Source organism: Pantherophis guttatus, chromosome 6, assembly GCF_059756535.1.
Source record: "Pantherophis guttatus breed Tessera chromosome 6, ASM5975653v1, whole genome shotgun sequence".
NCBI classification, from domain to species: Eukaryota; Metazoa; Chordata; class Lepidosauria; order Squamata; family Colubridae; genus Pantherophis; species Pantherophis guttatus.
Window position 1 is genome coordinate 81,003,740 of NC_142068.1, and position 108,492 is coordinate 81,112,231.

The following is a 108,492-nucleotide window of genomic DNA, read 5'->3' on the forward strand; positions in this document are numbered from 1 at the left end:
TGGGAAGTTTCTATTCCCCCTTGCAGGGCAACAAGGAATGCAGGGGCCTGGATTGGGAGGCCAGAATTGGGTACTAAGTTGACGTCTCTGAGGGTATAAAAGGACGCCATACCTTCCCCAAGGTGTGGCTATCTCCTCGCATGCATTGTATCTGTATGTTCTGGATATAGTTCCACCCAGTATTTTGTTTTTGGCCATAAATAAAATCTGTTTTTTTTTGCAAGCCTCGTCTTGAGTCTCTCTCTTTGGCATTCTGGTGACTCAAGTGTATTTTGGGACCTTACACTTGTTTGCAGTAACCCTGGAATCAACCATATCTCCTTCAAAATGGTACGATTGAGGTTGACTTCCAAATGAATTTTTAATCCTAAATGAGACACCACCATCACCGGTTGACTTTCGTGTGGCAAAATATCTCCTGGGGGAATTCCCTCACGTTCAACTCCAGTGGGAAACTCGGGAGTGGCAGACCAACTTTGCTCAGCCGTCCGTGCCTCCCATCCGAGGCCACATAATCTCTTGGAGGCCCCCGCAGGCTTCCCTCCACAAGTCACCTCCGGAGTGAGCGGGCCGAGACCAGCGGACTGCATTACAGTTCGTTACCCACTGGGATAATCCGGTAAAATCCGGCGCATGGCCACGAACCGGATAAACACTAGAGGGCAGCGAAGAGCCACCTGCCTGCTTCTCTGGCCTGGCATCGGATGATTCGCAGGGCAACCCGGTTGGGCAAAAACTGGGTTACCGCAGCCCTCGCCGGCCCCGCAACAGAGCCAGGCTGGCTTGGGGGTTGCCCCGGCCCTCAGCAGAACCCGAGATCCGTGCCGAGGAAATCCCGCGGCCAGAATCGCCGAGGATTGCCCCAGCAGAAGCGGGAAGAGACGGTGCCCCGTACCGTTCTCCGCCGCCTCTCCCTCGGGCGAGCTAGGAAGGGCGGCCTGCCCCGTGCAGCGCCTCCCGTCCTATCGGGGCCCTCTGCGAACGGGAAGGGCGCTTGCGCGTTACACGCGCCGAGCCGGCGCTTCTGGGCCTATTTGCCACCCGCCCTGCCGCATTTGTAAACCCGGCCGGAAAGGAAGCCTCGCCTCGGTCACTCCCGAGAAAGGGAGGGACGCGTAGCGGCCACGGTGAGTCCAACCCGGGCTGCGGATGCTTCCCGGCGCGGAGAGGAGGCCGCGGGAAGGCGCGGGTGGAGCCGTGGCTGGCCTGAGAGACGGTTTGGGTAGGACGGCTCGGCGGGGCGTTTCTCCTTCTAAGGGGCTCGGAGGGGCAGTCCGGGGAAAGAGCTTAACGCCGGCTGCTCCCCTGCTTTCCGCCCCGGCGGGGAGGCCTTCTGGGCAGAAGGGCAGGCCGAGCCAGGACTTGAGGCAGCTCGGCTCCTTTCTCCCCCCCCCTTTTATTTCAGAGGGGAAGGAAAAATTCCTAAAATTTTGCAGGCCCCGCTGGACCCGCAGACCGCGGAGATGGCAAGGCTGTGGGCGAAGAAGGGAGCCAGAAAAGGTTAAAACTTGGCTCTCTCCCCTCCCTCCAGTTAAAATTGGGCTGTGGGGAGCTCCTAGCCATGTTGTAAGGTCACCCCAAATTCAAAACCAGCAGCCTCCGGTGGCTGGAGGAAGGCGAGGGGCGCGTATGCTCATCGCGTTTACCTTCGACATGTTTTCCTCCCCACAGGCTTCTGTTTGGCTATTGGGAGAAACGAAGGTTTTGGGGTGGACGGGGGCCCTTCCCTTTCATTGAAAACTGTCCTCCTCGTGAGGGTCTTTCCTCCCCAATGGGCCAAAAATCCAGGCTGCCTTGTTTATGGGCAAATGATCCCTGCATGCTTTTTGTTTTCCCTCCACACGTAAAATGGCTGCAAGAGGGTTGTTTTGGGGAGTGAAAAGTGAAAGCTGAAGAAAAAAGTGTAAAATATCATTGAGGGGGCGGTATCCCATAATGATGTGAAAGCCTGCTGTTTGATAAATTGTGTAGACCAACTTTTTAAATTTAGAAGTAGGTCACATTGCTTTTAGCAAAGCTTGCTTTTAAGTAAGGGAACATTGGATTGCAGTTCAGTCTTTGCTTCTCTTGTATTTCATCAGTCTCTGCTAACATTACCTGAAACTTTTGCTTGGGACCTGGGTTGTTGTGAAAGATACTAAAGCTGCTGTCTAATATTTCTTCTTGCACTGGCATTCTTCCAAAGTATAAAAAACTGTTTTGTATATCATATTACTAATTCCCATTCCCAAATCCCATTATGCTTGAAAACATACTTGCACAAAAGTGTGTATAATCTCAGACCTCACTAATCTAATGCTCTTTTTATGATAGAGCTTTCCATTGATATATAATAATTGAAATCATAGAAATATCCCATCAAAGTATTTCTCCTTTTTCTTTCTATGCAGGTATTTAATATACTAAATATTAATATATTGTTCAGAGTGGCTTTGTAATTCTCAGCTACCAACATTAAGTTAAAACAGAAATAAGTTTGGTATAGGGTTAGGACCTGTAAATTGAGATAGGAAGATCAAATGTGCTCTAGGTCTTAACCGTTCTTGGTATTACTATTCACTGTTTGATTACAGAGTGTAGATAATTCAAAAGAAACTGCAGAAATGATATAGTTCTTGCAAAAGTAATGGCGAGAACATATCTTTTATGTATGTGCCTATGTTAGGAACATGAAAACATATATTCATGTTGGCTCCATAGTCATGTCAGAAAATGCTGACTAAAATATTTTTCTGATTCTGTGGAAATGAAACCCAAAGCTGCTACCATTAAATCAATGTCTGCAGTTGCACCTAATAGTCACATCAACACTCCCAGAGATCTGTTTTCTTCAGAAGATACTCCTATTTTTCTGTGACAAGAACACTAATATATGATATCACCCATATTTATATGGATGATGAGTTATATAGCACAATGACACATTTACACGAGTAATGAGAACTATTCATATAAGGGCAGTGTTAATTGATGAAATATGCAGAGCTAAGACTTGGAATGTTGAACTGAAGCTGAGGGATATTTGAGGCAAACGAGAGAAAGATTTTGGAACAAGGAGCAGTAATTTTAAAATAAACGACATTTTGACTTAAAGTAGACATTTCAGAATCTGTCTCTTTGGTGGTTTTATCCCAAAGCTGGCAGTTAATTATTTGTTGACTCTTTTACCAACACTTTTGCTCCCCAAATTGCCTCTAAATTACCAAGATTATATTAATGCTTTAAAAAAGAAAGAAAATGTGTAAATTTTTAATGTAATAATAAACTTAAAATATCAATACATATCTTTTTAAAAGGTGATAGAATAAAGGTGATTTCATTTTAATTTTGATCTTGCATAATGAATGGGGATTATAGTATTCATCTTTAATAAAGTGATGTTGCAATAATGATTCATCATAAACAAGTATGCTTCTGGAAAGCTCTGGGTTTATGCAGAAGATATTTTCAGAATTCTTAGGTGCATGAATAAAATAAATCTGTAATCCCAGGAAATGGAAAGAACTGTTATCAGATTTATTCTACCTATTATTCTTTTTGTTAAGAGATTTTTGTAAATATTTCGCAAAGGCAAACAAATATTTACAGTGCATTTATAGAGGTTAATTCAGTGAGGGCTCTTGTTTTCAGCATTTTATACTGCATATCCTAAGGGAGTTTAACTGTTCAAATCTTCTTAAGAAGGCATATTCTCTCTGGCACACAGATATGTATTCTACACTATGCTATATTATAACCCTTTCTTAATCTGTAAGGGACCAGTGATATTGATATAAATTTTTAGAAAATTTTTGTAAGATATTTAAAAGTATAGGAATAAATTTTTATAGACATTATGACATGTAGAATTTTAAATAATTTTATGTAAACCCAAGTTACCTAAAACTTCTCTTTTTCAAGAATCCATATAATATTTTTTAACAGGACTATCTATATCTTGTCACTTTTCTTGTTTTTACATTCGTTTGCTATTGCTTCTTAAATGAACTTTGCACTGTATCTAGTCACCGTATTGCAAAATTACTCCTTACTAAGTAGTTTGAGAGTGATGAGTTTTTAAAAATAATACACATGCTACAAGTTGCAAACTGGATTTTTTACTATATTGGATTATTATTTTCCTGGAGCTGTGGCATAGAAGTATTACAGGGAGGGAGAAACTTTGTCCACTGCAGTACAGAACACGGCTTGTTTTTTTAAATTAGTATTTTATGTTCTAATAAATTTCTTGCTAATTAAATGGATGTCTTAAATTTAACATTTCTTTTCATTGAGAAAATATTTTTAAAAATTCTCTGTTAATCAAAAAGTTAATTTGTAGATTATTTACTTAGGGTTCGACAAATTTGGATTCCATTAATGTGTATCTGTTTGTTTTCTTGCAGCAGATTAAAATTGCACGTGAAGTTGTTGACGTGAATGCATAAATACTGCTATGCACTCCTCAAGGCAACATCATTTTAAATGTCTCCTAAATGTGGTAGGATTGAATTAAATACTTCCTGTGTTTTAGTCTGAAGCAATATTTGAATCATGTTTAGGTAGGAATAAATATATAAGATTCTAAGTTTGAGCAGAAAGTCATATTTGGAATTGGCTCAAATAGGAAAAATACATGTGAGTTGTAGGATAGGATAATATTTCCATGACTCTAAAATATTTTGTTATTTCTGGCATGTTCCTATACCCATTTCAGATTCTAAACTGCTAACTCTAGTCCTTTTTCTATTAGCCTGTGCAATATGCAGCATTTCAGATTTAAAATGTAAAAAACAAAATCGATGAAGTTTTTTGAATTATAATCTGTTTGAGAGATGAGAAACTCTTGGAAGATTTTTAGGTGAGAATATCCCATGAACTACAGTTAGACCATAGTTGCTATAACCTCTTCTGATTCAGGCTTTATTTTTAATTTTGAAAGTGCCTAAATAATCACTGCAGCAGAATTTCTTCCATAACCAGTTTTAAATTTAGGGAAACTAGTCCATAGCACCAGTGTGCCCAGAGTATGTCCAGGAACACTTCAAAAGTTGTACTGTCTTTCCCAAATACTGCTTAACAGTTAGGTGGACTCCTTTGTGAATGTCCAGTTGTGTACATAATTAATAAGTTAGGGGTGAAAAGCTTTTATGAATGTTTAATATTATAAATGTATTTGATTTGTATTTTTCTTTTCTGTCTGAAAGAACATTAAAGGCAACTTGTAGTTAAAACAACGCAAATGAATACATCCATGGGTATGTGTGGTGTGTGTTATCACATATACATGCATAAACATAGATTAAATCATAAACAATTGCCATTTAAAGACCAGCTGTTCCTAAAGAAGATTGAATGTCAAACATAGCTTCTGAGAAAAGTACATTTCCCAGATTGGGATCAGTGCAGAAAGAGTTTTCTTGACCATGCTAGATAAATAAGCTTTGGAGTAGAGGAACTTTAGAAGGCTTCACATGGAGATTAGTGCCCAAGCGGTTTCATTATGGCAGAGGTGATCCTTCTTATAATCAACCCTAAGCTGTTTATGGCTTTAAAAGTTAATAATGGAAAACATTTGGCTATTCGGAACAATCTTCCAGTATAGCATTTTCCTATGCAATTATTTTCAGAGCTTTAACACCAGTCCCCCCAAATTGGATTACATAATTTGAAAATCCTTGAACAGCATTATTCAAGCTCTGCTTTAACTTAATTTGTGATGACTGCCCTATATTTTTATGTTACATTCTTTTTGTGTTCCAAGAGGTTGCCTAGATATTTTAATAGTTAATATATGTATATGGGGACGCGGTTGCTCAGTGGCTAAAACGCTGAGCTTGTCGATCAAAAGGTCCGCAGTTCAGCGGTTCGAATCCCTAGTGCCACATAACGGAGTGAGCTCCCATTACTTGTCCCAGCTTCTGCCAACCTAGCAGTTTGAAAGCACGTAAAAACGCAAGTAGAAAAATAGGGACCACCTTTGGTGAGAAGGTAACAGCGTTCCATGTGCCTTTGGCATTTAGCCATGCCAGCCACATGACCATGGAGATGTCTTCGGACAGTGCTGGCTGTTCGGCTTTGAAACGGAGATGAGCACCACCCCCTAGAGTCAGGAACAACTAGCACACATGTGCGAGGGGAATCTTTACCTTTACTACATGTATATAATTAGAAGTTGTAGAATCTAACTTCATGAGTTATTAAACTGGTTTAGGCTCAGTATTAAATATCTTAATTGATATTTTGTTTGTGGTTTCCTGTAATACTTTTGAATTCTCTGGGTCGTTTTTTTTTTTTAAGCAGAACAATTGATGCTCTAGAATGTTCTAGAATGATATTTAGTTCATGCATAACATTTTTGGAAACTGCTTTGAAAAAGGCCTTTAGAAAAGTATTGCATCACTTCCAAATAGCAATTATTTGAAAGCAGAAATAACCCTTTACCACAAAGATGCAACTCGGGAGGCTACTTCATCTCTCTGAAAGGACAAGTTGTGGTCTTTGGAACGTCTAAAAGTTATTTTTACTTTTTAATGCGATACAATGAGAAATCATTATATATGTGAGGAGCAGTCATATTAAACGTATTCAGTTTGTGAAAGGTAAAATGCAGTTAAACAAATTACCTTGATCATGATCATGCCTAAGTTTTCTGACATATCCTCTAAAAAACTAGCAATAAAATAGCAACCACACAGGTAGGATAGTTGTAAGAACAAAAAAATTCAAATTACATAATTATTTGAGATAGTTAAATAACTTTTTTTTTTTGGCTCCTTCAAGTCATTGTTTACTCCTGGCCGCTGTCCTTGTAGTGATTGGCCCAAGGCACCCAGCTGGCTTTGTATTTAAGGCGGGACTAGAACTCTCATTCTACCTTCTAGCCAGATACCTTAACCACAACACTAAACTGCTCTCTATTAGATATATACACCAGTCATATTTAAAGTTACACGTTTTTCTATCACTCTGAAGATATAAATTCAAAAATTCTCTCAGCGTTTTTATTTGGGTCAGTCGTAAAAATTGAGGTGTGAAAATAGTGTACCTTGATATAAATGCTAACCTTGTTGGCTAACCTTTTCTTTTGTGACAGTAATGCTGGTGGAACGCTTTTGCAGATTGAAATTGGCAGACCATTGAAAGGACTTGCAACATGTTATGTTGGGGAAATGCATCTTTTGGACAACTTGGATTGGGCGGTATTGATGATGAGATTGTCCTGGAACCCAGAAGATGCAGCTTCTTTGTAAACAAAAAAGTTCAAGATGTTGGCTGCGGACTGAGGCATACTGTGTTTGTATTGGATGATGGGACTGTGTATACCTGTGGATGTAATGATTTAGGACAGTTAGGCCATGAAAAATCTAGAAAACGACCAGGTAAGATAAAAATAATGTTAGTTGGATCCTGCACAGTTTTGATTCTAAATTTTGGTACAGATTTGCACACATGAAGGCATCTAATTAATTTATAACATCAAACATTCATATTTAAAGAGCTTTACCACAATTTTTGAATGAATGGGATGTTAAGATTTTGAAAATACTATATTTGAGGAACCTTATCTACAACTAATCTTTATTATGTTTAAATTTTTCATGGCGGTATTTTTTATCCTGGACATCATTTTGAAAATTGATTATTTGTACCAGGAAAGGTATATAATAATCTTAAAGTGAATGGGGCTGATACAGTTTCCTTTTATGAAATGCTTGATGTAAAAGATTCCTTTCTATGTGACTTTCTATTTATATATGTCCTTCCCAGTTCAGTATCCAGATGTGTTTTAAAAGAAAAAAAACCCTATTTTTTGTTTATACTTGAATTAGATTCAGCAAATTTAAGTTTAGAGGTTGAAAATTTGATAAAACAGCAAGCACTTATGATTTGGAAGATCCAACATATCATTGGCAGTGATAAAATAAATTTTGCATGGTTTTACCCTATAAAAGTAATCCATCTGTTTCTATAGAATTATTTTCTTGGGAAGTATGGCACTTTAGTATGTCTAGAAAGGTTTTGGCTAATCTGCATAATTAATGAATCCTTAAGAAGGCAGGCAACTGAAGATTTTTTTAATCTATATATCACAGTCTCTTGAGTGAAATCTTTAGTATAATATTTGAGGAAAATGATAGAAATGACAAAATGCTTTATTATAGCTTGAAAAATTTTGGAAAGATGAAACTTCTATTCAGTTTTGCTTTATAGGGAGGGTAAGCAGGTATAGTTTTCATTCTTAAATCCTTATATGTATTTCAGGTAGTCTTTGACTTACAGTTGGTCATTTAACCAGTTACAATGGCCTCAGAAAGGATGCTTAACAGCTGGTTACCAAGCACCCTGCAATCATAATCACCATTTGCAATCTCCTTGCCAGTTTCCCAAGAAAGTCAGTGGGAAAGTGGCAAAGAAGTTTGCATGCTGCCGCCACTTCCTGAAAGGACTCTCTCTTGTCTTTGTGGCACTGGCTGAAAGGGCTGCCTGCTGGGATTTTCTGAATATTTTATTTCCAGTGTGAGGACCCGGAGCTGGGCATGAAAGCAACACAGCTAAAGTGAAGGCTTAACTCCCTTTTATTGCTCCAACTTTCCCCCCCAAAGTTCCCACAGTTCACTAAGTCAAAAAGCAAAGCTACACACACACACACACACACACACCCCTCCACTAGTTCCTGGCTGCAGTGAGTCCACTGGAGCATCCATTTCTGAGAGCATCCAGAGTTCAGGAAACTTGGTTCTAGGGAGACTTCATCACACGAAGGGGATGCTGGGGCTGCAGCACAACCTGAAGAAGAGCTGTGTCTCTGAGTACTTGCCCACGACCAGGCCAGGCAAAGCAAGGCAAGTCGAACCCTGGCAAAGCAAGGCTTAGCACAATAAGACAAGGTGGCAAGATGTCGACAACTGCAAGCGTGGCTGGAAAAAGCAACGCTTGTTCCTGACAAGCGCTCCTCCCCACTGCATCTCTTTAAATCTTATTCTCCAGGTGAGTGGGGTGTCCCCCCTCCCCCCCCCTCCGAGCTGTCAGTTCACCCTGCGCTGATCCCGCCTCCTCTCCACCCTCCGCGCTCAAGAATCAGGCAGGGAGTCAATCACTCCTCTCCAGAGCTTCATTGCTTCACTACCTATTCTTTCTCTCTCCTCCTTCCTAGCTCGGTTGTCCTGTGCCCTCTCTCCATCACTGACCATCCCTCAAAGGCCCAAGGGACCCAGGACTGCCTCGTCCTGCTCCCCCGGTTGCTTCTCCAGGGTCAGAGAGGCTGTGCCATCCTCCGTCAGCCCTGGCTCCATCTTGTCCTCCTCCTTGGACCATGCTTCGATGGGGCCATGACATCCAGTCTTGGATGAAGGACACACACCCCCCCCCCCCCCGTGGATAGAAGGGAGGGGAAATCCTTTGTTGGGCTGCAGGACCAGAACTAAAATCTCCAGGATTTTAACACTGCTCCTGTAGACTAGGATTTCTTCCGTGTGGATGGGGAATGGGAGAAGAAGTCTTTTGTTGGGCTACAAGAATAGAACTAAAACCTTCAGGATTTGAACTGTGTTCCTACAGCCCAATGAAGGATTCCACACATACCCCATGGACCCTCCTATGGCCTCCCCCTCCCCTCGGCATCTTGGGCTTCTTACCTGGAATACCATCTGCTTAACATGCAAGGAGATTGCTTAATGACCGCAACTAGGAGTGCTGGGATTGCACTCATTGGACAAAGCAGTTACATTAGTGTCTTGTTTAATTACCATTTCACGCAACAACTGAGATGCCAGTCCCAATTGTGATCATTAAGTTGAATATGTGGGCAACAGTAGTGTGATATTTAGTGTTACGTTTTGTGATTTTATTAGCTATTTATGTCCAAGGTTTTAGTGCAGAAATTCAGAAATTATAGTCTCTAGAAACAACTCACACCTTGGCTTTTGACTGTATGAAAATCAGTTCCAGATATAGTTAGATGTGATGGCTTCCCCAGCTCAGACGATGAGGAAGAGCTAGCTTTAGGGACTCCGGAGGGGGATGTGGATGAGTTCTGGGGACTGCAGAGGAGGGTGTGGAGGAGTGTTGGGAAGTTGTTGAGGTTGCTGGAGGGACAACCGGACGAATGACCAGGCTGAAGAAGGAAAAGGAGAGGCACAGCTGCAGTTGGCCAGTGAGGATGAGGAGGAATTGCCTCCATCTGATTCACAGATGCATAGGGCTGAGAGAAGGAGGCACAATGGAGGTTGGCAAGGCTACTTGAGAGGCCACAACCTCATCACTCCTGATGAGCTACATAGGCAAGCGCCTATTTAATTGGATGAATGGAGGTGGGGGTTGTTGGAAACAGCTGGCCATCTCTTGCTGCGTGCATGCTTCACACTTACGCTCTTGGTTTTCTCAGCTCTGGATTGTGTTATGATTGACCATGTGTTTGGACCTTGGATTTGTTTGTGTATTTTGCATCTTTGCCTTGGATATCAGACTGGACTTGGACTGTGGACTGTGGACTTTGAATTTGCCTTTGCCCTTGAATTTGGTACCTTGATAAAGTAATGTTGGACTTCCTAGAACTTTATAGTGGATCCAAATGGGTTTTGGGGATTCACATTAGGAGCTTGGACTTTCAGTAAAGCTCTTAACACCTTTGTGCGTGTCATGCTTGTGGACTGAAACAGGACACTAGATAAATTCAAGAAGATCTGTGTTTAGGGTGTCTGTTTTTTTATTAGTAATAGCTTCAATGCTCTCCTAATTAATCCAAATTGCTGTTTCTAGCATGAATGAAAATATTTAGGGTTCTGAAACTTGTCCCTTGGGGATAAAAATTCAGACCTTGCTGGGTGCAATTATCAATAAGTAGACTTAGGGTTCTCAGTCTGTGACATATCTTAGGCCAGAAATAGTATAGAATTGACTTGATTTGTTTGTAAAGACACATTTTTTTGCTATTTCCGCTGCTTAATAAAAGCCACTTTTTTATAATTACAGAGCAAGTTGGTGCCTTGGATGCTCAAAACATTGTCACTGTTTCTTGTGGAGAAGCCCACACGTTAGCATTAAATGACAAGGGTCAAGTCTATGCCTGGGGTTTTGCTGCGGATGGGCAGCTGGGCTTACCTGGCGCTGAGGAATATACCAGAGTCCCCAGGTAAAACAAAATAATCAAATAATGTTTCAAAAATTCCTTAGGAAAATGCTTACTTTGGGATTATTTTAATTGCTTCACCTATGTACATTTGCGGCACAATGGCTCAGCAGTTAAAGACACTGAGCTTCAAGAGCAGAGTGCCCTGCGACGGGATGAGCTCTTGTTACTTGCCCCAGCTCCTGCGCACGTAGCAGTTCAAAAGCCTGTTATATGTGAGTAGATAAATAGGTACCCCTTTGGTGGGAAGGGAACAGGGTTGGCATATAGTCATGCTGGCCACATGACCATGGAAGTGTCTTCAGACTATGCTGACTCCCTCTGCTAAGAAACAGCGTTAGCACTGCCCCCTGGAGTTGAAATGACTGGACAAGAGAATTTAACTTTATGTACATTTAACTTTATATACATTTAGAATTTTTCAGATTCAGTTTTCTATAAAATAATTTGTATCAATATACTCTTGAAAGCTGCTGTACTGTAGTGAAGCAACCACTAGAATTTCTTGAACATTTTCTTTTCAGTATTTCCTTAGCTATATACTCAGGGGTAGATGGCATACAATTTTTTGTAATACGTAAATACAATATTTATAATACTGATATTCTTTATGAATATGTATGTATGTATTTCTAATTGGGAATTTAATGTAAGCTAAGTAGCATGATAACCTATTAGTGTATGTGGACAGGACCAAAATGCAATGTATATTTGATTTAATTAAAAGTAAATGAAATTCTGATAATATTTTGTTTATTTAAAGATTTCCCTGCTTGGCCACATTCAGAGTTAGCCATGGCTTTTGGGAGGTTTCTATAAATCACATCCAAGACATATTGTACTTTTGCTAAAACTGGCTTGTTTTCATTATTGGTTGATGCACTTTTTTGAGTTAAGTATGAGAATGAGAATACTATAAAGTCAGTTTCGTTTTAGCAGTTGCAAAAAAAAACAAGTGGGTATTTCTGAGGTTTTAATGATTTTTTAGAACATTTGGAAATTCATCTTGATTTATTAAGGTGCCCTCCTTAAATTGTATAAATAGCATATTTTTCAACACATAGCTTTAACACTCATGCAGTATTTTAATTCTGAATATTGTAGATTTGCTATGGAACTTAACATTTCATTTATTTAAAAATATTTATATGCCCTTATATAAAAATTATTTTTAATTGAATAATTTGAACCCCAATGTAAGAGCTGCATGCTTAGAACAATTGTAGTGTATTTGCATTAATATCCATCATGCTTTCTTCTGAAAAGTTCCCTCTCCTAAGAATTAGGGCCAATTAAAAAATAGTGTGAGGATTTACTGTTTGGACCTGCAGGAGCAAAAAAGGTTGGCTAATATCAGTATCCAGAGCACAAAGATTTCTGTATTGCAATTGGTAACTGCTGTCTAGAATAATAGGTAATTTCCAGTAGTTACTAGAGCTTTAGGTCTCCTTAGTTTAATAGCATTGCTGCATTATTCCTATGTGTTAAATTTGGAGTAGGTTCAAAACTGTTCACAGTCTATATAAGTGGACTAGAAAGCTATGCTGGGGCTCCAAAAAGAGGGAAGGCCAGTGTGATTTAAATATATTAATTTGTATGCAGGAATCAAAATACTTGGGATTATGTGAATATTTGCTTACATTTGATCTTAACCCACAGTTTGAAAAGCTATAAGACTAGCACTATTTTAATCTGAAAATAAAGAGTTTTCTTCTATATTTAAACTGGTTTTAGCCATATAGATATGTACGAGTGTGGTAAATGTTAAATTCTGCATTTAGATTTCTTTATGTTCTAAATATAGAACCTGTTCCTCCCTGTTCTTTTACATTTAATAGAAAGAAATCAGCCTTCATTTTAGATTTTAAATTTCATGCTCTGTCCAAATGTACTCCGATGGGATTTATTTAAATTCTAGTTATTTAAAATAAAATGGAGTCAAAGTGTGTTTTCGTACTCTAGTTCAGGGGTGTCAAACTCAAGGCCTGCGGGCCAGATCTGACCTGCGGATTGCTTAGATCTGGCCTGGAAATATCAAAGGACTGGCCCACCGTGCCTCTGTCAGCCAAAACTGGCCACCAGGAGGAGGGGGGGAGGAGGCGTACGCGGCCCGTTTTCGGTCTCCTGCAGCACTCTGCCAGCCGAAAACCCGCCCCATTTTGACTGGCAGAGTACTGCAGGAGGCAGCATTTTCTTCACCTTCTCTTTAGCAGCATCTGCCAACTAAAACTAGGTACTGTCCAAGATCTGGATGGCTGTTGTTCAGAAGAGCCCAAAACATCTGGCTCTTCAGCCAAGTCTTTGATGAGAGAGAGCAAGCCCCTTCGTATCATTGAGTTTGTCATCTTTTATATTAATCTTTTACCTGTGATTGATTTATTTGTAAATTTTTTGCTTGTTTGTGAGCCACCCAGGGTCATTGAGAATTGGGTGGTATATCAATTTTTTAAATTATTACTAATATTAAGTCCTCCTCTAGGGCTGTGTTAGAGGTAGTAACAAAGATGGATAAACTGTTGGACAGACAGTTTTTAGAGACATCTGGAGAAATTGTCAGTTCATTTATTCTCTGCTCCTATACAAAAGAGTCAAGCCCCATAGCAGCTGGGGACTCTACATGTCTTTATTCTCTACATTATGGAATTGAGACTGTTTGTGCCAGAAAGTAAATCTCCCTTTGTCTGGAATAGCTGTTTTGAATGCAAAGGGGAAAAAATGCATCTTGAGCCTGTATCAAACACCCACCATGGCCACGCCCACTCCTCCAGCCACGCCCCTACCCCAGGCCTTCGGAGGTCAAACAGAACCCTGATGTGGCCTTCAATGAAATCTAGTTTGACACCCCTGTTCTATTTTCTTTTCTAACCTGAACAAACTTTGGCTGTTCAAATTGGGGTATTGTAGGAATAGGAAATGTTAATTTACAGTAGCTTCAGAACTGGAAATTTGTCATACCTCTTATTTATATATCGAGAAATCATGTTCTGTGGTTGCTCTTTTTGAGCATTTAATTATACTTTTACAATTTTCTTAAAGTATTTTTAACTTTTCTGTGTTTTTTAAATGCTATTCATTTAATATTTTCTTATTTTCTTGAAGGAACATTAAAAGCTTATCAGATATTCAAATTGTACAAGTGGCCTGTGGCTACTGCCATTCCCTTGCACTTTCTAAAGGTAAACCATGCTCTTAGCTGCATTTATATCTGTCTGTTTAATTTCAAAATACTTTTACTGCCACTAAGATCATAGAAAAGTTTTTTGTATAATAAGATCTGATCATTTGCTAGGGAAGAGTTTCTCGACCTCAGCAACTTTAACTTTAATGGGAATTCTGGGAGTTGGAGTCCATACAGCTTAAGGTTGCTGGGACTGAGAAATACTGTGTTAGGGAAAAGAAATATATTAAAGGGCATTTATTTACTATGCTCAAGTGGACTTACTGTCTTTCATGCCTCTTTTTCCCCCTAAAGTATCACTTCCAGTCTATATATTATTGGCCAGTTTAATATTCCATACTTCAGATTTAAAAATAAGTTCTTTGAACTATGATCTGTTTGAGAAGGGGCTTGTGGAAGTGGCCCAATCTATTTTGATTTCAGTCTTCTTTTTTATATAATTTTGAATGGGCTTCTCTTTCTACTGAATCCTCTCTGTTTTGTTTGAATTTTGCACTGAAAGAAATAATCTGATTCTTTAACTTGAATCTTACAGTGATTTTTAACTACTGTTTATCTTCGTTTCTTTTCAACAGGAAGTGAAGTTTTTTCCTGGGGTCAGAACAAGTATGGACAATTAGGATTAGGTTATGAATATAAAAAACAAACATCTCCACAAATAATCAAATCTTTATTAGGCATCCCTTTTGGCCAAATAACAGCAGGTGGCGCCCATAGCTTTGTACTTACTCTTTCTGGAGCAGTCTTTGGATGGGGCAGGAACAAATTTGGACAACTTGGTCTTAATGATGAAAATGGTAAGTTCTAAAATGCAGATTTTAAAATGAACTTTTATGATAAAAATGATTCTGTTTGCTCAATGCTCAAATTAATGGTGATATAGGCTGGAGCTCTCTGAATTACAAAACCTTGCTGAAATTGGTTGTGGCTCTTATTAAACTACATGACTTGGCAATGCTCTGCATTCCTTAATTGTTAGAACAATAGCACTTTCAAAACAATGGATGAATTGTGTTAAATATCATTCTGAAATGTTGCCTCCTGATGCCCTGCACTGTTGCTTGATGGCAATACATTCTTTGAAATTATGAACTTTTTAAGTTGTGTCAAAGGTTCCTACAGAAGGCAGTGATCTGTCAGATTTCTGTATTTTTGTGCATGTGTAATTTGCCACAATTTATAATTTACTAAATTATTACAATTTTTAGATAGATACGTCCCCAATCTTCTGAAGTCACTAAGATCCCAAAAAATCGTTTATATCTCCTGTGGAGAAGATCATACTGCAGCTCTTACAAAGGTGTGTTCAATATGTCTTTGATTTCAGATTTGACTTGGAATGTGATGTAAAAGACTTAATAGTTCTTGGTGGCCTTATCCCATATGCATTGATAATGTAGCCAGAAATACAATGAAATCTATTAAGCCTATGCTTGAAAATTGTTACCTTTTAATTACCATGGGAATTATGCTTAAGGCACTGTGCTACAAGAGTTCTGCATTTTCTAATTTCATAGCCAGGGCAGAGGATAGAGTCATGAGCACCCCTTCTTTCTCTCCTTCTTCCACATTTCAACCCTGATCATAGGGTCAATTCGTATACTAAAGTTGTACTCTTTTTGAACCACACACACACACACACACACACACACACACACACACACACACACACAATAAACTCACCAACTTGGGCAATGTACATAAATTTCCAGAATCTTTCCAAGGTACGATTTAAAATCTAGACAATAATTTGATTGTTTATTATTAGTTTAACTTGCTGCAAAGCAGAATTTGATATACAGATAGTCCACACTCAGTGACTGTTAAAAATTATGACAGTTCTGAAAAATAACTTTACATTTATGCAGTGTCCCTCAGTCATGGGATTGCCATTACAATCAGTATGTGTTGTCCTTTTCTTGACCTATTTTTTTCCGTTTGTTTTGCCTCCCCTTGCAAAGCAGAGAGATTGGAGAAGAGGGTTTGCAAGAGAGCAAGCTGCTAGCTCTTTTGCCCATTGAAAGCAATGTGATTGCACCAGCAGCAGGCTAGGAACCACAGGTATCCAATGCAAACCGCTTATAGTACCCTCTTGAAATCTCCTCTCAGTCCCTCCACTCTGCATAGGAGTCTGGGAGAGAGAGAGAAAAGCAAATGGTTTCTGTAGGCAATCTCTCCTTTGCCTGACTATTCCCCCCTCCCCCCTTCCAGAGCAGAGAGTATGGAGAGGGATTTCCAAAGAGCAAGTATATTGCACTTCTATACATCACTTGCAGAAGAAATCACTTGCATAGGCAGCAGGAAAGGGGGCAAGCAACGGAGAGACTGCATACATAAATTGCTTGCTTTTTCCTCCCCTACCCCATGCAGAGCGGAGAGATTGGAGAGAAAAAGATTTCAAAAGATTAGTGTGTAAGCTATTAGTATTGTGCACTTGCAACTTCAGGCCTGGACTGCTGGCATGATCACACAGCTCTTGATATGTAAAAGGGCAAATAGCTTACCATCTTGAAATCATTTTCTCTCCAATCTTCCTGCTTTGAGGTTGGGTCCCTTTTGTCTGAATATTCTGATAAATTGTAATAAAATGATCTTCCTGTCTTCATTTGACTCATTGGAAAATATACATGCCGAGGCACAAGCCTAAAAAGGGCCATATTTGATCTTCCAGGAGGAAGTAAGCAATTTTTGTAGACAATTTTTGTAAGCAATTTGGCCTGCCCCACCCAGTAGAGAAATTGGAGGGGAGGAGATTTCAAGAGAATAAGCTGATTGTTATTCTACACATTGAAAGCAGTGTGAACACACTGACAATGGGAAAGGATCAAGCAAAGAAGAGCTTGACTAGAGAAATCATTTGCTCCTCCCAACCCCTTTGCAGTGCAGAGATTGAAGATAAAGGAATTTCAAGAGTGTAAGCTGTTTACATTGTGTGCCTATGTCTCCCATCTCCAGGGCTGCGGTACAATCACATTGCTTTTGATGTGTACAAGACAGTAAGTGGGCACTTCATAATTCCAAAGGGTGGGGGAGTGATTATGAGGCAAACAAATGCAGAAGGTGTTAAATTGAATACAATAGTCATCTCTTTCAAGCCGGAAAGCATAGCCTTGATCATATGATTTCCTACTTGGTGACTGCTTAGTGGTGGAGTCACCTATCCCAATTAGGGTTATTAAGCAAGAACTACCTATATAATTAGCTCTGGGGACAATGCAGTCTCTATATTGGGAATTGATAGTGAAGAACTCTGCTTAAACTGCATTTTTACAGTTTACACCTTTGATTTATATTTGATCAGAAGTGTTTGATTTGCAAATTACTCAGAATCTTTAAAGTTTAAAGTAGGGATGTCAAACTCCTGTCATCACAGCAGCGTCACGTGATGTATCAGGACTCCCCCCCTCGCTAAACCGGGCGTGGGTGTGGCCAGCTCGTGACGCATCCGGCCCATGGGCCGGGAGTTTGACAGCCCTGGTTTAAAGCAATGCAACCATTTTATTCCTTTTTAATTTATATTATATGCTCAATTGTTTAGAATCTGAGATATATATTTATGATTATAATCCATTTTAGGCAATTTTATTGTTCCTTTATACATCTTAGGCAGGTATTTGTATATATAAAAAATAGTGAAGACATTGACAGATTACGTTCCAATTTGAAATATGTTTTAGGAAGGTGGAGTGTTTACTTTTGGAGCTGGAGGCTATGGACAATTAGGTCATAACTCTACTGCGCATGAGATAAACCCCAGAAAAGTTTTTGAACTTATGGGGAACATTGTCGCACAAATTGCCTGTGGAAGGTAAGTGTGATGTTAGAATGGAACTGTTTTTTAACTACTTTTTTTTTCAAAGTGAGCTTCTCTGGCCCAGCTGAAGTATTAATTACTTCAGGACCTTTTAAAAAAGCTTTAATATTCAACATTGTTTTTGAAAAGCAGTCAGAGGTGAAGTGAGCATCCTGTTCCAAGTTCAAGTCCATAAAGAAAGATATTACTAATTTTTCCTTGTTTGTTTAATAAAGGATTTATTTTATAGTCATTTGAAATTGGTTTAAATTTACTTTAAACATTTTAATTAGAATGTGCAGTTATTTATTCAGTATGTTTACTGTGATTCTGATCATAATTCAGAATTAAGGTCATTTGGCAATTGCATCTGTTATCCATCGACAGCCATGAAGTGAATATAGCTACAGAGATTAGACTATATTAGGCAAGAATGCTCTGCCCAGGACATTCTACTCTACATTGTTGGTTCTCATCTCTGTGCCTTTATAAGGTGGTGTCCATCAAGCACTGGGAGGTTACAAAACAAAGATGTAGGATTGTTGGAACTATTAAGATGGCTTCAAACTGACTTAGCGGAAAATACAATGTAACATGTCCAAATTATAGCCCCGAAAGATATTTTTAAGAGGGATGGTTACAACTTTTGTTTGAAGTAAATTAAATGATGTCAGATTAAGCTGACTTCTAAAGGATTGAGATATGCTTTTTGAAGCACTCTTCTAACAGGCATAATAAATTAATAACCACTTGCTCTTATTGGGAAATCTTGTTGGAGGTTCCAGCGATGTGCTGTTGCAGAGAAAAGGCTGCTATGATTTAGACAATACAATAATTCATAAGACCCAAGGGATGAGTTAATTGCCTTGGCACAATATTGTTCCATAGGCATAATAAGCTTCTGTTCACTGGATTGCAAGCTTTGTCCTTTTTTGGCCATCTTTATTTTCCTAGCCAAGGTGGAGCAGCTGAATCCAAATATTTAGTGTTCAAGTATACATTACAGGCAGTTCTTGATTTACAGCTGTTCATTTAGTGACCATTTGAGGTTACAATGGCATTGAAAAAAAGTAACTTAAGATCATTTTTCACACTTATGACCATTGTAGCATCCCCAGGGTCATGTGATAAAAATTCAGATGCTTGGCAACTGACTCACATTTATGATGGTTGCAGTGTCTCATGGTAATATGATAACCTTTTGTATCTTCTGACAAGCAATGAGGAAATTAGATTCGCTTAACAACTACGTTACTGATTTAACAACTGCAATGATTCACTTAACAAATGTGGCAAGAAAAGTCGCAAAATGAATCAAACTCACTTAACAAATGTCTCACTTAGCAACAGAAATGTTGAGCTCAGTTGAGATTGTAAGTCGAGGACTATGTAGTACCTGAAATTGAAGAGACTTGGGTTAGCTAAACTGCAATAAATAAATAAATTATATTTTGAATGTCATTTTAGAAAAGAGTCTGGAATTTCCTCCTTTCTTACTTCCTAGATGGTTCTTTCCTCTTTGTTGCAGGCAACACACATCTGCATTTGTTCCCTCAACTGGAAGAATTTACTCTTTTGGTCTTGGAGGAAATGGACAGTTAGGCATGGGAACAACCAGTAATAGGAAAAGTCCCTTTCCAGTAAAAGGAAATTGGCTTCCATACAGTGGCCAAATTCCACTGAATTTAGGTGATTATATCTATTCTTTATTTGCTTGAAGTGTTATTGGACTGAGGTACTATTGGAGATACTGGCTGGGTTCACACATTATTCTACAATATCATGTGATTTATTTCTTGGTTTAACTTTTTGCATTTACTATAAGCCATGGTTTATGCTTTACATGTTGTGCTCACTCAGTTGCACTTTAGTGCACAAACTTTGACTAGACCATGACTTGGTGGTACATTCAAGGTATGCCATTGTGATAAATTTAGTTCTTGGTACTTATGTCTCGTGAAAAAAATCTTGATTAAGCATATAGTAGTAACAATACATTGCAACACAAGTTTTAAATCATTTCTATAGAAGGAAAATCCAGTCTTTAGGAAACTGCCAGCACCAATTTATTCTATAAGATTATAAAAAATAATTGTAAATATAATGCAGAATAGAAACTTCTTGTTGTTAAACCCTGGAATAAAACATGTTAACTGAAGTATCTGTTAAGTTAGCAAATGTGTCAGAATTACAGTAGTTACATTTCTTAAATTAATTTCACTTATAACTAAAGTAGCTAGTCCCTTGAAGATATTCTTATTTTAATTATAGATGATGAAGATTATTATTGTGTAAAAAGGATTTTTTCTGGTGGAGACCAAAGCTTTTCACATTATGTTACTCCACAGGTACGTTATTTATTTTGATTGAGAAGCTTGCTTCTGTTTCACTAATCATAATGACTAAGTTTGATAGTAGAAACATATGCTAGTGGGTTTTTCCCCATTTCAGGAGCCTGATTGGTGTATCTGTTGTACAGTATATCACAGAAGTGAGTATACCCCCTCATATTTTGTAAATATTTAAGTATATATTTTCATGTGACAACACTGAAGAAATGACACTTGGCTACAATGTAAAGTAGTGAGTATAGAGCTTGTATAACAGTGTAAATGTGCTGTCCCCTCAAAATAATGCAACACACAGCCATTAATGTCTAAACTGCTAGCAACAAAAGTGAGTACAGCCTTAAGTGATAATGTCCAAATGGGGCCCAAGGTGTCAATATTTTGTGTGGCCACCATTATTTTCCAGCACTGTCTTAACCCTCTTTGGCAAAGGGTTCACCAGAGCTTCTCAGGTTGCCACTGGAGTCCTTTCCACTCCTCCATGACGATGTCATGGAGCTGGTGAATGTTAGAGACCTTGCACACTTCCACCTTCTGTTTCAGGATGCCCCACAGATGCTCAGTAGGTCTGGAGATATGCTTGGCCAGTCCATCACCTTTACCCTCAGCTTCTTTAGCAAGGCAGTGGTCGTTTTGGAGGTGTGTTTGGGGTTGTTATAATGTTGGAATACTGCCCTGTGGCCCAGTCTCCGAAGGGAGGGGATCATGCTCTGCTTCAGTATGTCACAGTACATGTTGGCATTCATGGTTCCCTCAATGAACTGTAGCTCCCGAGTGCCGGCAGCACTCATGCAACCCCAGACCATGACATTCCTACCACTATACTCACTACTTTACATTGCAGCCAAGTGTCATTTCTTCAGTGTTGTCACATGAAAAGATATACTTAAATATTTACAAAATGTGAGGAGGTGTACTCACTTCTGTGATATACTGTATATTAGCTTGCTTAATCTTTTTTTCCAAAAAGATTTTCCTAGAATTTAAATTATTAGATAATTGTATGATTCGTTGCTTAGTATCTGTGTAATTATTGATTATGTGCCATCAAGCTGTTTTTGACTCCTGATGACCATAAAGATAGATTTTCATCCCAGCCTGGCCCTTCAGGTGCAACATTGCCACTCTTAACTGATTCCACCCATGTTGCTGCTGGTTACCCTCCTCTTCTCTTTCCTTCCATCTTATCTAGCATTAGAGCTTTCTCTAGAGGGAGCGGTGGCATAATGTTTCCAATGTAAGATAATTTGAACTGGAATTATTGTTGCGTAATTATTACATAACTTTTTGCTTTCAAACTTGATGGATTAATCCGACACCACCAGTTTCATGTTTGAACAAGTCAGCCTGCCTGAGTTGAACAGAAGCAGATAATAGTCTATATTTTACTTTTGAAACAATTTCAAAAAAAAAAATTCAGATTTTACCTATGTTTTGTCCAATATGTGAACATATAAAAAGTAGCCAAGAATGAAGTGACTTAAAAATAAAAATAGGACAAGTTATAAAAGCTTTAAAAAGGGATTGTGCATGGTTTGATTGTTGTTCATTATTGTAAATTGTTTTCATGGTATTAATTATTTTATTATTTAATGCTGGGTTATAAAACATGGCTGGCTTTAATGCAGGTATAAATAAGAGAATGAATTTTTTTCAGCTCTCAGCCTAGGCATTTGAATTTATGAAACAATTTCTTGTGATACATCATTTACCACTTCAATGCAGGATTTGGTACCAGCAGATGACTTCAGATATCCGAATACTTCAAAACAAATCTGGACTGTGAACGAAGCTTTCATTCAAAAATTAATAAACTATTCATCTTCAGGTGCAGGGAGGCTCCCTGTGGAGATAGCAAAGTAAGAATTATTCCTACTTTTTGATAAATCTTATAAACCAGTCTTTCCCAACTTTGGCAACTTTAAGATGTGTGGACTAATTCCCAGAATTCCCCAGCCAATAATAAAGCTGTGTGCTTTATCTGATGTTACATAATCAGTTCTTACGTTGGAATAAAATAAATCTTTCCTCATCATCTGAAGCCATAAAATAAAAAACTCTGGAAATGAACTCCTAAATGCAGTCCTCAAGGCAGTTTGAGTCACCAACCCAAGAGATGCAAAAATGTCATTGGTGATTTCATTGTTTCGAGAGAAAACTGGGGTATTAATGCCACAAATCATGTAACTGAGGGGAAGGCGGGACCATCTGAACATTGAATATGGGACATAAGTACCCCCTAGATCGGTCCCTCAGAACTTTGAATTGCTAAGCAATTGATCATAAGTTAAAGACTACCTGTGATAATTTATTAAATGTAGAAGCTGACTAAATGGCTTTTTACAAATTGTTAAACACATTTAAAAACTAAACACAAAGGAACTAAAATGGCAGATACAACAAACCTAGATGGGAAGACAAAAAGAAGAAGAAATGGGTGTGTCAGCCATACTCACTAATGGACATGTATGTTTTTTCTTTTTTCTCTTTTGTTTTTTGTAATAGTGAAATAGACGGAATGTTTTCTTCTGCTGGCTGCCTAAATGGAAGCTTTTTAGCTGTCAGGTCAGTGGATAATGAACACATAATTGAATGAAATCCTTAACATTTGTTTATTTAAAATATAGAAAAATGTGTACAAAGTAACATTTATCTTTCTTTCTGTAGCAATGATGATCACTACAGAACAAGTGCCAGGTTCTCAGGGGTGGATATGAATGCTGCCAGGCTTTTATTTCACAAACTTATACAGCCTGAACACCCACACATATCTCAGCAGGTTGGCCTTAAAAATCTTTTCAAGTTCATTTCGATTCCATTGCATGCTATTCTGTGTTAACGTCTGTACCGTGTTCTTTTTGTTACGTCATGGATGGGGAAATTTGAATTGTGAATATATTTTAATTTAATATTTTATTTCCAAATTGTCAAAACGTATGAATGTCATTAAAGGTGCTTTACACAGCAAGATGGAATGATAAATAATAGAGTACAAGTCTGGTTTGTTTATACTTTTTATTCAGGCTTGTATAACAAACTATGACAAGTGTTCTTTGTCCCATTTTAACAAAGTGAAGACTTATTTGCTATTATTATTTGCTTTGCAAATAATATAATAGTAAAGAATTTGCAAAGCAGCGGGGTAAATAGAGAGCAGCAAACAAAAGATGAAGCAAAATGCAATTTTCTTCAAATATGTGGTTTTTAATTTTATATTTAGATGTAACAAATACATTTTTAGTAGCAGGGAAGTTCAAAGGGTATGATTAAAAAAGACAAGAAGGCCTCAACAAAGCAACACACAAAACCAGACAGAGCTTCGATTGCTCTGACAATGCTGTCTTGCCTTTATTTTTTATCCTGCCTTTATTATTTTTAAATAAGGCAGTGAAAATATCTAATATTCTTTCCTCCTCCTATTTTCCCCACAACAACAATCCTGTGAGGTGACTTGGGCTGAGTGAGTGGCCCATCGTTTCTTTTTCATGCGAGACTAAAATTTCCTGATTTCTAGCTCCGTTTAGTAATGTTTGTAACAGAAATAAATGACACAATTATGCTAACTTTATTTAAAAACATGTAATTTGCTTTTAAAAATGAGTTTTTAAAATTGCAAGAAGAATAACATGCATCTCTTTGTAGTATTCTTATTGGCTTATTCTCCCAGAACATGTTTTTAATTTAAAACTAGATTCTGTCTTACCCAACATCCCCAGGTGGCAGCCAGCTTGGAGAAGAATCTTATTCCTAAACTGACCAGCTCCTTGCCTGATGTGGAAGCATTAAGACTATTTCTAACACTGCCAGAATGCCCCTTAATGAATGAAGCAAACAATTACATGACTTTGGCTATTCCATTTGCAACTGCTATCGTGAATCTAGAAAAAGCTCCATTGAAAGTACTTGGTAAGGTTGGTTTGCTTCATGTCAATTATAAATATGTAGGTGTTAACTCTGCTGCAAAGAATGAGTACATTGCAAAACTCAAGTAGGTGTGTATGTTCTGCAGTACCTGGGGCTTTTTTTTTTAATTCTTAAACTATTGAAAAGTATTGTTATAAGATCACTTTCATATGTCACGTTCATATGATATATAAGTAGCAAAGCTGAGGTGGTTATTGGTAATAAAATTATGTAAAATAGAATTTATTGTTGGTTTTCCCATATGAAGAGTTGGACCATATTGTTAAGGATAGTTGCTAGTGAAGGACATATGTTAAGAACTACATACGTAGATTTAGAAGAAGACTCTGATGCATTCTATCAATGACAGTTTATACCCCTCCAACCACTACGGTGTCCTTTTTGTCCATTATAGGATTTTGAGCACTCTGTTACATTGGTGCTAGTTTGGTTGGTTGAGAACTCTTCAAGAGTTAATGCAGTGGGATTTTATTAGCTGTTGTGTTCCTAAGGATCAGTTTTATTCCATTTATTTTTAAGGATGATGTGGACAATATCTACCTTTCTATTTTTCAGTTAGTTCTCTACATAATGTTTAGACCTAATAGTAGATGTCATGTAGACTAACAACTTCTCTTAGATAAGATAGAATTATAGGAATCTAATAAGCCAATCTGGCAGTGGAAGTACAATTTGTTTCAGGTGACATTGTGCTTTGACCAAAGGCTAGGATCACATTTTGAAAGCACTTTCAGGATTTATTATTGCTTTTGGGAGATCCAAACTTTTCTGTCGTTGAAAGGTTGGGGACCGCTATTTTATATGATATGAGACTCCTCAGTTTTGCTGGTCCTGAAACCTTGACAGGAACTTTTTTCTAAGAAACTCAACTGAGAAATTTCTAGAGAGCGTCTATTGATTCTTTAGTTTTTGAAGCTGTCAGTTTCTACCTGCAATTTTATAAATTCTGATATTTCTGCTCACTGTTTTCAAACATGGGTTGTCCCCTGTTTTAATTGGTTTAATATATTTGCTTGCTTTATATCTCAGTACATCATAGAAACTTTTCATGAGTCAGAAGCACCTAAACAGTTTTTAGTTAAAATAGTAAATATAGTAAATGGATGTTTTGTTTGATGTAGAGTTAAACATTGGGTGAAATGAGGTCATAGAGAATGTTAAATAAAAACTAATTCAACAAGCTGTAGAATGCTTCAGTAACTGTCACCTTCTTGCCTGTTTGTAGAAAACTGGTGGTCTATATTGGAACCTCCATTGTTCCTCAGAATAGTGGAACTTTACAAAGATGTTGTAGTCCACCTTCTGAAACTGTACAAGTTGGGTATCCCTGCTTCAGAGCAAAGAATATTTGCAAGCTGCCTACATGCTTCGCTCAAAGTTTTGGAAATATTACATAGGGTAGGTCTTGAAAATCTGTATTCTTATTTGCAAGTTAAGGTTCAGATTATATCTATCTTCAGTGTAGTTGATACAAATATTAATTTATAGGTCTAGGTTCTTTTAGAGTGCTTTCTTATTTTGTACACAATGGGAATTTATTTGGCAACTATAGTTGTCATTGGAGGGAACATTTATCTTCTAGTGAAGAGAAATGCTTTAATAAAGCATCTGAACTGTAAATCTAAACAAAGGAACTAATATCAATTTCAGAAGTTCAATAGAAATTAATATTTAAACCAATTTTTTTTAAAAAAATAAACCTTATTTTGCTACAATATGCCAAGCCAAAGCTGAAGTGGTCAGGGTACAATTCTAATCACATTTACAGACATTCAATTTTGATAATAATTCAAATGAGTGAATACCACTTTTTAAATCCACTGCAATGCCACTACTATTACAAAAATTCAAACAGAATTTTACCACAGTTGCATTCTATAACCAGTTTTCTGTGATTTAACAAAAAAAAAATTATATCCCATAATTACAGTGGTACTTCAGTACTCATCATTAATTGGTTCTAGGAGGCACAATGAGTACTAAAAACAATGAGTACCAAACAAATAATGTGACTTACCATGTGACCTTTGTTTCTGCCGGGAAGAACTTCCTCTGAACCTTTTCCTATGTCAGCGACCTGCCCAGCATGGCTGACTTCCTGTCCACCCTCTGTGGCTGTCCTCTTCCTTTTGCCACAACCATCCCAGCATAGCTGACTTTTTGTCCGTTCTCGACAGCCATCTCCCTTTTCCTATCACCGTGCGTCAACTACCAAACAAACAAGTACAGGGGTGTCAAACTCGGGGCTGGATGTGGCCTGCGGGGTGCTTAGATCTGGCCCGTGGGCTGCCCTGCAAACACCAAAGGACTGGCCCACGATGCCTCTGCCAGCGAAAACAGCTGAGGCCATTGACACAAGTGATGTCGATCTAGCCACGCCCACCCTGCACTCGTTCCCCCCCCATCCCCCAGGATCAAACACCACCCTGATGCGGCCCTCAATGAAATTGAGTTTGACACCCCTCCTGTACAGCAATCGTTATGCTTCAGCTTCTAGTTATAATAAAGTTCTAAAAATTGTGATATTTTGCTATAGCTGCATACAGAAAATTAGCATCTTCTCAAGCATTCAATTTTTCTCGCCAATTGTTCAATCATTTTATTAGTCAGAAGTAGTTTTACATTGTTATACCATGGAAAAGGGACATTGTTTATATCTGAAAACAAATATTTTCTAGCTTTTCTGTTCTTATTTATAAAGATAGCTAATATTTCATCTAGAAATATACATTCCAGGTAGTTTAGAAGTGAAATATGAAATACTTTTAGTGATAGATTGTCTTATGTTTTTTTAAACTTAGGTGAACGAAAGAAGTGGGCAGATAATACAATATGATAGATTCTACATACATGAAATACAGGATTTGATCGATATAAGAAATGACTACTTCAACTGGATCCAGCAGCAGGCATATGGAATGGTAAATGTCTAAATTTTTGCTCCCACTGTATCTTTAAAGTATGTTACATGACCATGTAGATAGTGCAGTTCTTCATGTTTATTACTTCCAACCATTAGGGAGCACGTTGCATGATTTTGGCCATACAAAATTGGGCTCTGGTGAGAAACGTGGGTCAGGTTTTTGGCTGTGTTTTCTTGTAGGGATTTTTTCCCCTGTGGCAAAGTATGTCTAAAAGAGATTTATGTTGGGATAAATCTATCTAGAATGGTTCTCAGTTTTCCTGTTATTTATGTTATCTGATGGAATGTCTATGTGTCATATGTCTGTATGTCTTTATCAGCATTAGAGAAGCTGATGTATGCTTTTAAAGTAGTTACAGGTACTCCTGGTGGTAAAGCATATTGTCGTGTTACTCTGCCGACTTCAGACAGGAGTTCTAGCAGTCTCCGTTGCCATTGTTAAGCAAATCTCACACAGACACAATATCCCGTGTTCACAACTTACAATCTTGTGCTGGCTTTCTCATTGGTTTTGCTTGTTGGAAGTCGGCAATGAGGGTGGCAAATGGCAACCACGGGATACTGCAGTGTTGTATTTGGGAGCTGGTTGCCAAGCGCCTGAATCGACAATTGTGATTATGAGGATGTTGCAACAGCCACAACTATGAGACTGGTTGGAAGTCTCCTCTGTTCAATGCCATCCTAATTTCAAGCTGTCACTGAATAACTAATCATTAAACAGGAATTGTCTGTATCAAGTATGCAGTGCTGAGGTTAGGCAGAACAGTAGAGGAAGTGACATAAACTGCAGTTAGAAGAGAAAGATAAGATGCAAAACTTGAACTTGTTTGGTCACTTGTAATTGCAAAGTAAGATTGTATCCGGTGAACCCCTTGGGCTATTTAAAGTGTTTGAGCTGCATTGCAGACGATAATAGCCAATTAAATTTTTAAAAGCCCATTTATTCTGGGTTTAAAAAGTTAAAGATGTCCTTGAATTAAGCTATAATGAGGAAATTAGCAACAACAGCAGCACAAAAATAGTTTGCATTCTTCTAGGACCATAATGGCGAACCTATGGCATATCTGTAGGCACGTGAGCGTTGCCCTAGCTCAGCTCCAGCGTGCATGTGTACGCTGGCCAGCTGATTTTCGGGCCTTCCGGGCCCACTGGAAGTTGGCAAACAGGCTATTTCCTGCCTCTGGAGGGCCTCCGGGGGGGTGGGGAAGGCCGTTTTCGCCCTCCCCAGGCTCCAAGAAAGCCTCTGGAGCCTGGAGAGGGCGAAAAACGGGCCTAGCTAGCCCACTGTACCATCGCGTGCCAAAAGCGGGAGTGGGAGGGTGGGGGGGTCGTGCACGCATGCATGGGGGGGTGGGACGCATTGAAATATGGGCGTGGGCACATGTGCACATGACCCCTCCGCGTTTCCCCCGCTTTTGGCACGCGACGGCAAAAAGGTTAGCCATCACTGTTCTAGGATGTTCTTACACATTTCTGCTGTCCTAGAATTCCATGATAATTTTCCATTTGATTACTAGTGAAATTCTGATTTTGTTGACACTGAGCTTTCTGAACAGAGAACAGACTCTCCTGCAAGCTTCTGTAGAAAAATGATAAAGAACATTCCCTTTCCCCCCTTCCTACGTGGGGCAGGGAAGGAGAAAAATGTCATGTAGCTTTTTTAAAAGAGCGGCTGCCCTAATGTCAGACTAACAAAACAAATTTTGTTCAGGCATTTTCTTATCTTCACATTTCATATCTAATTTTGTTTTTTTGTATTAATAACATCTGTCTTACTGGTCCCTTAGAAAACTTGACAGGTAATATTAGTTTTACATGCATATTGTATTAAAAATGTCAAGTACAAACCTGAATAGAAAGGTGCTTTTCATACTGTTTATAATATGGGAAAAAAGTGATACATCTATGTTGGAAATGTGACAGATTACCTGGGTTGTGAGTGTCTCTTGCTCAGAATTGTTTATCTCAAGTTTCTGGTGTGTTTATTGTTTTGAGCTATCAAGCATTAATTGAGATAATAGCCAAGGTCAGAACATTGTCTCTTAGTTTATACTGAAAGTTGTACTAAATCTGAGCTTCAAAGTAAATGTTTTGGAACTGCAAAACTTTTGCATCACTAAATGACTTTAATCAAAATGCTTAGGACCTTGCTAAGAAGCCTTTCTACCCTCAAGTTTCTCCATCATCTACCCAGATACGATGCACTGTGTAGGTAGGGTATCCTTGTTTGACTTCACAGTCTCAGTGAGGCATGACATCTGTTGTTTCTCCACTTCAGTTCAGCGAAAGCAGGCTCTGAAATCACTACTGCCATCCCGCTATATATGATCGTATTTTTAGATCAGAAATGCCTCTTTCTCTTATTTTTTTTTTTTGTATCTCAGGTCTGAAATATTTTTGGAATTGTTTTGGAGAGTAGCCGAGGGATAATTTAGAATAAATGGAATAGAAATATTGATTGAGAAGTCTGCTTCTGCTGTTAATAACTCAAGAAATGGATAGTTTTTCCATTAAGAATGTGTTATTTTGTCAAAGCCTTTAATGATGATTGAAGAGAATACTGGGAATAATTGTTCTAAGTGGCTAATTCTGGAGATCCCTATTCTGCAGCAGCAAACTGATTTATTGGTTGACATGATCTTGTTAGAACTTGCCCTTCTGTTTCTGCTTCATCCTTTCACTTAATGATTTTCTACATGCTCAGCACTTTCAGAGGTAAAAACACTAGAACTTTAGTATTAAGAAACTGAAGTGGCCAAAGAACCAAAGAAGAATAAATAGGGCACAAGAAAGGACACCCCAACATAACATTCCCTACTAGCAATCTCTCAGGGATAGCAATCCCATTGTCCTTGGGAGGTGGCATAGTGATATACTGGGGGTAGGGGGGTGGGCTGGCATGGAGGCGATATGCTTATCTTAGTTTTTGCTCCTTGTTGGCTCATTAGCTCCATTCCCTGTAAGCATAGAACAGTATGGGTATTTTAGAGAAACAAATTGACCGGAAGTACTTATTCTTGAGGTTTGGCACTGTAAGAAAGTGGAAATTCACATGCCCAAACTAACCGTACTTTTTCTTCTTAATTACTGCTGCCTTTTGTGCATTGTGAATAGGATATCAGCCATGAGGTAAGTGATGATCAGAATAACAGTTTAGGAACCAGACACAACAAAATTAATTTCTTGGGTTTATTCATAGACCTTGAGATTACACTGATAATACCCACTTGGAAACTGTCTGGTCAGATCTGGATTGTCAAAGAAGAAACTGCATATAATTAATGTATAAATAATAAAGATTGCTCAAACTGCATCTGTTGACTTGTACGTTTAAACTTAGCTTCTTGTTGTAGTCAACCTTTAGTTCATAAATTAAACAATGTTTTTTCAGTTTTTTTCAAGTAATCCCCATCCCCTTTCCCCCCTTCTTTTAGGTGTCAGATGGACCAGTTACAATTTGCACCTATCCCTTCGTATTTGATGCCCAGGCAAAGACAACACTCTTGCAAACAGATGCAGTCCTGCAGATGCAGGTAAATTAATAGACTTTACTATTTTTAAAATAATGTGCAAAGCAAGTATGATTATTCCTTGATTAATTTGACTAAAAAGTGTGTGCTTTGCCTTTTCAGAATAAGTAACTTTTCCTGCATCTTCATTATTTGAAAGATGCTTTATAATCTCATTTCTTATTAAAAGGGAAACTCTGGGCACTGCTTTTGGCTTGAGTAGCTTGCTGTGGCTATCACCTTTCAGAATGGGAAGAGATATTAGTTTTTTTTTTAGTTTTTTTTTCATAACAAACAAACAAACACACACAAACAAACAAACAATACATTTTTTCTGAACAGAATATTGGCCAAGTCAAAATTTGTACAGCTTTTAGTTTTCTCCAACACAATTTATATATTTCACTTTTTGTCATAATATTCTTTCTCTCTATTTTTTTATTTTATTTTCCTTATATTTCTTCTGATATATAACCAATATTACTATTCGCCCTAATCTCTAATCTTGGACAATTTTTCTCCCCCCCCCCCCCCATTACTTTTTCCCAAATTGCAAACCTTTAATTTAAGGTCAGTCATTTTTCTAAAACCTAACCCTAACTCTAAATCATCTTATTAAAATATTTTCCCATTGCTCTCTTTTCACAACATTATATAGTTTCAAATATTTTCCCTAGATTCCATTATTCCAATTATAGATATTAGTATTCATACAATTTTACATATATAACCCATTTCCTTCCCTCTTTTCCATTTCTTTCCTTTATCAGCTTATCCAAATACTACAATCAAATATATTACTTCGATTTACTTAAGTATATAGCATTAAAGTCATTCATTTTTATTTCTTAATTCCAATTGTTTTTTAAAATAAACCCAATTTTCCATTGCTTTTTCAAATATATATACTATCTACACCTCTTCATAATAAACCATAATCATAATCAGTAACAGGGTGGATAAAAATCAATGATTTTTTTAAAAAAGTCAAAAAAATCAGATTTTTTTGATTTAAATTGGATTTTTTTTATTTAAATCAGATTTTTTTATTTAAATCAGATTTTTTTGATTTTTATTGAATTTATTTTAAAAAAAACTTTTGGGGTAAAAATCTATCGTAAGAGTTTTCTATTTAAGATACATAAATAATTTAGTTTATTCAGCATGAAATGGAGCTTAGTTATGTAACACAAGGCTGTATATTCTGCAACACTGGGACTATCGGTGAGTCAACAGCGGGTCAAAGGAGTAGCAGAGATGACAGTTGCTCTTTAAAAATTATGATTTAAATCGAGTCTTTTTACTAGTGATTTAAATCATGATTAAATCATGATTTAAATCGACTCGATTTAAATCAAATCCACCCTGATCAGTAATATTTCCCCCTCTTAACAGTTAATTTCAATTATTGCTCACAGTGTCTTAATCTCTTCATGTTATTTATTTATTTATTTATTTTATTATTGTGATTTATATGCCGCCATTCTCCCGAAGGACTCAGGGCGGCTTACATACAACAATCATCAATACAAATCACAGTGTAGAAATGTTAAACAGTAAACTAAGTCAATTTTCATCTTTCCCTTTCCCTTCACCTCTTATTTAATAATCCATTAATCCCTTTTCACAATACAATATAATTTCAAATGCTTTAGCTGATTTCCATTATTACAATTAAAGACCTTCCAAGTATTACACACATATATTAAACTTACTACAATTCATTTATAATTATAGATCTTACTTCAATTCATTTATAGTTCTAAATATAAAACATATTTTCCCTTTTCCTTTCCATTAACTACTCCTTTCTCTCTTTCTCCCATTCTTTTATTTTCTTCTTTTTCCCTTTTTTTCTTCCTAGTTTTAGATTCCCTTAATCTCCTAATTTGCCCTGTATTTCCATCTGCTCTCCTCCTTTTTCCCCTTTTCCCCTTTCTTATTTTCCCACTGTAATCATTTAAATTTTTTGTGTTTTGTCTCTTCCCCTCTTCTTTCTCTCCTTGTCTCTTTCCACCTTCTCTATTTTTGTCATTATTAATCCCAATGTAATCTTTAAAGTTCACATTTGTTCCTAATCTTTTCCTCTTTCCTTTTCTAGAATGGGAAGAGATATTAGTGTAGTCAGAATCAAAGCTAAATATTATTTAATTCAGTTGATGTAAGTACATGCATACCAATCACATTGTTTCCTTTTTGGGGTAAGGAACATTATACCAAAAAGGTAAGAAATTATAAGACAAAGAAATTAAGGCAAGAGATGGGGGGTAGGGGGAAGAAATATTGATAACTTTAGTTTATACTGGCACTATATCTGACCATGTCTTTCCATCCTTGCAACATCTTTATTTCTACAAAATCTAAATTGCTTTTACACTGCCTGTTTGTATAAACTTTTCACCACTCTTTCTGAGGATCTCATTAACTGCAGTCATGCTTTTTGGGCCTTCTTAGCATATTCATTCCTATTTCATGCATTTCTTTACAGTTCATGCCTTATGGATTCCCTCTATCTGACCAAACCATCTCAAGTCCACATTAATTCATCATTCATTCATTCTTGATCCCATCTCTTTTTGTTCCTTAAAAAATTAATTTCTGCTGCATTCCACTTACTTTTATGTTTCCCTCAATATTCTGTTTTTTATAACAAAGCTATTTTATGTTTGACAGTTATTCTCTTCCTTACAGCAGATTAGATACTATCCACTATTGTCTGAAATGGTATATGCTTGAGCAGAGGGCTAGACTAGAAGATACAAAGGTCGCTTCCAGCTCCATTCTGATTCTGATTCACTACATTTTATCAGCATTCATATGTTCTAGTTTCCAATTTATATGTAACTTTCAGTTGTTCAGTTCATTTTCCTATCCAACACAACTATCTCTTTGATACATTAATTTTCAATTTAAATCACTAATTGCTATGCACAATCTCATATTATTTAAATCATTAAGATTCTTAGCTACCCACATGGATCATCCGCATTAAAAGTATAGCTTGTTCAGATTCCCAGCAACACTTAATAGCTAATATTACTGTAAGCATGTAGAGTATGTTGAAGTAATCCATTCAGGAGGGGACTAAGGTATGGGTGACTGAAAGCAGTGTGTCCCAGTCCATAAAGAGGCACAGCTGGTGCCCAAAGTTGTGCAAAAGCCCTCCTGGCTATGACTACCATCTGCTGTTTGAGTCCAGGAGGACCACAAGTTGCACATTAATTCCATTCATTGGATGGAAAATTCTTAGACCCAGGGGTCCTAAAATTCACAGCCACTCAGTTTTGCCAGCATTGAACTGATAGTTGTTCTTTCGCATTGAGCCCTCCATGGCATCCAGACACTGAGACAGAATCTCCAAAACATCACTTGGTCTGTCTGGAGTGGAAATGTAAAGCTAGGTATCAACGCTTCTTGTTGATGTTAAATAGAATGGGGAGAGTGTTGAGACCTAAGAGACACTGTAGAGAAGGGACTGTGGGCTTGATCTCTCCCCTCCCCCACCCCCATCAGCATCAACTGGAACCAACTCTGGCTAATTTCCCCCCCCAAAGTCATCTGATCTTGCGCTTCCATTATCACCATTTACCGTCCACTCACATATAAATTCCTAGATTTTTATGCATCCAGAGCAGCTTAAATGACACCAGTTTATACTTTGTTATACATTTTAAACATGTCAATCACAATTACATCCATTCAGTTACATTCTATATGGATTTATCAGATGAATTTCACAAGAACAGTCCATATTCATGGCAAACTTTTATAGTCTTCTTTCTTTTAGTTTTACTTTGCTTGTTTATCTTAGTTTCACAAATACGTAGGTATTTTATTTATTTCTTCATTTTAATTTAATTTCATTCCGTCTTTCATTCATTAGTTTATGCCCTTTACCATTTTACATGCCAATCATAATATCCCATATCTTGTAAATTGCCAATAGATAGGCCCATAACACTGAGCTCCATTGCCCATCATGGCTTGAATCACTTGAGTTTCCATGTACTTTTTTTTTAGTAAGATATAAAAGGTGTATGTACACCAGGGTATCAGGATAACTCCAAACATTCTCTGGGGTTTTTTTTTTTTGAATTTAGTTTTTTTATTTTTAAACATACATCAATATCATCAATATCATTGCATGGACAGTGTGGCATCTGAGTATCATTCATTTTGGTACAAAACCCATATTAATACAAATAAGAATTACTATATTAATCAAACAAACATAGTCTAGTGTAATGATATATATATTAATAGCGCATATTCTTTCATTTTTCAATTAATCAGTATTTACTACATCCTTGTTCTTGAGCATATCTAATATCATCCATTTTCAAAATCTAATCTTAAACTCTAACATTCACTTTAAATAATAGTATCCCCCATAATTCTATTTTTTTAATCTATTCTAATTCTCAGTACAGCCAATCTTAATATTTTTTTTATTTTTTAAGAAAAAAAAATCTTTTTTATCCATCATCTCTCACTCTTTTGGAATTTTCCTTCTTCTCTTTTTAACTTGCCTCCCATATTCCTTCCATGGGTCCTCGTCTACAACTTTCATTTTCAATCCAACCATTATTTCCATCTCCGCTATTTTTTGCTGCCAGTCCACAGATCTAACAAATCTTCTGTCTTTTTTCCAGAAATGTTTTCAATTTATTGACTTCCTTTTTTCTATCTTCCATTTTCTACCTAACCCTAACTCCTAACATTCTCAAGCTGTTCTGTGCAATCAGGGTCTTAAATGACAAGAGTATTTTGTAAATCAGGGTTGTTTGTTTCATGCCACCAGCTTGGAGAAACATAACAGTGTACTGAAACACATTCAATATAATGCAGTTTAAATTCATAAAACATAAGTTAATGAAATGTAGTCAGTATGGTTTTTCTCACAGTGTTCCTTTAGTCACACTGAACATTGCAGTTTAATGGGGAAAAAAATTGGATGTCACATTGATGGAGACTTGAGTCTTGGGCTTTTGGCTGAGTTCTCTGACATCCTGTGTTCCTGCAGTTGCCAAACAACCCCTGAAACATCATCATCATTATTGTTGAGCATTTATGAGGTCAGAGCAAGCTTTAGGCAGCAAGAAATTTCTTGGTTAGGAACAATATGCTTGTTCATCTGAGGGGGGGAAGAAGATGGAGAAAAACTTTGCTCTAAGGAGCAAATGCTGGAAATCACCATTAATATAATTTTACTAACTTAGTATGAATTTTCTGTAAACTCTGTCTTCGTCCCATGTTCACTACTAAAATTGCTGCTCCTAAGGCTTTTACTTGATTTTTCCCAGATGGCTGTTGACCAGGCTCACAGACAGAATTTCTCATCTATTTTTCTCCCAGTATTTGAATCTGTCAATCCATGTCTGATCTTAATTGTGCGCAGAGAAAATATTGTGGGGGATGCCATGGAAGTTCTAAGGAAAACAAAAAATCTAGATTACAAGAAACCTCTCAAGGTAGGTCATGTTGGCATATTTTAAATTCTTGATACACACCTCAACAATTGTGATTCTCACTCCTTTGCTCTTTCCCTTTGCTGGCCCATAAAGGATTCTTCTAGTAGTCCCAGCCATTCAAAAATACTATCACTATTATTTATTTTTTTAAAAAAACTGGCGCTTCATTAATGTATTTGAATATCAAAATTAGGAGCAATTTGAGATCCATGATGAATTTGCTTTTTTTTAATATATATATATATATATATATATATTCTGTTATCCATGCAACAAATCTGTACTTCAGTGTAACAATTATAACTTAGTAGGCTAACTTCATTGCCAATGTTAGGTTATTTTTGTAGGTGAAGAAGCTGTTGATGCAGGTGGAGTCCGCAAAGAATTTTTCTTGCTTATTATGAGAGAACTGCTAGATCCCAAGTATGGAATGTTTAGATATAACGAAGATTCGAGACTGATCTGGTTCTCAGATAAGGTATGTAATCTGTATCACGAGGGTATTTTTGCTAGTGTGATGGCAGTGAACAGATTTTGATTTGCCTTGCAAACTGACCCTAAGTGTGGTTAAAGAAAGATTTTATTCTAATTATACCAGTTCACATCAACTGTTCTCTTGTGGTTCATGATGGAATTTGTGTTTCAGCTTGGATGGGTTACTTTCTAGGTGGGCAGCTATATCTGGTTATGCGCTTTCTGGCTGAGGTCTGGTATTTGTCACTTGATGGGGAGAAGAACATTTGCAGTGGGGGAGGGCAGGATCTATGCTGTGAACTTAGATATGGGACTTCTAAGCTGTGATTTATTTTATTCTAGGAAAACATATGTGATGTTTTTCCATTTGCAACATTAAAATTAACATAGAGTTAATAGCATTATATGAAAATCAATAGGATAAGCAAAAACAATTGTGGAACAAATAGACCTTTCAAAAAAAGCATCTAGAAAGATAATTTTGCAATGTAAAGGCAATGTGGAAAAGGGCCTTTCCCCAATCATGATCTGTCCTGCTTCCGAAAATGTTTAGAGTTGAAGAAGTGTCTGAGAGTATTATGTTGTCACTTAAGCCAGGTTGAGTGTGAAAGGGCATATAAACTTTTGTCTTAAGCAGCTTTAAAGATTGAAATATCTCAATTTGTGCTCAGAAGTGCACAAAGGAAGTTATGGTAGACTAGTGCATATGCAGCATTTCTTTTGCCCAGTTTTCTTTTGCAAATCAATAGTTCTTTGGGACACATACACATTGAACTGAAAGAACAGCTGCCTCATAGTCACCTAGTGAGTTTTTGTGGCTGACTATGGACTTGAGTCTTCCCAGTACTAACCCACTACACCAATGGATTGTATATGGCCTTTGAAAGCCATTTACATAGTCTACACAAGTCTTGCCTAGTCTCCACTTCTCCTACTCCCAGGTAGGCTGCAAGGGACCATCATGTAGAAAAAAAGAACTGAAATTCACTGTGTCCCTAAATTAAGAACTGTGTAGTATATAGCGCTCTCTCTCCCTCCCCCCCTCCCTCGTCCCTCTCTCTCAGAGAGAGAGTGTGTTAATAAGCATATGTGCACAGGCCCTTGTATATGTGCATGATGTATGTACAGGCATGACTCTTAAAACCTGAGCAGCAATTTCAGAGCCCAAGTGTTTCCTCAGCTCTGGATTGCAGTAACACTGGCAGGATGTTACTGGAGCCAGGAATGATGGCGAAGTATTTCAGCATAGAAGTTGCAACAGTTACCAGTGTAACTGATGAATTGTACACAGAGTTGTGTTGACTCTTAAGAATGCCAGATACAATGGGAGCCTTTAATTGCTAATTTGATTCTTCAGGGAGAAGGGAATCCCACTTACTCTTTGAAGTTAGCCTCTGATCTGGGGTATCAAAGCGCACTCTCCATCTTCTTCCTTCGACCAACCTCATGTTGTGCCAGGCAACATTTGACTCCTACCCATGTAATGGCCAGTATCCGTTTAATTGATATAACATGGGAGGATTGTTAAAGTAGACAATTGTTCTTTTTTCAGAGGGAAAGTAGCTGGTTAGAAGAATCTTTTAATAGTGTAGATTCCAATCTGAGACAGATGAGTTAATTTTCAGTGTTTTGGCTTTCTAAAAGATTAAAATTTTACTTGAGGTTTGACATTTATTGAACGCGCACATTACTTGTAAAACTTAGATATTGTGCAGTTCTTCATGGAACAATGTAGCTTAACATTATTTGCTTTGCTTTCTGTTTGTGTTCACAGACCTTTGAAGACAGTGACTTGTTTCATCTGATTGGTGTTGTTTGCGGACTGGCAATATATAATTTTACTATTGTAGAACTTCACTTTCCACTGGCTTTATATAAGAAGCTTCTGAACAAGAAACCTTCCCTGGAAGACCTCAAAGAGTTAATGCCTGACGTTGGCAGGTGAACACAATTGTGGTTGATATTATAATATAGAAATTAAATTATCTGTGCTTTGGCTTCTTTCATTAATGAAAAGAATTAAGTTCTTTATTGTCAATCAGAAGATGACATAAATGTTGCTTAATTTGCACTGCTTAGAGTGTTAATACACACATTTGTGATTTAATCAATTTTGATTTAATGTTCTTGATTAAAAATACAAATCTAATGATGATGAAAAGCATTTGGTGGCTGTTCTAAGAAATCAGTGCTATCAAATTTTGGTTTGAGACCATTTTTTCCCATAGGACTAGCCTGTTTTCTGGCTTCATATATTTTCTGAAATTTGGGTAGAAAAAAAGGAGGGCACTTGTAAAAGAAAGAGCAAACACTTTCTCCTCTGTTGTCAAGAACAGACTTTGTAAAACAGAATAAGGTGCTGAATGAACATACAAAATCTGCCTGGCATTTTCATTGCTTTTCTCTGGTTTGGAATTACAGTACAACTCAATTAAAATTAAAACATTTTAAAAATGAGAAATTTTATTTGTGCATATTTAAAAACACATCCTTTAAAACTTTGGGATGAAGGTTATCAAAATAAAAATAGGCAATGTAACAGGGTTTGCCTTAAGATGGTGCCATCAAGATGAATTTTTGTGTAGTTGAGAATTGTGCCATATGTTGGAATGTTAGAAAAAATGCCGGCACGTGCTATAAATTGGTGCCTGGGATTAGAATAGGTACTACTAGTACTGTTGTAGTACTGTGAATGAAATATTTACATATGGAGTGATTTCAATCTAATTGTCAAAACAGCATGCGCTTGTGGGGAACTATCTAAGTTTGCAAAAGGAGAAAATATTTAGGGAGAGGGGGAAACATGAAGGATTGGGAGGAGACCAGAAAAGGTAGCATTAGAGCTAAAAATCCTCAAGGAAGAACAAATGCTGGATAACTGAACTGAGGGTGCTTCCATTCTGCATTGCAATGTTTTATGGATGTACCTCCTTGTTCACAGTTTTGGTAGAAAGATCGCAAAACCTTTCAAGTTTGCAGAGTCTAACTAAATTCTGCTGTTGCTGAAATTAAAGATTAGAATATTTGATTTTCCAGGAGTATGCAACAATTGCTAGATTATCCCGAAGATGATGTGGAAGATACTTTCTGCCTCAACTTTACAGTAAGCATTATCTGTTAGCACATATGTCAATTCATTTCAAAGTGGAATGAATATTAATCTACAAATAGATACTTTATTGATCAAGTGTGATTAAACACAAGGAATTTGTCTCTGGTCCATAAGTTCTCAGTGTACATGCCAAAACAAAGGAATAATATTCATAATAACATAAAGGTAAAGGTTCCCCTCGCGCATATGTGCTAGTCGTTCCCGACTCTAGGGAGCAGTGCTCATCTCCATTTTAAAGCCAAAGAATCAGCGCTGTTCGAAGACGTCTCCGTGGTCATGTGGCCAGCATGATTAAACGCCAAAGGCGCACGGAACACTGTTATCTTCCCACCAAAGGTGGTCCCTATTTTTCTACTTGCATTTTTTTAAACGTGCTTTTGAACTGCTAGGCAAAAGCTGGGACAAGTAATGGGAGCTCACCCCGTTATGCGGCACTAGGGATTCAAACTGCTGAACTGCCAACCTTTCGATCGAGAAGCTCAGCGTCTTAGCCACTGCGCCACTGCGTCCCTTTTACACACACACACACACACACACGAGATGCGGTGTATTAATTATAAATATAATTAATGTATATATAGTGTATTAATTATATAACAATATATAATTAAAACATAATTACAAAGGATAATCATAATAATGCTACCAATAGAGAAGGTAGTGGAATGGATGAGAAGGATAAAAGTAATATAGCCATACTACATGAGTATGTATGTTTCTGTCTTGAGTGAAAATTTGATATGATGCTCCTTACAAAACAATGTTGAAATCTTCTGCAAACAATAAGATACTTGTTCTCTCCTGGACAGATTACAGTTGAAAACTTTGGTGCCACAGAAGTTAAAGAGCTAATTCCAAATGGTGCTGATATCCCTGTTGTCAAACAGAATAGGTAGGTTTTAATAGTATACTTCGTTTAGCATTTCATGTTTCTACTTTTAATTCAAAATCAATCAATTCAGATCAAGGCATCAACACACTAATGATGATCAGATAGTCCTCTCTGATTTCATAAATTGTGGCTTATGAAGCTGGGAATGAGCACAGGCCCAAGTTTTCCTTCTGTTCTTAATTTTGGTGCTCCATCCTGTGATGTGCATGAAACCATTAAAGAAGCTAGTGCTATGTTTAGTTAACCTAATCTAAATCGGACATAGCAGGATGTTTGGGTTTAATGTATGCTATAAATGAAACTCCAGAGTCAGGAGGAGAAACAGCATTTCCATAACAGTATCTGTCCATGATTTAGCTGAATTAAGCCTTTGCCTGACTGAATATTTTGTTGAAGGAAGAAGACGTGTTCATAAGAAAAGAAAAACTGCCGTTGTTAAATGGATTGTGTACTGAGTCTTTCTAAAGGGCTTTTCTTTTAATCTGATTTTAGGCAAGAGTTTGTGGATGCCTATGTGGACTACATCTTCAATAAATCTGTGGCTTCTCTCTATGATGCATTCCATGAAGGCTTTCACAAAGTGTGTGGCGGTAAAGTTCTTCAGCTGTTTGAACCTAACGAACTGCAAGCAATGGTGATTGGGAACACAAACTATGATTGGAAAGAACTAGAGAAGGTGTGTGGCTCTGCCAGAAATTAGCTGCTGCTCAAGAATTAAGCCTTCTGTTTGCCAAGATTATTTTCCAATATTTCTTGTCCTCTCCTATGCTCTTTGGTAACAGAGAACGTTGTTATGAAAAGAAAAAAAAATCCGATACCTCTAAACTCACTATAGACATTGGACCTTTATTAAACTAAATAATAATATGTTTGGTAGTAAACATACAAATAATGGGTTAGAACAGGGGTGTCAAACTCAAGGCCCGGGGGCCGGATCCAGCCCGTGGGGTGCTTAGATCTGGCCCGTGGGGCCGCCCTGGAAACAGTGAAGGATCGGCCCGTGGTGCCTCTGCCATTAAAAATGGAGCTCACGAGGGCCACCTCCAGGCAGCCCTCCAGAGCTCCATTTTTGCTGGTAGAGGGTTGCAGGACACTGTCGCAGCCGAAAACGGAGCTTGGGAACCTGTTTTCACTGGCAGAGCGTTCAGGCCACCACAGGCCCCCCGACATGAGTGACATCGAGCTGGCCACACCCATCCTGGACATGTCCACCCCGGCCCCCCGAGGTCAAACACAACCCTGATGCGGCCCTCAATGAAATCGAGTTTGACACCCCTGGGTTAGAAAATGAAAATGTATGTATGCTGTAGTCCTTTGCACGCTTCCCCAGACATCCCATGATAAATATCACTTAACTTTATAGAAGATTATAGCTAAAGTTTTTAAATAGCTTATTTAAGCATGCATATTGCACAGTTCCTTACAGTGTCCTTGCCTGCAGTTCAATATCTGTTTGATGGACAACATTTAGTCTACCATTTGCAGGGGAGAAGGAAGAAAGAATCCCAGAGATAATGTTCCTCAATAATGTGATTTTGATTTTTTTTTCCTCCTTAGAATACTCAATACAAAGGAGAATATTGGGCAGAACATCCAACAATTAAATTGTTCTGGGAAGTTTTTCATGAGTTATCACTGGAAAAGAAGAAACAGTTTTTGTGTAAGTATCTTCATAAAATGAATACATCTTGACACTTGTTAGCTGGGGTCCTATTTTGCATATAATGTTAAATCTATCCTCCTCCTTTCCAATGTAAGCAAAAGCCACCCAGAGTTATTCAGTTCTACTTTTAAACTGTCCAGAAGGCAGGTGTCTTGCTTACTTTGCTTTTTAACAGTTTTTAATTAATGATTGATTTTTTTTTTCTTAATTGTGTATGCCAGGGGTGTCAAACGGCCTGAGCGTGGCCAGCGCGTGACGCATCCGGGCTGCGGGCCGCGAGTTTGACAGCCCTGGTGTAGGCTGTCCAAAATCACATGCAAGTAAGATGGGCAGCTGTATAAATTGAATGAATGGAGTTTATTTTTATTTTTTTTGAATGAAAACCATTTCTGCTGTTGGAATAGGAAAATCTCTTTTCCCCTCAGCGGTCCCTGATGCAAGATATGCAGAAGTAAAGAGTGGGTAATCTTACTGTAGAATTGGATGTCTGGTTATGTATTTTTGAGGTCTATTTTATGTTTTATTCAAAGAAGCCTGGATCAGTGATCAGAGTTTATTATCAAACTATAGTTCAAATAAGCCAGAATTCCAGGAATTTTGGAGATAACTTTGGATAGAAAGGGATTTTTCTTACCTCTTCACACTAGAGGAGAAGAGAACATACCAGCCTGAAGCTTACAGTAATATTGTGCTGGTAGAACCTATGGACCTGCCTTACAATGTTTCCTATAAAATGTAGAATGTATTATGGGAAGCATAAGTACCGTATTTTTCAGAGTATAACCTTAGTTTTTGGGGAGGAAAATAAGAAAAAAGCTGATTGGCGGGATCTGCCGGAATACCCCCAATCAGCTGTTCCCAGTGAATTTTAGCAACAGGTTCCTTGGTTGTGACTCTGTGCCTTGCTTTTTTTGCTTTTATTCCTGCTTCTAAAACTTCTGAAACTCAGTTTCATAAAAAAAAGGTTTTTTTCTGCCTCTGAAAGCCTCTGAAACAGCTTCAGAAAAAAAGCCTCTGAAGCTCTATCTGGGGACTTCTTTTCTGAAGCTTCGTTTCTGATGCTTTTTTCAGCCTCTGAAACTTCCATTTGAGAAGCTGGGCAGGGCTACGTTCGGAGTATAAGACACACCCAGATTTTCACCCTCTTTTTTGGGGGAAAAAGGTGCGTCTTATACTCTGAAAAATACGGTAAATATATTTTTAAAAAACTGAGAAGGGGAAAAATACAAGATGAATATTTCAAACAAATACATAGGCTATTTTAAGTTTTCTAGGAATCCTTAGTATTCTCTCTATTAAACATAACTTTGTTAAAACATTCCTTTTAATTGACAAACAATGCAACATTCTTTTTTATTCTTAGGAAAAGTCAAAATGTTTTTCCTCCTGAATGGAGGGATGTATTTCTTTAGCTTATTTTAGATCTAACACTGAGTTCTGGTGTGCAAGTGTTGGGGTAATGGATGGCAGCACCACGATAATAAAATCTTCCCTGTGGTTAACCCGATTCACTCCCTGAACACTAAATTCTTGAAGGTTTAAATAGCTTGTCTGCCCATTTCCTGATTAATATAGACTCCACAAAAGTAAATAATTCTGTGCTTCGCCAAAAGTACTTTAACACACTATGTTAACAAAAACACTCTATATTGTAATCCTGTATATCATATACTGGTACTCTGTGATAAACGTTTGATATCTGACTTAGATTATTCCATTTTCTTCCTTTTTAGTGTTTTTGACAGGGAGCGATCGTATTCCTATACTTGGAATGAAGAGCCTTAGTCTTATTATCCAACCAACTGGAGGTGGAGATGGATATCTTCCAGTATCTCATACATGTTTTAATCTCCTTGATCTTCCAAAATATACCAACAAGGAAATACTCAGATCGAAGTTGATCCACGCAATCGATCACTGTGAAGGCTTCAATTTAGTATAATGTAAAAACTCAGCACCATCCAATCATTTAATTGGGAACATTAAGCCAATGCTTAGATCTGCTTTGCAGTGTAAATGAGTGATACCCAAGTGGTGATGATTATAAGAAGCTTGTTCATAAACTATGTTCAGTGATCTGATTCTTTCACAGGAGCCAAAAATCCTTATATTAATGATTGTCTTGATGCGAACTGTGGAATTGCATTTTGCCATCTTAATAAATGCAATGTTGGAATAAACACAAGTTTCATAACTAAATTTTGGTATTTCACATATTGCAAAAATGTTGCTGTGTGTGTGAAAGATGTGCTTTTCTTTTCAAATCACTGAAAGTCAAATTAGATTTTCATTTTGTTAAAAGTTTTTTTTTTTAAAAAAAATATGCTCTAGCAGCAGTAGAGTATCTATTGTTTTATGGAATTGGGGCTGTTTTGTTAAAATAAAGTTACAATAGAGAAAGCAACATATTTATCCACATTTGGAGATGGGCTTGGTGAAAAGAGAGTGATTTAACATAATGAGGAAAATTTATATAGCAACCATTTCATCTTGCAACTAATTCATCTTCTTTTACAATGAAAGCAATCAAGAGGATGTCAAGGCTGTTTTCATTGGCAGTTCCTTCACATGTCCATGGAGTTGTCATTTGTTAATTAAAACTATGAAAGAAAAATCCCTTTCTTAAATTTTGAGATTTCATTCATGGTAATCCAAATAAAACTCAGATGTTTGGCATGAGTCCAGAATTATCAGCAATTTTTTTTTCTCTTGGGCAGAACTAAGATTTTATCTTTCTTACTCTCAACGATTGGAGTAGTTTTAAAATTTTGGTTAAATTATTTACTTTTTTTCAGTTTTTTAAGGACTTTGGTTATTGGAAGCGATACTTTGAACCAAGCAGATAAATTTGGGGGGGGGGGGGGAGGTGCCAAGTTCCTGAATGTTTCCATGTTATTAATAGTACGTGACTTTCAGCTGTGAAATAAATATTTATTTTTTTTAGATTTATAAACTGCAGTGAAACAATTCAAGCATAAAATAAAAATATTTGAATGAAAATGTTGGATAATGTATACATGTAAAAGTCTCATTTTTTAAAACATTATGGAGAAAATTTGCTTAAGTCATGTGTCTAAATTATTTTCAGATGGACATGTGTTTAAATTTCATTTGAATCTTGTCAGATATATTCAATTAAACATTCAGGTCTGCTGAAGTAATGTGTAAAGGTATACCTATTTTGAAATGCCTAACAGTTAATAACTGTTAATAACTAAATAACAGTAATTTCAGACAACTGGTTGCCCAATCTCTTCTTAAAAACTTCCAGAGCATCCACAACTTCTGGAGGCAACTCATTCCACTGATCGATTGTTCTGTCAGGAAATTTCTCCTTAGTTCTAGGTTGCTTCTCTCCTTGATTAGTTTCCACCCATTGCTTCTTATCCTGCCTTCAGGTGCTTTGGAGAATAGCTTGACTCCCTCTTCATGGTAGCCCCTTAGAAATTGGAACACTGCTATGATGTCTCCCTTAGTCCTTCTTTTCATAAAACTAGACATACCCAGTTCCTGCAACCAATAAATATGCATGCTTGTTTTATTCTTTGCCTTTCTGCTTTACAAAAGAACCCCAAACAAGATAGCCTGGTATGTGACAAAACCAGGTTTGACTATAGCTAAATTTCTTGTAGTGTTTTAAAATGTTGCTGTTACAGGACCCAAAGGATAAATGTGAATTGGTTTCATTACTAACAGTGTAGCATATGTAGACAAAAGGAGAAGGGCATTCTGTCATTTAATCAGAGAACTAAGAAATTGTGGAAAATTAAAGCATTTAACAATAACTCAACAGATAGTATAAAATTGTTTATCTTTGGAGAGGATCATAAAAGTTCTGACTTCAGAGCAGCGGTCCCCAATCTTTTGGGCACCATGGACCAGTTCGTGTGAAAAAAAAAATTCCAGAGATCTCTTGGGGGGGTGATGTGGTTTTATATGCTGCCTAGAGCCCATGCATCACAAATGAAGCTTCACTCACTTGAATGGCCCAGTTTCTAACAAGCCTGTACTGATCTGTAGCCTGGGGGTTTGGAGACCCCTACTTTATAGGATATCACAAGGACTAACAACTATTTTGTCTGACTTGGTTAGGAATGTGCAAAACAGTCCATGAGTGATCTTTATTGTCCGTATAGTAGTTTCATCTGTGTTTGGATCAAAGCATATGTATTCTGAGGTATTTTCTGGGGGTGTAGAAGGCATTTGGAAAAGGTCTAAGAGGTAGTAACTATAGGGAAGTAGAAAAAGGGAGGTAATGGCATTGTAAACCAGCTAAGATGAAGAGAATCTGCAGCTTGCAAATCAGTGGCAGACTATAGTTCATCTCAAGTATACAGTATCCAATCTGTCCCTTCCCCCACTATAAGATACCACCATAGCCTTACCCCCACCCCCTAAACCATCAGTGAGTGAAGTACCTCACTTCAATAGGACCCAGAATTTGGAAGTCTGCTGCTCTCATCATTCCTAGTACTTCCTTCCTGTTTTGCTACTGTCAAGGCCGTCTATACCCATTGAAGGTAAGTGCATGATGCTATCAGTTGGGAGCAAACCACTGGAGGAACAGAAAGCCCATATCCACCACTGGTAAACAGCATGTGCACAATACACTGCAGGCTCAAGTGTCTTAGAACCAGAGTCAGAGACCATTCAGTGAGGAAAGTAGCATAGCAGTATTAAATTCCTAATAATGATTTTTAAAAATTGGCATAAAAGTCCACGGAGGAGTATTCAATGTATATATTTTTTAAAAAGCTCAAATCTACAAATAACTACAAATTCCCTCCAAGTTGCTATGGTCATTTGGCTAGATAGACTTGCCAGCCTCGGCAGAAATTGTTTGCCAGATGTCTGCCCACCCTGGGGGGGGGGGGTCAAAGCTTTTGGCCCAGCCTTTATTGCATCAGAAGTCCTGGTTTTAGAAAGATTGTTTTTTTAAAAAGTTTAAAAAGTGACTGGAGCAATATGGGAGACGCAGCATATTACTTCTCACCAACTGTATTACTTTCCATACTTAATAACATTGCATGCAAGACGTTGTGCACACATTGTAACAGCATCCAAAAGTTAACAATTTAATAGATTTAAATCAGACTGAGTATAAAACACTGGTTTTGTATTTCAAAAGTTGCAGGAAGAGAGCTAGGTCAATTTAAACAATCTTCTACAAAACATCTGCCAGTTGGTTACATAAAAGACACTATATACAATATAAAAGCAGAAAATAATCCACACTGTAAAAATAATTTAAAACAAAATATTTCCATTTAAAATATCTCCTATAACACAAATACAGTTTGACATGCATGCCAAGCTAAACATATTGCATTCTTTAAGTGTAGTTGTTCAAGTTCTATTTATAACTTGGACAACAAGAAAACATGCCAACATTTCAAATGAACACAAAATGCCATTTTTAACACTTCATTATGCTGTGTTACAAATTGGATGTACTGACTGAAAAGAACAGCTCTATACATATTTCAAAATGGAATATTAAAGAAATGCAAAAGAATTATTGGCAACTGGTTTTAACTACGGGCCCAGCTGAAAAGTGGTTTCAAGAAGAAATTAAAAACCTACGATCAAACAAAGCAGGAAGGATTGAGACAATCTACAGCTGTAACATTTGACACTTCTATTTCAAGAGGCAGTTTTGAAGCAGCATTGGAACTCATTTCGGTAGCTGCTTTTTCTACATCAATCTACCAAGGAGTGGTATGAGGTTCTCTGAACAGAGAAGCCTTTAAGCAGCATACTTTAAAGTTAAGGTGAAATTGAATTTTGTGTTTTACTGGATGCGTGAGTAGCTCTCATTAAATGTTTGTATAAAAGTACTGAAAAGTATAGAAACACTTTTGTTCTTGGGCAAAAATTCCATCTATATCCTGAACATTATATATACACCTTGCAACACTTAAATATTCACATCTTGGCAGTGTACACAAAGATTTTATACATTGTTTTATATACCAACTTCCTGCACTAAATACTCATGTTAACAGGGTTAATGATTTCTTATCTAATACTTTCTTCCTGTAATTTTGTAAGCCAATAAGCATTATTAAGTATCTACAGAAAGTTGCTTTATTTTAGCCTTTATTTTAAAAATAGCATTTTTCATTTATTTAAATAGGTTTTTAAAATGCTATTTTCTGGTAATTTAAGGAATTTTCAGATGGTCACTGATGTCTAATTAACTTCTAATATGATTGCATGCAAATATACCCAACAAGAAGAGTTCAGAAAACATAGCTGCCATAGGTATTTGGGGGAAATCTTCATATTTAACAACATATTTTTGCAGCAGCAGACTAAGGAGAGACATAAATAAACTGAAATGTTGCAAAGCAAGAGAGGTATGAACAATACCATTCTTTGGTCTAGATTAGCTGTTCCCTTTATATTATATTAATATTATGATGGCTTTTTAAATGGTTCAAAAATAACACGGTGAAATTTATAAAGCCAAAAATATTGTATATGTGCGAATACACACACACATATAACACATATTAATAAAAATGAATGTAGTGACAGTAAAAGATACTTAGTACCTTCCACAAAATTCAAAATGATTAGTGTTGAGTGTGTCTTTATAGAATTCAATTGGAAAAGTTAGAAAACTATGCATGAAAATCTACTCTAATGTTTATAAACATCGTTGTTTGCCTTGTTCTGAATTCAGTACACATTCATTCCAACATGCCCAAATTGCTAATGCTGGTGGAAAAGTTCCTGAAATAAATCAGTAATTATCTTACAATTTGTCTGATGAACTGTCAAATTCTACTGTCTGATTTATAGAAATTGATTCGTCAACAGATTCTGGAAGGTCAGTTCCATCTTCCTCAAATCCATTCTCCTCTTCTCTGTCAGGAGTGTCTGCCTCCTCCTCCTCTTCCTCCTCCTCCTCTTCTTCGATGCCATTGTAATAGTCTTCCAGTTCACTCTCCTCTTCTACATCTAAGCTTGGGCTCCGACATGATCCACTACCGCTGCTACTTCCACAAGAGCTGGAGGAGATGACATCATCTTCAGAGTCTGAATAAACTTCAGCACCATGGAAAATATAGCGATTTGGTGGTGAAAACAAATATTGAGTACCTGAAACAGGTTTTATCAACAACAAAGGAAAAAAAGAAGGCATCATCATTAAGAATACAATCATACATAAATGGTTCTGAGCTCTCCATATCTTATATGTTTTATAAGGAAACACTTATTTGTGTCAGGACTGAGGGAAAACTATTACAATGCAGCACTAAATTAACTTGCTTTTCTCTCTCTCTCTCTGCTTTCCCTCTTGCGTTTTATAACTATTTAATAGTATGTTGATGTTTATTGCAATTTAGTTTAATGCTTCAGAAACACACCGTTCCATTTTAATGACTCATAGCCTTTCTGAATTAACTTTAATTAGAACAGTTCAAATTTTTCACTATACATTAACATGTACATTACGTCCCTTTAAAATGGCTCTGACGTATTCTATTTATGGGAGACCAGTTTCTATGGCTTTTAATGCAAGGCAAACATAGTTATTTATTTGTTAAATTTATTTGCTGCCCATCTCTGTACACTGATGTATCATACATCAATATGATAACCAAAAAGATGGATGGATCAAGAGGAAAGGGCACGGAGGAGGGGAAGTGGAGTCTGCCATCAATCTAGCAGCCAACCCCAGCATAGAACTCCCCCATCTGGTCCCCAGGCCAATCGCTAGAACCAGGTCTTCTTGTGGAAGGATATGAGGTTGGGGGCGGATCTTACTGTAGAGGGTAAGATGTTCCAAAGGGCGGGCACTACAGCAGAGAAGGGCTCTTCTCCTGGATCCCGACAGTTGTAATTCTTTGACCAACAGGATCTGAAGTAGGCCCTTTCTACCAGCATGAAAAGGGCAGCCTTGTCCTAGCCTAGTGGTATAAAGAGGTTCATCACATAGCCTGGACCTATGCTATTAATGGCTTTAAAGGTCATAAGCAACTTCTTGAACTGCACTTGGAAGCAGATCATATGTAATTATGTGATTGCATTCTTATGTAACATGTAATAAGAATGCAATTATCTAATTGCCAAGATGTGTTTTAGGTCCAGATTAAGTCCAATTATTTTTTATTACTTAAAATCAGCTTCTTCTCTAAAAGACTCACCTAAATCAGGAATTATGTCAATCCAGTCTAATGACATAAATAAATATGGCCCTAAGCTTCAGATTTCACCATTAAAAAAATCTATTAAAAACCAGCATCACAGACTGTACAAAAGGACTAAGATTACCACAAAGGGTTTGTGCTACAAATATTCTCTCACAAACTAAGCAAAGGGTATGATAAAATTTTTTTTTTTAAAAAAACAGTATTTTATCTTTAGTATAACTGACATTCTGAAATGGAAGAAAAAAACAGCAAAGCAAACAAAAATATTAACAAAATAGGTAATGTAAGGAATACAAAACACATTCCTACATTACATCTTGTAGGCAAAAACAAAAGCTTGTGAATAGTATGCCTGCAGCAATAGCAGCTCACTAAGTACAAATACCATACCAGCTTCTACCTAATGCTGTAGAAAAAGTTTGAAGAAAAACTGTACAATTCTCTTTTTCATATAAGCTAATATACACTTAAATTTAAAACGTAAAGAAAAGATTACTTCCAAATTCTTTTTCTATTTATCTTACAAGAGTTGTTCTAAAGATGGTAATGTTTTTCATTCATTTAGATTGTAAGCCTGTAGGCAGGGCTACATTTATTGAATGCATATTGGTCTGAGATTCTTTTTTTTAAATTTGAGGTTTCTGACACAGCTCCTGCCCATTGGAACATCTTGCTACAGGAAATAAGATCCGCCCCCTCTCTTTTAACTTTCAGGGAAAGTCTTAAAACCTGGAGGTGCTTGATGCACTAAAAAATAAGGCACCCCCACCTCTTCCCTCCTCCTAACCCTTGTTTTTTAGTTTGTTTTTATTTTGTAACTTTAATCAGTTTTTATATTTATTACTGTTGAATTTTTGGGTTTTATCTTGTAAACCACTGAGAGTCACCTTGAACCTAGAGACGGGCAGCAAATAACTTTGATAAATACACTATAGCAAGGTTTTAAGTAAATAAATTAGGGCAACATGAGCTAAAACTTTCATCGCCTCAATTTCAAATCCTTCTATAAAAGCGAGAAAATGGTTTTTTTTCTTTGGGGAGATGTTGCAATGAAATGTTCATTTATCAGCCCAAACATAGTAGTGACAATTCTATTCCTAGCTTTCTACAAGTGTCATGGGGATTGTGCCGTCAGAAAACAGAATGGGATCTCTTGAACTAGGTCAGTGATGGCAAACCTTTTCGGCACCGAGTGCCCAAACTGGAATGTGTGTGCACCGGAGTGCTGGAAACCCAAAGACCAGCTGGCTGGCGCACGCATACCTGTTTTTTGGCCATTTTTCAGGCCATTTTTTGAGCCAAAAACGGCCTGGAAAACGGCCTGGAAAAAGCCCGGAAAACAGCCCCCAAAATGGCCTGTTTTTTGGCTGGTTTTGGCCGTTTTGTGGGCTATTTTCAGACCGTTTTCTGGGGCTCCAGCACCTGCGAAGACCATTGGAAAATCCCTTAATCAGAAAAGCAGCTGGCGACGGCATGTGTACCCACAGAGCGGGCTCTGCGTACCACCTCTGGCACACGTGCCATAGGTTCACCATTAGTGAAAACCAAGCAGCATGTTTATCTCTCAATATTTTGCAAAATATTTATTGCTCCTCTCCACTTTCTAAATTGGGCTACAAGGATAGAAGAAAGTTTGAAGGAGTAGATTTTCTGGATTTCTCAAGATGCTTTTAGAGCAATTTTGGGCCTTAATTCTAATATTCCATTATCATAAAGAATATTACTGCACCTGTTGGTGAATATGAATGAGGTGAAGTAAACCTTGCAAACCTGAAACCTGATCACTTCAGCCATACTTATCTATTCAGAACCAAAGACAGCCTCCTATCTCACATAAATGAGATACAGGGGTTCCTGCTCCTCTAAACCAACACTGATTTAAAAATAAAATCCCTTAATTTGGAATACTGTCCAGAATACTTTATATACAATATAAAGTTAATTCATTCCCAGTTTTTAATATTATCTAACAATACTTTAAAAATGAACATTTCTAATTGAATGTTTGACTGAATGTTATGACGTTACACTGAAGCATTCAAGGCAGAATTATATTTGAATACTCCAAAGTTATTCTAAAGCATAATATGAAAATATTCAAAGCTTTTACAATAGACTTAGAACTTACCATCAAGCCGCTTGCTAATTTGCTCTTTTGCACATCTGTTCAAGCAACATTTTCTCACTGTTTCAACAGAGATTTTTTCACTTCTTTCTTTGTTTTCTTCTTGATTAGATCCAAGTTCCTTCACATGTTCTGTAGTTTCTAACTGATCATGAGTACTTTCTGAATTTTCTAAAGAGTTATGGACTTCTAGTGGTTTTTCTTCTATAGAGTTTTCTTTAGATACCAAAGCAACATCAGAATTTCCTGCTTTATATTGATCAGAATGCTCTGAATGTATCACTTGAGAATCTTGTGATGGAATTCTGTCAGATGAACTAGAAGATTCAGAAATGTTTAAAGGAGTGGGTGGTAACTCTGTTAAATGTTTTTCAAACTCTCTGTGAGGCCGTGGAGGTTTCTCTGTTATTTCTGAAAGCTGAATGGAACTATTACAAAGTTTTGAATATTCTCCACCCAATCTATGACATAATTCATTGATAATAACATCACAGTCACCAAGAAGCTCGACATCAAAGTGTAGATGAGGCAATGGTTCCCTATTAATTAGAATCTGAGGCACTTCATGTGGGATGGAACCTACATATTTAAGAAAAAAATAAAGTCAACTATTAACAACTGGATAATTTTAGGGAATATATGTAACTATGTAAATGTCTGAATCCATATATATATTTCTTTTTTCCTAACATGCTCCCACATTATGAAACCTTCTCTAAGTTCTATGCTTTCTGGCACCATTCATCATGATCACTAAATTTAAACTGAAACAAGGACTCTGTTGTTCTCAATACATACATAATCAATACTCACTTGGAATCAATGCTACTGGTCTTACTTTAAGTGAAGACCCAATAACAATCAGAAGATCAACTTCATCTTTGTCATATTTCATGGCCCTGTGAAACTGCTCCGGTAGATTTTCACCAAAGAATACTATTTCTGGCTTCATGATAGCAAGGGGTTCATCAGGTGAACATCTGGGACATCTAGGAACAACCTGATTAAGGAATTTGCATTAGCAGTGTTCATTTTATAAAAGTAGCACTCATAACTGACAAACTTTTAATAAAAAAATGAAGCACAACCTAGGTTGCATATTGGTGTGAATTTCTGCCAAGGACTATAAAGAGAAAAGCTGTATGTTTGCAGCTAAGGAACTGGCTAATGAAATCATATCATAAGAATCTGCCAGATCTGAAATTGCCTATAAAACCTTTAAAATTACAGCAATTATGTCCGGGCAACCAGCCAACTTATTGTCTTCAACTTTCTAAACTTTCTTTTGCAAGATTCTTCTCTCTTATTCTAACTTTGTTATTTGCTTGGATACTATATGTGAGTTCACTTCATTTTGTCACATTATCACATACCAACAACCCCCCCTCCCCCATATTATGTCCTTGTAAAAGGTTGCTATTGTCTTTGGTGCTCCTTGAACTTGGTTTTTTGCTTGCAGACGTTTTATTACCAAAGAATCATGAGTGCTCCAGTGCTTTGTTTAATTTGTCTATCACTACAACCACTGAGAGAGGTTGTGAATTTTTATTTTAGCCTAAGTGAAGATTTCCCTAGGAAAAGAACTGAAAATCAAAATGAACTCCAGCACAGCTACTCTAATAATTACCAAAGCTATTATAAATTCGGTGTCAGACCTGCCTCAGCTTGAGCCTCTAAGTAAGAACAATCCGTAACAGTATCGGGTGGAGAAAGGTAGTTTACTAGAAGCCATGTGAAATACAGTGGTGAAAAGCCAAAACTGAAATTCGCACACAAAATTCTGACCCTCAGCAAATTTTACATTTGTGACGTAGTAAATTTTGTAATAATATGCAATTTGCAATTGTATCCTAGGCCATCTAGTCCAACCCTATCTGATCCATGAAGATCAAGAGTAACAGAACCACCATCAAACTGCTAGCAGTCTTACTTAAAAACCTTTATTAAAGGAGAGGTTGCCTTCAGCTTTCATTGATTTTATTAAAAACTAATGTTCAACATAAGTGTACTCCTCTGTCATTTAAGGGATTGGTGACAATGCTTTAGGTTTTTAAAGTATGCTATCATGCAGTGGTGGGTTGCTCCCGGTTCGCACCATATCACAAGAACCGGTAATAAAAAATTTTAATAGTTCGGAGAACCGGTAATAAGATTGGCCATGCCCCCGAACCAGTTCCTGGCCCGGTCGCCCTTCGCTTACCCCACCCACTCCCAATCTATTGCTGCCTCCTGAGTCCCAGCTGATGGCTAGAGGGAAAAAAAACTGTTTAAACTCTTGCCGCGGGGCTTCAAAGAGCCGACCTACAGCTGATCAGCGTTAAAAGAAAACAAATGAGTAGACGGTGCCTGCAAAAATAGAAAAAACAGCTCCGTACAGCTTCAGCATAGGTTAATTAGCACAAGTTGATTAGATCGGCCTCCCGACTCTCAGCTGATTTGCTCTCAGCTGTTTTGCGTAGGGCTCTGCTGTTGCTAGCTGCAGAGTGCTGCAGCAGATTTTTTTCCCCCTAGCTATGCTGAAAAGATGAAACTGAAAGTAAAGCAGGGTCTTTGCTGCAAAGTGACAAAATGAGGCAGAGAGAGATTTCTTTTTCTTTTTCCTCACCAAAAAAGGTAGGTGCAAAACTGCAAACAATGGGAAATTTAGGGCAAAAGAGGAGAGTTCAAGATTTTAAAACACAAAAGAAAAAAAATCTCTATTTAACTAGGGAATTGTAATAATTGAGATACTATTAATTGTATATTGTGTTGAAAGGAGAAATGGTTAAGTTGTGGTTTGGAGGAATATATGGGGGAAATTATTTGGTTTATTATTATTGGTAAATATAATTAATTGATTTGTAAGAAATTGGATTGCATGGAAATAATTGGAATATTCATGTTCATATTGATTAATATACAAAAAGATAGTTATATAACTAATTGATTTATATTAAAATGTTGAATTTGTATTAAACAATTGTATTACATAATTACATAATTAACCAATGTGAGGATGGATATAAAAATAGATGACAATGGGAAGGGGTATAATATAGAAGAGAAGAGAAAAATTGAATTTGATTAAGATTAGAGATGAGGATGAAGGGTAATATTAGTTTTTTAAAAAAATAGATGAGGAATAAATATGGCAAAAAGGAAATATAGAAATTGTAAATTTAATTGAAATGACTAAACACTGTTTAAATTTGTGAACCAGCCAAATACTCTGTTCAAAGAAAATACATTTTATGTTTGTATGTGTGTTTCTAAGTATTGCTATTTATTCATATTTGTTCTCTTTTATTCTTTAAAGTTTAACAATTCATTCTTTATCTCAATATCTTTATATTTGTTTGGGGTTGGCTTTCTTCCCTTTCATCTTTTTTATTGTACAGCAATCTTTCTCCTCAAACCTACCACCTCTCTCTTTTCTTTCCTTCTTACTTTCTCTTCCCCTTCTTCTCCTCCCTACTTCCTCTTCCTTTCTCCTTCTCCTCCTCTCTTCCTCCCTCTCTTACCCTCACTCCTACTCTAATTTCCCTTCCCTTCCTTCATCCCTCTCTATTGCTGTATCCTTTTATGCATATGGACTACTCAGAGGGCTGAAAAAGTTATTTTTGACTGGTCCTCACACTTTTGACCAGTCCTCGAACTTACGACTGTCCTCACATTTTACGTTTTTTGCCCTATCTTATCACCATGGTGAAGAGAAGCAGTTGTGAAATGAGTGACATGGTTGTTAAGATTGCTGCACGGGCATAAATATGAGGATGGTCATAAGTGTGAGGACCAGTCAAAAGTGCGAGGACCTGTCAGAAATGACTTTTTTCAGCCCTCTGATTAGTCCCTATACACATAGCCATCGCCACCCGGTCACATGACCAGTTAGCCATGCCTACCCAGTCACATGACCCCCCCAAGCCACGCCTACAAAATAAGCCACGCCCACAGAACCGGTAGTAAAAAATTTTAGAACCCACCCCTGCTATCATGTCCTGGTCAAGCATACACACTTTCTTCAATCCTTCTTAAATGTATGTTTGACCTGAACATGAACTTTAAGGAACAATTGCAAAACTACTTCCATTGATCCTTTTTTAAAATGCAGTACTTTATACTAGATGGCATTACTTGGTATCGCTATTAAGCAGTGAACTATTCTTTGCATTTAACTCCCATTTTCTTTTTCAAATGGAGAACTGATAAGATGCAAATATAATTAAATAAATAATTATATATAATCAACTATGGAGCCTACAACTGGTTCTTTGTAAGGAAAAGTAATCACAATAATTACTGTATATATAGCTACGATTCACATATTTAGATTCAGAGAATGCTATATTTTAAGTTGTATGGGATCAGTTTTAACAAAAAGATTTTGCATGCTTAGTTATATTTTCAATGTATTTAATAATATTTCTAATATATAGTTCTTTTTCACCAGTCAATTCTAAAATAATAATTACCTGATTAAAAATATCTCCTCGTACAACTTCACAATCAACCTTGTATTTACAGATGAGGCAAGAAGCCGTTGCAAAGGAACCTGAAATACATATACCAGCAAATAAAGGAACATACCAGTTGTCAAGATTTTTTTCCCCCCACTCAGATTTTATCAGTAATACATGTACTTTCAATATATTCATTGTATGCAGTATATGAAATCGAGCAAGTGGCTGGATGGCGTAGTGGTTGGAGTGTTGCCTTTCACAGAGGAATATGACCCTCAAATTTGAAGAGATTTAACAGATTAACAGAGTTGGAAGAGACCTTGTAGGTCATCTAGTCCAACCCCCTGCCCAAGCAGACCCTACACCATTTCTGACAGATGGCAGTCCAGTCTCTTCTTGAAAGCCTCCAGTGATGAAGCTCCCACAACTTCTGAAGGCAAGCTGTTCCATGGGTAAATTGCTCTCACTGTCAGAAAATTTCTCTTATTTCTAGGTTGAATTTCTCCTTGATCAGTTTCCATCCATTATTCCTTGTCTGGTCTTCAGGTGCTTTGGAAAATAGCTTGACCCCCTCCTCTCTGTGGCAGACCCTCAAATATTGGAACACTGCTATCATGTCTCCCCTGGTCCTTCTCTTCTCATCACTAGCCATGCCCAGTTCTTACAACTGTTCATCCTGTGTTTTAGCCTCCAGGCCCCCTCCAGTGCTCTTCTCTGCACTTTTTCTAGTGTCTCAACATCTTTTTTTATAGTGTGGTGATCAAAATTGGATGCAATACTCTAGGTGTGGTCATACTAAGGCTTTATAGAGTGGTATTAGTACATCACTTGATCTTGATTGTATCCCCCCGTTAATGCAACCTAGAATTGCATTGGCTTTCTTGGCTGCTGCCGCACACTGTTGGCTCATATTTAATTTGTTGTCCACTAAGACTCCAAGATCCCTCTCACAGTTACTGCTATTAAGCCTGGTTTCACCCAGTCTATATGTGTACTTTTGGTTTTTCTTGCCAAAGTATAAGACTTTACTTTTCTCTACATTGAATTTCATTTAAATAGGGCCCAGTGTTCAAGTCTGTCAAGATCCATCTGGATCTCATCTAGGGCAGAGGTGTCAAACTCGCGGCCTACGGACCGGATGTCTCATGCACTGCCCCCCGCACCCCTCGGTTTAGCGAAGGGGGAAAAAGTCACAATACGTCAAGTGGCAACATGACGCTGCGAGTTTGACACCCCTGATTTAGGGTGTTGGCTATTCCTGCCAGTTTACTATCATCCGCAAATTTGATAAGTTCCCCTTCTATACCCTCATCTAAGTCATTTATGAAGATATTGAAGAGTACTGGGCCTAAGACGGAACCTTGTGGTATCCCATTGCTTACTTCCCTCCAAGATGATTAGAAAGAGAGCACATCTGAAAAGTTTTAATTAGAGAGTTGATATATGTGTTTTAAAAATTATGCCAGAATACATCCCTGTCTCACCCTCTTGTCAGTTTGAATAAAGTTGGAAAGCTCTCTGATTATATGCAAGACTGGATTTTATTGTAGTTTATTGATTAGGAACATGTTTGGAAATAACTGTGCCTGACAAAGCAGGATTTTTTTTGTTTATAGAGGATCTGCTCAGAATGTCTCAAAATCTTACCCTTGAGATATTATCAAAAACTGCCTTAAAATCAATAAAGGGCTACATATAGATTCAAGTCAAGAGTGGTTGGTATATTGTCTGACAGATGTTGAAGCACTGCTAGTCCATAGCAGATTGTCCCAGTTGAAGCTCTACTTGTTCAGAGTCAATTATTCCCTTTTCTATTACCCAAATTTGGAGTTTGCTAAACAGGTACTTGGCTTTAGTTTACTATAGTACTCAACCTAGGACTGTAATTGCACCTGAAGTTATGGATGTGAATTATGCTGGTCATTAAGTGCTTCATCAACATAGCATACCCAATTTTATGACATTTTGCTAAGCACATCACTATGGCATTAAGCAAAGCTATGGTTATTAAGCGATTGCTGGGTCATTAAGTGAATTCATTGTTCACAATGGGTAGTTTTTTGCCAGAAACAGAAGTAAACCTTTTTGGGGGTGGAGGTCAATATGAACTTCGAACAGTCACTAAGTAACCCATTGTAAGTTGAGAACTACCTGTTGCGATGCAATAGGTCATCACCATTTTATATTATTATTATTATTATTATTATTATTATTATTATTATTATTATTATTATTATTATTATTATTATTATTATTGAGATTTATATGCCGCCCTATCTCCAGCCGGACTCAGGGTGGCTCACAACAGTAAAAAACATCTAATGAAAAAGTTAAAAAGAAATTAAATCCAAATCTCATAATTTAACAGTTAAAAGTGCAATTTAAGGGGACAATTATGGCTTCTTTCCAGTCCTCTGGGATCTTGATTGTATGATTAATGTAGGAAAATTAAAAGGCTAATACAGGAACCTGCCAATATGAATTTGATTTGATTTAATTAGCTGGGGTGGGAGAAAATACAGTCACTGCCATGGACTTTAACACACTTATGCTAGTTAATGGAAGTTCTGACTTCCTTGCATGTGACTGGGGGCCACTGTGATGGTGAGGATAATGGTATATCCATCACACAGGCTAAAGGTGTTAACATGTAGATCACAAAAGGCTTGGAAGTAGGGTACCCAGTACTTGAGGAGATGCAACAATGGAATTGTGTAAAGTTGTTATGTGAACTATTTGTTATAGAATGCCAGAACAGGGAAGGATTTTTAGACTGTGAGGCTTTGATTAGTTGTGACCATTTTCTCCTCATCTTTATTGTAACTCTGTATCTAGGATAGAAAAGAATGTATATTTCACTTACCATGGCACTGGATTATCCTTTGAATTCCAGCAACTTGTTCCAGTGTATCTATGTTCTGTGTATAATTGCGAAGGAGTTTTCTTTCTTTATCCATTAAAGCAATAAATTTATGACAAAGAGATGGCTGAAACTGTCCAGGATATATTTCCTGCAAAAGAATGCAAACAAGATTTTGTCAATAATCTCTGCAATTGTTACACGGCACCACATACACAATTTCAACATACAATAAAGACTACTATTGAAAAATGCAGCAAATGCAATTTTGCTTGCTGTTACATATCTACTATTTGGTAAGGGAAATGAATTGTTGGGGAGCATAGTTTGGAAATCATGTCTTGCTGCAGCTTCCCATAGTTATTGGGAACAGAATAATAAAAGAGCAATCTTGCACATTTAATAGAGCGCACTTCGGAGTAGATATAATAAGATACCACATATATAATCCAAATCTCAGAATTTCAATTAATATTTAAGTAATTTCACAAATTTGAAATATTACTGAAAGACAACAGAATTCTCTCCACAAATATTACTGACCTGTGAATATTCTAAACAATACAACTTAATTGTAGAACATCATGCCCTTAACATTGCAAATTGCATAAATGTTGGTTGGGAAGGACAGAAAACTGCTGTATCTACTTTGCTAAAGGCAAAATAGTCCAGAGCACCATCTATATTAGCACTAAATATGTTAATATATGTTAATATAATAATATTTCTGCAGCAAAATGACATATTCAATCTAGAAAATATGTCTTTACTGTCATAGCACCCCCTCCCATTACAGCATCTCTGCAGGTACAGACTGCAGCCTCTAATCTAGGGTTTCAAAAAGCCCTTAAAATCTAGCTTTGTTACCAAGCCAGGGAATATTATGTTGAAGATGGGGGCTGTCATGCTTTGTTTTAATGACTGTTTTTAGTCTGGCCATTTGTTTTGTGTCTTTTTAAAAGTATATTTTGTAAGCAGTCTAGGGTCTGCCTGAGGAGGTGGCAATAATAAATTTAATGAAATAAATAGCTTGCTACCACAATTATATCCTAAATCGTCTATCACCTAACTTCAATGATGACCTCTAAGTCATGCATTATGCTGGGGAGAAAACCTACACTGTTTCCCAAATCTAAGTAATTTAGTCTATCACTGTCCTTATTCAAACTGAACCTCAAGTTGAGGTTGATTGGGTATACGTTGGTTTGTGAAAATAGTAAGATACACTCCATAAATAGGTGCAGTATCAAATTAGTACATCTCTCCTTTGTCTCCTCTCTATGTCTCAAGTTTGTTCCAAATCCCCTCCTCATCCAGGGCAGATTTATGATGTAAGCAGATATATGAGGGGGAAAATCGATTTTGCTGGTGGATCTACAGTATTTCACCAGGACAACTTCACTGGATCTTTCCCAATGTGACCTAAATGGGGTGTTCAAATAAAAAGATTTAGATGTACGAAGTCTGTTGGAAGTTTTTAAATGATTATCTTCCAAAGATTAAAAAAATCAAAGAGACAATTAGCACCTTGGCAAATTTGAAAAATGGCCTTGGATCTTTTCTGAAGTATTCTATGTCAAACATTGCTTGAGGATCAGGAAGATCTGGGAAATCAACTGCTAGGCGGGCATATATACCATCTCTTGATCGGAAGTCAGGAATGCCACAAGAAACTGATACCTGAAATGGATGGCAAAATATAGAATATATAGCTGATAGTTGCTAATATTATTGCAATTAACAAAGATTCTTTTATCAAGAATGACCTGTGAAATACTCACTCATACACTTAAAAAACCCTACATGTGAGGAAAGTCTAACTGCAAAAGAAAGTGTATTTCTTTACATCTACATGAAAAAAATTACCATGTGAGGAAATGCTAATATAACTGTAGTCAGAACACCTAAAAGAATCAAGCATGTTAAGACTTGCTTTATTTTATTGCTGTCATTACCATTCCACAAAAATGAAAACAGGCAGTCTGACTCTATTAGCAGTAGAAGCATGATGCTCTGCCATGTTTCCTGAAACTCAGAATAAAACTAGCGTAGATATATAAGCAGAGAATATCAGGTGCCAACATACACCCCCAAACTGTCCATGGGCTTATTTGTACAGACTTTTTAAAGTACCGTATTTCTCAATATACTTGTGAATAAGCCCATTTGCTGATAATATGACCATCAATTTCTTTTATCCAAAATAACCATGAAAAATATGGGTTGACATTCACAAATGACACATTTTTCATGGTATTTTCATTAAAAATTTAAGGGTAAGCATATCCATAGATGGTCTTATATGAGAATATATACAGTACTATTTTCAGATCATAGTGGTACACTTTTTCTTATTTGCGAGTCACCAACAAATAACTTGAACTACAACACTAAGGGTTGCTGCTATTTCAAAAAGTTATAGAAACTATTACCAATTTGGTGCTTTTCAGAAGTTGGCCCCAATTAGCATAACCAACAGCAAGAAATAAAAAAATCTGAAGGGCCCAAAGTTGCCTCTTCCTGTCTATAGCTTTGGCTTCACCATTATTGCTTTCAGAAGAGGGGAAAATACTTAATTTATAAAATTGTACGTGCAAGTAAAATATGCACCTTAAGTATTTGCAGGGTTTAACTGTTTTATCAAAATGACAAAATGAGAATTGCACCATAAGCTGCAGTGTTTCATATGTGCAATCACAACTATTTGCTCAGGGGTAAGAATTACATGGCACAGAGCAATAATTCACATAATTGCATTCAACTGCAATTGAATATAAAACATTTATATTTAATGAGCATATTAAAACATCAAACTATGATATATTCTATTTGTGAATACATACCCCAGCTCCAGTCAATACAATTATTTTTTTGCATTCTTGCAGGAGTTTCACTGCATCCTCTATAGTATTAATATCTTTTCTCTTTTTTCTTTTAGGTGGTTCTGATAGAATATTAACAACAATTTGCCATAATGTCATATTATCCAATTCAGGAGGAGGAATTGTTTCTGGTAATAGGTCTTTCAGAATTGCACGTGGATCTGTACCTATCATGAGATGTTGTTGGACAAAAGTGTATGGACCTATTACAGAAAATAAAATAAAATAATTATGAATACGAAATAATTATGAGTATAGACAGATTAAATCTGCTCTTTAACATCTATATGAAGCCGCTGGGTGAGATCATTCGTGGTTTCGGGGTGAGGTACCACCAATATGCTGATGACACTCAGCTTTATATCTCCACCCCAGATCACCCTGGGGATGCCGTTTCTGTGATGTCCCGCTGCCTGGAAGCTGTACGGGCCTGGATGGGAAGAAACAGACTCAGACTCAACCCATCCAAGACTGAGTGGCTGTGGATATCGGCATCTCGTGATCTAGTGGCCCTGTCACTTGTGATGGGAGGGGAGGTCCTTACTCCCTCAGAAAGGGTCCGCAATCTGGGGGTACTCCTGGATTCACGGCTATCTTTAGAAGATCATTTGACGGCTGTGACCAGGGGGGCCTTCGCACAGGTACGCCTGGTGCGCCAGTTGCGCCCTTTCCTAGATCAGATGCCCTTGCCACGGTCACTCATGGCCTTGTTACGTCTTGGTTGGACTACTGTTAACGCCCTCTACATGGGGCTGCCCTTGGGATGCACCCGAAGGCTACAGTTAGTCCAGAATGCAGCCGCGCGGGTTGTTACGGGGGCTTCTTGGTACTCCTGTGTGACACCTCTCCTGCATGAGCTGCACTGGCTACCGGTGGTTCTTCGGGTTCGTTTCAAGGTGCTGGTGCTCACCTATAAAGCCCTACATGGCTTAGGCCCAGGGTACCTGCAGGATCATCTCCTGCCATCCTCCCATCGTCCGGTGCGCTCACACAGAGCAGGCCTCCTCAGGGTGCTGTCAGTCAGACAATGTCGGCTGGCGGCCCCCAGGGGGAGAGCGTTCTCTGTGGGAGCGCCGACCCTCTGGAATGGGCTGCCCACCGGCCTCAGGATAGCCCCTGACCTCCTCTCCTTCCACCGCGAATTGAAGATGTGGCTTTTTCACCAAATGGGCTGAATCCGTAGGGGTGATTTTTAATAATTTTAATTAAATTTTTAATTAATTTTAACTAATTTTAAATTGACTTTGATGTTTATGTAATTTTTTTGTCTCCTTCTTGTAAGCCGCCCTGAGTCCTTCGGGAGAAGGGCGGCATATAAATTACATACATACATACATAAAATAAAATCAGAATATGAGCACCTCACTACACTTCGGGTGCTTTTGGATTGAAAGGACTAGCCAACTATATGCTATTGCCCAGGGGACGCCCAAATGTGTTAACAGCACAAATTTTTCAGGAAAGCTTTTAACTTCTACATATTTTAATCTTATATTTTATATTTAAAATTTTATGTCATATAGTATGACTTTTTTTTAATTGTGATGTTTCTGACAGAATAAACAAATGAGAAAATTGTGCAGACAATTTCTTCTGCTGTATTTTGAATAGGAAAACACATTGCACCTCATGTCATAAAAACCAGAGGCAGCGATATTATGAGTAACTGCCATTTCGGCAACCCTAAAGCTTCTTCACCTACTACCTTGTTTCCCACAAAATAAGACATCCCCCGATAATAAGCCCAATCGGGCTTTTGAGCACATTGCAATAAGGCCAAGTGTTTATTTCAGGGTTCAAAAAAATATAAGACAGGGTCTTATTTTCTGGGAAACACGGTAATACCTTATCAGTATAGTCAGGAACATGCAACACCCAGAATCATCTTATTCAAAGTGCTATCATTCTTGCTATGGAAAGATTTCAATTTTCTCCCACTCAGTTGTCCTTTAGATATTGTGTGTGTTTGTGTGTGTATATCTCCTCAAATTTAACTATAACCCCCCTTCATTACTTCCACAAGATCAAAAAAAAATTGCTCTAATAAAATATCATAAAATTGCCATAATAAAGTACCAATTTTTACACTTTTTTAAAGAACTAGATGGGACCATTTACAGGTAGTCCTTGACATATAACCATAATGGAGCCTGCCAATTATAGGTGTTATCCTGTGACAATCATAAATCAGGCTGGTCATGTGATCGACACTATTTTACAATCTTTTTTATGCAGTAGTCATTGAGTACCACAGTTATCATGCAAAGCATTGTTTGCTATGACTATTCTTGCCAATAACCAACAATAAATTACAATTTCTTTTGCCAAACTGCTGTAAAAGGCATCATGTGACCATATGCAGCTGTGTTGCTGAGCACCCAAAATGTGACTGCCTGAGGGGAGAAGACTGTCAGAACTTCAGAACCAGGTCAACTTGCTTGCCTCAGGTAGGTCATAACACTGAATGGTTGCTAAGTGACCAGTCATAAATTGAGGACTACCTGTATGACATCTTTTCATATGTATACATGAAAAAAAGTATGTAAAAAAGCAGATGAGAGAAACAATTTGAGAAGCTTCTTCATTTATAAAAAGAATCGAAGATCGAAGTACATTATACAATTCTGTCCACAACTTTTAATCATGGATTTAAAGTGCCATAGAAAGAATAACTGAGGACACTATAATTCCATGCTTCTGTGAAGATTAAATGCTATTAAACTCAGGGGAATGAAAATTAGACATTTCAGAAGCAGCAAGCAGCAGACTATATAAAACAAATAAAATGCCGCAATGCCCTCAATGTTGATAGGAAAATAAAGGAAGAACTGAGGTGATTTTAGTCCAGAAGAGGCTGGCTGGGGAATTTTGAGAATTGAACTACACACATCTTAAAGCTGTCACAATTGAGAACTACTGCCTTAAATTAACAACTAAACTTTACCTATCCGTGGCCTTGGAGTCCAATCACTGGAACTTGCATGAGAGGTTCTATCATCTTCATCACTGTCACAAGAATGGAAGCCATTTGCAATAATTTCATCACTAAAAAATATATTATCTGTAAAACAATGATAAAGTTATTGCACAAAAGTAGTGCCATCATATTTGTAATACACTACATTGTTTTGCACACCTATATGGAAGCAAAAATATTCTTGAGGTATGGTTTAAGTAATAGTATTGGGTAGTTAAAAATCAGTAAACATAAGTTTTATTCTGTATAGAAGCAAATCTATAATAACTTTAGTTTTAATTTTGGCATTTTCAATTAATGGAAAATGTGTGGTTGAAAAAAACATGTTTTTAAAAAATATTTTTATGACCCCTCTTAAAATCTTCTACAGCTTTAGACTGTAAGTGCAGCTTACATTTCTACAATTGGACGTTCAAGGACACAAGGAGAAACAACTTTCCAATATATATATACTTATGCAATTATTAATATCTGCAATATAAACTGCAAGTGTTAAAAATAAGTCCTGAGACTCATTTAGAACATTGTTTTTTCTGCTTTATACTACTGTGTATAATTTCTATAGAATGTGTTGTCAAAAACTATCTTAAGGTATCAATATATTTTTAATCTTTTAAACTACCCCAACAATTCTTGCTTTCAGAAATAAACATGTTCTCCTTCATTTCAAAAACAGCTTTATCAGTTGCTTCCAACTTCATCCCTATTCAGATGTACTCATAGGTTTAAACTCACTAAGGTTGCAATCTTGTATTTGCTTAAAAATATATTCCAATTATGTAATACAATGGCTTTCAAGCAAACATTTATAGGACAGGATACTGAAGCAATTGTTCTATATTCTATATGCTTGTGTGTTTGTGCATGTGCGCAAGCGTGTGCATACATATACACACACAGAGAAGTGATACTGAACTGATTTAATATTCTGACAAATCCATACAGCATTGCAGTCCAAAATTAAACAATTACTGTCTATGCATGTCCATTTTGTTAGTGAGAAAAATGATCAATCTGCCTAGTACAAGTTAAGTATCTTAGAGTTAAGCCAATTTTAATAAAAAACACTTGCCCTACAGAACTTCACACATTCGGCACTAATAGTTTTATAATGATTAGTTATTTTCTTCCCGCCTCACTAAAAAGAGCTAACATTTTCCTTTGCAATCTTCAAGTCCTATCCGTCATTAGGATTCTAATGAATCCAGTGAAGATTATTATTGCATCGCCATAAGGATGCAAATAAAAAAATGGTTGAATTGCAAGAATGAGAACAAACTCCTTCTTCAACCACGTGCACCATAAACAAGAAAATCAAGAGTTAAAAGACCGAAGAGCCCAGGATTGCAGGTGGCTCTACAGATAGCGACAGGAAAGCCTAGACAAGGAGAGGCACCGATTTGGGGAGAACCGAACTACTTTTGAGTAAAACTACTGGTGGCCTTCTACCTCTGCACCATAGAGAATATTTTAACTTACTACACCTATGTATAGTTTGCCAATTACACAGTGGCAGATAGGACAGCGCTCCAGAGGGTCAATCAACATCATTGCCCCAGAGGATCTTTGGTTGCCCTCTTCTCCTCTTTGGAAGAGTTTGCTGCCTTAAGAAAGTTCAAAATATTCTTAAAGATCCATCTCATCCCGGTCACCCTTTTTTTTTTTTTTTTTTTGAACTATTGCCATCCGGCAGACTGTACAGGATAATAAAAACAAGGACAAATCGGCTGAAAAACAGCTTCTATCCCAGGGCAATAACCATATTGAATTCTATATATAGTGCAATATTTCAATTATATAGAATGTAAAGGATGTACGTTCGTGTTTTTATTTTTATAGTTATAATGTACGCTGAAGGTGGCATTTAATTTCGATGTACCATGTGCAATAAAGTAAAGTAAAGCTGTCAAGGGCCGGGAGGGAGACAAGACTCCCCTTAAGAGAAGCGGCCGGGCCCCAGTTTTAAAGAGGGGGCAGGCAGCTCCTATCGGGCGCCAAGCGGTCCCGCTGTCAAGGCTGACGGGCCGCCTCTCCCTGCCCTCAGTCCCCCGGAGGCTTCTCACCGGTTTGCGGCGCCCTCTCCGCCTCAGCCGCGCCGTTCGAAGACTGCGCCGGCCCGCAGCCAATGGCCGTCTCCGCTGGTTCTCCGGCGGGCACCGCCTCCGCGCCCTCCCTTTGGCTCTGCCCCCGCGGCAGCTGCCGTTGGTGCGGCGGCGACGGCGGCTCCTCACGGACCAGGCCCCACCACCGGGCCCCGCTTTCCGCGCAGCTCCAGCTTTCTTCTGCGCCCGCCGGCGCGGCCCCTTCGGCCGGCTCGCCGCTGACACAGGCGTCCGGGACCGCCCTGTCCCCCTTCAGGGCCTCTTCGACAGCCCTTCCCGGCAGAGGCGCCGCGTCCGCCTCTCCGCCGGCTCCCGCCGCGGCCGCGCAGCTCTGCTCAACCGTAGCCTGGCGTTGACGCTTGAGAGCGGGCTCGGGGCTCTCGGCGTCAGCGGCCGCCGCGGCGCCGTTGTTGTTGTTGTTGTTGCCGCGGCGGCCGCCGCCGCTCCGGGAATGGAGGAGTGGCATCTCCTCGTCGGCCATCTTGGAGCAGGAGCAACTGCTCCCTCCCCCCCCTCCTCCTCCTGTTTTCCCCCCCCCTCCCCTCTCCGTCAGCCGCTCATAGTGGCGCCGCAGATAGAAGCGGCCCCCACCCCCACCTCAGAGAGAGAGAGAGAGAGAGAGATTTAAACGCAGCACGTGACCTCGGCCGACGCCCACGCGGGCAGAAGCCCTGCGTAGCACCGCAACAACAACAAACGGGTCACATGACGAAGCGAGGTTTGAAATGATATATATATATATATTAAAAAAAAAAAAAAGCAAGCGGAGGGGGAAAGGAGAGGCCTTCGCTGCGGAGGCGTCGGTCACGTGACGCCTCCTCCCGCGCTCTGAGCGTTGGCCGAGTCGCCCCTTTTTTTTTCTGTGCGTGGCTGCGCTGGGGGTTGCCTCGTGCTTGGTTTCCCCCTGCCTCCCCCACCCCGCCCCGCGCTCGTAAACTGAATCCTGTCATACTTTTTTTTTTTTTTTTGCTCCTTGAAAGCCTTCCTAGGTGGGCCTTTTCCTGGTTCGGGTCCACCCAACGGGGCTGTTCAAGAGCGATCCGGGGGGGGGAGGGGGAGAAGGACGTGAGGTAAACCAAGCATTGTGTAAAAAAAAAAAAAAGTACATTTTACACGCCCTTGGGAGTCAGCCCCACATGATGATTCGTTGCGTTGGGAGATTTTAGGGTTGAGGGAATCTGAAATGCCATAGAGCAAGGATCTCCAACCTCGGCCACTTTAAGACTTGTGGACTTCAACTCCCAGAATTCCTCAGCCAGCTTTGCTGGCTGAGGAATTCTGGGAATTGAAGTCCACAAGTCTTAAAGTGGCCAAGGTTGAATACCTCTGCCACAGAAGCACAACACATCTCAATAGAATAGAATAGAATAGAATAGAATAGAATAGAATAGAATAGAATAGAATAGAATAGAATAGAATAGAATAGAATAGAATTCTTTATTGGCCAAGTGTAATTGGACACACAAGGAATTTGTCTTCAGTGTATATGCTCTCCGTGTACATAAGGAGAATAAAATACATTTATCGAGAATAAAAAAGATACAATAAAAAGTTACTCTTAAGGTATTATATATATTATTATACATATCATTATATAGGAACTTAATAGTCTGACTTTTATAAACTTCCTTTGGACAGCAGACGATGAAAACGTAACTTTGCAACCAATTCTGCATGTTTGCCCCCTTTGTGATTCTGGGGAGGAAAGCTGAATAAGACAGTAAACAGAGTTGAGGTTTCACTTAGTGACCACTTCATTAAAGGACTGAGGGTGCCATCCCAGTTGTGGTCGCTGAAAGAGGAGTACCCATAACTACAAGTCATGCTGGCTCAGGAATTCTGGGAGTTGAAATCCACAGGTAGTAAAAGGGGTCACAGTCGCCCACCCATGCCCTAAAGACTAAAAGTCAATGAAAGAACTGGCTGGAAGGTGGGAAGACACACGTCAATTCCCACAATGGAATAAAGAATGGATGGTGAAGGTAGTGGAGATGGCAAAATTGACTGTTTTAATTAAAGACAAGATCTATCTACTTTTGTTTTCACCTGGAAACTGCTTGTAGATTTAGGCTCAAAATGGGGGTGGGTGGGTTAAATTTTCATTTTAAGTTTTAGTTGACTAGATCAACTTTGTTATTATAGAAATGTTTGAATCAATTAGAAATTAGAATTAGAAATTACAATTACAATTACAAACAAGCTCAGAGTCTTAGCCACTGAGCCACCACGTCCCTTGAATGGTGTTGAGTAACTCTTTAATTAAAACACAGCAACAAGGGGGGTTTCTGTGTCCTGTCTTATTTATTTTTTATTTTAATTTATTAGATTTTTATCCCGTCTTTATTATTTTATAAGTAACTCAATGCAGCAAACATACCTAATGCTCCTTCCTCCTCCTATTTTCCCCACAACAACCCTGTGAGGTGGATTCAGCTGAGAGAGAGTGACTGCTCCAAAGTTACCCATCCAGTTTTCCTGTCTAAAGCAGGACAAGAACTCGGAGTCTCCTGATTTCTAGGCCAGAACTTTAACCACTAAACCAAACTGGCTCTCCAGTTTTCAGTGCAAATATTTACAATTCCACTCTGCTTCCATCACTTACACAGCTACTGCGGTTACACACTGCACTACCTCAGCGAGACAGCCGAAGTGGTTCCATTATGTTGGGACAGAAGTAAATTGCATTGTTACACCCAGCAAAGTTTTAGTTTCTTATTCTAATTTAAGTATAAGAAAAGATTGTTTACAGATACTAACTACATATGTCCATTCTGACTTCTATTAAATTAGTCTGCTTGGTATTACTTAATTTGCAAATACTGCCCTGTGAGCATAAATTTTAAACATGGGTGATCTCTTTTTTTGCAACAAACATGGTACAAAACATGTTGTCCATGTCTAAGTGGAACTGCAAATATTAGATTTCATCATCACTCACGTAATACTAGTACCCTAAAGTTGTAAAAACCACTGGGTAAACAGAATTGTAAGTAATTATTTGTAACTATGTGAACAATCGATAGAATAAATACTCATTGTAGGTGTTTTCCTATGCTTCTGTTACAGTGAAATCCATTATATAAACAGTAATAATGTTTCACACTCAGGGGTAACATCAGAATTTTATATAATGTTGCAAGAAACACTGTTTACTTACGCATATCTTGGTTTAGAATCTGAAACCAGCAATAGAATAAACTTGGTGGGGGGGTTTTCAGTTTAGTGGAGCGGAAATTAAGATTCTGTCATCATACATATGCATACATTAATTCAAAAGATTTTAAAGATTAAAATATAATTGAAACCAGAGATTTTTGGCATCAATGGTTAAACAGCTAGACAAAAATCAAGGAACTTTCTTTTTATAAAAGATAACTTCAGTGATGCTACTATAGTCTGAAAAGCAGAAAGGTTCAGCAATACCCACAATGGAGGAATGATTGGTGAACATGATGGAATTTACAAAGATGACTAAATTTATTATTTTTGGCTTAGAGAAAAAAACAATATATTTATGATTTATTGGTATGATTTTTATATGACACTCTTCTCCAGAGACTCAGGGTGGCTTACAATGCGTTAAGCAATAGCCTTCATACTTTTGTATATACCTGCTTAGTAGGGCTTTCTCCCCCCCCTTTTAGCGGTGTTCTTTTTATACAAAGTCAGTTTATTGCCCCCACAATCCAGGTCCTCATTTTACCTACCTCGGAAGGATGGAAGGCTGAGTCAACCTTGAGCCTGGTGAAATTTGAACTTGCAATAATTGTAGGCAGCTGACAACTAAGTGCTACTTAGCAGCACTTTAGTCTGCTGTGCCACCAAGGCTCCATGATTGGCTGGGACCCCCCTTATAGACTTTTTACATACTGTAAAATGGAAAAAATGCATTTACGATTTGTGGTTAAAACCTGGATAATAGAAAAGAGCAACTTTTATTTTGTAATAATAGAATAAGAGATAACTTTATAATTGTACTTACATTTGCTGCAAAGAAAATCAGCTTTTATTTCTTTTCCTTCTTTTTTCCTGCACTTCTGCCTTTTGTCTTTTTCTTTTCCTGCTTCTGCTTTTTCTTGTTATTAGTTTGTTAGTTCTTTATGTTCATTGCAAAACTTTCAATAAAAATTGTTTTAAAATAATTAGATGAGGGATGGCACACCTTTGTAATAGTCATCTCTTGAGCAAGAAGGATTTCTGCTCAATTTTATCATGTTTATGTGGTTAGGTTTTGCATGGCCTCCTTTTACAGGTAGTCCTCAAATAACAACCATTTATTCAGTTACAATAGCACTGAAAAAAGTAACTTATGACTGTTTTATTACACTTACAATCGTTGCAGCATTCCCATGGCACATGATCAAAATTCAAGTGCTTGGCAGCTGGAATGTATTTATAACAAATGCACTGTCTCAGGGCCATGTAATTATCATTTGTCACCTTTCCAGATGGCTTCCAACGAACAAAGTCAATGGGGGAAGCTGGATTCACTTAATGACGTGATTCACTTAACTGTGGCAAAAAAAGTTTGTAAAATGGAGCAAAACTCACTTAACGACTGTATTGCTTAGCAATGGGAATTCTGGGCTCAATTGTGGTCCTAAGTCGGGGACTATCTGTATTTCCCCTACAAATGAACACTTTATTCTACTATCATTCAGATAGTAGAATAAAATGTCATCAGCATCAGATGATGAGATTAAGCTCTTTCTTTGAGTTATGAAGACATTTATTGAATTTGTATCCTGTCTTTATTATTATTAATACAAAAAATAACTCAAGGCAGTGAACATATTCAACATATCTTCCTCCTCCTAATTTCCCCACAACAACCTTTTGAGGTGGGTTGGGCTGAGAGAGAGTGACTGGCCCAAAGTCACCTAGCTAGCTTTCATGTCTAAGGTGGAACTTGAAATCATGTTGTCTGGTTTCTAGCCCGATGCCTTAACCATTAGAGCAAATTAACTCTCTTATATGTCCTTGGTGCATTAAATGCTTTTTCACATCTGTGCTAGCTATGGCCCATCTTAGAGAGATAGCATTGCTATAGTAGTTTGATGACTTCTTGATTAGATTACCTCAATCCACAAGATACCACAACAAGATTAGGGACTAGAATTACATGATCATCTCTTGAATTTCCTCAGTAGAAAGTGCTGATATGAACTGGTCAAGCACTTTGGTTTAAAGAGGAGATTTTACAAAGTACCTGTGACCGTAGCTTTTGGAGGAATGCCACTTTCTACAACTCAAGCTCATCTTCATCAGGTGGCCTCTCGTGTACCTGGAAGCACACCTTTATGGTAGTAGCCCCTCCCTCTGCTATATATATAAAAAGTGGTTTTCTATCAAGGCACCTGGTCTACCCCAACATGTGGGAGGGAGCATTCTGCTTCCCTTTCGCCTTTCAGCTCCAGTCCAGGAGCCCTCAAGCAGTCGCCCTTCTCCGGAGACTCAGGGCGGCTTACAGTGCGTTAAGCAATAGCCTTCATACTTTTGTATATTTTATACAAAGTCAGCTTATTGCCCCCACAAACTGGGTCCTCAATTTACCTACCTTAGAAAGGATGGAAGGCTGAGTCAACCTTGAGCCTGGCGAGATTCGAACTTACTTTAATTGCAGACAGCTGGTGTTAAATTACAGTGCCTTTGTCTGCAGAGCTATCCAGAGCTATTTTGCTGAAATATAGAAATATTATTTCTTTATCAGCAAAATACAAATTTGGTATACACACACACACACACACATATCCATGCATGCACATAAATATAAATGCTATATAAATATGTACGGTATATACATATACATAAACAATATGGTATTTATAAAAATGCATTAATTGTAAATATTTACGTGACCAGAGGGGATAAAAAATGTCACAATAATGCAACTACATAAATCAGATCATTGAACGTTATGCATGTCAAGCAATTATTGTGTTAATGGATCACTTTGGTTCCATATGAGCATTTGTAGCAAAATATTTGTACGAAGTTTATGCACTCTGGCTGGTTTATAATCAAATGTATTGGTTGCCCAACTTATAGTGAGTCTTTTTTCTCATTGACTTAGCTTCCTCCTCTCATTATCTGAATTATTTGTACCCATTTAACTCCTAGACAATTAGTTAATTCCATTTATTCATTGACTTAACGGTGATTAAATCGGACTGCCTCAAGGCTCTCACTTGTATGTTAGGTGAATTTATTATAAAGGCTACATAAATGGGAAGCAAGTAATGGAGTTCATACTGAGTTATGGTTTCTTTATTTGTAGTTTATTGAATAAATCACTACAGGCTTGGTGCATGCCACACGCAGTGTCTTAAATGATAGGCTACAGTTCACAAACCTCTGCTTTGGTGCTCTTTGTGAACCAAGTCATTATCTTTTGGAACAATTCTTGTATATTCAATTTAATAGCGCAGTCATAAACACGTCAAAGTGGAGAGAGCCTACCTGGAAAATAAGAAATATTAAATTACGGAAGCTTTTGCAACCAAGTGTGAAGCTAGAATTACTGAAGAAAATCAAGGACAAGTTCAATTTCTTATTGTTAATAATAAAAGCCTTGTATATTTAGTTTTAATAACTTTAGTTGCAATGCATCATTGAAGAGAGTACTTTATTCAGTTACAAATGTGCCACATAAAATACATAATCATTCATATATACATAAAAACCAACTCTGAAGAATCCCACCTCCACTCATTGAAAATCCTTGGAAATAGCTGGATTACTTTAATATGACATGGAAAACTACCTCTCCCATGAAGCTTTGCAGCTGCAGTTTGTCCTTTGTTTTCACCAATAAAAGCAAGCTTATTCAGGGGTGTAACTTTAGAGTCTCAGATGACATTTGTTCAGTGTATAAAGCCAATTGTAGTTGAGCTTTAGCATCACTGTTACATCTGTGGATTCTCGTGTAAATATTTTAAATAAACCTTGGCTGTTTAGACTCCCTGATTCTGAGAAAGCAGAGTGTGTTAAAAAAAATGGATGCAATATTCAGCTGCAGGCTGGAGGATATGGAAGATTATTATAGCTTGCTGGGATGTGATGAATTATCTACAGTAAGATAACTTTTAAATTTATATACCGTATTCTCTTTCCACCTTTGTCAATTGGTTGAATTTGAACTGTGTGTATAAGAAGAGTGTTGACTGTTTCTCGGTTTTCTATAATGTCCTCAAACCTGTACCTATTATAGTCATTAATCTGTTTAATCTTTTTCTTTCGCCATCTTCTGTAATACTGCTGGAAAAGTTTCTCTTGAATTCTGCATTGTTTATATATATAGTTGAACCATTGTGTCGTGTAAATGTGAAGTAGTCTGCAAAGAAAACTTGTGGATTTCTAGAAAGCTATTCATAACGCAACACAAGGTAAAAGGATGTTGTTTAGAAAATAACTCCTACGATGCTTGTCAAGTAAGGGGGCAACAGAGTAATTATCTGCTATGGTGAATCTTTCATAGGAAGTGAATTGTGGAATATTGACAAATCTTTTAGACTTTTAAGAATGTCTAAAATCTTGGATACATTACAAAATGTTCACAGTTCATTATATGTGATAAACACCCTTCAGTTATGAGCTAATAAGACTGTGCTGTGCTAAAGGTTGATGTTCCCAAAATTTGTCAGCAATTGTAAAATTTGTTAAAATTTGGAAAAACCATTTTCATTGGAAAATGGTTTTTCCAATGAAATAGTAATGATCAGGGCCCTTAGAATGTTTTTTAAAAATGTTCCCTTTTATGATGCAACTCTAGAGCACTTCTTTATACCATTGCTCCTCTCAGTGACTAGCCATGACTGAATTTGAGACTGCAGATGCCAAAAATTGAACCAAAAATATTTATTAGCAGTTCTACTACTGAGCAATGACCCTTTTTTGAGGTTATCACCACTTACCGGAGGTGGAAATACCTGTTTACTTGAATGAATGGTGTAATCTCTTGTGGTGAAAGTATGTGATTTTTGGAGTGGAGTAGTACGTAGTAAAGCTTTTGTTGTAACATTTTCTGTTGCTTGTACTTTTTCCACTATTCATTTTATGATCCTGTAAACACTGAAGCTTTAGTCAATATCGCTGATGGAAACAGTTAAGAAGAATGTAATTTTAGCTACTCTAGTAAAAATATTTTTCAGTTGACTTAAACAGCAACCAGGTTAAACATTTTGATTCTTAAAAATGTGTGATCTCAACTGTGGATTCTGAATTAAGGTTTCTAGATTTCCTGCTATGATAATGGAGAAGCCAAAAAGTTGCCTCTTTTATTGGCTTTCACCTGTTTTTTTTTTTTTTTAATTTGCACCGAGTCAATAATTGATGAGGTATCAATTTGTTTTTTTTTATAAGTATAGAAAAGTATTTCAAATATTTGCTAAATTTATTTATTTTTCAAAGGAAATATAAATAATAGTTGATTTGGCCACAAAGAATGTTAAACTGAAACTACTTGAACTACCTTACTTTCCACAAATACAAGTACCGGTATATAAGATCTCAGATGCTAATCAAAGATTTAATTTTAATTAGATTAATTTGCACAAGTGTATAATCAGATTTTATAAGCTAAAATGTGGATATTTTCTGAAAACAGAATAATACAATGTACTTTTGTTATTTTCAGTATGACGATTTAAAATTCATATTAAACTAATTAAAACCAAGTATAATGAAGGAGACATGTAATGTTTGGATTCACATTTTTAATATTACATTTAAGTGGTGATCTGCTACTACATACCTATTTTAGGCAGCACATTTTTTACTGGGAATTCTGATCTTCACTCAAATCTTTGAATTACAGTAGTAGCCAAAATTGTGGAAACCTTTTGGGAAAAGTGTATTTTTGAGGTTTGATAGCTAATAGCACCACTTTTTTTAGAGTTTCAAGATAATAATATTGCACTACTGGAATGGCCTGGGAATAGCCCAGACCATAATCCAATTGAAAATCTATGGAGCTGACTAAAGGAACTTGTTAGTCAGAAGCGACCCAGCAATAAAACCCAGTTAATAGAAGCAATCATTCAATCTTGGTTTCACATTATAACAGTGGCAGAACTAAAAGACTTGGTTCACTCCATGAGAAGACGTTGTAAGGCCGTAATTCACGCTAAAGGTTACCCAACTAAGTATTAACTGACATGGTGATAATTTTTGTATATCTCGTTTTTCTATGTCTTTCACTTTTCTTCTTTATACTGTAACTGCTATTCTAATAGCAAATCCTTCATAGAAATTATTGCATTATATTCTTGATTAAATTATCTTTCCATTGATATATAATTTTATGGCACTACTCTCCCCCCAAAAAGTGGTGTTATTAGCTAGTTTTAGAAAATACACTTTTCCCCCAAAAGGTTTCCACAATTTTGGCCACTGCTGTAAAATGAAGAGTATGTCAACTCTAAGCTAAATTCCATACTTTACTAGGTAGTGAGGATGCTAAAAACTGGTAGCTCCAGTTTTTAGCATAGAAATAACTCTTTTAGTCCTCACCTTAATGCTCTTTAGTCTGTTGGGAGTGGAGGTTTTGAGACTTGTACATTTGATACATGGTTGTTAAGTGAATCAGACGGCCGTGACTTTACTTGTTGGAAGCTGGCTGGGAAGGTTTGAATGGTGATAACCTGAAATTTGATCAGGGGACTGTGGGGATGCTGCGGCTGTCGTAAGTATGAGGACCAATCCTAAATTACTTTTTTCAGTGTCATTGTAACTTCAAACGGTCATTAAACGATTGGTTGTAAATTGAGGACTACCTGTAAATCATACTCTTAAATAGATAGATTTCTGTAATCATAGAAGTCCATAATTTTCACATATATAATGGTATGCTAGTATTTTACTTTCTCGCCCTTCCCTTGCATGCAGTGAGGATGTGAGCAATTCTTAAAAGATGCTCAGAAAAAGAAAAACATTAAAAAGACTCAACTTTCATGAATTGTTTTGGCTGTTTTTGCATAGGTTGAACAAATTGTTGCAGAGTTTAAAGTTAAAGCACTTGAATGTCATCCGGACAAGCATCCCGGAAACCCTCAGGCTGGTATGTCTCTCTTTTTCTTTCTGTAAACCATCATGGGGTGGAAGTGGATGTTCTTGGGCAAAGCAAACATCCTCAGTAGCACCCAGTGAACCAGAAAAAGGGAATGATATTCAAACGTGTAATTCCCTCGTCATGCAGATTTGGGTATCCTGTCTCAAATAAAGTTAGTCACCTTGTTGGTCAGCTGTTTAATTGCAAGTGTTCAAATCTTAGATCCTGCTAGGCTGTGACCTAGTCTATTTATTTATCTGATCCCCTTCCTTGAGGCTCTGGATAGATATCTAATCATGATGACTAGGGACATGACTCTGTTTGGATCTGGATTAATGCTGGGTTACCAATATTAGAACTAAAACCATGGCTCCTGGCCCTCTCAATTCCTGGCAAATAGATGGGGAAGAAATGGAGGTAGTGACAGATTTTACTTTCCTGGGCTCCAAGATCACTGCACATGGGGACTACAGCCAAGAAATTAAAAGACGCTTGCTCCTGGGGAGGAAAGCTATGGCAAATCTAGACAGCATACTAAAAAGCAGAGACATCACCCTGCCAACAAAAGTGCGTATAGTCAAAGCTATGGCTTTCCCAGTTGCAAAGTATAGCTGTGAAAGTTGAACCATAAGGAAGGCTGAGCATCAAAAAATTGAGGCCTTTTAACTCTGGTGCTGGAGAAGACTCCTGCAAGTCCCTTGGACTGCAAGGTGATCCAACCGGTCAGTCCTAGAGGAGATCAACCCTGACTGCTCTTTAGAAGGCCAAATCCTGAAGATGAAACTCAAATGCTTTGGCCACCTAATTTTGGCCACCTGGGAACAATTGAGGGCAAAAGAAGAAGAGGACGGCAGAGAAGGAGGTGGCTGGATGGAGTCACTGAAGCAGTAGGCGTCAGCTTAAATGGTCTCCGGGGGATGGTAGAGGACAGGAAGGTTTGAAAGGAAAGTTGTCCATGGGTTTGCGATGGGTCGGACATGACTTCACAACTAACAACAGCCAATATTAGGTGAAGGGGCCCTTCCCCACTTGTACTTAACCACAGCACAAATGCAGCTTAGTTTTGTGGCTTTCATCTAATCCTCAGGCTGTGCCTGTGAGGGGCTTAAACCCTCCTTAATTATATAAAGCAACTTTGTCCAGTCCCAGCCATATGCACCCATTTCATGGGAGGGAAATTAGGGGACTACCATGGTTAGAAACAGAGATAACAGAGGCAAGATCAGCAACAGAGAAAGCACGTTTCCTGTTAGTATAGTTTTCAGATGACTCAAGGCTGGCTAGAGAGCCCTTGATATACACTGGTGTGATTTTGTTGTCATCACCTAATGCCTAAATGGTGATTTGTGCAAAGGAGTTCCTCTTCCTGCTTGTTTATTGCATAAAAGCTTGGGAAGGGGGCTATTTGAAAGTGAAAAGCCACTGAAACTATTACATGCCTGCTGTCAATTGATCCCAAGTGAATCACACATCTTGAGCTCCCAGGGGAAGCCCAATGCAACATTATAAAAAGCCTATCCTGCACATTAATCTCAATTTCTTTCAAAGCTATTCCTCTTTTTTTAAAAAAAAAAAACCAATTCTTTCTCCATTAACACAAATCGATGCAGATGCACAAGACTGTCTCAGTCTCAAAGGGGCTTTTTTTCTTCAAAAGGCAACTGAAGCATGGATGTGTGGATAAATAAGAGCTAGGGAAAATACTGCACATTAATTAAAATGAATGGTGTGCGTGCTTCCTCAACCCCCCCAATTAAATAATTCATGATTCCTGTGTGTGTTGCAAAATTTGCGTCACTAAAAAGAAAAGCTACCACCTTCCTTTTGTCTGCATTGCTCCCTGTACAAGCACTTTCAGCCTGCAAAATGGTAAGAAGCAATTTAATCGGAAAAGCAATCTCTACAATGTTTGTATTTGTCAGCCCTTGTTAGCATTTGAATTTCATGTATTTCCAAACAAATATCCGTTTTAGTAAACCTGCATAAATGAAGAATCATTGTTGAGTCACCTTTCTGAACGGAAAGGTGACTCACCTTTCTGAACGGAAAGGTGACTCACCTTTCTGAACGGAAAGGTGACTCACCTTTCTGAACGGAAAGGTGACTCAGCTAAAACACACATTTTCATAATCTTTAGAGATGCTATTTCTGTTACCTGGAGGAGGACTAGAAAGATTTAAATCTCCTAGAGAGAAAATACAAAGAGCTCACCACCATAATGCAACCCACCAGATTGGTAATTGACCTTGGCCTCTTGAAGATGGATGGACTTCAAAGCTGGATGGGGAATTCTGGGAAATGAAATCCACCCATCTTCAAGAGGTCAAGGTTGAGAAACACCGGTATAGTAGATGTCATTAAAGGACTAGAGGAGGACATTTGGGTCATCTCCAGGTGGGTTAGGCAGGCCACAGGTTCTCCAGTCAGCATTGGAGATGACTGTTGAATCATGTGATGATCCTTTAGCTGCAATTCCCAGTGCTTCTCTGGGAATTAACTTTTTATTTTCTGTAATCTGACATGAACATTGGAGATTTTTCTTTTTGGGAGGGTTTTTTTTTTTTAGCCATTTGAAATCTTGAATTTCAGCTCCACCCCATTGAATTTTTGTGGCTTGGACTATTTTTTTTATTATTTATTTATTTGTTTAAATTTCTATACCGCAGCAAAGTCCAGGCATTGTTTTCCTAAATAATAAAAGCATTGAGGGATTTGATGTGCAATATGTTGATTATGTGCATGTTGAGTTTTTCAAGCCTCGTGTATTGTTCAAACGTTTATTATCATGTTGATTAGTTGTTGCTGCACAGCATGTTTTTAATGTTTCAACACCGACTTTGTTAGAAGTGCCAATAAAATAAATATATGTCTAATTTTATCGACCATTTACATTTTTATTCCTGTGAATAGTTGCTGTAGGGGCCCCAGTACACTGCTTTCCCTGGGGCCCATAATGCTGTTAAGACGACCCTGGTGTTTCTGGGCATTTTAGATAACAGCTTGGCTTCTCCTACAGTTTATTTTGCATTGCATTTATATCCCACTTTTCTTTTGCACAACTCAAGGCAATGTACATAATACTCCCTCTGCCTATTTTCTCTACAAGAACACAACCCTGTGAGGAAGCTGGCCTGAGAGATAGTGACTGGCCCAAAGTTACCCAGCCTGATTTTGGGGCCTAAGAGAGGCCTAGAATTCATAGTCACCGGCTTGTTCACCTGAACCACCACATACCAGACTGAAACTCCTAAATGTCATGAAACCAAAAGAGAATGATTTATCTTCTCTGATGGTAGCAAAAGAATACCCAGCAACATTCTAGACTGGGGCGGGCAATTAATTTTCTCAGTGAGCCACATGAGAAGCTGGGACTGTTGTGGAGGGCTGAATCAATAGGGTTGTGAAGATGTGTAGGCATGCAGACATGCACACGCATAAGTAAATTGAAAAAAAAAAGCAGTCACCTTCAAAGTAAAAGCAATCTATGAGGCCCAAACAGGGACAACCCAAAGGGCCAGATGTGGCCCCAGGAGCCAGGTCTGTTCTACGCTAATTGGTAGGCATGACATTAGGACTTAGCCTGAATAACAGAATAACAGAGCTGGAAGGGACCTTGGAGGTCATTTAGTCCAACCCCCTGCTCAAGCAGAAGACCCTGTACCCAGTAGTGGGTTTCAATTTAGTTTGCTACTGCTTTGCTCATGTGCACGCACGTGCGTGACACTTCTGCGCATGCGAGAAAAAGTTATGAATGCTTTCTTTTATAAAATGCCCTTCCATTTCTGTTTTATAGTGGAGAATTTTCAGAAGTTACAACATGCAAAAGAGATTCTTTCTAATGAAGACAGCCGAGCCCGTTATGATTACTGGCGAAGGAGCAAAATTGCTATCCCATTCCAGCAGTGGGAAGCCTTGAGCAACTCAATGAAAACAGTTAGTTTTGTCTTGTGCAGCCACATATTTCGGAGAAATGAACCGTTATACCCATTTGTGGGCGGGAAAGCTGGGTGGCAGAGTTATGGGTATTTTTTGTTCTTCACTACTCCTGGTACAACTCAAGAAGCTGATTATCACTTCTAATATCTTACCTGGCATAGGATCAGGTTATTTGTGGACCCACTTGCTTCCAAGGGTATCTGCCAGAGATGGTATTCAGCAGATTCTGACCAGTTCTGGAGAACTGGTAGCAGAAATTTTGAGTAGTTCGGAGAACCAGTAAATTCCACCTCTGACTGGACCTGCCCCCCATCTATTCTCTGCCTCCTGAGTCCCAGCTGATCAGGAGGAAATGGGGATTTTGCAGTAACCTTCCTCTGGAGTGGGGAGGGAATGGAGATTTTACAATATCCTTCCCCTGCCGTGCCTACCAAGCCATGCCCACCAAACCATGCCATGCCATGCCCACAGAACCGATCGTAAATAATTTTGAATCCCACCACTGGTATCTGCCTATCCCATATGCCCCAACAAGGAGAGCATGCTCTGTTTTCCCTCCTCAAAATAATGTCCTGCCTTCTCGGTGGTGGCCCCTGCCTTTTGTGACTTCTCTCTGACATACAGTTGGCCCTGATCCTACAGATGTTTAGAAAGGCGGTATAGACCTGTCTTTTTCTAAAGGCCTTTGGGTCAGGATAAATTCCCAATATGAGGAGTTATAATGTATCTCACTCTGGTCCCCATTTTATTTTATTTTTTTAAAGAAGGCTTTAATGATCTGTATTGATTGGTTTGATTTTTTTCTTTTTCTTTTTTGTATGTTACCCAGAATCACATTAGTTTGAATTGGGCAGCCATATACCCGTATTTTTTGGACTATAAGACACTCGGGACTATAAGATGCACCTAGCTTTTGAGGAGGAAAACAAGAAGAAAAGAAGAAGAAAAAAAATCTGCCTCTGCTTTTGCCTCCCAGCAGTTTGCCTCCTTGCAGCAAACAGCAAACAGCCTGGCCAGCTTCAAGCACAGCCTGATTTAGCACGAGCAGCTGATTGGTGGTTGGATCTGCCTCCCAGAATACCGTCTATCAGCTGTTCCAGGCTGCGGGGATCGCCATTGCCCATTGGTGCTGTTGCTGCCCATCGCCACTGCCACCTATCACCGCCTCCGTGCGCCCCATTTTCGGCCTCCACATGCCCCATTTTTGGCCTCCGCTTGTCCCGTTTTCAGCCCGTTCCAGGTGGCGGGGATAGGTGGCAATAGGTGGCAGAGGCCGAAGGGTGGGGTCTGGTAGGTGGGCAGGGCTTCGGCAACATTCGCCCTATAAGACGCACAGATATTTCCACCCACTTTTTTGGTGGGGGAGGGGAAAGTGCATCTTATCGTCCAAAAAATACAGTAAATGTTCCGAATAAATATATAAATGATGATGATAAATATACAAATTCTGATGACAGGGATTCAAAATATGCTGAGGACACAAAGACAACTCATCTAATTTAAAAGGAAAATGAATTTCCAGCAGAGGGGTATTATGCATCACCTTACGCCAAATCAGATTTTTATTTATGTATTTCCTATACAATAAACCAGCATTTTGACAGAAGAGAATATCTGTAGCTCTGGACTGAACTGTAGGGTCCTTGGTGTTCTCTGAGCTTGGTGGTTTTCTTGCAGATGTTTCATTAGCAAACTAGGTAACATCAATGCACTGATTTACTTATTTATTTATTTATTTATTTATTTATTTATTTATTTATTTATTTATTAGTCCAATTTATATGCCGCCCTTCTCCGTAGACTCAGGGTGGCTTACAATGCATTATAGCAATAGCCTGCATACTTTTATGTATATACCTGCTTATTAGGGTTTTTGCCCCCACCAAGCGGTGTTGTTCTATACAAAGCTGGCTTATTGCCCCCACAATCTGGCTCCTCAATTTACCTACCTCGAAAGAATGGAAGGCTGAGTCAACCTTGAGCCTGGTGAGATTTGAACTCGCACTAATTGCAGGCAACTGGCAGCTAAGTGCTAGCATTTCCTGGATAGCTCAGCAGACTAATGCATTGTAATTTAACTCCAGCTGTCTGCAATTAGTAAATTTGAATCTTGCCAGGCTCAAGGTTGACTCAGCCTTCCATCCTTTCTAAGGTAGGTGAAATGAGGACCCAGTTTGTGGGGGCAATAAGCTGACTTTGTAAAAATATACAAAAGTATGAAGGCTATTGCTTAATGCATTGTAAGTCGCCCTGAGTCTCTGGAGAAGGGCGGCATATAAATCAAATTAAAAAAAAAATTAACAGCACTTAGTCTGCTGCACCACCGAGGCTCTGATGATGTTGCCTAGTTTGGTAATTAAACATCTGCAAGAAAATAACCTGCTCAGGGAGCACCCAAGGACCCTCACAGTCATTTTGCACAACAACTTTAATAATCTATTGACCATGATGTCTGAGACTTAAGGGAACCGTAATTGAAAAAATCAGATGGCAGGAATTCTTCAAGACCTTATGTGGTGCCCTTTTCAGCCTTCCTGTGGGGCCAGATGGATGGAACCTTCTGCTTGCAAGAAGACATTCAGCCCTCTCTAAGCGGTTTACTGAGTCAGCGTATTGCCTCCAACAATCTGGGTCCTCATTTTACCCACCTCAGAAGGATGGAAGGCTGAGTCAACCTTGAGCCGGTGAGATTCGATCTGCTGAACTGCAGCTAGCAGTCAGCTGAAGTCGCCTGCAGTACTGCAATCTAACCACCGCGCCACCTCAGCTCTAGATTCCACCATGAATAGACAATTGTTCTTTCCCAACAGAAGAACAATCCTGTGTGCAAAAAGGGTCGTTGACTTTGCGACAAACCTATGAGGCAAAACTGGCCTGTGATAGTAAAAATACTCCTTCCCTCTATGTGAAAACTAAGAATAACTTTTTCTTAATTAAGCTCTGCTTGAAAATTGCTACAACCACTATCACTACCATTATCACTACGACTATCTCTACCACAATCAATTGATTTTGTCAAGTAAACAAAACAATTTATTAAGGATTCCCTTGAGTTCTTTATCTACAAACATGCACAAATACACACACACAACATTCATTCCTCAAAGTACCACTGGAAATTACCAATATCATCATCATCATCATTTATTTTAGTCATTGACTAACAAAATTAAAGCCATCCCATTGTGTCAGTTGTCAAATCTAAATACAGTGCTATAAGAATAACTAAAATTTAAGGGGTTGGCAGAGATATAAACCTGTACAATACCATTAAGTTAAACTACAATATCATCCTGAAACTTTTCTTCTCATTTACTGTATGTGAAAATGCTTGTTTTGTACTAGATCCTTATTTTGGCAATTAAATTATATTTAAAAAGATGTTTTCTTGTTCTAGTCAATGCATTGGGCTGTCAGAGATAAAAAAGAGCCAATGTTGGATGCTCCCGATTCAAATCGTAACGACAAGATGGCTGATAATTTTTCACTGAAGACAGAAATCAACGGGGATGATTTATTCAATGATAGAAAGGAAATGGAGGATTTTCAAATCTTTGATGGGAAACCGTTGTCACCAAAAAGCCCAGATTCGCCAGGTAAATCTGATTATAGCACGTTCTACAATGTGGAATACCACCACCGTCACAAACCCACTTACAAAATGTAATTGTATGCACAAATCCTCTTAACTGTCACATTATTTCTAGTCTTATGAATAATTCATTTTCTTTTCCTTACATGATTTTTCAGATCCAAATTGCTGGCACTTGCGCTTCCGTTGGTCGGGTGACACTCCATCTGAACTTCTGCGGAAGTTTAGAAATTATGAAATATGAAGCAGAACATCAAATATGTATGAAGGATGAAACGTGTTGAATGTGGTTTTCACTGTTTCAATATTTTTGTATATGTTTATCATAGAGTGGCTGCTTATATGTATTTATGTCCCTTCATATATATATATACTTTATGTTAGGGTGGTACCTACTCTGCAAATGTTTCAAAAGAGCTGCTTCAGAACGTGTGTGCAACATATGTAAGGAAACCATGCAGCTGTCCATCTTTTTTCAGGTGAACTAGAGCAGGGGTCACCAACCTTTCGGACTTCAGGGACCACTAAATTCATGATTTTAAATCCCGCGGATCACTAATATGATCTGCCTAATGACCAGCTGTGTGGGTGTGGCTAGGTGGTCATGTGACTCAGTGGGCGTGGCCAACTAGATGTCACTCGCGTCAAGAGCTGCCTCGTCAGCCTCTACTTGCCCCTCCCCTCCCCTCCCAGCCACTCCTCGCCACCCGGGCTCCTTAGGGCCCCAACAGGAAGCAGTTGTTGGAGCTAAGCAGCCACCATGAGAAAGAGTTGGCAAAACAGCTGGCTCAGTTCAAATTGGATCTGATCAAGAAGGAGGCTCAGCAGAAGCACCTCACTGAGGACTATGAGCATAGACTTTCCAAGCAGAGGGAAGACCTGTGGGAGTGCAAGGCCAGGTACCGGCACCTGGAGGCTCAGCGGGCTGAGATGGTCAGCCAGTTCCAGGCCATGATGCAGTCCCACTGGAACAAGGCCCTCTTCTCTTTGCCACCAGTGGCACTTCCCTCCAGCCTTCGCCCAAAGCCCTGCATCAGGAGGCTGAAGCACACCCCAAGTCAGAATTTCTCCCCCCCCTCTGACCTGCACAAAAAGACCCCAGAGGGGGAGACTCTCTGCAGCAACACAAACATTCATTGCACATATCTGTCTCAGGGGCTGTAGTCTGAGAACCCCTGATTTAGTGCAATATAAAAAATGCAAATAATTTTTCTGTGGACCATCAAAATTTTCTTGTGGACCACCAGTGATCCATGGACCACCAGTTGGTGACCTCTGAACTAGAGAAAATATGTAGCTCTTTTAAAACTTGCATGTAGAATTGGGTTCTTAAAGTAGCAGCAGCATTTTTCAAGCTCGGATGTATGCCTGAAGGGGGGAAAAAAAGCAGGCTGCTGTAATGAATAGCAGAGAGGTGCTGGGTTTATGCAAAGTTTGAAGCACCGCTTCTGAACAATTTTTGAAATGTGTGTGACTTCAGAAATATATATAACTTGTGCAGTTATGTATAGTATTTTAAATTTTGTACAGTAATATTATTCTTATATAAATTATAATGTGAAACATTGTAGTTTCTGAACTAGATTCATTCATTGCATGGATAATATATCGGTGCATTTAGTCCTGTTTTCAAAACTGTATCCTTAACAAAATTTGTTTCCTATAATTGTAGAACCATTAAGAAAATTATCTGCTGTCACCTTAACATTCTTTATTTCTAATTTCTATTTCCAGCTATATTCCATCCTATAGAAATGAATTCACAGATTTTAGCCCTTCGGGTCTGTCATTCCCATTCCTATTATGTCTCCTTTTATTTGTCTTGCTATATCCTGTTGCTTGCGAAACCTTCCAAATGATATTGGTAATACTATCTCCATATCCCTCTTCAAAGTCCACCTTTTCTAAGAAACATTTCATCTAATTCTTTACATCCTTCACCCCAGCAAAATCGTATACTTATCTTGCTGTTCTTAATATCCAGGGTCAAAATACACACCATGTTAGAGTTACATGTATTTTTACTGCACGTAAAAATAGCTACAAGCTTGAGGTTCTCCAGTGCTAATCAGGACTTTGCCACACGGAATACTGTATTACAGAATAATAAAGTTGGAAAGGACCTTGGAGGACTTCTAATCCACTCCCTGCTCAAACAGGAGCTCTCCTATACCATTTCAGACAAATGGCTGTTTAATCTCTTCTTAAAAACTTCCAGTGATGGACACCCACAATTTATGAAAATGGAAATTAAAATGAATGGAATGTAATGAAAATGGCCTGAATTTCCTGCACCTCATGGTGATTTTAATAAAAAGATAATTATGCTGACATATTTTCAGATATTTTCTTTTCTTCTGTCCCTTGGTTCTCTCACTGCCAGCATTTAGTAAATAATATATGAATGTGACTTGCCTTTTTTTTTTTTAAATGATACCTTGTAAATATTATGTATTTGGATGTCACTAATATCATAGAAACAAAAGTACATCCCACTTCAGAAACTGAAGAATTACTAATCTTGTACAGTATCAACTCTTAAGGTGAAGTTTATGTTTCAGTTAAATGTATTTTATTCTTTATTCTTCCATTGATGTTCATGTTGTATATTGTTCAGAATTCAATAAACTGGTTGTTGAAATTATTCAGGCAGTAAGGTGGACATCTTATCAGTTTAGAATCATGACATGAGGAAAGCAGAAGCTACCCTTTTTTTGTGAAATGCAAATGTCAGGGTTTTGAAGGGGTAACAGAAAATCCTCTTTTAAGAGGGGGGGGAAAGAATATCATTACTTGCTGAGGAACTGCAATCAGCTTCATGATTCTTGCAATCACAGACAATCATTGAGAACACATCACTGTAGGGCTGGGTGGAGCTACAAGTTCTCAAATGGGGTAGACCTCTGTTTAAATACGAATCTTTGATCTGATGAAAAATGGAATACACTTCCATAATTTGTAGTTGAATAGGAACTGGGTGTCAGACCTGGAAGCCATCTTTTACGTTTGGGCCTTCAGGCCTGCCACATCATCTTCTGTGGGAAAATGGGAGGGGGGATTGTGTAGAGTATGGGTGATATGCAGGGGTGGGTTCTAAATTTTTTTACTACCGGTTCTGTGGGCATGGCTTATTTTGTGGGTGTGGCTTGGAGGTCATGTGACTAGGTGAGCGTGGCTAGCTGGTCAGAGTCATTTCTGGAAGGTCCTCGCACTTACGACCAGTCCTCGCACTTACGACCCGACTCATTTGTTTGCTTTTAACACTGATCAGCTGTAGGACGGCCCTTTGAAGCCCCCCGGCAAGAGTTTAAACAGTTTTTTTCCCTCTAGTCATCAGCTGGGACTCAGGAGGCAGCAATAGATTGGGGGTGGGACCAAATAAAAGGTAAGAATAACGTGGGGGGGGGGTGGGGGGGTGGGAGAGCGGGGGGGGGGAGAACCGGTTCGGTGACATATCATCACCGCTACCGGCTCGGCCGAACTGGACCGAACCGGGAGGAACCCACCACTGGTGATATGTAGTCTGTAGTCAAAATAACATTCCTTGCTCAGAGTAAAGGACGCATTGCCCTGGCACCTGGAGTCGGATGATCGGGAGGTGTCTCCAGTTTGGATTGTGGATGATTGGACCATGTGATGGACATATGGGTGCTGGGCAGGGACTTGAACTTTCACTTGGGTGGGGAAAACCTGGAAACTTTTAGATTCCCGTTTTCCCAGATGTGCCAATATGACATCTCTAATAAAAAGTAACTGAGGAAATCCAAGCCTCTGAGTTTTCTTTTGTTGAGGGTGTTACTTGGAACTCTGACACTGGGAGCTCGTTTCATCTTTAAGCCTGCCTGTATTTCTTAGTATCATTTATCAAAATAAGATCCATATATATATGTGTGTGTGTGTGTGTGTGTGTGTGTGTGTGTGTAAAATATGGAAGAAGACTGGCTTTTGACGTTTGTATTGCTTCCAAGAAACATGCATGTTCATAAAAAATCCCAGCCAGAGTTCATGAAGGGCATTCTTGCAGTCAAAGAAAAATAATTGGTGGATGAAATAAAATCATTTTCTATGTAATTGAGAATTTTGGAACAAACTTTAATGAAGAGCTTGGACTAGAAGATCTCCAAGGTCCATTCCATCTTGATTTTTGGGGAGGAGAGCAGGGAGTTTACCTTTCCCTAGCTCTTAGCTAGCACATCTCTGATTGCAATAGATGTAAATCCTATTCAGTGGGCAGGCATTCATCAAAAATAGGTCTAAAGAATAACCCAGTGCCAAAACATTTAGAGTTCATACATAGCACCAATTGAAATAAGAAACTCAGGGAAGACAATTCTTGTAGGCATGATAATCTACTTTGCAATGTAAAAAGAAACTGGAGTTGCAAAAGGGTCTAAAATTCAAAGCACCTAGAAGCAGGAGGTCAGTCAAAAAAGTCAAGATGGTCTGCCATCTTAACTTTCGTGATACCCACCATCTCCCGAGGCACTTGATGGGGATAATTTGCCTTGAGTTATGGCAAATCAAGGCTCTCCCATCCAATTCCTGTGGATGACGTTCCTAATTCTGCAATTTTGTTCACCAGGTCCATATATACATGGGATCTTGTAGAGAGCAGACACATACCGCATCATCATTAGTTCAGGCCCTATAAAACTCTAGCACAGTTCTGCAGTCATCTACAAATAGCAGGTCCCAGATTTAATGGATACCACTCTTTCAAACGATCAGGTAGTGGATCAGAAAATGCATTTGCATTCATCTTTTGGGAGCCACGGCAACACCAGTTCTCTGACCTGACATAATGCACAACCTTATGTTTTCAGATGTTAATTATTCTATTCCGTGCTCTGATCCTTAACAGGTTTTGAATCTGTATCAAGTCTGCAATTCTATGGATGTTACCATAGGATTAAATGGTGATGATCTTCCAGGCTGTTGTGCCATGGTCTAATTATCTGGCATCCTGATATTTTGCCAGAATCTTCAGGGGTGCAAACGATCTGCTTCATACTGTAGCTCACTTCCTGGCAGTTCCTGTGGAACTGAGCTGGAACCAAACAATTTCTTGTGGATGTAACAGAACTAATTAGCCATTCACTTACCTTCGCTACTGGTTCGTAACTGTGAGCGTGCGTTTGTGCGTGCTCGCTTTTCTCGTGCATGGCACTTCTGCACATGCTCAAAACCTTTTGCGTATGCGCAGAGCATCCGTAATGACGTTCGGGCAGGTGGGCGGAGCCTCCCGCCGCCGCTACCGGTTCACCTAAACCAGGGCGAACCGGTAGAAACCCACCACTGCATTGGACCATGTCACTGGAATTCTGGAAAGCCATTTTCTGATTGGTTCTTTCTCTAGCTGAATTTATAATTCATCCGAGTTGAAGAAGAGATTGTAATTCCACATTCCAAATTAAAACCGACCAGGCCGAGGCCCTATCTGGGCTACAAAACTCTCAAGGATTTGCAGCCTTCCAGATTTTTGGCAACCCAATATGGTATCCCATATCCCAACGATAATCCATCTGTCCTAAGTGGAAATATTTTTTGCAGGGCAATCAAGCTGTCATTCAAAATGCTTACCTTGCTCTTATGACTAAACGGTATCGCTGTCTTTTATCCCCAGACACAGGACAATAGGATCTGCGTTCGGCAAGTTGATGAATAACGTTATTGGTTTCTTTCTTTTTTTTTTTTCTTTTTTTAATTTCCTGAGGCAGTCTCCATCCTTGGCTAAATTCATAAGAAATGAGCGGCTGCACCGTGTGATCCGATGTGCTTGCCAGTGAAAGCAATGTAATAAACGGATATAATTGCAAAGCAAGCGATAAATCTGTCTTCAGGAGAGCAGGCATTTTATATTTTCAGATTCAGATCCTGTGATATCCATCAGCTGCCGTTATTAGTTTCTTGGCATCTGTTTGATTTATTGCTATCAGACACGCTGCTGAGGCTGCACATGGGGGCGGGGGGAGCTATTGATGTTTTGGTAGTCACTTTGTGCTCTTCTTCAATTTCCTTCACTTCCAGCTACCTCAGCAGTTGGCTGTCTATTTGTCATGCTCCAAGGGCTAGATTTAAAAGGTGTTATTCCTGGGTGAGGGAAGAGAGCTTGTAGAGAGGCAGTATTCTGCCCCAGCTACAAACCCCAAAGAACGCAGCACACACAAAGTCTGTACAAACCTTAGTTTACTAAATTAAATCAGTTTTTTTTTCAAACAAAGGCTGTTAATTAACTTTCTTAACAGCCTACAAGAATCCAAAGAATAAATAATCTTAATCTTACTATGGTTGGCAGAAAGCCCAGAAGCAATTTGCAGAGAACTAAGATCAAGGCACGAAGGAGAATGAATGAAGTTGTTCCTTACAAATTGCTTCAGTTGGTGTTCCTCCTTAAATAGGCTAAGGGAGTGGCGAATTAGCCCCAAGCCTTACTCTCGAGGAGACCTCCTCCTGAGGAGTCACTCCTGCCTTTTGGCAGTTTTGCGTGCCCGTGCATCGAGAAGAAGCTCCTCTTCTTCGTCTTCTTCACTTAAGGGAGCTTCTGGAGGTTCTGAAGGCCCTGTCTGAAACCCCGCCTCTGGCACCACATCTTCTCCAGCCTCATTGTCTGACTCGAGTACCAGCTGCACAGGCTGCTGGCAGAGCACCATACCTGCCTCCTTGCTGTCCGAATCAGCCACCAGCCGCACAGGCCGCATACGGGCCACAACAGACAGAGACAGGCTGATCTATGGAATTAAAGACTAGTCGTGCATATTATTTGAGACTGAACTCCAAAAAAATGTAGTGGTCCAGGAAAGAGAAGGCCTGACGATAAAAAGCAGCATGGCTTCTCATGCCTTCTTTTCTTCCTGCCGCCGTAAACAGAGTTGAACCGTTCTTTTGCTGCAAAACTGGATTGCTGCTCAATGCTCCAAGAGCACGTTTGTGTTTCTATCCTTAGCCTCCAGGCTTGCTTCTTAGCTGTAACAATTTTAAGTGGAGTGGACTAACTTCCCAATCCCTCCCATTTCAGGAGTTGAAGTCTACTCGTCTTAAAATTGCTAAGGTTGAGAAACACTGCCTTTTAGGCCATCAGGTACAAACCACTTCCTTTTTAATTTTTTTTTTATTTATACATTTTTCCAATTATTATACAAAAGTGCTTAGTCAACAGTGTATTGTCTTCTTCTTGCCCCTCACTCATTTACTTTATTTATTCATTTACTTTATTTACCTTTTTATTTATTTTACTTATTTTTAATTGACTTTTCATTTAATAATAATAGTAATTTATTTATTTAGACTTTATTTACTTCACTCATTTACCATTGTGTTGTGTGATTGTTCCATTTGTGCTTCTGGTCTCTCACTCGTTTCCACGCTTGCAATAGCTCCAGTGTTTTCTGGAACGCTGACAGTATTGCTACCAAGGATTCAAAATGGCCACCAATGTATTAAGCCTTTACCCAACCCTAGAAACAAAGTGGGACATGTTGTTGTTGTTGTTGTGCCTTTGAATGATTGCTGACTCCTGGTGAATGTTTGGACAAGTCCCCACAGGTTTTTTGGCAAAATTTCAGAAGTGGTTTGTCACTGCTTTCTTTCTAGGGCTGAGAGAGAGGGACTGGCCCAAGGTCACCCAAGTTGATTTAGTGCCTAAGGCAGGGGTAGAATTCATAGTCTTCTGTTTCCTAGCCTGGTGATTTAGCTACTACACCAGGGGTGTCAAACTCAATTTCATTAAGGGATGCATCAGGGTTGTGTTTGATCTCGGGGGAGTTGGCATGGCCAGGGTAGGCGTGGCCAGCTTGGCATCACTCATGTTGGGGGCGCCTGTGGTGGCTGGAGTATTCTGCCACCACAAACAGGCTTGTTCTGTCCCTGTCGCACGCACGCACACACACAAACAGACAGCTAGGAGTTAATGAATCAAACAGTCAGGAATTTCTTTAAGATAACAGACTTGGCAGCGAACCATGAACTGCCTGCCAAGAGATTTTACTCACTAAGGGAGGTTTTTTTCTCCTCAGTCCGATATACCAAATTAATTCCACAAAGCAAAGAATTGTCAAAGTCCAGTCCGAAGAAATCCAAAAAGAGATTCTAACAGGGTTCTAGAAACACGATATGATTTCCGAGCTTTTCAATTTGTCCGTCACAAGGCCTGAATAGCCAACACACCCCCTTTTATCCCTTGTGGGGTGTGGTCCAGTGACTCAGCTCAATCTCTGGCCCGCCCAAGCCTCTTTCTCTGCTGCGCGTGCTTATCCTTCCGGCGCTGTCTGGGATCCAGCCAAAACTCATCCCCCTCGCTCTCTATCTGCGGCTGCTCCGAAGTGCCTTGCTCCTGGCATATCTCTTGCCTTCGGAGGAAACCTGAGGCATTGCCAGAGAGGAGGGTCCTGGAGAGGGAGGCCTTGCCAAATCCTCTCCTTCACCTTCTGAGTCCTCTCCCTCTGTTAGGACAGGCTCGGGGGTCAGAGTCACAACAAGGTTGGTGAGCTCCGTTTCCGGCCAGGATGGCCTCCTGTAACCTTCTGCCAGTGAAAACGGAGCTTGGGAGGGCCTGTGCTCCATTTTTGCTGGCGGAGGCACCGTGGGTCAGTCCTTCACTGTTTCCAGGGCAACCCTGTGGGCCGGATCTGGCCTGTGGGCCTTGAGTTTGACACCCCAGTACTACACCAAACTAGCTGTCTAACAAAGTTGAATGTATTTGAGGAAGAGCTTTTAACTTGGCTGTATCTACTGTGTGGAGCATCACAAAGACTGCTACTAACTGTTGAAATACAGCAAGGCAGTCTACCTCTCTGTCACAATAACTGCACACATTAGCAATCTAGCTATATAAAGATGGCGAGTACACAAGGCTAGGATAAAACATGATTGAATAGTGTCATACTTAAGAATAAGCCTCTAAAATTTACTGGGTTAAAAAATTTGACACGATGTTCGCCATGCTGTCAAATTTTGTAATCCATACATTTTTTTTTTTACTGATTCATTGTCTCACTTTATTTAAATTCACTTTATGTGGGGTTTTGAGGGGAATATAATCCTTGCATAAAGCAAAGGAATCCTGTACATGAAGATGAAAAATAGGGTGATATTGTAGGAATAATGCAATTGAATATGCTGTGCAATTGCTATAAAGACATTGCATGTTGTAAAGGTTTTACTGGACTATCCAAAGTTTAAACAATGAAAAAAAAAGGGGGGGTATTATTTCCTGGCATAAATATTAAATTCTGGTAAAAATTCCAAAATGAACTGAATGCATCAAAACTATGGAATATTGTTGTGTTTTTTATTAAGATGTAATGACCTGTTGTACTTGCTTTAATAAATGTCGGTTTCGGAACATTAAAATTAATAGCACATGCTTTGATGATGTGGAAGCCTTTTTAATTAAACCATGATGCCACAAAGTCCATTAAATATTGCTTAATTTTTACAAATAGGTCTGTACTGCACGTAAGCATTTAATGAACCCATGTCACCAAAGTTATGCAATTTTTTTATTGCTGTCAAAAGGGAACAATTGGTCTAAATTTAAGGATCGCTTAAATAAAAGAACTGCCTTGTATATGTACCTAGACAAGAAAATGTATTAAAGCTTCATATACTTGATGTATATGTACATGTATATGGAGCCTTGGTGGCGCAGCGGACTTAGTGCTGTTTAAGTAGCACTTAGCTGCCAGCTGCCTGCAATTACTGCAAGTTCAAATCTCACCAGGCTCAAGGTTGACTCAGCCTTCCATCCTTCCGAGGTAGGTAAAATGAGGACCTGGATTGTGGGGGCAATAAGCTGACTTTGTATAAAAAAGAACACTGCTTAGGGTGTTCTGTCCCCAACCACATGCACACACACCAACAGACGTTCAAGAGTTAAAGACCAAACCAGCCAGCAAAATCCTTTTCCTTATGATAACGGAACTTGGCAACAACCTGCCTGCCAAGAGTTTATTATTTACAAAGAGGAGAGATAACTTCTCCCCACTTCTGATACATCAAAAGAAACAGCTCAATAATTACAGAGTCAAATCAAGTCCAGAGATAATCCAGTAAAGTCTTATAGCCAAAAGTCTGGCAATGCAGAATGGTGTGGAAGCTTTCAGCTTTGTTCGTCACAAGGTTTGACTGGCCACCACGCTCCCTTTTATATCCTGTGGGGTGTGGTCCAGTGACTCAGCCTAATCTCGGGCACGCCTTTTCTTCTGTTGTGCGCGCTTATCTCTGTGACGCTGGCGTGGATCCAGCCAAGACTCATTACCCTCATCACTGTCCATCTGTGGCTGCGTGGACGTGCTTGGCCCCGGCCCTATCTCTTGCCCTTTGGCGGACACCGAAGGCATTGCCGGAGAGGAGGGTCCTGAAGAGGGAGGCCTTGCCAATTCCTCTCCTTCACTCTCGGAGTCCTCTCCTGCTGATGACACAGGCTCAGATAATGGAGCCACAACATAGGGGGGCCCGAAAGCCCTACTAAACAGGTATATACAAAAGTATGAAGGCTATTGCTTAACGCATTGTAAGCCACCCTGAGTCTCCGGAGAAGGGCGGCATATAAATCGAACCAACAAATAAATAAATAAATAAATGTGTGTCAGGGTGCTTGCACAGAGCAATGCAGATGATGACAACTGCACTTCAACTGATCAAAAACTTTTGGCAGAAATAAGTTTAATTTTTCTTAAGAAAGCAAGCCACTTTGCAGAACCTCAGGGCTGTTTTAATCTGCGTAATACGCTGGATGAAGTAATATACACTGCAATTAATTCCAAATAAGCAGGAGATGAGATGAGTGTTATTTTGGATGGGGTTGTGAAGTACACTCATCATTTGGGATACCTTTTTATAATGATCAGCTATCACAGGATCTGCAGTGATGGCAATGACAATGAATGTCTTTCCTCAATTATGGATAGTGGACCAACACAGGCATTTCCTCAACTACCCGAGTTTAGCAACAGTTAATTATGCCTTTGTTGCAGTTAACCTTGCTTTCTACAATGGCATTGTGGAGGGGCTTCTCTTGAGAAGCCTCCAAAAAGTGCAATCTGGGCAAAAAAGTGGCAGGTAGGCTGGTGACTGGCACAAAACGAAGGGCTCCTGTGTCTTGATTTGCACTGACTACCAACAACCCGCTGGATAGATAGAAGTAGAACATAGAATCATAGGACTGGAAGTATCTCAGAGGTCTTCCCGTCCAACCCCCTCTCAAGGCAGATTTCATACAATCCAGAGGTGATATTCAGCCGGTTCAGATGGGTTCTCTTGAACCAGTAGCGGAAATCGTGAGTGGGCCTGATCGGGGTGCTTATTCAACAGGTTCGGACAGGTTCTGGAGAACCGGTAGCGGAAATTTTGAGTAGTTCAGAGAACCAGCAAATACCACCTCTGGCTGGCCCCAGAGTGGGTTGGGAATGGATTTTTAGCAATATCCTTCCCCCAGGAGTGGGGAGGGAATGGGGATTTTGCAGTATACTTCCCCTGGAGTGGGGTGGGAATGAAGATTTTGCAGTATCCTTCCCTGTCAGGAGGTTAAATCAATTGAGGGAACTAGGTCAGTCTTGTCTATGGAAAAGAAGGATCGGGGCAGTGGTGGAATTCAAATTTTTTTACTACCAGTTCTGTGGGCGTGGCTTGGTGGGCATGGCAAGGGAAGGATACTGCAAAATCTCCATTCCCATCCCACTCTGGGGCCAGCCAGAGGTGATATTTGCCGGTTCTCTGAACTACTCAAAATTTCCGCTACCGGTTCTCCAGAACCTGTCAGTACCTGCTGGATTTCCAGGCTATGGAATGTGCTTCCTTGGAGATTTATATCTCTCTCAAAGTTTAGGAAAATGGTACTATAAAACCACATCTTTTCCATCAAGTATTATTAACTCCAATGTTTAATTTCAGTTACTGTTGTTTTAATTTATATATTATTTTCTTTTATTGCTGAACGTTGCCTTGGTAACTGAGGAAGCAGAAAGGATACCAATTCAATTAATTCAATCAAACAAACAAATGAAACACCATGCGTTGTAGTAAATTAACAGAAAAAGAAAGCAAATGGAAGGGAACTTCTGCATTTATAGATGACAGATATTACGGGCAGCTGGTTGGTCATCTTGGGAACAAAATCTTGGACTAAACAAACCAATCTTAGGCAATGAAATGTCTTCCAGATGTGTCGATGTAACTCATGTAATTGTCATGAAGCAGAATTGGGGACTACAGCTGGAAAGCACTTCGCCTGGACTCTTCTGGTACAGCTTTTCCATCATTCTTCTGCAGAAAATGATTAGAAGTACAACTGAGAAGAAAGCATACTCTTTAACAGACTAACAGAGCTGGAAGGGACGTTGGAGGTCTTCTAGTCCAACCCCCTGCTCAAGCAGGAGAACCTATACCCAGTGGTGGGATTCAGCCGGTTCGCACCACTTCAGGAGAACCGGTTGTTAACTTTCTGAGCAGTTTGGTGAACTTGTTGTTGGAAGAAATCATTAGGGCAGAGAACCGGTTGTTAAATTATTTGAATCCCACCACTGTCTATACCCTATACCCATGATGGCGAACGTATGGCACGCGTGCCACAGGTGGCACGCGGAGCCATATTGTTGGGCACACGAGCGTTGCCCATGCTCAGCTCCAGCATGTACGTGCACGCTGGCCAGCTGATTTTTGGGCCTTCTGGGCCCACTGGAAGTTGGCAAATGGGCTGTTTCTGGCCTCTGGAAGGCCTCCGGTGAGGTGGGGGAAGGCTGTTTTCGTCCTCCCCAGGCTCCTAGAAAGCCTCTGGAGCCTGGGGAGGGCAAAAAACGGGCCTACCGTGCCCACCATGCTGTCACATGCCAAAAGTGGGGGGGGGGGAGGAGAGCAAGGGATCGTGTGCGCATGCATGGGGAGGGCAGGGCACCTAGAATTATGGGTGTGGGCACGCACATGCATGCCTACCCTGCACTCCCCCAGCTTTTGGCACGCGATGGCAAAAATGTTAGCCATCACTGCCCTATATCAAAGCTAAGATCTGGCCCGCTTGGGGCAGCGGGGGGTGGTAGTAGGGGGATGGGGTGGGGTGTTGGGAAAGAAGCGAAGTGCAAAAAAAATAATAAAGCATCATCCCAGGAGCGGATGCATTTTGGGGGCCTTTATAGACCTGGAGATATATGCCTGTTTTTCCGGAGGAAGAATTCTGAGTGCCAAAGGCGGTGGTTCCTTTTTAGGGTTGCAAGGTCTGCTTCCAAAAAATAGCGGACAAGCGTGTGTGTGTGTGTGTGTGTGTGTGAAGTAGTAAAAAAATTTAAAAAAAATTACAATTAAATTACATATTTTCTTACAAACATTTTAACACGTATTAAAATAATCACTTCAAAACTTTACTTAAAATTCAAAACATCAAATATATTATAATAATATGTAAAATATTAAATTACATTTTACTTTGCTGCCGTGTGTATTTTTTACTGACTGCGCAGCTTTGATCAATTCTTTGTGTTTAAGGAATAATTCTTTAATTTCAGTACAACGTTGAGAAATATTAAAAAAATATACAATCATAAAGCTTTTGAATAAAAAAAAATGTCCACTATTTTGTGAAAAAAAATAGTGAACGTAATGTGAAAAAAGCGGACTGTCCGCTCAAATAGTGGACACCTGGCAACCTTTTCTCAAGATAAGTGAATATTTAAGAATGCCCCCATCTCAAGTGAGGTACTAATACCACTTTATAAAGCCTTAGTAAGACCACACCTAGAATAATGCATCCAGTTTTGGTCACCACACTATAAAAAAAGATGTTGAGACTTAGGAAAAAGTGCAGAGAATCAGGAGGATGAGGAGACCGGAGACTAAAACATATGAAGAACGGTTACACGAACTGGGCATGGATAGTCTAGTGAAGAGAAGGACCAGGGGAGACATGATAGCAGTCTTCCAATATCTGAGGGGTTGCCACAGAGAGGAAGGGGGTCAAGCTATTTTTCCAAAGCACCTGAAGACAAGGAATAATGGATGGAAACTGAACAAGGAGAGATTCAACCTAAAAATAAGGATAAAGTTTCTGTCAGCGAGAGCAATCAACCCATGGAACAGAAGTTGCCTTCAGAAGTTGTGGGAGCTTCATCACTGGAAGCTTTCAAGAAGAGACTGGGCTGCCATTTGACAGAAACGGTGTAGGGTCTCTTGCTTGGGCTGGGGGTTAGACTAGATGACCTACAAGGTCCCTTCCAACTCTGTTAATCTGTTCTGTTCTGTTTGTTCTGTTCTATTGCTGCCTTCGGGTAATGCCCACCTCACAGAAACCTGCCCTCCAAAAGGCGGGCTCGTCCATCAAAGATAGAGCGATGCTGCAGAAAAAAAAAGGCGATGGCCGTAAAGGCAGGTTTATAGGGAAACCGCGTAGGTGCGAGGACCGCTCTTTGCTTCTCTCTTTTTTTTTTTTAACCTTTAAGTGCGGGCGCACAAGGGCACGAAAGGAGCCTGAGCCGAGCGAAACGTCTGTGCCTAAATGTGTGTTGAATTTACGCTTAGAAAAAAAAACAGAAGCCCGCATACCGCAGCGAGCAGGGTTCGAACCTGCGCGGGGAGACCCCATTGGATTTCAAGTCCAACGCCTTAACCACTCGGCCATCGCTGCTGCACGGGAACAGCTTCCTAGCAAAAGCATTTAGCGAGACCGGAAACGATACCAAACGTTCTTTTCTACCTGTCAGTCATACCGGAACCGACCAATCAAAACGCAGGCTGTCTCCGCCTGTCCAATCGAAATCCGAAGCAACCTGACGGGGGGGGGGAACTCTGCTTTTGTGTGTAAAGGGCTCCCTGGAGTCCGCTCGACTTGTTGCGTTGGGGCAGGCTGGGCTTTGCGGGGTTGTTGTTTATTCTGTAACCCCCGCTATTGCAGGGAGTCCGTAGTTTCCTCCGTTGCAGTTAAGAGTCCTCCAAAATGCATTGATTCTCAAGCAAGTCCGGGCTCTCGGCTTCCGTGCCTGTGAATGCAGCCCCCTCTAGTGGCTGAAGAACTTACCCTAAAGCGGAAGTCTCCAACCTTGGCAACTTTAAGCCTGGAGGACTTCAACTCCCAGAATTCTGGGAGTTGAAGTCCTCCAACAAAGGAGTTGAAGTCCTCCAGCAAAGGAGGCTAGGGAATTATGGGTGTTGAAGTCCTCCAGCAAAGCTGGCTGGGGAATTCTGGGAGTTGAAGTCCTCCAGCAAAGGAGTTGAAGTCCTCCAGCAAAGGAGGCTGGAGAATTCTGGGAGTTGAAGTCCTCCAACAAAGGAGTTGAAGTCCTCCAGCAAAGGAGGCTAGGGAATTATGGGTGTTGAAGTCCTCCAGCAAAGGAGTTGAAGTCCTCCAGCAAAGCTGGCTGGGGAATTCTGGGAGTTGAAGTCCTCCAGCAAAGGAGTTGAAGTCCTCCAGCAAAGGAGGCTGGAGAATTCTGGGAGTTGAAGTCCTCCAGCAAAGGAGTTGAAGTCCTCCAGCAAAGGAGGCTGGGGAATTCTGGGTGTTGAAGTCCTTCAGCAAAGGAGTTGAAGTCCTCCAGCAAAGGAGGCTGGGGAATTCTGAGAGTTGAAGTCCTCCAGCAAAGGAGTTGAAGTCCTCCAGCAAAGCTGGCTGGGGAATTCTGGGCGTTGAAGTCCTCCAGCAAAGCTGGCTGGGGAATTCTGGGCGTTGAAGTCCTCCAGCAAAGCTGGCTGGGGAATTCTGGGTGTTGAAGTCCTTCAGCAAAGGAGTTGAAGTCTTCCAGCAAAGCTGGCTGGGGAATTCTGGGAGTTGAAGTCCTCCAGCAAAGCTGGCTGGGGAATTCTGGGAGTTGAAGTCCTCCAGCAAAGCTGGCTGGGGAATTCTGGGTGTTGAAGTCCTCCAGGCTTAAAGTTGCCAAGGTTGGAGACCCCTGCCCTAAAGTGCGCTTCCCTAAAGCAATCCTAGGTTGCAGAGCTGCTATAAAAGGGTTTTTTGGGGGGAGTCACCTTTTGTGTTGGGAGGCCTTGGACATGATGCATTAGCATGTTGCTGCAAAGCCCAATGCAAAGCATGGCTTCCAAGAGGCACATCTAAGTGCCCAGGTCAGTCTCTGCCCATCATCCTCATCCTCAATCTTGTTCATAGGCTCAAATTAGGGATCAGGTAGCCCCCCACCCCCACCCCCACCACAAGGATCTCCAACTTTGGCAACTTTAAGCCTGGAGCTGGCTAGGGGAATTCTGGGAGTTGAAGTCCGCCAAGCTTCAAGTTGCCAAGGTTGGAAATCCCTGCTCTGTAACACACTTTCCCAGATTAGTTGCAGCCCTGATGCTATTACACGCACTATTATGCTAAACTTGATCTAGTTTTTAGCATCCCATGGAAATGCATCTAGTTTACATTATGCAGATTTTAAAAAAACAGTTAATTCTTAGTTAAACTTCTTGTATGAATAAACTCATAAACTAGAGGCCTCTTATGTTGGTAATCTGAGTTTGTATCATTTTTCCTCACTTAAGTGATAGACTATTTCCCCCTCAGACTGGGGAAATGACTTTTTTGAATCTGATGCCATAGTCAAGCTCTTTTTTATTTGTTAAAATTATTTCACATTCTTTAAACATCTTAAATTCTCTTCACAAATAAATGGTCTCCATGTGTATCAATCATCTCTCTCAACCCAGAGATAATATTAAATTATTTCTCCATGTTTACATCACTCCTAGGCAGGTATGTATACTTATAGTCACAATTACATCATTTAGATTTAGAAAGTGAAGCTTCACAAAGAGTATGTGGTAGGACTCTTGATGGGAAACATAAAATCTATTAGACCACATACTAATCATGGGAATAATTTAAATGATCAAATGCTTTGAAACTTAAGTGGTCAAATGCCTGAAAAAGATTAAAATTAAATGTAGTTACTTGGAAAAAATGAGGACAATGTTGTTTACAATCTGAGGAAACAAGGAATTATTCCTGTTAAAATGCCCATGTTTCAAAGGACATTATATTAGAAAATTATATGCATGCTTGACTCATCATTTTCAGTTTCTGGAAATAAAGCCCATTTCCTAGCATGGTAATCATCTTGTGGGAAAATATTGACGCATTTGTATAACTCCTTTACCACTTAAAGGATTTCTAATGTTTTAGGGATGGAAAGGCATTTTTCTATTCTAACGGCATATTTATTTTGCAACTATCCTGTTATTCCTTGCCAGATTTTAATTTACTAACTAGAAACATTAATGCAAGCTTTCAGTGTGTGAGACCAACTATGCATTCAATCCTAATTTCTCTTTTTGACAGTTTAGGGGAAAAGCACCCAAACAGGCGATTATAGAAAAAAATCTGGAGAAAAGGTAATAGTTGTTGATTGTAGAAGAGTGTAGTAAGGCTTTAAAAACTATTGAAATAGAAGAAAAAGCATGTTTGATAGTTTATGAGATCAGTACATGCTATATATTGAAAAAGCGCTAACCAGTGGTGGGTTGCCCCCGGTTCAGACCGGTTCTATAGAACCAGGCGGGAGGCTCTGCCCACTGAACCTTTCATCATCAGAAGTGATCTGTGCATGTGCAGAAGCTTCTGCGCATGTGAAACAAGGCGCATGCACAAGCAAAATGAGCGCGCACGCATGATCCCGTTGCGAACCTGTAGTAAAGGTAAGTAGAACCCACCCCTGGCGCTAACCCATTATGAGTTATGGACCAGTGGACAAACTGACCAATGAGTGACTGATCCAGAAGTCACTTTGATTGCAATAGAAGCTCATAGCACATTTACTTGGTGGACAGATGCTCAGACTGGATTTTAAAGTAGCATATTAATATGGATGTATTTTGTCAATTCAGAACAAGCTTATTTACCCACAGAAAACTGAGGACAGTATGAATCACATGGTTTACCTACTGCATAGTTTGCATCTTTGTGTATGACTACCTTTATCAGTACTAGTCTGCTGGATGGTGTTCTGTCCCCGTACCACACATGCACCCCCTCAGACGGCCCGGAGTTATAAGCCACACGACAAAACTCTTTGAAGATAAAGCTGGCAGCAACCCAGTGGCTAGCTGCCAATTCAGACTTACTCACACAAAACAAAGATTAGACTGCAAGCATTCCGATAAAACAGGCAGAGTGTCAACAATACAAGGATTAATCCAAATGCAGTCCGATAAAGCAGGCAAAGTCCAGTAACGCAGAGATCATGAAGTATTTCCAGTTTTTGCTCGTCACAAACTGAACCGGCCACCACACCCACATTTATACCCTGTGGGGTGTGGTCCAGTGACTCAGCTAATCTCTGGCACGCCTTCCGCTCTGCTGCGCACGCTTCTCCCTGCGCCTCTGTCACAGGTCCAGCCAGCACTTATCTACTTCGTCGCTGTCCACCTGTGGCTGCGGGGACATGCTTGGCTCTGAGCCTATCGTTTGGCCTTTGGTGTCCTCCAGAGGCATTGCCAGAGAGGAGGGTCCTGGAGAGGGCGGCCTTGCCAACTCCTCTCCCTCCTCTCAGACTCTTACAGAGTCTGCATCTGTCGATAGCCCAGGCTCAGGCAACAGAGCCACAACAGATGGCTGCTAGCTAGGCTAAGACTTGGAGATGCCAGATATCTAGATCATAACTCTCATTTGTTGTTATCTCAGCTCAAATCTGTCCAGCTATATTGCAGTAGGGACTCCAGACTTGGTTTGCAAATGTGGTCCATGAAGTCTAGCTAACATGATTTATTCAACAAACCATGGCTTAAAATCCTGATTTAGTATTATATTTGAAGACACAGTTGGATTTTTCTCGTCAGTTCAAGTTAAGTCATGCTTTAGACACTGTTAAGAGTATTATAAGAAGGGTTAACTCAAATTATGAATAACAGCTGCATTGGCCATGCAAATGGAATAATCTACAGAGGCAGTACCTTTATTTTGCATATAATGGTTGAATAATCCCAAGCATTTAGGTAGTAACTCTCCTAAAATGTTGGGTGGCCTAATGCAGATAACTGTGTTTCTCAAAGAAACAAGAATGGATAGCTGAAATTACTGAGGCAAAAAGCTGATAGATTTACAGTCCATTAGAAACAGAAAAGTAAATACAGATGTTTGGTGAAACTGCCAAACTTGATCTTTGAAGACGTTATTGCTGATGTATGCTGGATAATTGAAAAAGTCAAAGAATATCCCACATCGATTACAGAAAGTCCTTTGATTGTGTTAATCTTCTTGAGCTGTGGAAGATGCTTAGAAAAATGGGAATCCCAGAAAATTTCATTGTTGTCCTACTCCAGGCTGGCAAAGGAATGTGAGAAAGCTATATACACTCTCCCCTTATTTATGGAACCCGTATGCTGAATATATATGAAAGAAAGCTGGTTTGGAAGTAGATGACCATGGTTTTAAAACTGGATGAAGAAACATCGATAATCTGCACTGTGCTGATGAATACTCTGATAGCCAAAATGTGAAGGATCTGCAAGTAATAAAAGTTAAGATTCAATATAAACAGGTATAACGACTGACAACAGGTATAAGAGCAGACAATGAAGATACTGAAGTATCTTTTTAAGTTCAACTATTGTCAGTAAAGGAGCATTTATTTCTTTACTGCCTTTATTATTTTTTTAATAAACAACTCAAGATCCCTCAGCTGATTTTCTTGGCTAAGACAAAACACACAGTCTCCTGGCATCTAGCCTGCTGTCTTAAACACTAGCTCAAAATGGCTCTCAATGTTATCTCAATGTAATGTCTCAATATTAACATTTAACAGTAACAAGAGCTGGAAGGGACCTTGGAGGTCATCTAGTCCAACCCCCTGCTCACACAGGAGACCTATACTAGGGATTCAAACCACCAAACTGCCAACCTTTCTAATGGACAAGCTCAGTGTTTTAGCCACTTGAGCCACCTAGTCAGGCATTTGCTACCGTAACCATGAAAACTTTGGAAAAATATTCAGATGGCATGACGTGTCTACAGCTACAAAGATGAGAATCTTGTAAACCATGGTATTTACCTGTGACATCTATGAAATAAAAGTTGGATTTTGAAGATAGAAAGAATATTGGTATTTTTGAACGTTGATGTTGGAGAAGACTCCTAAAAATACCATGGACAGCCAAGAAAACAAACCTATGGATCATCAAACAAATCAACCCAGAGTTGTTACTTGAAGCACAAATGACCAGCTCAAACTATCCTACTTTGGGCACATTACGCGAAGACCCAACTGCACCATTTAGAACCGGAGGAGGGGTGGAGGGGCAACTCTGAGCAACTTTACAACCAGTGGACTTCAACTCCCAGGATTCTTGAGCCATGGTGGCTGAGGAATTCTGGGAGTTGAAGTCCACAGGTGGTAAAGTTGCCATAGTTACCCACCCCTGACTTAGAATGTTAGAGGTAACCAGGCCTGATCTTGCTGAACTTCCAATTTATATATATTATATTTATATTTATATATTTATTCAATTTATATACCGCCCTTCTCCTAGTGGACTCAGAGCGGTGCACAGCCAAAACTAAAATACATAACAATACAAAATTTAAAATTAATTAAAAGAATTATATACTTTGGCCCGAATTAAAACAGTGCGAATTAAAACCCATTAACAAATTAAAACTAAACAATTAATAACCATTAAAAACTAAAATTTGGAGAACATCAGCCAAATACAAGTTGTAAAATACATTTTGTGACCATTATACAACATACAAAGTTTACATATTAAAAACTAAACTCCCTGCTGTGCTTGGAGACAATTAAAAAAATTCCCTGTAGGTTTTTTATTATTTCTTTCTAGTAGAACGCTTACCAACACGTAATTCTATTGATTTTAAAGATTGTATTCCGTTTAAAGATGTATAAGGACTTGATAAAATATGACAAGATCATTTTACATGTTCTTCCAGTGATATTGTATGACAGAAATGAGTTGGATTTTAAAACCCCCCATTATTATTCAGTGTCACAGTGCCATCAAGAGGTCTTTGTCAAAATTGCAGGAAAATTTCTCGAAAGCTGCATTGCTGGAAATTTAGCTATATAGGTACGGTAGTCCTTGACTTACAATTTAGTGACTGTTGGGAGTTACAACAGCACTGAAAAAAATGGACTTGTGACCATTTTTCACACTTTATGAATATTGCAGCATTCCCATGGTCATATGATTTATATTTGGATGCTGACAACTGATTCACATTAATGACGGTTGCAGCGTCCGTCTTTTGCGGCCTTCTGACAAGCAAAGTCAACGGGGAAACCAGCTTTACTTAACAATCATGTTACTAATTTAACAACGGCAGTAATTCACTTAACAAATGTGCCAAGAAAAGTCCCTAAATGGGGCGAAGACTCAACATTACAAATTTCTCACTTAGCAACATAAATTTTGGGCTCACTTGTGGTTGTACATTGAGAAATACCTGTACAGGTCATCCCGACTTACAACCACTCAGTTAGTAACTGTTCAAAGTTACAACAGCACTGGAAAAAGTTATCTAGGACTGTTTTTCACACTTACGACCACTGCAGCATCCCCATGGTCATGTGATCAACATTCTGATGCTTGGCAACCGGTTCATACTTATGACAGTTGTAGTGTCTCCGATCATGTGATTCCCTTTTGTGACCTTTTGACAAGAAAAGTCAATGGGGAAGCCAGATTAGATTAGAATAGAATAGAATAGAATAGAATAGAATAGAATAGAATAGAATAGAATAGAATAGAATAGAATAGAATAGAATAGAGTAGAGTAGAGTAGAGTAGGGTAGGGTAGGGTAGGGTAGGGTAGAGTAGAATAGCGTAGAGTAGACTAGAGTAGACTAGAGTAGAGTAGAATAGCGTAGAGTACAGTAGAGTAGACTAGAGTAGACTAGAGTAGAGTAGAATAGCGTAGAGTAGACTAGAGTAGACTAGAGTAGAGTAGAATAGCGTAGAGTACAGTAGAGTAGAATAGAGTAGCGTAGCGTAGAATAGAGTAGAGTAGAGTAGTGTAGTGTAGAGTAGCGTAGCGTAGCGTAGAGTAGAGTAGAATAGCATAGAGTACAGTAGAGTAGACTAGAGTAGACTAGAGTAGAGTAGAATAACGTAGACTAGAGTAGACTAGAGTAGAGTAGAATAGCGTAGAGTACAGTAGAGTAGAATAGAGTAGCGTAGCGTAGAATAGAGTAGAGTAGAGTAGCGTAGTGTAGTGTAGAGTAGCGTAGAGTAGAGTAGAATAGCATAGAGTATAGTATAGTATAGTATAGTTGAGTAGAATAGAATAGAATAGAATAGAATAGAATAGAATAGAATAGAATAGAATAGAATAGAATAGAATAGAATAGAATAGAATTCTTTATTGGCCAAGTGTGATTGGCCACACAAGGAATTTGTCTTTGGTGCATACACTCTTAGTGTACATAAAAATAAAAGATACATTCATTAAGAATCATAAGATACAACACTTAATGATAGTGATAGGACACTAATAAGCAATCAAATCATACTAGGAAACAAAGAGAACAATATAAATCATAAAACAACCATGATACTAACTTGCTAACTGTAGTGATTCACTTAGCAACTGTGATAAGAAAGGTGATAAAATGGGGCAAGACTCAACTGTCTTGCTTAACAACAGAAATTTTGGGCTCAGTTGTGGTCGTAAGTCGAGGACTACCTGGAGGAAAAAATATGATATTTTCCTGGTGGTTCCCATTTTGGGGAACGGTCATTCTTTGAAGTGGCTGACTAAGGGAAATGGGATGGCTTCTGTCCATTCCCAAAATCATTGCTCTACACCAGGGGTCAGCAACCTGCGGCTCTGAAGCCGCATGTGGCTCTTTCACCCCTCTGCTGCAGCTTCCTGTCACTCAAAATATGTGTCACAACCACCAATGTGACATCCACCGATACATGATTTATTGAGCTTTTCAACCCCTGGTAGGCCAACCATGGATAAATCCAAGAAAAGAAAAGTTTCAGAAGAAAACAGAACGCTTAATTCGACTACATATGCTAGTTTTGTGGCCACTCAATAAATAGT

The 108,492-nt window shown here is 38.8% G+C and overlaps 3 protein-coding genes, 1 long non-coding RNA gene and 1 other non-coding gene across 17 annotated transcripts; 2 read left to right on the forward strand and 3 right to left on the reverse strand.

Moving 5' to 3' along the window:
- Window positions 1-446: 446 nt before the first annotated feature.
- On the forward strand, window positions 447-44,577 carry HERC4 (HECT and RLD domain containing E3 ubiquitin protein ligase 4). Of its 13 annotated transcripts, none has more exons than XM_034438672.3 (26): window positions 447-1,127; window positions 4,389-4,480; window positions 7,076-7,361; window positions 10,954-11,113; window positions 14,210-14,286; window positions 14,864-15,085; window positions 15,497-15,588; window positions 17,966-18,096; window positions 19,610-19,770; window positions 20,353-20,429; window positions 22,155-22,288; window positions 22,935-22,994; window positions 23,097-23,208; window positions 24,146-24,335; window positions 25,579-25,751; window positions 27,155-27,274; window positions 30,391-30,405; window positions 30,711-30,809; window positions 36,089-36,256; window positions 36,591-36,734; window positions 38,505-38,671; window positions 39,767-39,833; window positions 40,652-40,734; window positions 41,227-41,410; window positions 42,292-42,394; window positions 44,131-44,577. In XM_034438672.3, the coding sequence occupies exons 3-26, from the start codon at window positions 7,136-7,138 to the stop codon at window positions 44,337-44,339; spliced, it is 3,174 nt and encodes a 1,057-aa protein (XP_034294563.1). In that variant the 5' UTR covers window positions 447-1,127; window positions 4,389-4,480; window positions 7,076-7,135; the 3' UTR covers window positions 44,340-44,577. The 13 variants fall into 13 exon arrangements, with proteins under 13 accessions (XP_034294563.1, XP_034294568.1, XP_087727921.1 ...); XM_034438671.3 differs by having other exon boundaries at window positions 533-1,127; window positions 4,386-4,480; XM_034438673.3 differs by having other exon boundaries at window positions 1,021-1,222; window positions 4,386-4,480.
- Window positions 44,578-47,448: 2,871 nt separating this feature from the next.
- SIRT1 (sirtuin 1) lies at window positions 47,449-68,863 on the reverse strand. Its single transcript, XM_034438679.3, has 9 exons — window positions 67,906-68,863; window positions 65,810-65,926; window positions 62,827-63,068; window positions 61,511-61,663; window positions 59,987-60,134; window positions 57,136-57,215; window positions 53,498-53,684; window positions 52,688-53,263; window positions 47,449-49,504 (listed from the first exon to the last, which is right to left on the reverse strand). The coding sequence occupies exons 1-9, from the start codon at window positions 68,423-68,425 to the stop codon at window positions 49,158-49,160; spliced, it is 2,370 nt and encodes a 789-aa protein (XP_034294570.2). The 5' UTR covers window positions 68,426-68,863; the 3' UTR covers window positions 47,449-49,157.
- A 5,931-nt stretch (window positions 68,864-74,794) lies between these two features.
- On the forward strand, window positions 74,795-88,164 carry DNAJC12 (DnaJ heat shock protein family (Hsp40) member C12). Its single transcript, XM_034438680.3, has 5 exons — window positions 74,795-75,017; window positions 77,923-78,001; window positions 81,786-81,925; window positions 85,326-85,524; window positions 85,679-88,164. The coding sequence occupies exons 1-5, from the start codon at window positions 74,940-74,942 to the stop codon at window positions 85,762-85,764; spliced, it is 582 nt and encodes a 193-aa protein (XP_034294571.1). The 5' UTR covers window positions 74,795-74,939; the 3' UTR covers window positions 85,765-88,164.
- A 9,404-nt stretch (window positions 88,165-97,568) lies between these two features.
- On the reverse strand, window positions 97,569-100,521 carry LOC132709208 (uncharacterized). Its single transcript, XR_009620246.2, has 2 exons — window positions 100,198-100,521; window positions 97,569-97,781 (listed from the first exon to the last, which is right to left on the reverse strand). It is a non-coding gene; the product is annotated as an uncharacterized LOC132709208 (long non-coding RNA).
- TRNAS-UGA (transfer RNA serine (anticodon UGA)) lies at window positions 100,047-100,128 on the reverse strand. The gene has a single exon. It is a non-coding gene; the product is annotated as a tRNA-Ser (tRNA).
- Window positions 100,522-108,492: the final 7,971 nt, after the last annotated feature.

Coding starts and splice junctions, on each gene's coding strand:
- HERC4 (XM_034438672.3), top strand. CDS start 7,136: ATGTTATGTTGGGGAAATGCATCTTTTGGACAACTTGGATTGGGCGGT. Junction 14,287..14,863: donor TTCCCTTGCACTTTCTAAAG/GTAAACCATGCT, acceptor TCTTTTCAACAG/GAAGTGAAGTTTTTTCCTGG. Junction 25,752..27,154: donor TTTTGGAAATATTACATAGG/GTAGGTCTTGAA, acceptor TTTTAAACTTAG/GTGAACGAAAGAAGTGGGCA.
- SIRT1 (XM_034438679.3), bottom strand. CDS start 68,425: ATGGCCGACGAGGAGATGCCACTCCTCCATTCCCGGAGCGGCGGCGGC. Junction 65,927..67,905: donor GGAGAGGGCGCCGCAAACCG/GTGAGAAGCCTC, acceptor ATTGTTTTACAG/ATAATATATTTTTTAGTGAT. Junction 53,264..53,497: donor ACCAGTAGCATTGATTCCAA/GTGAGTATTGAT, acceptor TTAAATATGTAG/GTTCCATCCCACATGAAGTG.
- DNAJC12 (XM_034438680.3), top strand. CDS start 74,940: ATGGATGCAATATTCAGCTGCAGGCTGGAGGATATGGAAGATTATTAT. Junction 81,926..85,325: donor TGAGCAACTCAATGAAAACA/GTTAGTTTTGTC, acceptor TTCTTGTTCTAG/TCAATGCATTGGGCTGTCAG. Junction 85,525..85,678: donor AAAAAGCCCAGATTCGCCAG/GTAAATCTGATT, acceptor ATGATTTTTCAG/ATCCAAATTGCTGGCACTTG.